Source organism: Schistocerca americana, chromosome 4 (assembly GCF_021461395.2).
Source record: "Schistocerca americana isolate TAMUIC-IGC-003095 chromosome 4, iqSchAmer2.1, whole genome shotgun sequence".
NCBI classification, from domain to species: Eukaryota; Metazoa; Arthropoda; class Insecta; order Orthoptera; family Acrididae; genus Schistocerca; species Schistocerca americana.
Genome location: NC_060122.1, coordinates 499,782,430 through 499,926,608, shown reverse-complemented (window position 1 = coordinate 499,926,608; position 144,179 = coordinate 499,782,430). Strand labels below are relative to the sequence as shown.

The following is a 144,179-nucleotide window of genomic DNA, read 5'->3' as shown; positions in this document are numbered from 1 at the left end:
GTCGTGGAGTGGAGAAGAGAGTTGGGATCGATCAGAAAAAATGTAAACTTCCAGCTTGTCAGAGATCGAGAACTGCCAACGTACGGCATCGTTGCGACTGGAGCAGCAGATGGTGCTCGCCTTTATAAACGAGGAAGTGCTAGCTGAAATGTTTTTTCTGTTACAAGTAGGAGGCAATGTTTAGTAGCGACGACCGTTATCTTGTGTAAACTGTTTAATTCCCACTGTGCCGGCATACCATGGTAACCTGTGGTTTATGTAGGTCCAACCCGGTGAGTCTGCTGTTACGTCTGGAGTTTGTTGAACAAAACAGCACATGGCATCCCGTATGGCTACCCACCCAAGTGAAAACCATGCTCGGCAGTGATGTTTTCACTGTAGCACCAACATTGACGTGCAGAGATGCATACACAGTCAAATCTGCTGCCAAATAATGGAACAGAACAGGAGAGGTATAGAGCTGGTAACGATGCACCATCCACCATGTGGTGTACTGTGGCTTACACACTATATCAAGGGTATTTTTGTTTTAACTTTAGGAAACTAAATTTCTTGAATACGACACATCGTTGGAAAAAGACGTTTTAGTTGAAAAACTAATATCAGTGGAAGAGATACCTCAATGCGCTACAACAGGCCACCTCCCAGCCACCCATCGTGCGTGTGCGACGTCAGCATTGTACTTTTAAAAGAGGAATCCCCTCTCCAATTACCGAGCGAGGTGGCGCAGTGGTTAGACACTGGACTCGCATTCGGGACGACGACGGTTCAATCCCGCGTCCGGCCATCCTGATTTAGGTTTTCCGTGATTTCCCTAAATCGCTCCAGGCAAATGCCGGGATGGTTCCTTTCAAAGGGCACGGCCGACTTCCTTCCCCGTCCTTCCCTAATCCGATGAGACTGTTGACCTCGGTGTCTGGTCTCCTTCCCCAAAACAACCATCCAACCCTCTCCAATCTTTATTGCATATTAGGGTTCTACTCCAAATACTGCGTATGGTTTAGTCAAACTATTTTTTTCCATTCGTGGCAGATGACACCGTAATCGACAAATAACATGTGTATCTGCCTTTGGAATTAAGAACCCACATCTTGGATGCTACATTTCATTCACGATATAAACGTAAACCTTCCTGTTCTGAGCGATGATATTTACTGTATGTTAGAAAATTACTTTGGTTCTGCAAATTTGATTGTACATTACAATATGACTAACCGTTCGATTGTCTGGTTAGAAACTACATTTAGCGTGATGCAGGAATAACGACATCGATGTAATGGTTTTCTCTCCCCACCGGGATGCTTCCCTCTCACATTGCGGTTTTTGGTTCGATGATTCCACATGCCTCTCATCATTGGAGTGCTTGATTACGGTGGGTACTCCTGCCTCTCACCATTGGGCTGCTTGGTTCCGGTGAGTATCCGTGGCAGGTACTCTCACTATCACTTTGTGGGCATTTTACCTTATTACAGTGGTAATGGTTTGTATTCCGCGGATAGGCGCAAAGCGGCCAGCGCAAGATTTGTGGTGGTTGGATGGAAACACACACCGAAATCAGTCACACTGATGATGGTGTTCGAGGGCTGCCACCGAAATCAAACATTCCAATGGTTTGGGGTCTCAGCACTATTAATCCTGTAGGGAACAGAAAACTAGTACCACACAATAGCTCATTTGCCAGAAATTTCAATGTCTAGCCATATTGTTTGCACAGTACAATTATATTTGGAACACTCAGATAATGTTTGAACATCGGTATCAACCGCTTAGTGTGCAAGACTTTAATTTTACATCGTAATGAAATGTGTAATCAAGTGCACCGGCCCTTAATTCCAAAAAGATGCATACTTGATACTTGTGGATTACAGCGCTACGTGCCACGAGGATTACAGCGCTACCTGCCAGGAAAGGAAAGCAATGGTTTGAGTTAACTGTATGTATTTTTTGGAGTAGAATCCGAATACGCAATGAAATGGGGGGTTTAGGTTTGAGAATACAAAGTTGATCCCTCAACGCAGTAGCAGTACTGAAGAGATGGTCAGTTGTAGTACAGAGATGTCACCTTTACTCTTCAGCTCTTCTTTTCCTTTTGTCATTTTTCCCGCATCGGCGGAGGGTCGGCATGGTTAATTTAAGGCGTGGCCGGATGCTCTACCTGTCATCACCCTGTCCACTACACATGAAAGTTCGAATGACCACCATGATGATGAAATGATGAGGACAACACAAACACCCAGTCCCCGGCCAGAAAAAAATCCCCGACCCAGCCAGAAATCGAACCTGGGACCCCGTGACAGGTAGTAACGCTAGCCACTGGACCACGAGCGGCGGAGAGATGTCACCTTTACTAATATTAACTTTTCACCTAGAGCATTTTATTTCTAGATGCGTCATTTTAGAGTAATTTAGTTGTCTCAAGTTTAAATAAACACCCTCTCTATGTAGATGTATATAGCTATGGATAAAATCATCAAAACCTCCAGAATTTATCGGAAAACCTTTTATCAAAAAATGGTTGAAATGGCTTTGAGCACTATGGGACTTAACATCTGAGGTCAACAGTCCCCTAGAACTTATAACTACTTAAACCTGACTAACCTAAGGACATCACACACATCCATGCCCGAGGCAGGATTCGAACCTGCGACCGTAGCGGTGGCGCCTAGAACCGCTCGGCCACACCTTTTATCAGACCTAAAATACATCTTAGGTACCGATACCATACCTAACTTTATTTGCTTACATCATCGAATTACGTCTCAAAATCTAGCAGAAAATCCATAAAGGTTCTGGTTGTATGTAAAAAACAAGTGGCAAGACACAATCAGTACCTTCACTGTGTGATAGCGATGATAATGTCACCGATGACAATGCCCCTACAGCTGAGTTACTAAATATGGTTTTCCTACATTTCTTCACGAAAGAAGACGAAGTAAATATTCCAGAACTCGAACCGAGAGCAGCTGTCAAATGAGTAACTGAGAAGTAGATATCATCGGTGCAGCAAAGCTGCTGAAATCGCATAATAAAGGCGAGTCATCCAGTCTTGACTGTATACCAATTAGATCCTTTACAGAGTGTGCTGATAATAATAGCTCCGTACTTAACAATCATAAAAACCCCCCGCTCGACGAAAAGTCCGTACCTAAAGACTGAAAAGTTGCACAGGTCACACGAATACCCAAGAAACGAAGTAGAAGTAATTCTATGAACTGGAAACCCATATTACTGACGTCGATTTACAGTAGGATTTTGGAATATGCAGGGTATGCCATTGTGCGCCACGCTGCCAGCGTCTGCGCACATCGCGTTAAACTACTCGTACTGCGACGAATTCAGTGGAGCGTACTTCTGAGGCTCACCTGTGCCATTCGCACTAACTACCCTTGCAGAAGGTTTACTGGTGATACAGGGCAGCGCTGTACTTATTGGGGAGTGAGCGATATGATAGTGTGTACGAGATCAAAGGAACTCGTAGTAACTATAAAAGAAATTACGAGCCTGGAACTTAGATGAATGGCAATGTGACAGGAACACTAGGAGCAGTGCAAGGCGTGTCACAGCATATTCACAAACATTAGCAACTGGCTCAAACCTCGCGATATATGGTCCTACTCGGGGTACGCTGCACCTTATTATAAGTCAAGATGCTTATTGCCAACATTTGTGTAGTAACACACCAGTCTGTGAATGTGGAGAGGGAGTTTGCGCTGATGATTTAGTTCTCAAATGCCCTCTTTTACAGGCAGAGAGAGACTGCAGACAATCAGACTGTGTAAATGGTATAACTACCAAAATTATACAGACGGTACATCTCGGCGTGCTTTACAAAAGAGTCTAATGAAATTTCCTTGCATCATGTTCTTTATTTTTGTACTCCTAAGAGACAGATGCTTGTATAATTGATAGAAGACATATTTCTGTTTACATTGTCAGCTGACGGCGCGCGACCTTGCGTATGTATTACCGGCATCGATGTGGCAGTCACAGAAATGTAACAGACGAACCAGACCAATGTAAATATTTGAGACAATGTAAACAGTCACTCGGTTGTCAAGACCGTGTAAGTCGTTTTATGTAAACAATGAATTTAGTGCAACCAGACGTTCTTTCTTATCCAACATTAACGTAACGAAGGTCGTGGTAATAAAGAAAAGCTAACACCAAATTAAATAAGTTTCCCTGAATACAAAATAAATCAGTTACCAAGTAATTTGTAGTACGATAGCTAAAATGAACTGTTTCCTCTTTTTACAACAATACCACAACGAAAAATAAATTCAAATTAATCTCCTTTGCAACAACAGTGCCGTAACGAAAATGAAACCACATTACTTTGTTTCTTGTAACACCAATATTCCAATAAGTGTTCAAAAAGCCTACCGTTCGATTCGACCCATGATTCATTACGGTGAACGGAGTACCGACGCACTCGTTCACACACACTGACATTTGCCTTGATGGTATAGGCAGCATCGAAAGTCCTGTGCTTAAGTTCGTCCGCATTATTTACTTGATGAGCAAAAAAACTTCCTTCATATGACACCAAATGTAAAAATACAGTGAATTTAAATCAGGACTGCGTGCTGCCAATCGATATGGATCAAAACGTTCTTTCCATCGTCCTGTAAATCGTATATTCAAAAATCTTTGTACTCTGTGACCAATATGGGGTGGAGCAACATCTTGGAGGAACCACATGTTACGGCGTACGGCTAACGGAATATTTTCTAATCAACCTGGTAGCAATGTTTCCTCTAGAAAGGTTCGGTCATTGTTATCAGTCAATCCTGCAGGTAAAAAGTAAGGGCAGTACTGTAATCATCAATTACATCTACCCATGCATTTACGGAAAAGCGAAGCTGAACATGTGTTGCTACTATTTGACGCGGATTGTCCACACTTCATGTGTGCGTGTTGTGGAACTGGCTATTCCGTCGCGAGTGAAACACGCTTAATCTGTGACGAGTATTTTGTTTATAAAATCATGCTGTTCATTTTTTGTAATATATATAAGAAAAATAAAATAAAAAGGAAAGAAAGAATGCTATGACCATCCACACAGGTATGTGTATATGTGTAGACTCGAGGAGGATTGCCGAGGTATGCATGTACAAGGGAGGGCGATGTAGAATAGTGTAGCTACAAAAGGGTTAGAAGTAGGTATACTTGTAGTTAATCGGCAAACCTTGAGTTATTCCGAGATTGCCAGTATTATATCTACTAACGTAAGCTGGAAGTTATTCAGTAGGAACTTGAGTTAATTTCTTTTATTTTATGTGATATTTTTAAATGATTCTTTTTTTTCAAATGTTCTGTTTTATTTCTACATTAACATTATCAGTGGCTGGTGTTAACATGATTTATTACTACAAACATAATAACAAACATTATGTGTCACCGTGATTATAGAATATGTACGGCCCGCATCTCGTGGTCGTGCGGTAGCGTTCTCGCTTCCCACGCCCGGGTTCGATTCCCGGCGGGGTCAGGGATTTTCTCTGCCTCGTGATGGCTGGTTGTTGTGTGATGTCCTTAGGTTAGTTAGGTTTAAGTAGTTCTAAGTTCTAGGGGACTGATGACCATAGATGTTAAGTCCCATAGTGCTCAGAGCCATTTGAACCATTTTTTTTGAATATGTACGACCTGTTTAGTGTTTCCAGTTAAGTCTAAAATTCGTGGCAGTAAATTGAATGGAACTGAATTGAGTCACTTTATTTAAAATAAATTGAAAAAGCTGAGATAGTGGTGAATTGTGTGTAAGCATTCACTCTCGACTTACCTTATAGCTGGGTGGTAATATACTCTCACAATCGCTTCTTGTCGTGAGATGTCTCGCAACCAGAAAACAGGCAGACTCTGTCATCCCGTTTCGTATTTACTGTCTTACAACGCCAAGGAGTACTGCTGTGCTCCTGTGCTTTTTGTCGATAAGTCGATAGCGACCACAAGTCATCGATAGCTGCATATGAGATGCTAACGCTAAAGACGTGGTAAAATATCAATCTGTGTGCTGCTGTGGCTAACGGCGGAATTTTTCTCCTCATGTCGCCGTTCTCTAAACGATTTAGATGCATTCCAAAGACACCCATCCTTGGTAATGGGAGGCACCGACAGGAAGCTACCATGATGAAGCTAGCTACATCTACATCATCTACATCTGCATTTATACTCCGCAAGCCACCTAACGGTGTGTGGCGGAGGGCACTTTACGTGCCACTGTCATTACCTCCTTCCTGTTCCAGTCGTGTATGGTTCGCGGGAAGAACGACTGTCTGAAAGCCTCCGTGCGCGCTCTAATCTCTCCAATTTTACATTCGTGATCTCCTCGGGAGGTATAAGTAGGGGGAAGCAATATATTCGATACCTCATCCAGAAACGCACCCTCTCGAAACCTGGCGAGCAAGCTACACCGCGATGCAGAGCGCCTCTCTTGCAGAGTCTGCCACTTGAGTTTGTTAAACATCTCCGTAACGCTATCACGGTTACCAAATAGCCCTGTGACGAAACGCGCCGCTCTTCTTTGGATCTTCTCTATCTCCTCCGTCAACCCGATCTGGTAGCATCTTGTCAAACCAACCAACATCAGACTAGAATAAAGCCAGTTTTTAAAAAATAAAGAAGAATCACTAGCCGCCCGGGGTGGCCTAGTGATTCTAGGCGCTTCAGTCTGGAATCGCGCGACCGCTACGGTCGCAGGTTCGAATCCTGCCTAGGGCATGGATGTGTGTGATATCCTTAGGATAGTTAGGTCTTAGTTCCAAGTACTAGGGAACTGATCACCTCAGTAGTTAAATTGCATAGTGTTCAGAGCCATCTGAACCATTTGAAGAAACACTATCTCACTATGAAATGATAATTAAATCGAAAGCCTTAACTGACGACAGGTGTTGTTGTTATACATTAATGCGGACAGCTGAAAATGTGTGCCCCGACCGAAACTCGAACCTGGGATCTCCTACTTAAATGACAGACACTATATCCATATTTTAAAATCTGAGTTTGTTCTGTATTGTTCGTTGAATTCGTTCGGGGCGGACGTCCGATGACACCCATTCAGGTTGTTCGCTGATCCCGAAGACGCTGAACTACCGTGTCGGCATCTAGCTGAGCCACCGAGGGCACAGAGGATTGTGCGACTGCAGGGATTTATCCCTAGCGCTCTTCCCGTGAGACCCACATTCCCAACTGTCCACAACCTACATTCGTAGTGTTCCTAATAGATATTAGCCCATTCACTCATTACTCGCGCCAGACTAAGCTGACGAGTCCCATAAGAACTTAGTCTGGCGCGAGTATCGAGTGAATGGGCAGATATCTTTTAGGAATACTACGAATGTAGGTTGTGGTCATTTGGGAATGTGGGTCTCAGGGGAAGTGCGCTAGGGGTAAGTCCCTGCAGTCGCACAGTCCTCTGTGCCCTCGGGTGGCTCAGATGGATAGAGCGGCTGCCATGTCGGGGTCGAGTCCCGGTCGGGGCACACATTTTCAGCTGTCACCATTGTTGTATATCAACAACACCTCTCGACAGCTAAGGGTTTCGATTTAATTATCATTTCATTCTAGAGAAGATGCACGGTCATCAGCTTTGGCTATAGGTTCTTTCGGGAACAGATACCATATTCATACCCTCTCATTATTTTTGTTGCATGTCTCTAATTATCTTCAGTATACTGGGCAGAGCTCTGCTGTATAGTAAACATTTTGTTTTAAATCGACTGTCCTAAGAAAAAACTCATCCAGCCAGCAGATTTCGTCTCATACACTGTTATAACACCAGCTAGGGGTATTACAAATCTTCTTAGATGTACGAAGATGCAACCTCGGCCTTATTTTTCACTTTGCAGTAGACATACGTGGAGGCGTGCACGTAGATAATCTACGTATGCAAGTGATCATGTCTTGACGGCTAAAAATGTTTCGACGTGAGTATAAAATCATTTGTAAATCAGTGCTGTCAAATGGCTAAAAGTGCCTTGAAGCAGAAAGCAGTAAGAAGAAGGAGAAGAAGACATGCTAACACTTAGGGTACTACCAATATCTACGGCGTCTTGTACAATAGTCTCATTCTAATTGCTGTACTTCTAGGGTTATCAGATATTGGCTTGTTAGCAGGAGGGGCAGCTGCCGTCGACCGTAAATTAAAGAATGTGCAGAATGCATAAGAGCATCCTTTCCTGTTTTTTTTATGTATTGTTAAGGAGTAAGGCCTCGGCCACGGGGATAAAGGTGACATCACGAACCAACCAATCAGGGAATGCGGCTTTACCAGTAATGTCAATATGTGTTCTAATTTTAGGAATCACATCATAAAGTGACGTGATCACGTGACCATTTTAGAAGCATAAAGTATCCAGTATAACACTCGGAAGCTAATCCTCACATAAAATGTACCAGTGTAATGAACTATGAGCTGCAATTCCATGTTACCAGCCGGCCGGAGTGGCCGAGCGGTTCTAGGCGCTGCAGTCTGGAACCGCGCGACCGCTACGTTCGCAGGTTCGAATCCTGCCTCGGGTACGGATGTGTGTGATGTCCTTAGGTTAGTTAGGTTTAAGTAGTTCTAAGTTCTAGGGGACTGATGACCTAAGCAGTTAAGTCCCATAGTGCTCAGAGCCATTTGAATCCATGTTACCAAAGCAGAGAATTGGGAAAATTATACTGACATACGTGTGTTGCTACAGTGTCAACCGCAGTCAACATGTTGCACAGTCTTGGTTAAATTGTAATGTAGCAATTATGAAACCCTAGTAAGATGGATCATAATTAATTTGGCGAATTGTATGACGCCAAATCCTGAAATGGCGGGATAGACCGTAAAAATGATAGGAAATTTGTAGAATGGGTTCTAAATTCGGCAGATTGGCAGGATAGACTAAAAATGGCAAATATGTAGGATAGGCCAATTGACTTTTGTAATAATAGTGTAACGCGTACCACAATTTTCCTGGGGTTTTCTCCATGCCAGCTTAAGCTGACTACTAAAACTGCTCTAAATAACCATTTTCTGAAATAACAAATTTTTTATTTCTTATTCCTACTTACCATAACAAACGTATAAATCAAATAAAGACTGAAAAACGTTGGCTCTCTCAGTGTCAAGAAACATAGAATAAAAATATCAAATGGGCAAACAAAAGAAAACTTAGTGTGTCCAATGTTCGAAGATTTTCTCGAAAAGTTACAACTGCGTGAACGTTACGAAAAATAACAAATATTCTACTGATTCTAATTTTGTAAAACTCTCTTTAAAAATCTTGCAATCGTGTATTATGCCACTATTTGGGTGTTACGAAGAGTCAGTGTTTAAGGGTGGAAGCTATAAGTTTGAAGAACTGTGTTCTTCGTGTTAATTTGTCTGTTTTCAAGGGTTACAAGCACATAAAGGCATTTTATGTAGACTCAGGCTACAGATCAGCTACTTTCCATTTTTATTGTATAGTATGGATGAATTGCAGTTAATTTTTTAATTTATTACTGTTACCATAATTTCGTTCCTCTATATTATTATACAGAAATGGCAGGCTAATCTTTAATCTTTTAAAGAAAATCAAGCATTGTACTTCACTGCTACGTCACTTGGTATAAATATTTCCGTACTAGGATTGGAGCCATTCTGTAATGAATGGATGTTCGGCGAGAAGCTACTATATAGATCAGTAGGAGGCAAGACCTGCACACTGGAGGTATAAGCTAACCTTTAGCCACAAAATAGGGCACAGGGTGATTATTGCCTCAGAAATGCTATACTAGGTCTTATGCCATGTATTTTTTGCTCGTTTCTGTTGGCATCTTTATTAAAATAGCAATAATCGCTTTTCCCATTTTCTATAATAACGCAATATTTCATACCAATTCAAATTTTACGAAAAAATTACTCCTTCTTCAGAAAAGGTTTACTTAAACAAATTTTAGCACTGCTGCTATTGCTAAATGTTATTTCCGAGTTGATACACTTCTGCTGGTCACCAAACAGACGTGAACATTATTGAGCACATCTGGAATGCCTTGCATCGTGCTGTTCAGAAGAGATCTCCACCCTCTCGTATCCTTGCTGATTTATGTACAGCCGTACAGAATTCATGGTGTCAATTCCCTCCAGCACTTCTTCAGGCATTAATTCAGTCCATGCCACGTCGTGTTGCAGCACTTTTGCGTGCTCGCGGGGGTTCTCCACGATATTTGGAGGGTGCAGCAGTTTCTTTGGCTCTTCAGTGTCTCTTCAGTGTACATGCATGAAGCAGTTGCGCTAGCACTAGCCCACTGACTGGCTGTGCTACATGGACTACACATTTTTGTAACAACAAAACATGTAAATTACAAAAGTGACTACTACCCGTTAATCAGTCGTCAAAAAAGGATGTGTTATGTTCCTCTGCTTTTCACAAACATTGACATACTTTCATTAGGAAATACCGTGTGGATTTGTGTCGGGTTTCTCACTGCGAGGCTTCAGGTCTGCAAGCAATATTCTTTCTTTAGTACACAAACTATGATAAAATTGAGAGTTCAGATTACCTGACTATATGCATGCATTATCGATGCAATAGTAATTAATCAAAAAAGACTAAAAGCAACTAACCACTGAGAAAACAATATTCTATCAATTCATCAATTAATTCACAATTTTACTACACTTTTTGGCGAAGTTGTTTCTTTCTCAGTACTTCACAAGTTTTGCAAATGCGAGTTCCTTGCGCTATGAGGTTTCCTAAAACAGACAAAGCACCAATAATTTGCATGTATGCATCTGTAAGAGAAATGGTGAATCACTCCTATTTATGTTTGCCTTAATATTACCTGATGCAATGGGCATGAAGTTTTATTACTAACACGCTTTTTTATTTTGCATAATTGCCTTTCGTTCTTTATAATAGTATTGAGGCTAAGTTGCAGTGAACTGACAAGGAAATTTTCTTCTCTTTATCGATGCACACACTGAACAAGCTAGCATTTGTACCAGACGGGAACTGTAACCTGTATATCTGCTTTTTGAAAGTTGGAGTTGATCCGTGAAACATGTAGTTGGTTGTGCACTATCCATGAAACGCACACAACATGCCGCATTTGGAACGTCGACTACAGTTGAAACGATCATACTTTTGTTATCCCCATATATCTTATTATAAGACTGACATTCAACGAATCCTCTCAGTAGCTTTGCTGGTTGGTTGGTTGATTTGGGTAGAGACCAAACAGTGAGGTTATCGGTCCCATCGGATTAGGGAAGGAAGGGGAAGGAAATCGGTCGTGCACTTGCTTGCGCGAAGCTATTTAGGGAAATCATGGAAATCCTAAATCAGGATGGCCGGTATTGGGTTTGAACCGTCGTCCTCCAGAACGCGAGTCCAATGTCCTAATCACTGCGCCACCTCGTTCAGTGAAAAATCTGGACAGTTTCCTCCCAGACAACACGTTGTTTCATTCAGTTTGTTCACGGCTATTGATTACATAGATGTCCCACTGAGGCATTACTGGAAACGGATAACACGTCTCTTATCCAGCGTTATCGATTAACAAACACAGGAAAAGCTGCTGGCAAATAACGTGAGGAATGGGAACTGTCTATTAACACCTACCATACACGTGGCAGCGATGTGTTAAAACCCACCAGTCCATACTGGAACGACGTGCTACTCGTACCGACGTAACACCGGTGCCGTGCGGGATTTGCCGAGCGGTCTAAGGCGCTGCAGTCGTGGACTGTGCGGCTGGTCCCGGCGGAGGTTCGAGTCTTCCCTCGGGCATGGGTGTGTGTGTTTGTCCTTAGGATATGTTAGGTTAAACAGTGTGTAAGCTTAGGGACTGATGACCTTGGCAGTTAAGTCCCATAAGATTTCACACACATTTGAACATTTTTTTGTAACACCGATACAGAAAAGTGTTTACATATTTATCCTTAGAAATTACACAAAACTCAGTGCTGAAACTACGACCAACTTAGATGACGCATTTCGTAACACTACGGGTTAGCTCTTCCACCGAAAATTGTGTTGTAGGCTTCCCGTGATTTCTGTAAGTCGTTTAATATTAATGCCTGCCAATATCGTTCCTCTGAAAAGTAAACGGTCGGCTTTGCACTCGTTTTGCGACCAGTTCGAGGTTAGACTTTCTCTCTGTAATGACCACCTCCCCTTGTCCCATTAACATACTTCTCTTTCCAGGGCTCCTTATAGAAGAATTATCGTTACTCAGATAAAATGATGACCAGAGAAACTACAAGTAACACTTTTACATGTGCAATGGACTGCTAAAATCATTTCCTGTAATAACGGGTGGATGAAATAAAAGTGCAGCAGTTGACGGAGATCCAGAGTGGGTTTCAATTGTCGTAAGGCAGCGATACTTGGTAGATAGTCTAATGCTTTAACGTGAAATAGAATTATGGTGGAAAAAATGTAGTTCCAATTTTGACCACTGCGTGCAGATCTGGCGCTGTGAATGCAAGGAAGACGGAGAGAAATGTTTCCATGTGTAATGCATTAGGAATGGAACGTAGGTAGAAAAGGTCAGACAAGCGAGACTGCATAATTAGATTTTATTACCTGCAGCTGACACAACTTGTCCAATGTCAGCGCCACAGACGTCGAGGAGACGCTGTGCGGTACCAGATTTGCACCTGGTGGTCAAAAATGGAATTTTTTTCAGTTTAAATCGGTTCCGCATTAAGGCATTAGCATCTACCAAGTTCAATGCCCATACGATAATTGCAGCCCACACTGGACCCTGTCAATAGCAGCACTTTTTATAACCGCCTGGTACTTTTTTCGTGCTGAAGGTGCTTGTACCGTGGTGTTGTTATGTTGTGGTCTTCAGTCCAGAGACTGGTTTGATGCAGCTCTCCATGTTACTCTATCCTGTGCAAGCTTCTTAATCTCCCAGTACCTACTGCAACCTACATCCTTCTGAATCTGTTTAGTGTATTCATCTCTTGGTCTCTCTCTACGATTTTTACCCTCCACGCTTCCTCCAATACTAAATTGGTGATCCCTTGATGTCTCAGAATATTGCATGGGGGCTTAATTAAATAAAATGCAAATATTTTTAGTAGCTGTAGGTCCGATTACGCAAGTCTCGTAAACGGTTGGCCCTGACTAGTTTTTTGTACGCAATCTGACTGCATAGAATAACAACAAAGAATGAAAGAAAATTTTCGTTAACACAATTAATTAATTAAGTCCCCAGCAACTATAAAACCAAGGCAACAACAAGCACAAGAGTAACTGTTCTGTATGTGGAAGTATGACTCAACGCACATCTGGCACGGTTCTTCTTCAACAAGACAAGAATTTTTAAATACCAATTATACTGACGTGATAAAAAAAAATTAGAAATACTATAATTGCGCAAGAAAACCAGAATTACACTCTAATACAAGAATACACGCCAGATGCTTTGTTGACTGAACCTGTAATGCTGCATTATTTAAGACATTGAGATAATAAAAAGAAAAGGAAAAATTTTTTTCTTTTACCTTCATATATTGACGAAAAGCACTCTAATCATTACAATATATCTCCACACCGATTTGTTACTACTACATCTCAACAAGAACTTTTCAGTATCACATCTCAGCAAGCACTGCCTACTACGAGTTCTCGACCAGCACTTTTCACTAGCACATCTCAACAAGCACTCACTACCACGAGTTCTCCCCAAGCACTGACTACTACGAGTTTTTAACAAGCACTCACTACTACGAGTTCTCCCCAAGCACTGCCAGTGGAGGCGGCTGAATAATACTCTATGGCCCAATCTCTGGCGCTGTGGCTCAGTGTAGCCACCTTTCAATATGCCCTACCAAACGATCAATTCTTCTAGTCAAGTTGTGCCACAAACTCCTCTCCAATTCAGTTCAACACCTCCTCACTAGTTATGTGATCTACCCATCTAACCTTCAGCATTCTTCTGTAACACCACATTTCGAAATCTTCTATTCTCTTCTTGTCCAAACTTCACTTCCATACGAGGCTACACTCCATACAAATACTTTCAGAAACGACTTTCTGACACTTAAATCTATACTCGATATTAACAAATTTCTTTTCTTCAGAAACGCTTTCCTTTCCATTGCCAGTCTACATTTTATATTTTCTCCACTTCGACCATCAGCTATTTTGCTCCCCAAGTAGCAAAACTCATTTACTACTTTAAGCGTCTCATTTCCTAATCTAATTCCCGCAGCATCACCCGATTTAATTCGACGACATTCCATTAGTCTCATTTTCCTTTTGTTGATTTTCATTTTATATCCTCCTTTCAAGACACAGTCCATTCCGTTCAGCTGCTCTGGTCCTTTGCTGTCTCTGACATAATTACAATGTCGTCGGCGAACCTCAAAGTTTTTATTTCTTCCCCTTGGATTTTAATACCTACTCCGAATTTTTCTTTTGTTTGCTTGCTCAATATACAGATTAAATAACATTGGAGAGAGGCTACAACCCTGTCTCACTCCCTTCCCAACCACTGCTTCCCTTTCATATCCCTCGACTCTAATAACTGCCATCTGCTTTCTGTATAAATTGTAAATAGCCTTTCGCTCCCTGTATTTTACCCCTGCCACCTTTAGAATTTGAAAGAGAGTATTCCAATCAACATTGTCAAAAGCTTTCTCTAAGTCTACAAATGCTAGAAACGTAGGTTTGCCTTTCCTTAATCTATTTTCTAAGATAAGTCTCAGGGTCAGTATTGCCTCACGTGTTTCAACATTTCTACGCAATCCAAACTGATCTTCCCCGTGGTCGGCTTCTACCAGTTTTTTTATTCGTCTGTAAAGAATTCGTGTTAGTATTTTGCAACCGTGGCTTATTAAACTGATAGCTCGTTAATTTTCACATCTGTCAACACCTGCTTTCTTTAGGATTGGAATTATCATATTCTTCTTGAAGTCTTTTGGTATTTTGCCTGTCTCATACATCTTGCTCACCAGATGCTAGAGTTTTGACAGTGCTGGCTCTCCCAAGGCCGTCAGTAGTTCCAATGGAATGTTGTCTACTCCGGGGGCCTTGTTTCGACTCAGGTCTTTCAGTGCTCTGTCGAACTCTTCACCCAGTATCGTATCTCCCATTTTATCTTCATCTACATCCTCTTCCATTTCCATAATATTGTCCTCAAGTACATAGCCCTTGTATAGACCCTCTATATACTCCTTCCACCTTTCTGCTTTCCCTTCTTTGCTTAGAACTGGATTTCCATCTGAGCTCTTGATATTCTTGCAAGTGCTTCTCTTTTCTCCAAAGGTCGCCTTTATTTTCCTTTCAACGGTGGGCGTCACGGTTCTACCCCACATTGCAGAGGAGTCATAATAAGGTGTGAAATGTGGTAAGAGGGGCTGTGACACGTCCTCCGTGACGTCGGAGAAAACTGTGGTGAAGTGTGATACCTTCATTAACCCACCTTACACGTCACATGAAATTCTGAGCCGTGGCCTTTTTTACGTGTGAACAGACGCTTTGCTGTTCGAAGCGTCGTCGAGCCCGAGGCTGACATAGCACGGCGTCACGTTTTTGCAACTTTAGAGAGGATGTTTGTACGCAACTTGAGCTAGGTTCATAACTTATGTTTCACAGTGGGTGCAATTAGGGCGTTTCCGAAAAGTGATCTGTTAATTCTGTTGCGCAATTATTCAGGGTGATTCAAAAAGAATACCACAACTTTAAAAATGTGTATTTAATGAAAGAAACATAATATAACCTTCTGTTATACATAATTACAAAGAGTATTTAAAAAGGTTTTTTTTTCACTCAAAAACAAGTTCAGAGATGTTCAATATGGCCCCCTCCAGACACTCGAGCAATATCAACCCGATACTCCAACTCGTTCCACACTCTCTGTAGCATATCAGGCGTAACAGTTTGGATAGCTGCTGTTATTTCTCGTTTCAAATCATCAATGGTGGCTGGGAGAGGTGGCCGAAACACCATATCCTTAACATACCCCCATAAGAAAAAATCGCAGGGGGTAAGATCAGGGCTTCTTGGAGGCCAGTGATGAAGTGCTCTGTCACGGTCTGCCTAGCGGCCGATCCATCGCCTCGGGTAGTTGACGTTCAGGTAGTTACGGACAGATAAGTGCCAATGTGGTGGCGCTCCATCCTGCTGAAATATGAATTGTTGTGCTTCTTGTTCGAGCTGAGGGAACAGCCAATTCTCTAACATCTCCAGATACTGTAGTCCAGTTACAGTAGCACCTTCGAAGAAAGGTGACGCTGACGCCTAGTCAACAGCGCCTCAAGCGAACAAATGTACAACTAAATGAAACCTTATAGCTCCCTTAATTCGCCGACAGATAGTGCTTAGCTCTGCCTTTTGTCGTTGCAGAGTTTTAAATTCCTAAAGTTGTGGTATTCTTTTTGAATCACCCTGTATATGATCTGAAGTATCGAGATAGTAGTATGATATTTGTCTTCTGATCGAATGGGGTGCCGTGTAAACCAGTAAATGCTGAGAACGCCAATGTCACTGCTCCAACATAGTGCAGGCACAAAGCGAGTGCTCTGGTTCACCGTGTGAAGCGTAGATCGCATCACTGGTAGGCGAGTTACGTATCTGATTGTACTGCAGCGGTCACTCCAGCGCGCACAAGGTATTAACAGTAGTGCACCTTGACGTGTGCTTGCGCCATGGCCAGCGGATACCTCAGATCCTATCAGTCACTATGTTCCGGCGTAACGACAAACGCCAACGTGAAGGTGATGAACGCAAGAGCGGAGAAGGCTGTGAGACGACGTCAGTCTATAGACCGCTGACTATCACACTATGACTGAACGCATCACGGCACGAGCGGCCTCTATACCGAGAGAATACAAGCGCCGTTACTGCCAGCTTCGTGGAGAGTACAGACACAGTAGGGGACGCTAGTAGAGAGGCCTAGAAGAGCAGTGATATTTACTATAGCAGTGACTTATGAGAGAGTGTCAATGCTTACATGGACATTGTATATAGTGAAGGACTCTGACTGTTTGCATGTCGCCCATCGATTGCGACAACTCGCTGTAGATCCAAAGTTAAGTATTGTCAAACTCCTTTATTGTAATAAAAACTATTAATGTGATTTGCTTGAATTGTTGTGTAGCTATCCGAGATAGCAGCATCCTTAGACACCCTATAAGAGACGAGTGGGCTGAACTCCACACTCTACGCGGACCAGGTTCCACGTAATTGCACCCTGACGGTTCCATCATCATTTTTTTCCAACTGCCTCAGATCTGTTGGCGTAAAAGTATATTGTTACTAGCTAACCCGGCATTACTTCGCGTTTGCTAAATATGTGTAGGAATTGGATATACGTCCTAATCTCGCTCTCTTCCCTCTCTCATTACATCTCCTACTCCCCTCTCTCTTTGATGGTCTCCTCCTCGTTCTCCTCCCTCTCTCAATGCATCAGTTCCTACCCCTCTCACTGTTTATCTTCTCCTCCCTCCTATATGTCTCTGATTCTCATTACCCACCCCTCTGTCCACCTCTTCCTACCCCCTCTCTAAAAGAAACTTCAATGGCAGTATTTTTCATAGTTTTAATCTGCAAACGGGCAGTACTCCAAAGTTTCGAACAATTCAGTTTTCGGAGTCGTAAAAGAGTATATATGGGACAAACTCTTTCTCGAATAGTTAATAGTTTTCATGTAACGCTGTCGTAGTTAAAACTGACTGCGGGAAGAGAACAAAAGGGCACACTCCTATAGTATAGCGTTTCACAGCATATTCTTTCTAGTAGGAAATCTGTACATTGCCGTTTGATAAATATAGAGCCAATGTCCGTCAGAATGTTTGTCACAGTATAGTGTAAAAATCTGAAGCAAATCGGTCAAGAACTTACTGAGATTTTTCACAATGATTCAACCATTCTTCTACAGCTCTTTAATAAGAGCAATCATGTTGATCCTAGCCACTGTGACATAACTGTGGCAACACTTTCTCTGGAAATATTAAATTTTGTGGAAAAAATTGCTATGGGAAGTAAACATTACCGTCATATGAGAGGTATCAGAGAGTTCTTTGCAAAATGTTGGGTTTCACTTTTTAAAAAGGAGTATGTTACTGTCCTGATTGTTCCACCTTCGTCATTATTTTATTTTATTATTTGAAATTTAGTTTCACTGAATCACAAGTAAACTAAATTCTTTAAATTTTCTGAGAAGCTTGTTAAATATGGTTCTACCAGAACGGCTGATTAAAAATACATTCAGTTTTATTATAACAGAAAAGAAGAGTTTCTCGAAAATGTTAGCAGGTTGCTTTCTATTGCAGAACAGCCTAACGAACAGTATTTATAGTGAAGGAGAGAATGTAAGTTGCCTCTTTCTGTGTTACAACCTTAGGTTTAGACTACGGTCACGGTGCATTTCCATCCTGTCCGTGCCAGGGATGGTCCTCACCGGCCGACCTAGTATATACACTATGTGATCAAAAGTATCCGAACACCACGAAAAACATACTTTTTTCGTATTAAGAGCAGCACTGTGGTGCCACCTACTGCCAGGTACTCCGTATTAGTTGTCATTAGATATAGTCATAGAGCAGAATGAGGCGCTCCGCGAAACTCCCAGACTTCGAACGTGGTGATTGCGTGTCACTTGTGTGATACGTCTGCAAGCGAGATTTCAACATTCCTAAACATCCCTAGGTCCACTGTTTTCGATGTGATTGTGAAGTGGAAACCTGAAGGGACACGTACAGCACGAAAGCGTACAGGCCGTCGTCGTCTATTGACTGACAGAGACCACCGACAGTAGAAGAGGGTCGTAATGTGTAACATGCAGACACATATCCAGGTCATCACACAGGAATTCCAAACTGCATCAGGATCCACTGCAACTACTAGACAGTTAGGCGAGAGTTGAGAAAAACTTGGATTTCATCGTCGAGCGGCTGCTCATAAGCCACACATCACGCCGGTAAATGTCAAACGACACCTCGCTTGTGTAAGGAACCTAAACATTGGAAGAGCGAACAGTGGAAAAACGTTGTGTGGAGTGACGAATCACGGTACAGAATGTGGTGATCCGATGGCAAGGTGTTGGTATGGCGAATGACTGGTGAACTTCATCTGCCAGCGTGTGTAGTCGCAACACTAAAATTCGGAGGTGGTGGTGTTATGGTGTGGTCGTGTTTTTTTCATGGAAGGGGCTTGCAGCCCTTGATTTTTTGCGTTGCACTATCACAGCACAGGCCTACATTGATATTTTAAGCAAATTCTTGGATCCCACTGTTGAAGAGCAATTCTGGGATGGCAACTGCATCTTTCTGTACGATCTAGCACCTGTTCACATTGCACGGCCTGTGGCGGAGCGGTTACACGACAACAGCATCCCTGTAATGGTCTGGTCTGCACAGAGTCCTGGTATGATTCCTATAGAACACCTTTGGGATATTTTAGAACACCTACGTTGTGCCAGGATGGACTGACCGACATCCTCAGTGCAGCACTTCGTGAAGAATGGGCTGCCATTCCTCAAGAAACCTTCCAGCACCTGACTGAACGTATGCCTGCGAGAGTAGGATCTGTCATTACGCTAAGGGTGGCCCGGCACCATACTGAGTTCCAGCATTACCGATGGAAGGCATCACGTACTTGTAAGTCATTTTCAGGCATGTGTCCGGATACTTTTGATCACATAGTGTAGGTGTGCCGGAAGAAGTTCTGGTGTGAGCAGCAGATTTCTCTCAAAAGAAATCCACTTTTCCCGTCAGTGGTAAAATACCGTATTGCCATTTTGTCAGTTCTTTGTAATGCGTTTCGCGTTATAGGCAACGCGTGACGAGACTGAAAAGCAAACGCCGAATTCAAACAGTCCGCTTTCGTTGTTCGTTCGCTGCTCGTGAATTGCCCGTGGCCTGGACGTTGCAGGCGTATCATCATTTACTTCTAAGCCAGTACTGAATCTCTAAATCCTCCGTATAGCACACACACACACACACACACACACACACACACACACACACACACACACACAGACGTGAAGGGCGCGCGCGCGCCCTTATGAATTCAAGGGCTACATAACCTATTGAAGAATTCTGTGAAGAATCAATTATGAAGTAAGGATAATTTCAATTAATTTTCAAGCTTGGTGTTCTCGTATTTATCGGTAGCTGTGAGGCAGCAGGAATATTTTAAAATAGCTATGCGTGAGACAGTTCAAGCCCAAGTTATTAACGAACAATGAAGGTTTTGTGAAAGTTGCCAGTGACAGTGCTCGAAATTGCCCACTATTTGTTTCGTCATTCATTAACAAGAAAATAAAAAATTTAGAAAATCAGAGAGTGTTTTTGTTTTAGATCTCTAAACATGGCAATGAACAGACCCAAAATACTAACGGCAAGAAGACTTCAGTTTTCTAGTTAAAAAATGAAAAATATGGAAGGAAGCAGAAGTAATCATTATAATTAATAATATAACACTGTCATTCTACATCAGACTTCATTAGGCAGTTCAATCACTTCGTGATGTGTCCTCTTTGAACAGTATGCAACATAGGATGGCTGCAGGTTCTTCCATTTCTGCCTATTATATGTTTCCTGCTGCCAGTTCAATCCAGCTGGTTTTCTTAATTCTGTGTTCCATCTGTCCTGTGGTCTTTGTGGTCTTACCCTTGCTCTTTTTTGGAAAATTTTGCTACAATCTATTACTTGTTTTGACCATTTGCCATCCTTTCTTCAAGCGGTATGACTAGCCCTCTGCCATTTCATGATGTTCACTCTTTCCATTATGTCACTGGCCTTTGTTGACAGCCTGATATGAACAACTTTCCTTCTGTTTCTTTTTTGTGTATCCCATCATTGATCTTTCTGTTCCTCTTTTAGTTTTCTTAACAATGAATTTATTTATAGTCCTTGTCTCATAGCGACAAGGTATTATTGGCAGTGTTCATTGGTAAAAAACTGTTTTCTTCAGCTCTCCCGACATCTTAGACTTCAGAACTGAATAGTGTCTTCCATAAACTTACCAGCCTAATTTAATATAACTAAATATTTTTGGCCTTAGGTTTTCTTTAATATTTACAGGTTGACACTGATAGACATACGTATTCTGTGACCCTCTGCAGATGCGTAATTCAGGAGATATATTTCCTTCGAGTGTCTATTTATTCTTCATTATGCTGGTTTTCACATAGTTCATTTTTAGAACTATGATAACACAAGATCATGATGACTGAATAGACATCTGAGGGAAATATATGTGTTGAAAGTACGCATCTGAACACGGTTTATCAAATCTGAAGCGATGTGCTACTATCGAATCTTACTTACTCGGAAAAATATATTTTTAAGCAACTGCTTTCTTTGGTACTATTTAGAAAAATACCGCGAACTGGACAATCATCATGTGTGGGAAATTATTTAGAGGATCACCTTACCTTATAATATACTTCTGAAATCCTATACCAAGCTAATAGCTTATAATCCGGAATCTCTCTTTTTTATATTGTTTTATTATTGAAGCACAGAACCATAAATTAATCTGAGATAAGTACTGCTGTATTGCTTTCAACACTCCCTTGATAATTTATTAATCACATCACAAGTGATCGCATGAGTCTCTCTGGAGCGCTGTAAAGGATACACAGGGTGCTGTGGGAGAATAAATCCAGATACTCTTAGTGGTGACTGGGCTCTGTGTGCTGAACAACATTACATCAATAGTAACTTCATTTGCAGACCTATGGTCATAGCTATTGGGAGTAATATGTTTTTATGTTCGTTAGTACCTACAAGTACATGTGCAAGAGCAAGCCATTAATGCTTATTTTCGTCTGAGCGGCAGTATGGGCACGTGCACACAAAACGGTTAGTCTATACCGACAGGTGTAGTCTACTTAGTGGTTAAGTTACGACGGTGTAGAAAACATCAGCTAGTAAGTTATGTGGCGTGTTTGCGGGAAAACGGTTAGACGTAGAGAAAAAAGAGCTAACACACTGACGAGGGAATGTGTTAAGATACTATGATGATAATATCTGTACTTGCAGCCTTAACGCCTTGTATAACTGATTTGTTGATGATTTTAGAATAATAATTATGATGGAAATTTGCTGGCGTCGCACAAAGGGCGCTACAATAGTGAGTTCACTCGGGAGAGTGTGTCTGAGCTAATTTACGCACAGGAACGCACACTCAAGACAGTCGGGATTATGAGTTTTCGTACACACAAAAATCTGTAACGTATTATATTGTATTATTAGTTGATAGTTGTTCGAGCCTTGAAGTTATCTACCTCCACTTCTTCTTTGAAGACCATTTATAGCGTCCAGCTTCCTTTGTTTAAATTTGTCACTTCTCTGATGTATTAAAGGCACCGATAACGCAGATAGATAGAGCAGGTGAAACAGAGAACTAATGAGTGATACTGACCTCGTACGATAAGAATGAATATACACTCCTGGAAATTGAAATAAGAACACCGTGAATTCATTGTCCCAGGAAGGGGAAACTTTATTGACACATTCCTGGGGTCAGATACATCACATGATCACACTGACAGAACCACAAGCACATAGACACAGGCAACAGAGAATGCACAATGTCGGCACTAGTACAGTGTATATCCACCTTTCGCAGCAATGCAGGCTGCTATTCTCCCATGGAGACGATCGTAGAGATGCTGGATGTAGTCCTGTGGAACGGCTTGCCATGCCATTTCCACCTGGCGCCTCAGTTGGACCAGCGTTCGTGCTGGACGTGCAGACCGCGTGAGACGACGCTTCATCCAGTCCCAAACATGCTCAATGGGGGACAGATCCGGAGATCTTGCTGGCCAGGGTAGTTGACTTACACCTTCTAGAGCACGTTGGGTGGCACGGGATACATGCGGACGTGCATTGTCCTGTTGGAACAGCAAGTTCCCTTGCCGGTCTAGGAATGGTAGAACGATGGGTTCGATGACGGTTTGGATGTACCGTGCACTATTCAGTGTCCCCTCGACGATCACCAGTGGTGTAGGAGATCGCTCCCCACACCATGATGCCGGGTGTTGGCCCTGTGTGCCTCGGTCGTATGCAGTCCTGATTGTGGCGCTCACCTGCACGGCGCCAAACACGCATACGACCATCATTGGCACCAAGGCAGAAGCGACTCTCATCGCTGAAGACGACACGTCTCCATTCGTCCCTCCATTCACGCCTGTCGCGACACCACTGGAGGCGGGCTGCACGATGTTGGGGCGTGAGCGGAAGACGGCCTAACGGTGTGCGGGACCGTAGCCCAGCTTCATGGAGACGGTTGCGAATGGTCCTCGCCGATACCCCAGGAGCAACAGTGTCCCTAATTTGCTGGGAAGTGGCGGTGCGGTCCCCTACGGCACTGCGTAGGATCCTACGGTCTTGGCGTGCATCCGTGCGTCGCTGCGGTCCGGTCCCAGGTCGACGGGCACGTGCACCTTCCGCCGACCACTGGCGACAACATCGATGTACTGTGGAGACCTCACGCCCCACGTGTTGAGCAATTCGGCGGTACGTCCACCCGGCCTCCCGCATTCCCACTATACGCCCACGCTCAAAGTCCGTCAACTGCACATACGGTTCACGTCCACGCTGTCGCAGCATGCTACCAGTGTTAAGGACTGCGATGGAGCTCCGTATGCCACGGCAAACTGGCTGACACTGACGGCGGCGGTGCACAAATGCTGGTGTGTCCGCTGTGCCGTGCGTGTGATCATTGCTTGTACAGCCCTCTCGCAGTGTCCGGAGCAAGTATGGTGGGTCCGACACACCGGTGTCAATGTGTTCTTTTTTCCATTTCCAGGAGTATATGTCACATTGTTAGTGCACTAAACAGAAATCCAAGTGCTTTCTCTATCGTAGACGGGAAAAGGCAGACAGTACAGAATCGATGAAACATCTTCTTCATCTTTTCTCACTAACTTTACAGGCTTGATTGCTGTGGGTGTACTGTGTTTTAATCTTTGGCGTAAACTACTTAGGCGAACGAATGGATAAAAATGGACATAAAAAATAAAACATATACCCGCATAGGTAAACCAGCATAAATCCCAATACAACTGGCACGAGATGACCATTAGACCCACAACTGCTACGTCAGTTATGGCACTGGAATTACGCGCGCGCGCGCGTGTGTGTGTGTGTGTGTGTGAGTGTGGGTGTGAGTTTGAGTGTGAGTGGGTGAGTGAGTGTGTGCGAATCGGTTGTATGGAATCCGTGCAGTAAGATGGGCCGACGCGGAGACGTGGCAGTATGGCAGAAAACAGCTATCGTATTTGGACATGCCATGACCATAATGTGAATGAAATTGCTCAATTTGTTGGTGTGTCACATCGGTCTGTCAGAGATCTCTGCAAGGAATGATGTATCACTCGCGGTCATCTAACACGACTTGGGTGCAGTGGTTGTAAAGAGACCGACAGATACTCGTACCTAGGAGAACTGCCACACCCTTTCGATAACGGTCTATTTCGAATCCGACAGGAACTGCTGCTGTCAGTAAATAAATGTCCATGTCAATCAATTCCCGAGTGAAAATTAGGGAGGAAATTTCCTGCAATGAATATTACCTCACAAAAGTCCCCTACTCCTTTACGTAAAATAAATTACACGTCTTCAATGGGCCAAACAACGCTAAAAGTGGACAGCAGCTGACTAGAGACGAATAGTGTAGTCCTATGAGGAGCTGTATAAACTCCCGTCTGCAATTACATTTCAGTCTGAAAACGTCCCCCAGGCTGTGGCTATGCCATGTCTCCGCAACGCCCTTTCTTGCAGGAGTGCTGGTAACGCTAGTCTGTGCCGTCGGGAAGGTAAGAGACAAGGTACTGGCAGAAGTTAAGACGTGAGGACAGGTTGTGAGTCGAGCTCAGTTAGTAGAGAACTTGCCAGCGAAAGGCAAAACTTCGAAGTTCAACTCTTGGTCCGGCAACCAGTTTCAATCTGCACAGGAAGCTTCGGATTGTTTATGTCTGATTGCTGTACATTTTCTCACCTTCACGTATCCGTCATTAACACCAAAGATGTAGCAGCATCAAAACTAAGGACAAACGCTGCTGTGAGCGCACTGAAAATGGATGGTTGTTCTCAAATCTGGTAAGTTTATGTCAGCTTTATCGTTCACCAGGGCACACTCTTCGTAGGTTACTTGTAAGAAGCGAAATTGTAAATGTAAACTTTACGCTTTGTTATTGCATCATTTCAAACACGAGTTGAACGAAAAGCGATCAAGATTAGTTGGGAATAAAAGCTATATAATCAAACTGCTGGACCATACCACACTATATAATAGCGATGTATATAAATATGACTGAGAATCGATTCCATATCAAACTTATTCTCCAATTTTAGCTTCAGATTTTTTCTTACTGTTGTAAAACTTGAAATTTTATCTCGATAAGAAGGAAATTGCTTCATGTAAAAGTTGCCAAAGTTTTGAGAGACCTGATTTTTTTGACGAATCGAACAAGATACAGAATTAGTAATTTGGCTAGCCTAATGTGTTGTTGTGATTGGAGGATATATTAAGAAGTGGAGTATTTTTGATAAAAAAGATAATGTATGTCTGCTAACTTGCAGCATAGTTAAAAACTACAATCCTGGACTCCACTCAAGTGTCATAATTAAAATTCAGTACAGTACATTCTACTGTGTTATGTAACTAGGGAAAAGTGCACGTTAGCTTGAGTTCAAGAATATAGCGGTCTTCAGCAATGCCTAAGGGAAATGTAAATTCTTCGTAAGAACTAGCACTTCCTGGCCAAATTTCGAAACTGAGGATTTGTGGAAATAGGCAGCAGACGCGGAAAAGCTCAAGAGATGTGAAAAACTCATGAGATGTAGTTTGGTGAACTGTGCTTAAGAATTAGCAGATAGAGGTCCACCAGGCGACCTCAACGCTCTGTGCGACTCCCACAGGTACAGCAGAAAGTTTTAATTGGCTGTTTGTGGAGTAGGCCATGGACGACGGGCGTGGTGACGTCGCAGGCTATATGCGCGAAGGCTCCAGCGAATAATTCAAGAGGACTGTTTAGCGGTATGAGTATCAGTAAAGCACTGACGCACGTCTTCAACTAGCAAGTAAACTCAGAAATTCTGCTATTCGAACTGGAAATAGGGAAGAATTTTAGATAATGTTACGGTCGCAAAAGCTTTTAAGAGCATTATTCTTTGCGTCCCTTCTGTAGAGCGGACTTTTCTAATATTTGGTGCTGCACCATTTGTCTTCCTGCTTACAAAGTGCCCTGCTTCAAGTTGTTAAAAGAGATACTCTTTTTCTGTATTTTCAAGATTTTTCATTTTCGTCTATTCGTTGTAGTTATTTCCTCGCTTTACGAACTTTTACATTCTTTTTCTGTGATTTCTTCTGTTTACATCTCTGCTGTATCGATTTCTTCTCATGTTACTCTTCTTTTCCATGACATGGAACACCTTTACATTAGATGAAATTTTGAAATGAAACATTGTGTTCTATTGCCTTTTTACATATATTTCCGCCATATTTTCCTTTTGACCCAAGAACCACTGTTTTTGTTTATTACTCCTATAAGTATGAATTAAAATTAGTTTTCTTGAGTCTACTAATGCTCGTTTCCACATACCTCCCCCTGCAACAATGGCAAGAACTGATAATTCATCTTTTTCTTATTATATCAAATATTTTCACTTCATTATTTCTCGTGAATGTATTACCTTTTCCATACTTCAGCTCGCCTTTCACTGACGCACGGATACTTGTCGTAAAATGATCTATTATGTTCTGTACTTTTGTTCTTCATTCAGTCTGCAGCATAAAAGTTTTCCCGTTTACCTACTGTGAAGAGTAAATGTAATTGTTACCCAACATCTAACGTGGACGGAACTTCATAATTTTTCAAGCACTTAATTCGCGTAATTGTAATGCCTAATTGGTCCTTTCTTTGGATATCTTGCCACCTATCACTGAGCTAAGAAATGTTACAGACAGTGTGGCGTAAGTTATTAGATGACTCTTACTACTAATCTATCCAAGGTTGTGTCGTCACGTAAGAGATCTGTGTTCATAATAATTTCCGTGAATTTGGGTCGAGTCACGACGTAAAGTGCATCTGCTTTGCAAATTCGTTATAGAAAAAATAGTTCTCTTTCATTAACTTTTTTTAATTGACCATTTGATTTACTGACACACCTACGATTTGAGTCAAACGGTTCTAAAAAGAAACTGAGGATGACTTTACTCAATTCATTCAACAAAAAATTTCGATTACCCCATTCAGTTTTACTCATAAGGAATTTAATCCTATAATTTCGTAAATATACGAAGGAGGGGACTAGATTCTAATTGATACATTTTAAACATTCAATCCGAACGATTATTTGATACAGCAAGTTAGATACGCATCAAATATGAAAATAAGCATGCTCCCTTCTTTAGAAGAAAATGTAACATTAAATATATTACCGTACCAGTACTGAGTAGTGATAGGGGATGACAGGGATATGGTCACAAAATACACGTGAAAAGGAAAGTAAATCTCCACTACTAATAATGACTACGATGCCTAACGCGTACGTAGCACAGAAGCAAGTGGCACACCGTGAAAAATTCATTAAATTCCACAATACGAAATAAAGACAAATAATTTACACATATTCGTATAAGTTTAATTCCGCTGTAGCTTCGGATTTTGGTGAAGTGGGTTCGTACCATGGGTTGTGCGGACACTTGGAGCACATTTTGGAAATTATTTTATTAAGCATTAAACTTCCCGTAACAGAACAGTAATATACTTAACAATCATTAACTCTGTTGGCTTCTGTGTGAAGTGTCGAACCCGATCTCATTACCTGCCTCCAGTTCCCTGTCTTGTGCCGCTTCCTTCGTTTCAGCGATACCCAGCACTCTGCTGTCGGAAATCACCTCGTCTTCCCGTTTGCTTGTTGGTCTTCCTGGTAGTCTGGAGCTTTCTGTCTTCGTTTCATATATCTGACGGACTAATCTGGCATGGTACATCCTGATAGCAGGCCTGCTCTTTGTAAACGTCACGCTTTGGCGCTGTTCACTACCATGAACTGGTCGGGTAGCTTCACTAGTTATTCGTTGTGTCTTCAAATCCATCTCTGTGTTGCTTGGCCGAATTTTGACCCAGAAATTTTTCTGTAAATTTTATTTTAGAAGACTGTGAGTTCATGCACTTCTTTTTTGGTCATCCTTCATGTTTCGTCTCCGTATAGTAGTACGGATCTGGTTTTGTGTTGTAGACTTAAGCTTGGTTTTCTGGTCAAGAGTTTGAAGGACAGAAGTTTTTGGAAGGAAAAGAAAACTCTGTTTGCTTCCGTAGACTAGTTTGGTATTCGAATTATCTTCTACTGCAGGAGTAATTTATATTTACACCAAGATATTTGGAGTTGGGAGTGCTGTTGAAAAAGTAGTTTTCTATGTGAAGGTTTATCACTTCTCACAATAAAACAACATAAAGTTCAACTAAGCCATCAGTTACCAACAAATCTACCCATACTTATATCTCAATAACATCTTATACAAGACGGAACAACAGAACAACATCTTAACGTAACAGAAGTTAAACATTTGTTCAATGGCATCAAATACGAAATATAATAAATACGAGAAACAAATCAATTTCTCCTAGAGTACCTAATCTTAATCACAAACACAGTGTATAAATACAATTATGTCAGCTCTGCCTTACAGCGTGCACTGTCATACGCCACGTGTGCCATAAACAACAAACAACTATTTACACTGCACCCTTATACTTACGTCCAGGAAGTTGTTTAGAAGTTGTTACACTCAGTGTGCGGTTCATAAACACTTCTTCAGCGTTTTAATGCGATTCATGGAATATATATTTATGATTCAATGGCAATATAAGCGTTGAATTGTAAGACAGGCTGCTTTTCTTTTTATTATTATTTTTATTGAGCCATCGGTCTTCTGACTGGTTTGACGCGACCCGCCACGCCACAAATTCCTCACCTGTGCCAACCTCTTCACCTGAGAGTAGCACTTGCAACTCATGTCCCCAGTTATAATATCATCGAAGTTATTCCGTGATGTATTAACACATGTCCTATCATTCTGTCCCTTGTGCTTCTGAGTGTTTTCCTTATATTTCTTTCCTCGCCGATTCTGTAGAGAACCTTGTCATTACTTACCTAATTTCGTCTGTAGCATCGCATCTGTTCCGGTTTTCCCACAGTCAGTGTTTAACTACCACACAATGTGGTGCCCCAAACGTACATCCATAGAAATTTCTTCTTCAAACTGAGATCTCTGTTTGACATTAGTAGATGTGACTTGTCCAGGAAAGCCCTTTTCGCCAATTCTAGTCTAATTTATATGTCATCCTTTCTCCGTCCGACAAGGGTATTTTGCTGCCTACGTATCAGATTTGCTTAGCTTCATCTGTTCCGCGATCGTAAATTCTAACGTTAAGTCTCTGTTGTTCTTATTCCTACTACTTCTCATAATTTTGGTCTTTCTTGCATTTACTCTCAATCAATATCTTGTGCTCATTAGACTATTCATTCCATTAAGCGCCTCCTGTAATTCATCTTCACTTTCACTGAGAATAGCAATGTCACCAGCTAATCTTATCATTGATATCCTACCCGCTTGGATTTTAATTCTACTCTTGAATCTCTCTTTTATTTCCTGCGAACGAGACCTTCGGTAAAGTTTGGAACGTAGGAGACAAGGTACTAGCTTAAGTAAAGCCGTGTGGAGGGGGTGTGAGTCATGCTCGGGGAGGTCAGCTGGTTGAGCACTTGCCCGCGAAAGGCAAAGGTCCCGAGTTCGAATCTCGGTGCGGCACACAGTTTTCATCTGCCAGGAAGTTTCATATAAAGCACACATTCCACTGCAAAGTGAAAATCTCATTCTCGAAACATCCCCCTGGCTGTGGCTAAGCCATGACACCGCAATATCCATTCTTTCAGAAGTGCTAGTTCTGCAGGTACGCAGGAGAGCTTCTGTAAAGTTCGGAATGTAGGAGACGAGGTACTGGCAGAAATAAAGCTGTGAGGACGGAGCGTGAGTCGTGCTCAGGTATCTCAGTTTGTAGAGCACTTGCCCGCGAAAGGCAAAGGTCCCGAGTTCAGGTCTCTGTCCGGCACACAGTTTTAATCTGCCAGGAAGTTTCATATCAGCGCACACTCCGCTGCAGAGTGAAAATCTCATTCTGGAAACATGCCCCGGGCTGTGGCTAAGCCATGACTCCGCAATATCCTATCTTTCAGGAGTGCTAGTACTGCAAGGTTCGCAGGAGAGATTCTGGAAAGTTCGGAAGGTAGGAGACGAGATACTGGCAGAAGTAAAGCTGTGCGGACGGGGCATAAGTCATGCTCGGGGAGCTCAGTTTGTAGAGCACTTGCACGCAAAAGGCAAAGGTCCCGAGTTCGGGTCTCTGCCCCTCACACAGTTTTAATCTGCCAGGAAGTTTCATATCAGCGCACACTCCGCTGCAGAGTGAAAATCTCATTCTGGAACATGCCCCGTGCTGTGGCAGAGCCATGTCTCCGCAATATCATATCTTTCAACAGTGCTAGTTCTGCAAGGTTCGCTGGAGAGATTCTGGAAAGTTCGGAAGGTTGGAGTCGAGGTACTGGCAAAAGTAAAGCTGTGAGGACGGGGCGTGAGTCGTGCTTGGGCGACTCAGTTGGTAGAGCACTTGCTCGCAAAAGGCAAAGGTCCCGAGTACGAGTCTCGGAACGGCACCCAGTTTTAATCTGCCAGGAAGTTTCATATCAGTGCACACGCCGCTGCAGAGTGAACATCTCATTCTGGATACATGCCCCAGGCTGTGGCTAAGCCACGTCTCCGCAATATCCTGTCTTTCAGGAGTGCTAGTTCTGCAAAGTTTGCAGGGGAGCTTCTGTAAAGTTCGGAAGGTACGAGACGAGGTACTGGCAGAAGTAAAACTGTGAGGACGGGGCGTGAGTCGCGCTCAGGTAGCTCAGTTTGTAGAGCACATGCCCGTGAAAGGCAAAGGTCCCGAGTTAGGGTCTGTGCCCAGCACACAGTTTTAATCTGCCAGGAAGTTACATATCAGCGCACACTCCGCTGCAATGTGAAAATTTCATTCTGGAAACATCCCCCAGGCTGCGGTTAAGCCATGACACCGCAATATCCATTCTTTCAGGAGTGCTAGTTCTGCAAGATTCGCTGGGCAGCTTCTGTAAAGTTCGGAAGGTAGGACACGAGGTACTGGCAGAAGTAAAGCTGTGAGGACGGGGCGTGAGTCATGCTCAGGTAGCACAATTTGTAGAGCACTTGCCCGCGAAATGCAAAGGTCCCGAGTTCGGGTCTCTTCCCGGCACACAGTTTTAATCTGCCAGGAAGTTTCATATCAGCGCGAATTTCGCTGCAGAGTGAAAATCTCATTCTGGAAACATCCCCCAGGCTGTGGCTAATCCAAGACAACGCAATACCCATTTTTTCCGGAGTGCTAGTTCTGCAAGTTTCACAGGACAGCTCCTGTAAAGTTTGGAAGGTGGGAGACGAGGTACTGGCAGAAGTAGGGCTGTGAGGACGGGTCGTGAGTCGTGCTCGGGTAGCTCAGCTTGTAAAGCACTTGCACGCGAAAGGCATAGGTAACGAGTTCGGGTCTGCGCCCGGCACACAGTTTTAATCTGTCAGGAAGTTTCATATCAGCGCACACTCCGCTGCAGAGTTAAAATCTCATTCTGGAAACATCCCCCAGGCTGTGGCAAAGCAACTTCTCCACAATATCCTATCTTTCAGGAGTGCTAGTTATGCTTGGTTCGCAGGAGTGCTTCTGTAAAGTTCGGAAGGTAGGAGGTGAGGTACTAGCAGAAGTATAGCTGTGAGGACGGAGCGTGAGCCGTGCACGGGTAGCTTAGTTTGTAGAGCACTTGCCCGCAAAAGGCAAAGGTCCCGAGTTCATGTCTCTGCCCGGCACAAAGTTTTAATCTGCCAGGAAGTTTCATGTCAGCGCACACTACCTGCGGAGTGAATATCTCATTCTGGAAACATCTCCCAGGCTGTGGCTAAGCCATGACACCACAATATTCATTCTTTCTGGAGTGCTAGTTCTGCAAGTTTCGCAGGAGTGTTTCTGTAAAGTTCAACAGGTTGGAGATGGGGTACTGGGAGAAGTAAAGCTGTGAGGACGGGGCGTGAGGGAGTGTTTCTGTAAAGTTCGATAGGTTGGAGATGAGGTACTGGGAGAAGTAAAGCTGTGAGGACGGGGCGTGAGTCGTGCTCAGGTAGCTCAGTTTGTAGAGCACATGCCTGCAAAAGGCAAAGGTCCCGAGGTCGGGTCTCTGTCCAGCACACAGTTTTAATCTGCCAGGAAGTTTCATATCAGCGCACACTCCGCTGCAGAGAGAAAATCTCATTCTGGATTATCCCCCAGGCTGTGTCTAAGCCATGACACCCCAATATCCGTTCTTTCAGGAGTGCTAGTTCTGCAAGTTTTGCGTTAGTGCCTCGGCAATGTTCGGAAGGTGGGAGACGAGGTACTGAAAGAAGTAAAGCTGTGAGGACGGGGCGTGAGTCGTACTCAGGTAGCTCAGTTTGTAGAGCACTTGCCCGTGAAAGACAAAAGGCCTCGAGTTCGTGTCTCAGTCCGGCACACAGTTTTAATCTGCCAGGAAGTTTCATATCAGCGCACACTCCGCTGCAATGTGAAAATCTCATTCTGGAACATGCCCCGGGCTGTTGCAAAGCCACGACACCGGAATATCCATTCTTTCAGGAGTGATAGTTCTGCAAGTTTCGCAGCGGAGCTTCTGTAAAGTTCGGAAGGTAGGAGGCGAGGTACTGACAGAAGTAGAGCTGTGAGGACGGGGCGTGAGTCATGCTCAGGTACCTCAGTTTGTAGATCACTTGCCCGCGAAAGGCAAAGGTCACGAGTTCGGGTCTCCGCGTGGCACACAGTTTTAATCTGTCAGGGAGTTTCATGTAAGCGCACACTCCACTGCAGATTGAAAATCACATTCTCGAAACATCCCCCAGACTGTGGCTAAGCCAGGACACCGCAATATCCATTCTCTCAGGAGTGCTAGTTCTGCAAGTTTCGCAGGAGAGCTTCTGTAAAGTTCGAAAGGTAGGAGACGAGGTACTGGCAGAAGTAGAGCTGTGAGGACGGGGCGTGAGTCATGCTCAGGTACCTCAGTTTGTAGAGCACTTGCCCGCGAAAGGCAAGGTCCCGAGTTCGGGTCTCCGTCCCGCACACTGTTTTAATCTGTCAGGAAGTTTCATATCAGTGCACATTCCACGGCAGAGTGAAAATCTCTTTCTGGTAACATCCCATTAGCTGTTGCTAAGCATGACACCGCAAGTCCATTCTTTCAGGAGTGCTAGTTCTTCAAGTTTCGCGGGAGAGCTTCTGTAAAGTTCGGAAGGTAGGAGGTGAGGTACTGGCAGAAGTAAAGCTGTGAGGACGGGGCGTGAGTCGTCCTCGGGTAGCTCAGTTTGTAGAGCACTTGCCTGCGAAAGGAAAAGGTCCTGAGTTCGGGTCTCTGTCCGGCACACAGTTTTAATCTGCCAGGAAGTTTCATATCAGCGCACACTCCGCTGCAGAGAGAAAATCTCATTCTGGATTATCCCCCAGGCTGTGTCTAAGCCATGACACCCCAATATCCGTTCTTTCAGGAGTGCTAGTTCTGCAAGTTTTGCGTTAGTGCCTCGGCAATGTTCGGAAGGTGGGAGACGAGGTACTGAAAGAAGTAAAGCTGTGAGGACGGGGCGTGAGTCGTACTCAGGTAGCTCAGTTTGTAGAGCACTTGCCCGTGAAAGACAAAAGGCCTCGAGTTCGGGTCTCAGTCCGGCACACAGTTTTAATCTGCCAGGAAGTTTCATATCAGCGCACACTCCGCTGCAATGTGAAAATCTCATTCTGGAACATGCCCCGGGCTGTTGCAAAGCCACGACACCGGAATATCCATTCTTTCAGGAGTGATAGTTCTGCAAGTTTCGCAGCGGAGCTTCTGTAAAGTTCGGAAGGTAGGAGGCGAGGTACTGACAGAAGTAGAGCTGTGAGGACGGGGCGTGAGTCATGCTCAGGTACCTCAGTTTGTAGATCACTTGCCCGCGAAAGGCAAAGGTCACGAGTTCGGGTCTCCGCGTGGCACACAGTTTTAATCTGTCAGGGAGTTTCATGTAAGCGCACACTCCACTGCAGATTGAAAATCACATTCTCGAAACATCCCCCAGACTGTGGCTAAGCCAGGACACCGCAATATCCATTCTCTCAGGAGTGCTAGTTCTGCAAGTTTCGCAGGAGAGCTTCTGTAAAGTTCGAAAGGTAGGAGACGAGGTACTGGCAGAAGTAGAGCTGTGAGGACGGGGCGTGAGTCATGCTCAGGTACCTCAGTTTGTAGAGCACTTGCCCGCGAAAGGCAAGGTCCCGAGTTCGGGTCTCCGTCCCGCACACTGTTTTAATCTGTCAGGAAGTTTCATATCAGTGCACATTCCACGGCAGAGTGAAAATCTCTTTCTGGTAACATCCCATTAGCTGTTGCTAAGCATGACACCGCAAGTCCATTCTTTCAGGAGTGCTAGTTCTTCAAGTTTCGCGGGAGAGCTTCTGTAAAGTTCGGAAGGTAGGAGGTGAGGTACTGGCAGAAGTAAAGCTGTGAGGACGGGGCGTGAGTCGTCCTCGGGTAGCTCAGTTTGTAGAGCACTTGCCTGCGAAAGGAAAACGTCCTGAGTTCGGGTCTCTGTCCGGCACACAGTTTTAATCTGCCAGGAAGTTTCATATCAGCGCACACTCCGCTGCAGAGAGAAAATCTCATTCTGGATTATCCCCCAGGCTGTGTCTAAGCCATGACACCCCAATATCCGTTCTTTCAGGAGTGCTAGTTCTGCAAGTTTTGCGTTAGTGCCTCGGCAATGTTCGGAAGGTGGGAGACGAGGTACTGAAAGAAGTAAAGCTGTGAGGACGGGGCGTGAGTCGTACTCAGGTAGCTCAGTTTGTAGAGCACTTGCCCGTGAAAGACAAAAGGCCTCGAGTTCGTGTCTCAGTCCGGCACACAGTTTTAATCTGCCAGGAAGTTTCATATCAGCGCACACTCCGCTGCAATGTGAAAATCTCATTCTGGAACATGCCCCGGGCTGTTGCAAAGCCACGACACCGGAATATCCATTCTTTCAGGAGTGATAGTTCTGCAAATTTCGCAGCGGAGCTTCTGTAAAGTTCGGAAGGTAGGAGGCGAGGTACTGACAGAAGTAGAGCTGTGAGGACGGGGCGTGAGTCATGCTCAGGTACCTCAGTTTGTAGATCACTTGCCCGCGAAAGGCAAAGGTCACGAGTTCGGGTCTCCGCGTGGCACACAGTTTTAATCTGTCAGGGAGTTTCATGTAAGCGCACACTCCACTGCAGATTGAAAATCACATTCTCGAAACATCCCCCAGACTGTGGCTAAGCCAGGACACCGCAATATCCATTCTCTCAGGAGTGCTAGTTCTGCAAGTTTCGCAGGAGAGCTTCTGTAAAGTTCGAAAGGTAGGAGACGAGGTACTGGCAGAAGTAGAGCTGTGAGGACGGGGCGTGAGTCATGCTCAGGTACCTCAGTTTGTAGAGCACTTGCCCGCGAAAGGCAAGGTCCCGAGTTCGGGTCTCCGCCCCGCACACTGTTTTAATCTGTCAGGAAGTTTCATATCAGTGCACATTCCACGGCAGAGTGAAAATCTCTTTCTGGTAACATCCCATTAGCTGTTGCTAAGCATGACACCGCAAGTCCATTCTTTCAGGAGTGCTAGTTCTTCAAGTTTCGCGGGAGAGCTTCTGTAAAGTTCGGAAGGTAGGAGGTGAGGTACTGGCAGAAGTAAAGCTGTGAGGACGGGGCGTGAGTCGTCCTCGGGTAGCTCAGTTTGTAGAGCACTTGCCTGCGAAAGGAAAAGGTCCTGAGTTCGGGTCTCTGTCCGGCACACAGTTTTAATCTGCCAGGAAGTTTCATATCAGCGCACACTCCGCTGCAGAGTGAAAATCTCAATCTGGAAACATCCCCCGGCCGTGGAAAAGCCACGTCTCTGCCATATCATATCCTTCAGGAGTGCTAGTTATGCAAGTTTCGCAGGAGATCTTCTGTAAAGTTCGGAAGGTAGGAGACGACGTACTGGCAGATGTAAAGCTGTCAGGACGGGGAATGAGTTGTGCTCAGGTAGCTCAGTTTGTAGAGCACTTGCCCGCGAATGGCAAAGGTCCCAAATTCGGGTCTCTGTCCCGCACACAGTTTTAATCTGCCAGGATGTTTCATATCAGCTCACACTGGGCTGCAATGTGAATATCTCATTCTGGAAACTTCCCCCAGGCTGTTGCAAAGCCATGACACCGGAATATCCATTCTTTCAGGAGTTATAGTTCTGCAAGTTTCGCAGGGGAGCTTCTGTAAAGTTCGGAAGGTAGGAGACGAGGTGCTGACAGAAGTAGAGCTGTGAGGACGGGGCGTGAGTCATGCTCAGGTACCTCAGTTTGTAGAGCACTTGCCCGCGAAAGGCAAAGGTCACGAGTTCGGGTCTCCGCCCATCACACAGTTTTAATCTGTCAAGAAGTTTCACATCAGCGCACACTCCACTGCAGATTGAAAATCACATTCTCGAAACATCCCCCAGGCTGTGGCTAAGCCAGGACACCGCAATATCCATTCTCTCAGGAGTGCTAGTTCTGCAAGTTTCGCAGGAGAGCTTCTGTAAAGTTCGAAAGGTAGGAGACGAGGTACTGGCAGAAGTAGAGCTGTGAGGACGGGGCGTGAGTCGTGCTCAGGTACCTCAGTTTGTAGAGCACTTGCCCGCGAAAGGCAAGGTCCCGAGTTCGGGTCTCCGCCCCGCACACTGTTTTAATCTGTCAGGAAGTTTCATATCAGCGCACATTCCACGGCAGAGTGAAAATCTCATTCTGGTAACATCCCATTAGCTATGGCTAAGAATGACACCGCAATGTCCTTTCTTTGAAACGTGCTAGTTCTGCAAGTTTCGCAGTAGAGCTTCTTTAAAGTTTGGAAGGTAGGAGACGAGGTACTGGCAGATGTAAAGGTGTCAGAACGGGGTGTGAGTCGTGCTCAGGTAGCTCAGTTTGTAGAGCACTTGCCCATGAAAGGCAAACGTCCCAAGTTCGTGTCTCTGTCCCGCAGACAGTTTAATCTGCCAGGAAGTTTCCTATCAGCTCACACTGGGCTGCAATCTGAAAATCCCATTCTGGCAACATCCCCCAGGCTGTGGCTAAGCCATGACACCGCAATATCCATTCTTTCAGGAGTGCTAGTTCTGCAAGTTTCACAGTAGCGCTTCTGTAAAGTTCGAAAGGTAGAAGACGAGGTACTGGCTGAAGTAAAGCTGTGAGGACAGGGCGTGAGTCGCGCTCAGGTAGCTCAGTTTGTAGAGCACTTGCCTGCGAAAGGCAAAGGTCCTGAGTTCGGGTCTCTGTCCGGCACACAGTTTTAATCTGCCAGGAAGTTTCATATCAGCGCACACTCCGCTGCAGAGTGAAAATCTCATTCTGGTAACATCCCCCATGCTGTTTCTAAGCCATGACACCGCAATATCCATTTTTTCAGGAGTGTTAGTTCCGCAAGTTTCGCAGGAGAGCTTCTGTAAAGTTCGGAATGTAGGAGGTGAGGTACTGGCAGAAGTAAAGGTGTGAGGACGGGGCGTGAGTCGTGCTCTGGGTAGCTCAGTTTGTAGAGCACATGCACGCGAAAGGCAAAGGTCCCGAGTTCGGGTCTCTGTCCGGCATACGGTTTTAATCTGCCAGGTAGTTTCATATCAGCGCACACTCCGCTGCAGAGTGAAAATCTCAATCTGGAAACATCCACCGGCCGTGGAAAAGCCACGTCTCTGCAATATCCTATCTTTCAGGAGTGCTAATTCTGCAAGTTTCGCAGGAGAGCTTCTGTAAAGTTCGGAAGGTAGGAGGTGAGGTACTGGCAGAAGTAAAGCTGTGAGGACGGGGCGTGAGTCGTCCTCGGGTAGCTCAGTTGGTAGAGCACTTGCCTGCGAAAGGGAAAGGTCCCGTGTTCGAGTCTCGGTCTGGCACATAGTTTTAATCTGCTAGGAAGTTTCATATCAGCGCACACTCCGTTGCAGATTGAAAATCTCATTCTGGAAATAGCTGAACCTTAACTTTCAAATGGAAAGTAGAGTGGTAAATAACAGAAAGAGAGATTTTACTGCTACAGACAATATTTCAATGGTTGTCATACTAAAGGGGCTAATTATCAAAACGTACATTCTAGGTTATTCAGCATAAACTTTATTCTAACAAGCAGAATGTAAATATGCCGTAACTTCACACTAACACTTGTATCATTGACTTCAGGAAAGCAAGTTATCACTTGGCAAAATCCAAAATAACTAACGAACATTTGCTTTTGAATAAATTTGAGCTGAAATGCTAAAGGGGCTAATAAGTCCATCAAACAAGTTTTGCAGTGTTAGTATCTCTAGTAATCATTTTACTCTTTTGTTTCGGCACAGGTCACATTAAAAGTTATTGTACGCCTCAGGCCGTTGTTCCATCACACTTTTGAGATCTCTTTTCTTCTAGGAATACTATCATTTTGCATCAGTGACCTCATTGAATGTGGTCGTTTAGGAATCTCCACATCGCTGACCTTTTTTTCAGTACTCATTTCCAATCTATCAGTGGCACCTAAAATCTTTTTTTCTGGATAACACGAGAGTTGCCAGCTTTAATCCATGAGGCAGAACTTTTATTAATGTTACTTGTAATCATAATCGTACCAGTTGCTTGCTGAAAATCCATAAAATAACTGTCTTTCATCTGAAAAACTTTAAGAGGTTGCTTATTGGACGTTTTGCTATGGTGTTCATTACATCATCAGGAAGAAAATGCTTCCTCACCTCCGCTCACGCTCTCCTTTAACGTTACCAGATTTTCTGTTACTTCCCTTTGCTGAATTATTCATATAGCTTTCACTATCCATTGAACCGCTGATAAAGACACGCAAGAGTCAGGCTCCAAAATGGCAGGAGCTAGCGGAAGTGTATAATCCCTATGTACAGAACAGCAAAGTCGTTTGACACATTCTACACTTACCACATTGACATGAACAAGTCATAGCAGTACTCTCTCGTCCATCTGTTGGTCTTCGAAGCATCGACCATAATTGGAGAGTGACATTTTAGCATGTAAAAACCATCTTCACATTCCACCTAACGAACTAGAAAACACACTTCGTGCAAAATCGGCTCTTAGCCCTTTAGCACTATTACCCGTATCTTTTAATGTACTCAGATCTTAAAGAAATCTCAAAATCAAGCTAGAGTTGTGTTTTGATACATATTCTTACACATTCCTGCTAAACAGAACTGTTTCTGTTTGCGTAGGTCATTTAAGATTCTTGTCTCAGGTTCGGTATCATACATATACATCTCATAAAAATTACTGCACAGCACTTATATCCTCGAGGCTCGTCTTCCGCGTTAAGGACTCACGAGGGAGCCCTTCCGCCTTAGCGCTCATCTCGGCAGTGATGTCCTCCAGAGAACGGCCCTTAGTCTCTGGGATGAAGAACCACGCAAAGATGACCCCGACAAAGCAAGATATGGAGAAGAACCAGAAGGGGACGTAGGTTCCGAAGGAGTCTTCGACCAGTTGGAACAGCTTGGTGATGCCGAACGCCAGCACCGACAACAGGATGCCGACGCAGGAGTTGGAGACTCCTCTGACGGACGCGGGAGTCAGCTCGTTGCTCAACACCCAAAGTAATGCGTTGCCTCCCATGTCGTAGGAAATCTGCAACAAGGAAGCCGTTTGTACTTTATATGCACCTGAGATTTTGTTTAATGCATGATGAACCTGAACTCGACCGATAAAATTCCGGAGCCTGTTCAGGGAAAGTTTCTGTGTTTTTTAGTGCTAGAGACCCGTGATCGTTGGTAATGTTTTACAGAGTAACTGCGTATGTCTGATTTTATCTGTTTGTCACCACAATTACCTGATTTTCTGTGCAAATAACATCATAACAATGCGAAAACATGTGCAAAGCGCAGCAAAAGTTTAGGTTTGCCTACTTTTTCCTTAAGAATGATTGCCAACGGTGGGAATGTAGATGTCGTTAATATATTTCGCACAAATTCATGCACTGATGTCTTACGGGGTAAATATTTGAGGTAATTCCTCACTTTGACGAAAAGTGTTCGTTACACAAAAGAAAGTAATTAAAAATAGTTGGGAATATTAGCCACAGCTTCACAGTAGATGAACTCACTTATGAAATTTATTAAGAAATATTCAGCTTTATTTGAGAGTAATGTAAATATCCACAGGTACTACACGATAAGGTAAACTGGTCTGCATTACCTTTTATGCATCTAGCTAAGGCACATAAAGGGGTGAAATGTGCAACTGCAAGACTCTTAGACGTTTAATTTCCATGGGTAGTTAGTTAGTTATATGTTCCATAGATCAGTCTCACGGTAACCAATATGATGTGGAACATGTCAAGGGCATAAGGAATGCACGCATGAATATTTTTTATTGCATACCACATTTCCTTAAATGGTACAAAATTCATATACTATACCTACAGATTTATTTATTCCTATTCAGGAATTCATCTATGTATAGAAGGATTTGTCAACGAGATAAGATTTGCATTTATTTTTGAAATTGTTACTGCCGTGTGTCTGAAATTTTATTTCATCTGGTAATTTATCGAAAAGTTTTAGAGCAGCATAGTTCACGCATTTCTTTGCCAAAGATAAGTTAAGTAGAGATCAGTGTAAGTCTTTCCTTCATTTGGTGTGATAATCATGAATGTCACTTGTTTGAAACTGGTCCATGTTGTTGAGAACAAATTTCATCACCGAATAAATGTACTGTGAGGCTTTTGTAAGAATTCCTAACATTAAAGAGATGCCTACAAGATGTCTGGTTATGAGCCCCACGCATTATTCTAACCTCTTTCTTTTCAGCAGTGAATATTTTTTTCGTAAGTGTTGAGTTGCCCCAAAATATTATACCATATGACATCAGAGAGTGAAAGTATGCAAAGTATGTCAGCTTGCTAACTTCTATATCCTCAAAATTAGCAATTATTCTGATTGCAGAAATTGCTGAACCTAGTCGCTTTAGGAGATCCCAAATATGACTGTTCCTATTAAGGTTCTCATCTGTATGTACACCGAAAAACAAATAGTATGCTCTACCCTGGCTACTGACTTCTGTTGATATGTTATATTTATTGATGGAGCTGTACTCCTTGCAGTAGAAATTTGGATGTAGTGTGTTTTTTAAAATTTCAGGGCAAGCCCACTCACAGAAAACCAATCAGTATCTTTTACATGACATTATTTGTATCATTTTCTATTGGATTAACTCTTTAATAGTAGTACTATCTATCCAAGTGGTTACTTTTCCTCTCTTCTAACAATGGTCCATACTGATACGATTTTCTTGCCAAAGTTGTTAATTTAATCTATAATATTCATATATTTTTGATTTTCTGGCAACTTTTCTCAGTATTTTACAATAATTTTTATAGTGTAAAATTACTTCTGAGTCTTTACTAATTCTTGCTGCCTCATGCAATTTTCTTTTCCTTTCTGAAGACACATTAATGCATGTAGTGATACAAGGTTTCTTTGATAACTGTTTGGTGTTACATTTCGTGGTTTACATTTTAGTAATTTAGTAATTTTTTTATCAAGAAATATGTTGCATTTATCATTGACATTATATACATCTTCCCATTTAACACTTCTTAAACTTTCTCTGAAGTGCCACACAGATACCAGGTTGACCTGCCTTACATTTTTACTTAATGGTTTCTTCCCCAAACTGTACACCTTGCTAATATTTGTAAGTTAATCAGTTGTGCATCATGGTCTGATAATCCATGTACCACAGGGAAATCATATGTTAGTTTGACATCCTCTTGCTGCACAAATAAATTATCAATTAGAGTGCTACTGTATTGAGCTATACATGTTGGGAAACTGGTCAGGAATTCTAAGTTATATATCATTAATAACCCTTCTAGTTCACTTTTCCTGTCAGAACTGCTTAGAAAGTTTACATTGAAATAACCACAGATTAATAACTACTTCTATTTGTGTGACAGACAGCATTGTATGAAATCAAATTTTTTATGAAAGCTCCCAATCTCCCAATGGGGACCTGTACACTATTGCTAATATCAGTACTACATTATCTAGATGTAGTTCACAATCAAAAACGTGAGGTGTTTATCGACAGAAAATTTGCTTACTTCTACGGTTTTGTACTTATACTCTTATTTTGTTTAAATGGCAACTCCTCCTTTATCCATGCTAGATTTGCAAATGTAAGACTCTTATACTGGCAATTTCTATTTCCACAGTTACATGGTGTTCAGACAGACATAGTACATCAATCTCATTCATATTTTTGAGATAATCTAAACACCTAAACAGCTCATCTACTTTACTTTTAAGATTTTGAGACAAATAGCAGTGATTTTTTCAGATGCAGTCTGAAGAAGTTTTGCTTTAGCGACAGTTACTATACTGTAACGAATTCTGGACTAGAAATAATTAGCCATTTATACCTGAAGAAAGCTTTAAACGATCTACATATGACTATATACATACATTTCACTTTTAATACGTGTCATATTTTGTTCTGTTTTCAAGTTAAACATCGTTATCTTCACAGTGAATTAGATTTCCAGAACATGTAACTAACTACATCCTCGTCCACAGTTATTTTATTGTCATTGCACTTCAGAACTCAATAAAATTTCGAGTAAATTATCGATTTTAATCAATAGTATGTATAAATAGATACACATCCATAGATAAGGCCGTAATATACCACATGTGTATTGTCCAAAAAAAAGAAAAAAAAATTCAAATTGCTTCAATTTCCCCGCTCCAACAGAAGTTGCAAGAGGTATGCGTTGATTATAACGGAATTTAGGAACTGCAAAACGTTTTTTGTGCTACAGTATATAAAGTATTAAATATACATGACGCTGTTAGTTGTTTGACAAAAACACTTTATTTCATTGATGATTAGCTGATTAAGCTCCCTTGTGCAACATCAAGCAACCTTATGGTGAACACAATAACAAAATCTGCGAGTGACTCCAAACATACACAAAAAACGTACTCATAGTAAAAGAATACGTCTATCAACTGTACCATTTTCACTTTTATTCTTTTGTTTCGGAGCACCTTACCTATGACATGTATCAATACATACTTTTGTGCATGCTTCTTTCAGGTATGATACAAAAAATGACAGTAGTAATAGCTTAGTTAAATTTTCTGTCTAAAAATTAGTGTTCATCCATGACACATCGTTAAAGAAAAATAAAAAAGTTAAAGAAACGTTACAAAACTTTGGCAAAGACCAAATGCTACTAAACTGAAGTCGGTTATATTTAAAAAAAAAATTGAATTGGAAGTGATCGTATACTCGTCAGATACAGAGTAAAATAGACAAGCAGGAATCTGGAACCGTAGATGACGGAAATTTATCCCATGAACCATGGGCAGGGTGGCTTGCATGCCTCAATGATACGGGTAGTCTTATTAGATTAGATTAGTTTTTCGTTCCACAGATCCGTGCTGCGGAGATCCTCGTGGATTTGGAAAATGTCATTTTTTAAGCTGAAATTACAATACTAATAGTATGAATATGTACAATACATCATTTGTTTTTATTAAAAAATTCGTCAATGGAGTATAAGGAGTTGCCCACTAGCAAGTCTTTCAGGCTCCTCTTAAACTGATCTTTATTTGTAACTAAATTTTTTATGTTTGCTGGCAAATTATTGAAGATGAGTGTTCCTGAGTAGTGGACCCCTTTTTGAACTAAAGTAAGTGCTTTTAAGTCCTTGTGCAGATCTTTTTTGTTCCTGATATTGTATGTATGCACTGAGCTGTTTTTTGGAAAAACAGATTTATTATTTAGGACAAATTTCATTCAGGAGTAAATATACTGAGAGGCAGTAGTTAGTATACCCAGTTCTTTGAAGGGGTTTATTTACAGGGCTTCTGTTAATTTACTCCACAAATAATACGTATTACACGCTTTTGGACTCCGAAAACTTTTGTTTGACTTGAAGAGTTACCCCAAAATAAATATACGTCCGTAAATGCTTCATTTATCATGTCGACGCCCTAATTGACATTTGAACGTCTGTGGGTATCGAGATGAAATTGATGTAACGTTATTGCCTCGCAGTTATTACTTTACTGAATGTTAAAGAGAATAAACGTAGGTGCAACCACAAGGAGTGTTTGGTGAGAGACCAGACAAACATATGGTTCCTGAAAAGGGCCAGCAGTCTTTTCAGTAGTTGTAGGGATTGGATGATTGATATGGCTTGTAATATTGGGATTGGATGATTGATATGGCTTGCAACATCACCAACATGCTCTTGCTGTGATGATACTGTGAAAGACTGAAAGCAAAGGGGTATTACAGTCGTCATGTTTCCCAAGGGCATGCAGCTGTATTGCATGGTTAATTAATGAAGAAAACATACCCCTGGGTAAAATATATCGGAGGTAAAGTTGGATCTGTGGATGGCGACTGTTCAGAAGGATGTTCTCAGGAAAAACAGGAATGGTATTCTACGGGTGTGAACGTAGAATGTTAGGTACCTTAATTGAGTAGATTGGCAAGATAATTTTGAAAGGGAAATTGATAAGTATTTATAGTGGGAGGTAGTGAAGTGAAGCAGGAACACTACCCGTTCTGGTTATATGAAAATAGGATTACGAATACAAAGTCAAGGAAGTCTAATGGAGGGGGGTCTAACAACGCAGGTAAGTTTGAAAGAATCTAAGGAATTTGCTATATTCAGCAGGAGCATTAGCCAACGATTGACTGAAAGATGGGAAAGGAATACAAGAACACGAACAGGTACCATTGAAAGATGAAATGGTGCAGGCAGCAGAGGGTGAAATAGGCAAAAAGAAAAGCGCAGAGGAAATCCTTGTATAACGTAAGAGGTATTGATCTACTTGATGAAAAAGTATATGTAGTTGCAACAAATAGAGGAGATACAGGCAATATAAACGTCTAAAATATGGGGTAGAACTGGTATGCAAAACTGCAAAGCAGGGGCAGTTAGTCAAGAAATGCAAAAAAGTGTAAGTATGTATAACTAGGGGCAAGATAGATGGCGCCTGTAGTGAAATTAAACAAAGCATTGTAGAATAGAGAACAAATGTGAAAACATCGCCGATAACAAACCAGCACTAATCAAAGAAGGGAAACTAAAACGTGGAAGGAATGTGTAGAAGGGCTATGCATAAGAAACTAACTATAGCCAAGTTATAGAAATAAAATAACAAGTGAATAAATAATGAGTTGGGAGATATACTGCAAGAAGCATTCGACAGAACTCTAATGGACCTAAGTCGAAACAAGGGCCCTGGAGAAGACGTTATTCTTCTAGAAATATTAAGATACTTGGGAGAACGCGCCATGACAAAGGCATTCCGTCTGATGTACAAGATACGGGGTGGATAAAAATATAGGACCACCAAAAACAGAAAACATCACCAAACTAATATGGTGTAGGAAAACAGTCGGCATTTAAAACAATTTCCATTCGTTTCTGAATGGATGAATACAGGTGTTATAAGGTTTTCAAGAGAATAGTATACCATTTTTCCTGCAAAATAGTGGCAAATTCAGATGACGATGATGGTGGTGGAGAACGATCACTCACCCTTGTCTCCAAAGTAGACCACAAAATCTCAATAATATTGAATCTAAAGACTAAGGTGGCCACAAGAATTACGATAGTTCGTCCTCATACTCACAAAGGCAGTCCTGGACGATTCGAGCTGAATGAAAAAAGGGGGGGGGGGGGGGGGGGAGCTGTAGTCTTGGAGCACAGCTTCACCATTGGAGAACAAACGTTGTACCACGGTACGGACGTGAAGAGCCAAAATGGTCACAAGATCCTTGGCAGTAACGCGACTTTGCAGTGTACCCGTAAGGCTCATGGAATACCACGATATGGCTATCCAAATCATCACCGAACCTCCATCATGGTTCACTCTTGGAACGTTAACATAGCCAGAAGTTGGAAACAGTGTGAAATAAGATTCAATAGATAAAATTGCATTCGTCTATTGCTCGGCAGTTAAATTCTTATGCCTTTGGCACCACGTTTTCCTGTTATAGGCCTTTTTATCACTTATGAGTCAATGTGGAATTTCTGCCCGCCCTGCAAGTCACTACTTACGGAGCTGCTTTCGTGTTGTTTTGAGGCTGACTGGTTTCGCGAGTGCAACATTCTGATATGCATTAACTCATGCTGCTGCTGTCTTTTTAATTCTAGCCACAATACTCTTCAGTGGCTGCCTGTCACAATCAGTCAACACAAAATCTCGTCTGCGTTGAGTCTCAGCGGATAATGTTTTCCCGCTTTCCCTATATGCGGTATATATCTTCGGTACGAGATCTCTTGAAACGCCAAACACTTCGGCTACCCTGGTTGCGGAATCACTGATCGTACGTGCACGAACACTTTGCCCACGTTCGAATTAACTCATGCTCCAATATAATGCAGTTAGTACACAGAAATGCGTCCTGACCAAGGATGTCACTATTACAATGAAATGACAATCCTTAGCTGCTTACAGGCGTTGACATACGTCAACGGGGACAGATGAAAATGTGTGCCCCGACCGGGACTCGAACCCGGGATCTCCTGTTTACATGGCAGACGCTCTATCCATCTGAGCCACCGAGGTCACAGAGGATAGTGCGACTGCAGGGATTTATCTCTGGCACGCCTCCCGCGACACCCACATTCCCAACGTATTTTCCCGCACTACAGTCGTAGTGCCCTCGCCCAATATACTCATTACTCGCGGCGCGTTGCCGATTCCCGTAAGAGTTCGTGCACTTTTTGTGCATCCGCACAGAAGAAGGAGATGGTCAAGTGGCCGGTGAGCCTTATCTATATATATACTAAGATGGTATCTGTTCTTTAGGACACTGCACAAGGGCAGTTCTTGGTGAAATAGAACATCAAAACCTGCAGACTTGGAAGGCATCTGCATTTATGTTGAAGAACAACGAAACTTTGTCTCGAAATCAAAATCCAAGAAGATTCTGGTCGTATGTGAGATATGCTACCGTCAAGACACAATAAATGCCTTGTCTGCGCAGTAGCAATCGAAATACTCTAGACGACAGCGATACCAAAGCAGAGTTACTAAACATAGCCTTCTGAAATTTCTTCACCAAAGAAGACGAAGTACATACTCGTGAATCCGAATCAACAACAGCTGCTAACATGATTGACGTAGAAGTAGATATCCTCTGAGTAGTGAAGCAATTTAAATCACTTAACAAAAGCAAGTCTTCACGGTCCGACTGCATACCAGGTAGGGTCCTTTCAGGCCATGATGTTACAATAGCTCCATACTTAACAACCATACACGACCGTTCGCTCGGCGAAAGATCCGTGCGCGAAGACTGGAAAGTCACGCCAATATTCGAGAATGGTTGCAGTAAAGATCCACTAAATTATAGGTCCATATTACTAACGTCGATATGCGACAAGACTTTGGAACACAAACTGTGTTCGAACGTTTTCTCGAAGCGAACGGTCTATTGACACACAGTCAACACGGATTTAGAAAACATCATTTTTGGAAACATATCTAGCTTTTTACTCAAATCAAGTGTTGAGTGCCATTGACAAGGGATTTCAAATTGTTTCAGAATTTTTAGATTTCCAGAAGGCTTTTGACATTGTACCACACAAGCAGCTTGTACTGGAATTGCGTGCTTACGAAATATCGTCTCTGTTCTGTGACTGGATTCGAGATATCCTGTCAGAGAGGCCACAGCTCGTAGTAACTGGCGGAACGTCATCGAGTAAATCAGATGTGATTTATGTTGTTCCCCATGGTAGTGTTATATGCCATTTGCTGTTTCTTATCTATATAAACGATTTAGGAGACAATCTGAGCAGCCGTCTTAGGTTATTCCCAGATGATGCTGTCGTTTATCGTCTAGTAAAGTCATCAGAAAATCAAATCAAATTGTAAAACGATTTAGAAAAAACATTTGTACGGTGCGGAAATTGGCAGATCATCCACGAGTTCGACAAAGCAATCCGTTGAACTTCGGTTACATGATAAATCCATCAAATCCAAAGGCCGTAAACTCAATTAAATATCTGCGAATGACAATTATGAACAACTTCAATTGGAAGGAACACACAGAAACAGTTGTGGGGAAGGCTAACAAAAGACTGCGGTTTATTGGCAGGTCACTTAGAAAATGTTACAGAGCTACTAAAGAGACTGTCTAGACTACACTTGTCCATCCTCTTTTAGAATACTGCTGCGCGGTGTGGGATCCTTACCAGAGAGGAATGACGGAGAACATCGAGAAAGTTCAAAGAAGGGGAGCACGTTTTGTATTATCGCAAAATAGGGGCGAGAGTGTTACTGAAATGATACAGGGTTGGGGGTGGGCATCAGTAAAACAAAGGCGTTTCTCATTGCGGCAGAATCTTCTCACGAAATCTCAATCACCAACTTTCTCTTCCGATTGCGAAAATATTTTGTTGACGCTGATCTATATAGGGAGAAACGATCACAATAAAGTAAGGGGAAATCAAAGTCGCAAAGAATGATATAGGTGTTCGTTTTTTGCGCTCGCTGTACGAGATGGGAATAATAAAGAAATACTGTGAAGGTGGTTCGTTGAATCCACTGTCAGGCACATAAATGTGATTTACAGAGTATCCATATAGACGTAGATGTAGATGAAATACTCATTTCTCGCAGTGTTTCGTATTTTAGTCCAATGCCCGTATGTGGAAAAGGTAATACAATAAAGATCAGCAGAAAAGGGTTACGTTGTTTAGAAATATTTTGGTATTGAGGAGTAGGAGTTGTTCTTTAAACAGGAAACATAGCAAGTTACTCCACAAATACAGATAAAGTCAAAGGAAAATTATTGGGAATAATGAACCCCAGAGGAGACAGTTCTTCACGCTACAACACGAAGGCAGAAAACCTTCTTGCCATCCTGAAAACAAATGGCCAGACAAAGATAAGTCATTACTCGCTTACAGAATGTAAAAACGTCAACAATACTTAAATACTGTCTAAGATTTTCGAAACATAATTTTGCATTCTATCTTACTTTTCATCTTCAGAAAATAAATGAGTATCAATCACTGATGAGTAAAGGTGCCGGTTATCTAAGGGTATGGGGTAGTGAACAAACTGTGTTGCGCCTTAGAAACAGAGACTATGAATTTGTGGAATCTATTCTAGGGTTGTACCGGTTATAACCAAAATGTTTCAGGTGGGGACGTGACACAACTAGTAATATTTGTGTTATGTGTCAGCCGTTCACACTTTCCAGAATGTCCTGAAAACTCGAGGATTCTGCAAGAGAGAGTAGTTGAAGTAGTGTACAGAAATAATCGCCCGTGACAGATGAATAAGCGTTTCAATGCCCCAATGTTCGAAGGTGAAACAGAGTGTTTTCGTGATAAAATGAAGAAGTTCTTGAGTAACGATTAAAAATGGAGACAGTATACAAAATAAGTGTTTCATGGCATGTAATCCAACCTGAAACATTACTATAGCACCAGAAATGATGACAAGTTGTATCATGATTAATGCATGTAAAATCACTGCACAAAATAACTACTAGCGTTATATGAGACATAATGAAACGTGTCCCATAAAGAACGCAGCTCCTCAAATGCTAGAATGGAATGAATTCTGAAAGACGATTTGTACTTTTATTTCTATAAAATACAATGTCACAAGTTCTAAATCTAAATGATCGTGAAAAGTGCCGAGGATTTCCTCATTGGACCTATGGGAAACAAACATCGGACGATTTCATCAAGAAAATAATCATCACTGATGTGGCGCACTTTCTGTTCAATAGCTTCTTGAACAAGAAAATTACCGAATTTGGGGAACAGAAGACCCTCGAGCCGTTGCACCCACAACGAGTGACTGTGTGATACGGTATTTCGTCTGAGGGCGTAACTGGGACCTACGTCTTTTGAAGATGGCGGGCAGGAAAGCATTAACTATGGAAGGCAAACGCTACTGCAATATATTATGAGAGTTTTGGTACTTTTAACCGAATCGCATGAACGACGAAGGGGTTTCGTTTCAAGAAGATGACGCAAGCTGTTTCATTTGGACTGCAGGAATGGACTTGTAACGAGAGCATACATCATCACACGTAGCATACCCTGCAATAACGTGTAAACTACTTACTTCATCAATAAATTTCAGTGTTATCATGTACTCAAAAGTTGCATACTTTATGGGACACCGTTCAATAAACAAAGTTGCATTAAGGCAGCAAATAAAAAGGTATATCCTTTATTAAACCGAAGGTTGGTTTGAACACCAACTATGGTGCTAAGGAAGGTAGGATGACATTCCTTCCACTGAACTTTGAAGTGACCTCCTCAGTCAGTTGTTTGGGTACCTACATTCTAACGTGGCCACCGAACCATGGCACGTCTCAGAATTTATTACAGTGACAAATCATTGTGAGAAGTGAAAGAAGTGACTGGGGACAGATTAAGATCCTAAGACTGACTGGGAATCAAATCTTAGATGTTTTGGATCCGAACTGCAAACGATAGAACATGAAGTACGAAAGCATATATACGTAACATAAAAATAAACACACTGTAATTTGCATAATCTCTTCACTTTTCTGAAATACTTGTCAATAATGTGCATATTAAATCTGTTCTAAATTTAATTATCGAATTGAAGTTTCCCTGTGGATATCTGTCAGTTTTATTTATGGCGTTTAACGTGTTTCTTGACTGATAAAGTTTTGTCACATTACATAGCAAAATATTTTGAGATTTAGTTATTTAATGTGTGCTTGATTTGTGGAAACAAGTGTCACCTATCTGATCAAAAACAACCGTACACCTATCTCATCTATGCTCAAAATCTGTTCTAGTTAAAAATAATCAATTTCATTCATTTAGATGTGAAATAAACGAGCTCTGATCCCATGAAAAACCGGGAATTGATTTTTTAAGACGGAGGAAAATTTTACAATGTTGGTAATTTTTTTATTGTTGCAAATAAGGGCTGTCAACATCGAGTATGCCATAATTTTACGTAGAGCAGCCATAATGTTTACACAGATGTCCTTTTTTGTGCTTGGAGAACCTATCTGTTGACCTTTCTCTGTAATTCTGTGTTTCAAGTTAAATTGTCACAGGTAAATAAGAAACTCAAGCGCAAATCTTTATTATCTTCATGGATGTGAAAGACGTATTCATAATTAAAATTTTCCCAAGCAACTTTATTTCGTTTACATTTCAGGTTAATTCGACATTAAGAAATCACGTAAGTGTTTTAACACTGTGAACAGCTTTTTACATACGTGCAGTGAAGTGACTTTCGTTTCCTAGAAGCGCGAATTAAATCCAAAATACAGACAGCATATTACCACTACTTCGTCTGTAAAATAAACCTCGGCACCTAATGTTTCCTGTAATTCAGGTTCTGTAAATTTACTTTGTTGGTTAAATAACGCAGTAAAGTCAGTTCCATTCGCAAAAGACCTGGCGAGAACCTTCATATCCTGTGACTGATTGTTATTTTTGTACGGCGGCTGCTGTTAAACATGGAATGTCGAAACAAAAAGCTGACCATCACTTATTCAACGGTGCCACCAGCTACAATACTAGTACCGTATGGAGAAAGGCTGCCTGTTCCTATGTGTCCTAGAGTCTGATGAAGACATGGAGGGTGAATGCAAACAGCCGCTCAATCTTTCTAGCAAGCTCCAGATCATACACAAGAAACGATCTCTCCCAGCGGGACACGTTAAATATCTCAAGAAGAACTTAATGATTTAAATCCGTGGGATTTGCCAAAAAGCAAGGCCGAACTTCTTGGCTCCAGGCTTCCGCAGTGGAATCTCCTCGGAAAAATGTATATAGACGTCGATAAAGAGACCAAACGAGATTCTTTGAAATGGAAAACAATCTTATTGCATACAGTGATGTGCATCTTTGAGAATGGAGCATAGTTCCGACGACTGGAGACTTTCCACTGACTCATCTAAATTTAGCTTCATATCTGTTTTGCCTCACAACGGAAACACACTCTCGTTTGTTCATGTAAAGTCACGCTGTACATATAAAGACGAGATGTGAAAATTTAAAATTGGTCGTGATAATGTAAATTATAAACTACATCAATGGCAGATATGTGTCGATCTAAAGGTTATTGCTATCATAGTCGGAATGCAGTTAGAATACACCAAATATTGCTGTCTGCTTTGCGAATGGGACAGTAGCGATAGGAAATTACACCATGTACAAAATACCTGGCCTGAAACGAAAATGGTGAAGGCCAGAAAACGGAATATGCAGTACACTTTTATTTCCATCTTCACACATAAAGCTAGAACTTCTGAAGAATTTAGAGATAGCTTTGAATCGAGGATAAGATTTCAAGTATTTTAAAAGAAAATTCCCACATTTCAGTGATGCTAAGATGATAAACAGACTATTCTTTGGACTGCAAATTCGAGAACTGTTTAATGAAAAAGAAAGTACCCTCCGAGGTCCTCAATCATGTCTACAGTTTCTTGGGAAATCAAATAGCTGAAAATTAGGGTGTAGATATTAATGAATTAATAAGGACGTAGGCCCACCAAGGGGCAGGTCGCAATATGTCGCTCAGGATCCACTTTTTGGTCTCACATTTCGACTTCTTTCCAGCCATTTGGGACACTGTGAGTGAAGAGTACGGAGAGCCCTTCCATGAAGACATTTCAGCAATGGAAATAAGGTATCAGGGCAAATGGAACTCATCTGTACTTACAGAGGGCTGTTGGAATGTTACGAGAGGGGCCGCAGAAGCAGATTACGAACGAAAATCACAAAAACAGAAGCGCTCAAGCGTATAATTACGTAGGTAAAACCCAAAAGGGACACATTTCATACGTATTTATATATAAATAAATATCTTTGACCCAAGAGCTATCAAACGTTCCTGGCCCCATATTCTTACTTTTTGCCCTCAATTTCGGTGGAATAGTCTATATTTGTAAAGAATGGAGGCAACTCTAAATTTTTTGAAGAACAGTGATTAGTGGGCATTAACACGTGGTGTGTTCCGTGAGGTATCTGAAACTCTGTGTATGAGTGACAGTGCATTATTCCTCAAGAGACGACACCACAGTAGGTAGTGATGTGTGGTACTGTGATCTAGAGAGAAGGCGACCCATCCCAAAGATGTTCATTGCGTTAACGTCTGGACTCTCGACAGGTGAGTCCATTTTAGGAATTATACTGCAAACAAACCGTTGCCTCACAGATGCTGCTTTATAGCAGGGGGTGCATTGTTATTCTGATACAATCATCGTCTCCTAACTGTTCCTCTACTGTACGCTGAACACAGTGTTGTATAATGTATTCATATCCTTCTCCATTTAGTTTTTTCACAATTACTAGAAAAGCGCCAATGGCGTAACATCACCTCCTCCATACTTCACTACTGCCACTATACACGATGGCAGGTAGTCTTCTCCAGGCATATGGCAATACCAAACCCTTCTATCGGACTGCCACAGGGGATTTGCTGATTTAGAGCACCAGATCGCTCGTTTCCAGTCGTTCGCTGGCCATTGGCGTTGCATTTTATGCCACTTTAAATACCGCTTAGCACCGACTACCCAAATGAGTTAGTCGTGGGGAGCCGCTCGACCGTTGTACTCCGTTCTTCAAATGGTTCAAATGGCTCTGAGCACTATGGGACTTAACATCTGTGGTCATCAGTCCCCTAGAACTTAGAACTACTTAAACCTAACTAACCTAAGGACATCACACACATCCATGCCCGAGGCAGGATTCGAACCTGCGACCGTAGCAGTCGCGCGGTTCCGGACTGAGCGCCTAGAACCGCTGGACCACCGCGGCCGGCACTCCGTTCTTTTCAAGTCCCAACACTCACGAGTGATTTCTTCCGCTAATTCCTGGAGATTTTTCTGGAACCATCTTCCACAATAGCCGACAGCGCCGTGACTTGTCCCTTCGCATTTCCATTTAACAATCACATCACCAATAATCGACTGGGTCAACACTGGACTTGTCTCTGATAGATTTATTCATTCAGGTAACATCCAATGGGTAGTCAACGTTCGATGTTACTGAACTCTGACCGCCCCAGTCTGCTGTCTACTACTTCTCTACAGCCAACACAACACTCTCTGCCTGTTTTTATACTGGCACCCCTTATATCGGCGGGTGTGCCTCTCCTGACATCTAGTGGTCAATTCCAGACGCCACAGGAGGGCCGGATACTTTTCATCAGATAGTGTATGTTCGAATGAATAAAAGAAAAATAAACACATTGCGTACTGCATTAGTCAGAATTATTCTCCACTGTTTTTTAAATACTTCGTAATACTGTGCATGTCAAATTTATTCAGATTTTGAATATCGAATTAAAGTTTCCTTCAGGACTTTGTGGCAGTTACACTCGACAGGCTACATAATATATAATTTTTAGATATTATTATATAACTCATACTTGATTTATGGAAAGAAATATATACGTGAGTACTCGAGATGAGTAGACGAGAAGATTAATGTTTGCTTACGTAGTATAGAATGAGCGCTGTCAATGGTAGCCAGAAGAGGCTGTCGACGGTTCCTTTATTGCCGAATTTCATCAAGTAGAAGTACGTTCCCAGTGCTGCCACAGTTACTGCGCAGCCTCCGAAGGAGAAGAGTACGAGGGGTCTCCTGCCCACTCGATCCACGAGGAGGACTCCGAGGATGTTGAAGGCGACCTGGACGGCGCAGAGGATGATGGCCGACACGCTGGCGTCTAGTGAGCTGCCGGTGGTCTGGAAGATCTGCGTCGAGTACAGGCCCATGGTGGCGCTGCCTCCGAACACCAGCACGATCACGTAAGTAATCGACAGCTGTCATAAGGAAAGAACAGTCTCAATTTATTGACAGGAGGACCAATTTAGCTGATCGATATTCAGCACGAACATAGAAGTTTTCGAGAAACAAAGGAATTTAAGACATTAGCTGCCAGTGGGCATTGATTTATATCAATGGGCAGGTTGAAAATTTGTGCCTGACTGGGATTCAGACCTGGAACTCACGCTTGTTAGGCAGATGGTCTGATCACTAGGACATACGGACACAGTGGTCACCACAACCGGACGGGCTACTCTGGCACGCCTCCTGTCAGACGCAAATTCTCATCTGATACTACATACTAATGATGTAACACCCCTGCTCATTAGTCGCATTACATGTTGTATCTCACCAATTCCTGTTAGAGTTACAGCTTGGTGTGCATCTACACTGAAGATATCATTGGCTGTCTTCACCTAAACTATTTACATGTGACGTCTGTTCTTTCGGACATGTCCAAAAGAGCAGACACCAGCTTGATCCTGCAGCCAATATGAATCAAGACACCAAGGAATTAAAGATATCAGCATTGATTTACATGACTGGGGCAAATTGAAAAAAAATTGTCAGACTTATATTCAAACCCAGATCTTCTGATTACTAGGCACATGCGCGGACGACTGCACCATCTGGACACAATGGTTACCATAACCTGAAGGACCACTCTAGCCCACCTCCCGTCAGACCCAAATTCTCAGCTTATACCACACACCATTGACGTAGTGCCCTGCTCAGTAGGCATTGATTTACAACAACGGGGCAAGTAGAAAAGTCTGAAAGAACAGACACAACATATATATAATTAAGGATAAGACAGCTGATTGTTCCTTCAGAGCAGGTGAACACGAAGCTCGAACTCTTACATGAATCAGCGAGAAACCGCGAGTAAAGAGATTAATGAGCATGGACACTAAGTCAGTAGTGTGTCGTATCAGTTGAGAATTTAGATCTAACGGAAGGTCAGCTAGGGTAGTCCATGCATTTGTGGTGAGCACACGCAGCATACTACAATTATAAGAAGATGACCTTCGTTTTAACCAGTGTTCGGTCTCCATTTAATGCTTGAGGGCTGAGAGGGGTGGTTTATATATAAACTACGATACGTCTCCGACTGCGGAAGAAGTTTCCGGAGGTAAAAACGCAGCTATCCATTGCCACTAAAGGCTTCCAACTATTACCCAAGACAAAAAACAGATGCCATTAACACATTGGTGAACAGAGCCGATAAAATTTGTGAGCCGATCAGATGAATGGCTTACAGTAGGCTTTCAAGTAAAATGGATATTCCAATTAGGTGGATCCAGCACTCAGGTGCAGAATAGAGAAAATAGGGATTTATGAGGAACAACTGTCGCCAACTCGAAAAGTTTTCCTAACCATTATTAACAAAAATTTAGACCGCATCGGCAAAGTGTAAGCCAAATATTGCGTTGGAACTACCACCAAGAAGGTAAAAGAGTGATGAATAACCACAAAAAAATGTACGGCATCCACTACCGACAGCAGAGGTGTGTAATCTTCCGTGCAACTGCGGACAAGTCGGCCGCTGTGGCCGAGCGGTTCTAGGCGCTTCAGTTCGGAACCACGCTGCTGCTACGGTTGCCGGTTTGAATCCTGCCTCGGGCATGGCTGTGTGTGATGTCCTTAGGTTAGTTAGGTTTAAGTAATTCTAGGTGTAGGGGACTGATGACCTCCGATGTTAAGTTCCATAGTGCTCAGAGCCATTTGAACCATTTGAAGTTGCGGACAAGTGTAAACACAGGGCTGTGTTTACACTTGTCCACAGCTTCGTAAGATCTGCGCCACACTCGAATTCTACCTCACCTCTTACGAATTAAAATTTGACCAGGCCATGGTTTTCCAGTCATCTATGGTCCAAACGACATGGTCACAAACGAAGAAGTGGCGCTGCAGGCGGTGCCGTTCTGTTAGTAAAGGCACTCGCGTCGATCGTCTGCTGCCATTGCGCATTAACGTCAAATTGCGCCACACTCTCCAAACGGATACGTTCCGTCATCTACTTCTGCGGTTGTTTCGCGCAGTGCTACTCGTATGTTAGCACTGACAACTCTACATAAACACCGCTCCTCTCTATCGTTAAGTGAAGGCCGTCGGCAACCACTTTGTCAGTGGTGAGAGGTAATGCCTGACATCTGGTCTTCTCAGCACACTCTTGACACTGTGGTTCTCTGAATTCAGAATTCCATAACGATTCCCGAAATGGAGTGTCCTATGTGTATAACTTCAACTACAATTCTACGTTCAAAGCCTGTTAATTCCAGTTGTGCGGCCATAACCACGTTGGAAACCTTTTCACTGAATGTCTGAGTACCAATGACAGTTCCGTGAGTGCAGTGTTCGTTTATATCTCGTGTACATATCACCTTCTGTATATATGCATATAACTCACCTCAGCGTGGTTGTAATCGGAAAGAGAAAGGTGTTAAGTTAGATAAAGTGTGGACTTCAATTTAGCGTCAACAGAATGAGAATCTATTATTTTTATTACAGGATGACAGTCGATTATTTTTATTCGAGAACGAATGTGCCAGCCTGAGATAATCTAGCAATCGCCATGAAGCGACGAATAATGGTGACCTGTGTGCAACTCTATGAATGCGGGACCCATCGAGTCCGTGATGAAATTGCCGTTTTACGTCCATGGTTCCCGCAGTCGGATTTGAAAAGTCAGAGAATACTCGTAGTCTTATGTATGGACCACCCCCTCTCAGACCGGAAGTTTTAACTGAAGTAAACACCGGCCGTGACCACCAATATTGCATGGACAAATAAAATGATTACGACTGCCTGAGAAGTAGGAGAAGACACTCGTGCAACGCCTCTAAAGATGATAGTTGTTGACATAAAGCGGCTATGTTAACTTACAAAGAAGGCCCTCCGTGCGCCGGCGTTCCTCCGCAGTTCCAGGAAGGCGTCCGCGGCGCTGATCTCGTTCTTGGTGCGCTCTTCCAAGGCCCTCTGGATGGCCTCCAACTCGCCTATTACATCGTTATTCGAGCTTTTCCCACGCAACCGCATCAGGGCCTGCGCTGCCTCCTGCGAGCGGTGTTTGGCAACCAAGAAGTACGGACTCTCCGGCATCCACCAGAACGACGCCACAAACACGACGGGGCCGGCCATCATGAACTCCGTCACGCCGTCGAATGGTGCGTACGACGCCACAATCATCATCAGGAAGGCGCCTATACCGGCCATCAGCGGACCAAGCGAGACCAGTAACCCTCTGATGTGGTCCTGTGCTATCTCCACCACATAGAGAGGAAACACCTGTGGGAAAACCGTAAAATATTTTCAATTTTAGCTTTACATACATTCTCATATTTTGTCTCTTAAACAGATGTAGATCATTTAATTTAATATTGAAATTCCAGAGAGAAATAGAAATTAATATTACTATTTCTCACTTTTCACGCTGTTGTCGACAACGACCGGAATAACGATGTCGTGACCTTATGAGGCATTCAATGCACAGAGAATCAAATCACAATCACATACAGAAAATTTTGTGAGATATAGAAAACTTTTTGCTTTATTATTAATAACAGGTGCCTATTATGATTTTAGTGTTCGGTAACATGGAGTGATCTGACAAACTAGTGACCTTAATCTGTATTCCTAGCTGAAAATAGGCAAAAATGTGACAATAATCCCTTCATAATTGATTCCCATTATTCTTTTAACACATCCTCTGATGATGGGGTCGTACGCCATAAGTGCAACGACCACATTGTAGTTAAATGAAGTAGGAGAAAATTTTTGCCCTGAAAACGGGTAACACAATTTTTTAATACAACGCAACAGAAACAACCAGCACAGAAAAAATGGTTCAAATGGCTCTGAGCACTATGGGACTTAACATCTTAGGTCATCAGCCCCCTAGAACTTAGACCTACTTAAATCTAACTAACCTAAGGACATCACACAACACCCAGCCATCACGAGGCAGAGAAAATCCCTGACCCCGCCGGGAATCGAACCCGGGAACCCGGGCGTGGGAAGCGAGAACGCTACCGCACGACCACGAGATGCGAGCACCAGCACAGAATGGCCTTGTGGAGACAAACATAATGTTTAGCCGTACCTCATATATTTCTAGATATATTGCCTGATGCATCGGAAAATGACCTGGGTAGGCTCGAAGTAAAAGACTGAATTCAAATCATTGGATTTATTAAAAATTACTTTTGGCTGAACAAAGTTTGAACTGAGTAACAAGCAATGTTCATAAATGCTGTTGTCCTTACGAAATGAAAACTTGGCAGTAATGTAACAGAGAAAATGATCCGTATAGGGCTTACCACTATGGTAACAAGGGAAAGGATTTTATAAATCTGTGCGTGATCCAACATGTTGCAGCAGAGATAAGCGTTGCTGAGGGAAAAGAACAAAAGAAAATGTAGCTGTTACTCATTCCCAGAGACTCGCGGGGCTGATAAACTTAATATTTCGTTAACCGATTTCCACAGGACAAGAACTGAGCGAGAGAAAAACGGATATGAGCTACAGTTACTGATGCAGGAGAACGAGCATACTGGTCAACCTAAAACATGGTGGTGGAAAGAATTTAGTTTCGTGGCAAATATTTCAGCAATTCTGAAAGATTTTGGTGCTAGGAATTGTGAATTCAAACAGTCTGCAATGACGGCCTAACTAGCAGTACGCCAGTAAGCAATTGCATTCCGTCTGATTGTCATTGTCTCGTAGTACAGCTGCACGGGGTGACCCCACCGGCCTATCGGATCTCCAACACGTGCAGATTACAGCTCGTCCTGACTTCAGCTGCCTACCGTTCCTCCTCTACATTCAGGAGAGGGTGCACGTCTTACGTTCCGGCCAATCACGGGCCTAGCTTCCGGGCACAACACAACCGCGCAATCGGCTCGAGTCAAAAAGCGCGTCATATGGATCCCTAGCTCGTCAGTTTTAACGGACAATTTTTCTAGAAAGATCTACCCCGAATTTGTAGCAAAAAATGTAAACACCCGCCCTCGGATTTGGCGCGTAACACTGTTCCACCTACGCGCACCAAGTCACGGAAGCCAAGAACAGAGAGGGCTCAGGTCTTCTGCCGCAATTTAGTTCCTTGTTCTTCGATTTACCCATCCCCCCCTCCCCCCCCCAACCCGCCCCGCCTCCCTTGCTATTGCCCAGTGCAATTCAAAGGTTCAGACCTCCGTTTCTAAGCTCACAGAAAGCAGATAGTTCATCTTAGCCTACAGTCAAATTAACAGAAATCATTTCGATGGCGCTAAGCCCCAATCATAAAGCATTTTTTGAAAGAATACACCGCCCTGCCATTTGACTGTATATTTCTTGTGTACAGTCTAGGTTTCAGCTTTCACGCCATTATCGAACACAATGATCTTTGACACAATAATATGCTGTATTCCTGTAAGAAGTTAATTTTTTATTATTTGTATCATGTTAAGCAAATGTGTTGAACCGTGTTTTGTCATTCTGCCTAGTACACAGCAAATGATGTGAATGGTCTAAAATCATTGTACTCGATAATAGCGTGAAAGCCGAAATCTAGATTGTACACACGAAATACACAGAAACATAGTCATACGGCGGTTTATTCTTTCAAAAAATAATAAATAAGTAAAAATAAAATAAGAATAAGCAACAAAAGATATTCATGCAAGTCAGGGAGTATTCATGAAATAGAGGCTGCTGATCATAAAGGGAAAGTTAAGATTAAATAAAACACATAGCGCACAGTTAACTTCCTATAGGCACTAGTCCAAGTAGAATGTGGTAAAGATGGAATATAAAAACGATAAAATACCGCAGCTAATTGATGGGTTAAAGTATAACGAAAGATGCTGTATTCCTGTAAGAAGTTAATTTTTTATTATTTGTATCATGTTAAGCAAATGTGTTGAACCGTGTTTTGTCATTCTGCGTAGTACACAGCAAACTTCTTGAATATACAGGGTGTATCAAAAAGAATCATCAGATTCCAAATGATTCAGCCTTACGTTACTGGCCTCCAAGGCCACGGGACCTGACTGTATGTAGTTATTTCATGTGGGGATTTACAAAAGACAATGAACATAAACGTACGTCTTTCATCAGAAAACAGCTTACACAGTTTTGAAACAGTTGAATGATAGTTTGGGTTGGTTTGGGGAACAGACCTAACAGCGAGGTCATCAGTCTCATCGGATTCGCGAAGGATGGGGAAGAAAGTCGGCCATGCCCTTTCAAAGGAACCATCCCGGCATTTGGATAATAGAAGATGCTTTATATGCTCTCATACTGAATAAGGGAAAATTTCGCAACCTGCAATCCAAAGCAAGATTTTGGACTTTATTCTTAATTACACTGAATGTAATACACTTGTATCTTCCCCATAATTATAATTTTCAGGTATTATTAACCAGACAGTAAAGAAAACACTTCTTGAATATACAGGGTGTATCAAAAAGAATCATCAGACTCCAAATGATTCAGCCTTACGTTACTGGGTCCAAGGCCACGGGACCGTACTGTATGTAGTTATTTCTTGTGGGGATTTACAAAAGACAATTTATGTACCTCCGTTACCAACAACAATGATTGAACTGAAACATCGCATAACAACAGCTGTGGAAGTTGTAAATCAAGACATGCTCGCTGCAGTGTGGGAACAATTAGAGTACCGTGTTGGCATATGCCGTGCATCTCAAGGAGCGCATGTTGAAGACCTATGTAATGGTATCAGAAAAAGCTTTTTGAGTTTCCCGTTGATCAAAAATCAAAATTCATTGTATATGTTTATTAGTTTCAGAAATACAAACGTGCCAAATAGGATGATTCTTTTGATACATCCCGTATAACTGTAATTTTATTTTCTGCGACTCCTTATGACAAATATTTCCAAATATGAGGTTTTGCAGTTAAGACTGTAAGAAAAACGTATGCACCCATTTCTGTTTCCTCTTGCAAAGCTGATGAAGCTCTGTCACAGTTTCACAATGTTACGTCCTTATAAAGAAAAAAAGGGGACGCATACGTGGAATCTATAGTAGTAAATTCCCCATGTACTTTTTCTTCGCTTTTGTTACTGTACGGCGTTTGGTATAAAGAAGGGCATGCTGAACGTTACAAAAGTATCTCATAGGATAGCCGGGCTTCTTTCTTAAATCAGTCCGTCAAAATGTACCTCTGGGTTCAGAGTCTGCTTAAATATCGGGAGAAAAGGAGATTTCGTTTCATAACATAACGATCTCACAGTTAGCCAGCTGAAGCCATAACCATCTGTTCTTATCAAATTCTCCAAGTTCCTGGACGGTAATAAGTCTGGGAATTTGGTATTAGATCCAGGGGACATTTCTTTGCTTGTCTAATGATATCCTTTCAATCATTTGTTGTCTAAATTTGCGAAATTTTCCTACCGGCTTCCACGAATAAACCAAACTCAGTATCATTAGGTTATTAAAAATGTGCTGGTACCAAAAACTTGTGATCAATGGTTGAGATTTCACGCTTGGATAATGACATAATTTCATAAGAGACAATGATATTTTACTGCTCCTGTTTTGACCGGTTACGGAGCCTGGATGTAAGGTCGTGTCAGTAAGTGCAGAGGTTACGCACCCTCACAAATGCCGCTCCAATCCTTAAGAAACAAATGAAGCTAATGCCTTTAGAATTTGCAGAACCATCTCTTTTCCGAGGTGTTTTAGTCAGACCTGACTGAACATGACCCCGGAGGTACTCATTGTTCCGTCTGTAATCACTGATTTTCCAGAAGGAAAGAAATATTTTTTCTCTGTCTTTTTCTCTATGTTGGTTGTGCTATTGCAACTTGCAGCAGGGGGCGAAAGCATGAAGGCTTTCAGCTGGAACTCTCACACCATTCCTCGTAGTACGAGTTCACCGCTGGCCATAGTTCCGCTGCTTTTGTGTAATACTTCTCTTCCAAAATGACCAACGCTGAACTTGATTCCTTGTGCTCTGGTCGTTTCATACGTCCCTCCAAACTGCATTCACATGACATGATTGGAAGAGTCCGACTCAGCGGTCTCCACCAGATTGGAGCTTTGCTTTGCTGTTTTGCTGTTGTGATTTTCACTTAGACGACGGGATTCATACATTTGTGTTCTCTAGTCAATCCCGTACAAACCTTTTCATCTCTCTCTACTGCCCACGACATCCACTTGACTCTTTTTACTGTAGTCCTGTCCAAACTATCTACAACTCTCCACAGTCCCCTTCAATACAGAATTAACTATTGCTTGATCCTTCAAGATATGTCCTACCAGCCTGTCTCTAGTTTTTGTCAGTTTGACTATTAACGTATTTTCTACCCGATTCGATTCAGTACTTTTTCATTTGTTATCCAGTGAACCTTTCTAACTTTAAGTATTCTACTGTAGCACCACATTTTTGAAATATCTATTTCTTCTTTTTTTTCTCTCTATCGGTTTCTCTTAAAGATTACGTTCTGAACTAATACTTTCAGAAAAAATTTCGTAACCTTCAAAACTGTATTAGATGTTACAATAGTTACCTTTTCAAGAAAAGCTTTTTAGCTAATGCCAGCCTGAACTTTATATCGTCTTCTCTTTGCCTCCACCAGCTTTTGCTGTCCCAATAGTAGTACTCAGCTACTTTTAGTGTCTCGTTTTCTAATCTAATGCCCGCAGAGCTATCTACAACGAGTGCACTCCATTATCCTGTTTTGTCCTTTGTCACATCTCATCTTAAAACTTCTTTTCCGTTCGTGCTAATCTTGCTACTCCCTACAGCCTCCAGAATCTGATTTTCATAATATGATTTTTGACTGCCCGTATAATTTATGCTCAGTAATGCTACTCCGAGCAGGGATCATAATTACGTCTTTCTTCTAGTAATTATTCTAGTAAGAATTTCGCTTGTTCTTCTGTCATTACAGTAACTCTTCATTTCGTAGTTTATTTGAACATTTAGAATTTTAATGATCTCTGTAGCATAATATACCAGACTTTTATTGTGCAGTGTTGCAGTCGCTGCTTGAGAAAATATTTCATGTCTGGCTGTAGGAAGGCAGGTAGCCCAGTGTGGTGGCACAAGAGCGGCTGCACGTCTTCAGGCTCCTATTGTAGGCTAGCAGCAGGCCCACTTGACAAAAGGCACTACGAGGGGGACACTGCAAGTCCCATAAGCCGATTACCCAAAAATTTCGGTTATTGGAGTAGGGGACAAAATAAGCGAATATATGTGTCGCCTTATTCGTAGATACTCAACCGTTTCTGACAAAACGTACATGCCCTTTAGCGAGTAAATGTGCCAAGCGATGTGGTGGCACAATGGCTAGCGCTGAGGCGTGATAATTTAATGCCTCGTGTGCAAAACTCGTTTATTTATTTTACTTCTTTTTCATTTATCTACCCATGTCCATGGACCATTACTACACGAAAGTTTTGCATTATATATTGAAATAACATTGTCCTTATTCATCTGCTAATTGTACGTCAGGTGAATGAATTAAAAAATAAATAAATAAATGAGAAAATTATTTGACATTACTTATGGTGAAATTCCTGTATTGTATTATGATTCGCAATCAACTGCAAGCACCAGTTATTGGCACAGTGATCCGCTTCGCTTGGTTTGCCGCGAAATTATTGCCAACGTGTGAAATATTCAGCAATGGTAACGACGTTTCCTACCCGAGTGAGATTCATACAAAGAAATGTCGCAGTGGGAAACCTGCCTTCGTGCAAAGCTCGTTTTATTCGGAAATGGTATGTTTCGAACGTTTCTACGATCGGTATCATCCAAGTAAGTGGACTAAAACTTCCTCAATAATAAACATAAGAATGAAGTATTATAATTAATACGACAATTCATATTAACATTAAATATAAGAATATGAGAATTTAAGAACATTGTAACCCCTGAAAGTACCATACACACACATGTCATATAACAAATGTACAGTCTTAGATATAAAAACTGACCGCCGACCAGCCGCCACAGAGACTAAGTCCGAGTCGTTCACTTAAGGTGGCCAATGAAACTGACCGCCACTGACAACTCTAAGTCCGGCCTTCTGCACATACTGGCAACACTGTAAGATGCGGAAGTGTTAGGAGGAAGTGTTGTCTACTTCCGAGATGTTAACCAGCTGTGCGAGCCCGTGGTCTAGTGGTAATCGTCGTGCATTCAAAGCTCATAGTCCCCTGTTCGTGTCCAACTGTTTTTTTTTTTTTTTTTTTTTAGTTTAAAATCACTTTTCGGTCTAAAGTTATGAGTCTGACTGAACATCGAAGATAATTCCCTTAACATTCTACCCGCCAGCAATAACAAGTATTCCAGAAACAATTCCGCACGACAGCTCGTGGCTTCGTCGCGATCATAACAGCTTACGCTCGAGCGTTTCCTCACGCTGCAGCGGCTACCGGCCACCGGCCAGACTTCACCCGCCGCCTGAAACCCGGCGCCGCCCAGGTGAACGCGTCGCGACGCTGTCAGTGTGTGCCTCAACTGTCATTTTCGAATTTGAAGTTCTAGATATCATCTGTCAGTTAAGCAATGGATTTTGTTAACTTGAAAATCATGAACTACAGTTAAGCATTGTCAAATTGAGTCGTAAGTGGAAAAAGGTGCAACATCTGCAACACAACGTTTACTTTTGGTACAACAGAGGGGTGAATGCAGAGGAGGCAGCTAGAAAGCTGTGTGGAGCGAGTGCTTTTGGGGAAAATACGCCAGAAAAAGATATTCTTGTTTCAACAAACATCGTTCTGGCATGAATGATTTTCCGTATTAAGGAAGTCTCGACTACTGATATATGTGATAGATTACCATTTTACTATCATGCGACATTTGCATTCAACAGGCAAAGTTCAGAAGTCTGCTGTAGGAGTGCTGCATGCTCTAGTTCGAAACAACAAAAATCAACGGAGTGACTATTATTGAACGTCATCAGGTCGCTCATTGAGCATTCCTATGCGGTACTGTTACTGGTGACGTGTTATGATTCTTTTATCGTTAACTCCCTAAGCAGAAATGAAAGGCTGAGCCCCGCCAAAAGACGTAAACTCGAGCAAAGAGTAGTGTGAACATAATATTTTAAATCTGATAGATCAAAAAGTGTGTTTTAGGCTACGAATTCTGCCCCAAGGGGTGTGTGCAACACAGCTGGAATTTGTTACCAACAACTGAGACACTGTTCGGTCGCAGTGTAAGAAACATCACCTGTGCTACTGCATGATAACGCACTCTGTTGATTTCAGAAACAAAACTATCCAGGAGATTGATAGGAAAGTCGTCTCTCAGGCACGTGTATTGATAGAGAAGTCCTCTCTCGAGCACTTGTCCTTCTCGTCATTTTACCTTTCCCGCTCTTGATCGATCAACCGTCAAGGCAATTCATTTCTAGTCGAAAATACTCTTAAAACTACATTGGTTTAAAGACATTGTTAGCACCAGTAGGTTTCTACCGGCGCAGAATTTGCAAGCAACTTCAGCATTGTCAGATAGTTTTAGATATCGTGAAAGAAAATTCTGCTGCTGATTAATTTCTCCCTGATGATTACTGTTGCATTTAGTAAACTAATGGAAAATGCAATTAAAATATTCACTGTACTAATACAAATTAAATTCAGTTTACTACAGAAACATCACGACGGCAGTTTATCTTAATAAAACATTCGCAAGTATTATGAAAATGTAGCAGTTAATAGATAAAATTATGTATTCACAACAACAAAAAATATGTCGGCAGAAAACAAAAGTGGCATTATGAATTTGGCAATACCGTAAGGTTTTCGCTCTGACACTAAGGGTTACTGAAAGTAGCAAGACGAATTTTGCTCGAGCTTCGTTTTACGATTCTCTTACTGAGTATGTATCTGCCTGCTTGTAGCTCCGCTACAAAAGAATTAAAAATCTGGCTTTCAGCGAGTCTCGAAAGGCGAACGAAAGCAGCTTTCACCTGGTAGCCAAGCATGTTACCTGGGAACTGGCTTTTCCTAAAGTGGGAAGACATCCTTTTGTGGTTGAATTGTTGGCAAATGTCAGTCGGACGTGTGCCGTTAGTGTAAGCGTTTCGGTGTCTTGAATTTGTACCAATGATTTTTCTACAGGTTTTTTCTGTCCCAAATAGACAGTTGAAGTCTCCCATTAGTATTTTCACGTCATCATGGTGAATTTCGCTCATAGTATTTTCGATTGTGTTCCAGAATTTTTCGACATTTTCGGTGTTTTTCTTATTTTCGATGTTGGTGGGGGCATGTGCATTGATGAGTGTATATTTTTTACTGGGGCTCTGAATGAGCATAGTCATAAGTCGATTGTTGATGGTCCGAACGCGGTGACCGAGCGGTTCTAGGTGCTACAGTCTGGAACCGTGCGACCGCTACGACCGCAAGTTCGAAACCTGCATCGGGCATGGATGTGTGTGATGTGCTTAGGTTAGTTAGGTTTAAGTAGTTCTAAGTTCTAGGGGACTGATGACCTCAGAAGTTAAGCCCCATAGTGCTCAGAGCCATTTGAACCATTATTAGCTGTAGCCTCTTGGTATGTGTGGAACAAAATATCTTCAAAGTATCCTTCCACACGGCGACTTTGCAGAGGCAAAACGGAGGACTTAGAATTAAAGATGTGCTTTTAAACTAATACATGCCACTAAGACAGGCATCACGAAACTTCTGTTCCTCTCGTCAGATCCTGGGGATAGGAACGCTCCTGTTAATGGAGCACGCCAGCATAGATTACGTCCCAAAGTACTATGGCGATTGGAGCTGTATAAGACTTCCACCAGCACAAACCAAAACTAGAACCGTTAATGATTATATTACCAGATATCGTCTTCACACACCAATTCCGGTAAATTAACCCACAAAAAACTGGAGGAACATCTGGAGAAATATAAACAATAAAATTATACCAACTAGAGTCAGTGCCGTATGGTGCGACGTTGTAAACGAAACCATACCTACAGCGGAACGATTATGGAAAATCAAATTGAGACCATCTCCATACTGCGACAAATGTCGACTTGTAGAAACTGTAGCGCACACCTTCTTATGTGAAAATTGAATTAGAATTTGGAACTGGACTAGGAAGAAATTAGCACTATCAACAGAACCGTAGATAGTCATACACCGATAACTGAAGCTTTACAACCTTTCTGGAAATGTTACCCGTCCGCAATGAATATCATTTATTCGTGGCTTCTGGGACAGTTGTGTGTTTTACGTCGTAACAAACAAACCTTAGAACTTAGAAGAGCACAAGTTCTATATTGCTGGAGAACGTTTTAAGCTGAAGAAGAATAACAAATATAAGGAATGGTTTAAAATTTTTTATCTGTTGCTTTATGTGGACTACAGAGAGGTGGACAGTTTTATTGATTAGAAGCAAAATACTATTCTTTCACTTTTTTTATTCCTGGAATATTCTTTTACGTTGGTTCTAAAATCAAAACTGTTGTAATTTGTCAAAACCCCTCCGGCTCCGTAATTTCTTTCATTTGTTGAAAAATATATGGCTTCCTTACAGACTTCATATGCATTCAGTGCATAATAACTTAAATTGTGAACATATTCCTGAATGAATGTTTGTTCTGTATTTTTCCGTCACCCTTTTCACTGTTATAAGTTATGTTCTACAAGGAACGCACGCCATTGGAGGCGGCAATCTTTAATTTATTTTACCTTAATTACTACTTCAATTTTGTTCTACAATTTAAAGGAATACATGGGAATAATGCAGCTGCTCAGTGACAGGTAGGGGGAGGCATTGTGGCCAGGCCTCGGATCTTCGACCCCTGCCATCTTTGCCTCCGCCTACCTGGTGCTGAAAGTCTTCTCAAACTTAAAAAAAAATTAATAACAATAGTGCAGTGATCAGCACGTTATTCAAGTAAGCAGGAGGTCTAGGTTCGAAGCCCAGTCGCTCACAAATTTTCATCTGCCGTCGTTGCTGTGTTTCAACGCGCTGTGACAGTGTGGACGTCGGTCCTTCGATATTTAACATGCAACTGTTTTTTGAGGCAATAGAGGTGATTTGCGAACATTTGTCTTGCCATCAATGTAACGGGACTTCAACGGCATCCAACCCTTAGTCATTGCTTTGTGCCGGCGCTAACCCATGTCATATATATGCGAATCAGATTGTAGTTCATATTTAGTCGAATAACGATTGGTCAGTATACAAGTATGCCGGCCGGGGTGGTCGAGCGGTTCTAGGCGCTACAGTCTGGAACCACGCGACCGCTACGGTCGCAGGTGCGAATCCTGTCTCGGACACGGATGTGTCTGATGTCCTTAGGTTAGTTAGGTTTGAGTAATTGTAAGTTCTAGCGGACTGATGACCTCAGAAATTAAGTCTCATAGTGCTCAAAGCCATTTGAACCATTTTTGAAGTATACAAGTATTTACGAACAGTAGAAGCAGGATTGCAGCAAACAGATCACTTAACCAAGTGCATCATAGAGTACCTGTGCAATGAGTCATTATAGCTGCATAGCCGAGGGTAATATTTGTTAAGCAGTTCATTGCAGAATTAATGTAATACCCGCACGATGATCTCTGCAGTCACACTGTATCATTAGCAGTCCGCGAATGGAGTACTATGTTCGTTAAATCGGATTGCTCAAGCTGAGGCCAAATAAAGACAAGCGACGACGTCACATCACTATCTTTACTTAAGTAGGTAGTCAGCGCTAGATTATGTGCGTTACCATTAACGTTACAGTAAGCAGTTTGACAGCATAACACCACTACAACTACTGACAATCTGAACCATTATCATCACGCAGTTGTAACATGCAGTGATTACAAGTTGCTGATGTTTGTCAAGAATAGCGGAAAGCGCCTCTGAAGTTCCATTTGCATTATGCCTAGGACGGAGAGAATCCTAAATAACAGTAATAGGTCACCCAGCGAAGAGAAGAGTCCACGTATTGTCTCAAGTTCTTGCAGTTTGATATTAAGGCAGTTCCAGATGGTTTCACACTAACGGGTTCTTTTGGCTATCGGAATGCTCATGTGGGAATTATAAAAGTGTAATTGCTAGAACGCTCAACTACCTTAATAACACCTCATTATGGATTGAATACGACTCGGAAAGCGACTTTAATTTGACGTTTCCATCTCCTGACGTCTTACCGAATGAAGTCTGAAGTGTACGCACAGTTGTGTTGCCTGCCGCAAGGATTCTGTGAAGTGCTGTGGCAGCTGGAAGTCATTGCTGAATACAGACATGTGCAAATATCCTCACTGCTCTAGTGGAACTCGTCTTTGTTGCATTTTTTCCATACCGTAATTAGCACAGTAACACAAGGCTTGTTCTGCTGAAGAACTCGATGCCCACAAGTCCTTAATTAAGAATTTCCTAGCGGGAGCAATGCATGAAAGGAAACAGACTGTTGGACAAAAGAATGGACAGCTCCCTGCTTTTTGTGTTTCCGATAACGCCTACGATAAGAATCTGGTGTCATATTATGCTTCAGAACCCTAAACTGTTTATTTTTTAACTTCATACGAAAACAAAAGTTATGAAATGAGAAGAGGAAATGACTTATATGCTTCTCAGGGACTTTAGTTATTCGTGTTTATTTTCTCACTTCATACTAAAACAAGGGCGTTAATATGAGAAGAGGAAATTAACTATACGCTTCCAAGACATAATATTTCCTTGTGTGCTACTACTGCATACATAAAAGCACTGCAGTTAATTTTTGTGTGTTGGATAAATTTTGATATCACCTCACATTCCTTTGTGAGAAGGTTCCTATTTTCTTGGGATTCAAATAGAGTGGACATTTCATCACTGGTTAATATTCTGATGACTAATGACATGATACCCGTTGCAATTGCTCCATCGCACCTGTGAGTAGAGTCTCACGTTGGTTACTATAAGAACACGCAGGCAGTGATATCCGCTCACTGCAGTCAGAGCCAAGGTGATTTCTTTCTGTTTATGGCGAAGCGTCTGCTGAAGTGTCCACGCTCAGCTAACATAAACAAATCGCGGCGGCATTGGGCACTGCTAATCGCTGCACTTGTCGCGAGCCTCAACAGCAAGAGCGCACTGTCTGTGCTAACGATGCTATGGAGTTAATACATCTTACTTGACGTAATATGCAGGACGTGGGTTGGGTAAAAATTCAGTTTGTAACTTCCCATCGCATTAAAATACTTAACAGTCCTATTTGATGCAGTATTCATTGTTGGTTGTCTCTCTAATGTTAACTGCATTGATTCAGACTGTGCGTGAACGCGAAAACACACACACACACAGTCATTGACTGCAGTGTGGATGACAACTACTGTGTATTGAACAACACATGCACCAGTCAATTCCTCAGTTGGCGTCGAGTAGATGAGATTTTTCAATTACCTTGAATTGCAAGAATTGTAAGGAGGAGACTGAAAATAAATAGACTTGTATGCTAAAGAGCTGCGACAAAGCAAAGCTTGACCGATTATCAGACAATTGTCCACGTGAGTTTTGTGGACGAGTACATTTTTAGTAACCAACCCACCCACGATCATTACGTAAGATTTCTCGAGGGCGTAGAGGAATTGATTTCGTTACGTCGTCGACAGTGTAGCGTGATGGTTTACTTCCCACCATACGTTTTCTACATTCGTCCAAAGGTCGCTTGCATTTGTAGGTCCACATAGCAATGACGTTGTTACCTCTGCCCACATATTCTCTACCTGGTTGATGTTCGGTGATCGTGGAACAAACGGCAATAGCTTTATCCTCTTTTGGCCCTGAAACCAATCTCGCACTGCTCTGCTATGATGGATGGGGCTCTGCCCCTGTAAATAAACTGTTATCTCGGTAGTTAATTTATTTATATTTAAATAACGTATTTGTAATAAGCACGTTGGATAATTATTTTCCACAGTGTTTAAGAATTCAGGCCCTGTCATAGATAAGAGATCTAGATTCAACAGTCCGATTAAGAATGTTGTTTACCCAGTCAATCATATGATGAGAGTCGTAGTCGGATATCCCCATTAAGACTGACCGGCTGAATCCGATTAGAACGATCTGGTATCGAAATTAAATTACAAAAGTCGGATAATTTGAGCGTCCGTATTGCAACAATCCTGCGCACATAAATTCCTATGATGGAGTAACAGGCAGCAACTGTCTAAGAAAAAGTGAGAAATATGTCTACTAGCAGCAATGTAACGTAATTATAACCCAGATTTATGTGATGGAAATACTGAATCGAACAATATCTATTTCAGTGGTGGGAAGATACACCATATCGGATTTGCTGATGACATAATGACAATAATAATAATAATAATCCCGTGTGGCGGATAGGAGAAACCCTCCACTATATGGGTGGTACCGAGTAAATCAGATACTTGGGCTTCTCAATCCGTTGAACCCAAAATAAAGACACGTCAGAGTGAAAATCACCGCTACTCTGGTCACCATCTGTTAGCTCAATGAGCTTGGCTGAAAATATTTGCTTCCAAAGGCTTCAACACCCTCTGGTCCCGTCCGGTCCTGGTATCACCCAAGCCAAACCAATGAAAAACAAGCAAACATGAACTATGCAAGCAAAGTCAACTTTACCGCACGTGGTACACAACCCGGCTGTCGACAGGCGGCAGTTGGATTTTCGGATTTTGGGGAGACCAGGTTAGCACGGCATAGAATACCGAAGATCTCTGGTAAATTTCCCTACAAGCGGAGAACATGCATTTGAAAACTAAACATCGATATATTGATCCAAACTCGAAAACTAAATAATCTCACAAAAGAAATCGACCGAGAAAAAGTTCTCATCCTTGCTCTTCAAGAACCACGATTAATTGACTATGAAGCCTTGCATTACGGAAACCATTACATCTTCAAGAGCAAAATACAACAAAAGGTAGCGAGGGCGTACCAATCTTCGGCATTGCATTTCTCGAACACAGATCTACAGTCAAATCTGTCAAAGAAACCACACCCATCAACAATCAAAAGGTTCAAATGGCTCCGAGCACTATGGGACTTAACAGCGGAGGTCATCAGTCCCCTAGAACTTAGAACTACTTGAACCTAACTAACCTAAGGACATCACACACATCCATGCCCGAGGCAGGATTCGAACCTACGACCGTAGCAGTCGCGCGGTCCCGGACTGAAGCGCCTAGAACCGCTCGGTCACCGCGGTCGGACCATCAACAATCGACTTATGACTATGCTCATTCAGAGCCCCAGTAAAAAAAAAAACTCATCAATGCACATGCCCCAACCAACATCGAAAATAAGAAAAACATCGAAAATGTCGAAAAATTCTAAAACACAATCGAAAATACCATGAGCAAAATTCACCATGATGACGTGAAAATATTAATGGGAGACTTCAACTGTCTATTTGGGACAGAAAAAACCTGTAAAAAAGTCATTGGTACAAATTCAAGACACCGAAACGCTTACACTAACGGCACACGTCCGACTGACATTTGCCAACAATTCAACCACAAAAGGATGTCTTCCCACTTTAGGAAAAGCCAGTTCCCAGGTAACATGCTTGGCTACCAGGTGAAAGCTGCTTTCGTTCGCCTTTCGAGACTCGCTGAAAGCCAGATTTTTAATTCTTTTGTAGCGGAGCTACAAGCAGGCAGATACATACTCAGTAAGAGAATCGTAAAACGAAGCTCGAGCAAAATTCGTCTTGCTACTTTCAGTAACCCTTATTGTCAGAGCGAAAACCTTACGGTAATGCCAAATTCATAATGCCACTTTTGTTTTCTGCCGACATAATTTTTGTTGTTGTGAATACATAATTTTATCTATTAACTGCCACATTTTCATAATACTTGCGAATGTTTTATTAAGATAAACTGCCGTCGTGATGTTTCTGTAGTAAGCTGAATTTAATTTGTATTAGTACAGTGAATATTTTAATTGCATTTTCCATTAGTTTACTAAATGCAACAGTAATCATCAGGGAGAAATTAATCAGCAGCAGAATTTTCTTTCACGATATCTAAAACTATCTGACAATGCTAAAGTTGTTTGCAAATTCTGCGCCGGTAGAAACCTACTGGTGCTAACAATGTCTTTAAACCAATGTAGTTTTAAGAGTATTTTCGACTAGAAATGAATTGCCTTGACGGTTGATCGATCAAGAGCGGGAAAGGTAAAATGACGAGAAGGACAAGTGCTTGAGTTAGGACTTCTCTATCAATACACGTGCCTGAGAGACGACTTTCCTATCAATCTCCTGGATAGTTTTGTTTCTGAAATCAACAGAGTGCGTTATCATGCAGTAGCGCAGGTGATGTTTCTTACACTGCGACCGAACAGTGTCTCAGTTGTTGGTAACAAATTCCAGCTGTGTTGCACACACCCCTTGGGGCAGAATTCGTAGCCTAAAACACACTTTTTGATCTATCAGATTTAAAATATTATGTTCACACTACTCTTTGCTCGAGTTTACGTCTTTTGGCGGGGCTCAGCCTTTCATTTCTGCTTAGGGAGTTAACGATAAAGGAATCATAACACGTCACCAGTAACAGTACCGCATAGGAATGCTCAATGAGCGACCTGATGACGTTCAATAATAGTCACTCCGTTGATTTTTGTTGTTTCGAATTAGAGCATGCAGTACTCCTACACCAGACTTCTGAACTTTGCCTGTTGAATGCAAATGTCGCATGATAGTAAAATGGTAATCTATCACATATATCAGTAGTCGAGACTTCCTTAATACGGAAAATCATTCATGCCAGAACGATGTTTGTTGAAACAAGAATATCTTTTTCTGGCGTATTTTTCCCAAAAGCACTCGCTCCACACAGCTTTCTAGCTGCCTCCTCTGCATTCACCCCTCTGTTATATCAAAAGTAAACGTTGTGTTGCAGATGTTGCACCTTTTTCCACTTACGACTCAATTTTACAATGCTTAACTGTAGTTCACGATTTTCAAGTTTGCAAAATCCATTGCTTAACTGCCAGATGATAACTAGAACTTCAAATTCGAAAATGACAGTTGAGGCACACACTGACAGCGTCGCGACGCGTTCACCTGGGTTGCGCCGGGTTTCAGGCGGCGGGTGGTGTCTGGCCGGTGGCCGGTAGCCGCTGCAGCGCGAGGAAACACTCGAGCGTAAGCTGTTATGATCCCGACGAAGCCACGAGCTGTCGTGCGGAATTGTTTCTGGAATACTTGTTATTGCTGGCGGGTAGAATGTTAAGCGAATTATCCTCGATGTTCAGTGAGACTCATAACTTTAGACCGAAATGTGATTTTAAATAAATAAAAAAAACAGTTGGACGCGAACAGGGATCTATGAGCTTTGAATGCACAACGATTACCACTAGACCACGGGCTCACACAGCTGATTAACATCCCGGAAGTAGACAACACTTCCTCCTAACACTTCCGCATCTTACAGTGTTGTCAGTATGTGCAGATGGCCGGACTTAGAGTTGTCAGTGGCGGTCAGTTTTATTGGCCGCCTTAAGTGAACGACTCGGACTTAGTCTCTGTGGCGGCTGGCCGGCGGTCAGTTTTTATGTCTAAGACTGTACGTCCTTTATTATGAAATCCAGTTATAAACAGTACAAAGAAATATAACGTCCTTCTGTTCTCTAAGTTCATAAGAAGCATTCGTATAGTAACCTTCCACGGACATAGGTTGATAAATGATAAGAAAAAAAACTCGGTTTTCGAACACGAGGTGTAAAAATGAAAAACTGCAACTCTAGCCACCATTTTGTCTCTAACTACCATGCGGTAAAAGGCACATAAAGCCCCTTGAAAACATTGACCATCACTTTCTCAGAGGTGGTCGAGTACCCACAGATAAACCAAGATGTGTTCGCTTATTTCGACTCCACTTCCACTGAGCAAAATTTCTGGCCATTCAGGTTGCGGCACAGAGGGGTTCTTCCCGTAAGTACGCCACATATGAGTCAGCACAAGAAGCTTGCAGACTGCCAGATGTCAGTAGGCTGTCACAGTCTTCTCCTCCTTGCTGGACGTTGGTAGGCTGAGCTCTTTGAGAACATCTGAGAATGAGTTTCTGGTTTGGGGAAATATTTATGAGAGTGAGCTGGTCAGCATCCCTCCACAGCAGCACCCCAACCACGGAAAAGGCAGCAAGTCATTGCAGGCAGACATCGCCACTGGCTGTTAATGACTTCACTCGTTCTATTGTTGTTGCTTAGTCAGTTTCTGCACTCTTCAGAGGCACTGGTTAGCTTCTTCCACTTTGTCTGCTTCTTGAATGAGTGTTCTAGGAGTCTGAATAAGTCTTCTTACTTCAAAGTGCGTGGTCATCACAATGACAGATCTCTGTCCATTTGAGGTCGTTTTGCTGCACTGTAAGCAGATGGTTCAATGCCTCGGGACACGTGGTCACTCATCACTCTTCCATTCTTGCATTACCAGGGAAGGTATCCTAACTTTTACCCTGCTATGCCAAATACATTGTTTTGCTGTGTGATAATATTTCTAAGCGTCAGTATCAGCGATTGTAATCATAATAATTAGTGACAGCCTCCACGATGTGAAAATTCAGTTTTAATCAAGTTCACTGCTAGTGATGAAAGTTCCATCACAATGTAGGTTGCGTGTAGCTAATGTTAAACTGATGTATACTATATGTTCGGATACACGAATGATTAGCATTTAAGCGCAACACAACAAAATTGGACGAATGCTATTCTACTTTGTAAGGAAAGATTACACAACAGGTATCCGGTTCTTAGATCGCCCTTTCATGTTGCTTGTTTGTAAAAAAATCGTGTTATGCGAAATGCCTACTTGCAAGTGTCGGAAAGTGACGACAGGATTCTGATCTATCGAGAATGCCGTTTATAGTACTGTGATGGCATTGCTGGTCTTGATCTGGAGTTCACAGCTGTCTTGTTAATAAGGAATCGATGAGTTCAGTTGGGCCATACTCAGTGTCAAGCAGGATTTTATTAGCCCTGCGCCACTCGTGCATGAGAGGACAGATACATTGTTCGCTCGAGCCTGCAGGATCGTAGAGCCACGTCGCGTACCTTGAGTCAGGACCTGGGTTTGTCTGCAGCAAGAAACATACACACGGACAGACTGGATACCCTCTTGTCATTATGGCGACCAATGATGCGGCTTCCCTCAACACAGCAGCAGACAATGGTGAGTTTAACAGCACGAGACATAGCAGTGGTACCACGTCATGTTTCCGGATGAGTCTCAGTACTGCGTATGGCATCGGGAAAGATACGGTGTGATCAAAAAGTCAGTATAAATTTGAAAACTTCATAAACCACGGAATAATGTAGATAGAGAGGTAAAAATTGACACTCGTGCTTGGAATGACATGGGATTTGATTAGAACCGAAAAAATGCAAAGTTCACAAAATGTCCGACAGATAGCGCTGGACAGCAAAACGTCAGTTACTGCGCATGACAATCGTGTATAAAAGGAGCTGTAATGAGAGAGAGAATCAGATGCGCCAGCAGTCGCAGCATGTTGACGTTACCTGAAAAGGCGCTTTTACTGAAGCTGTATTATCAGAATGGGGAATGCGCTAGTTCAGCGTTACGATCCTATCGCCATAGGAAGGGGATTAGAACGGGTAAAGGTCCGTTGGCAAATGCAGCTGTGGCGAGAATGATTTCGAAGTTCGAAGCCACGGATTGTTTAGACGATAGACCCCATAGTGGCCGACGGAGCACAAGGCGTAATGTTGCTGAGACAGTTCAGGAAGAAGTGGAGACTCTAGCGGGTTCGTCTATGCACGGGGAAGTCAGCACTCGTGCAGTCGCACGTCGCACCGGCATTCCATACACTACTGTTTGGTTGGCACTGAGGCGCACCCTCCGATGCGATCCGTACAAAATCCATCGGCATCATGAACTGTTACCTGTCCATTTAGTGAAGCGGAGGACTTTTGCGGTGTGGGTGCTTCAAAAGATGGCGGAAGATGATTGGTTGAGTAAAGTGTTGTGGACCGACGAAGCTGATTTCACGCTCCGAGGGTCTGTCAACACCGACAACTACAGAACTTCGGCTACCGAAAATCCTAGAACTGTCGTGGAAACTCCATTGTACGACGAGAAAGTCACGGTATGGGTTGGATTTAGCATATCTACCGTTATCGGGCCATTTTTCTTCGAGGAAATGCGTGATTCTGGTTTTGTAACTGCTACTGTGACGGGTGAGAGGTTCGCCGATATGTTACAGAATCCCATCATCCCCAGCCTGGCTGATTAGCACCTGCTGGAACATACGATGTTTATGCAGGATGGAACTCCACCCCATATTGCTAGACACGTGAAAGATCTCTTGCGCGCGTCGTTTGGTGATGACCGTTTGCTAAGCCGCCACTTTCGTCATGCTTGGCCTCCCAGGTTTCCAGACCTTTATTGGCTTTGAGGTTACCTAAAGTCGCAAGTGTGTCGTGATCGACCGACATCCCTAGGGATGCTGAAAGACAACATCCGACGCAAATGCCTCACCATTACTCTGGACATGCTTTACAGTGCTGTTCACAACATTATACCTCGACTACAGCTATTGTTGAGGAATGATGGTGGACATATTGAGCATTTCCTGTAAAGAACATCATCTGTGCTTTGTCTTACTTTGTTATGATAATTATTGCTATTCTGGTCAGATGAAGCGCCATCTGTCGGACATTTTGTGAACTTTTGTATTTTTTTGGTTCTAATAAAACCCCGTGTCATCCCAAGTATGTGTGTCAATTTTTACCTCTCTATCTACATTATTCTGTGAGTTATTCAGTTTTCAAATTTATACAGACTTCTTGATCACCCTGTATATCGAGGTTCACGGGCTCCTTGGAGAATGAACATTCCCATATTCCACTCATCAGTGTCATACTGCTGTTGCAGCACCTACAGCTCTAGTACACAACACGAGCTCATCGGTAAAGTTTTCTTTTCTTTTTTCATATCAAGTGCCGCAGCGACGAATGTATTAAGAGAGGGTTTCATTTTCCGACTTGACTATATTAAGATCACATTTACTTATTTCACACCATCACGTGATTTCGGCAAATCGTAATTTGTATACTAGGCGTTTCGTTTCTGACGTGGCTGGTGCGTGTACCCTGTGTTGAGTCTAACATTCGGGAGGACAACGGGAAGTCGTCTTGACTTACCTCGAACAGATGCTGTTCGACTGTCACTTTGGTGAACACGTTCCCATAATCTCTCAGCCATGGAAAACATCCCGTCATGGGTTGGCGAGGGGTGGCAACCCATTACTTGCCAGCAGACATGACAATGAGTCCAACCAACATAGAATGACATACGTGTATGTTTCATCCAAGGACTTGATCTCCATCCGCATTAAAACCGCTGTTACTATCAGAGCTGGCATTTCTGTGTACTAAATTTGGCACAGTGCGTAACTCCATATCACCTAGAACTAAATCATGTCTTGTTTCTTCTGTACGGTGTATAGATAATAAGTAAAATTTCGTCAACTGCTAACGTTATTAGTCTTACATTTTTAATGGCCAACATTATACAATGTAATAGCTTACTGGGCACTGCATAAACGTTTAGAAATAATCATACGTAGCATTGTAAGGCGTTTTAGAGCAGACTAAACACATTACATATCATTTCCTCATGTTTTCATGCATTTAAAAATCTTTCCTCTTCCTATGCGTATGCACACAATGATTAATATTACGCGTGGGAGTTAGAGGCGTTGGATGAAGGGGTTTCGGAATAAGCTCCTGAGCTGGTCTTTGAGAGCTATTTTTCCTCGTCGGCGGTCTAGATTCGATCCGAGCGATTAACAGTTTTGTTTAAGGTGGGAGGTATTTGTTATCCATGCCAGCTAGCGATTAGAGGCTCACGGTTATCTGCACACTACTGAAGGCACGACCTTTGTGAGACCCTAGACATCGTCGAAAGTGCCGCTGTCGTCTCGTCATCTGGGCGACACCTATGGCAGCGGTCTGCGCATAATGAGCCTGCTCTGCAGCGTACAGCCAGAACTGCGTTTACCTGAATACCGACTATATCTTCTCGCTCTGCCATTTATCCGCTTCCTACTAAGGAGGGGAACATGACAAATGCCGTAACGCGATTTCCCAGAAACTTCGTTCAATGGAAGACGGGGGAAAACATGCAAACACGTGTTACAGCTTATCCGTAGCTACTTAACTGTTTCTGAGAAAACGACGGTCAGAGTATTCGAGGCACTTTATATGCCTTTTAGCAAGCAGCTGTTTGACCCGAAGGCCTGGCGCAGGGCTAGCGTTGCCACTTCACACTACTTTATGTGTCTTTTACCGGGTGATATTCTGACAGGAGCTGGTGCCACATGGTTAGCGTCATGGTTCCTTACTTTTGCAACCCGTGTTCCAAAGCTGAATAATATTTTTATTTTTGGTTTTCGTTTATTTAACCATGTTCGCAGAAGACTAAAGCACAAATGTTTTCTAATGTATTCTGAAATAACCCTGTCCTTATTCGTCTACTAACTATGTCTGATGAATGAATTTTAAGAAAATGACAAAAAAAATTTGAAATTATTTTCAGTGAATTTCCTATAATTTAACTTGATCCAAAATAAATTGCAAGCGCCAGTTTTCGATGATGTGATCTGTTATGCGTGATTTGCCGCGAAATTACTGGCTACGAGTGAAATCTTCAGCAGTGTTAATGGCGTTTCTCTCGCGAGTGAGATTCATACAAAGAAATGTCACCGTGGCAAACCTGCCTTCACGCAATGCTTGTGGTGTCCGGAGTTTGGTTGTTTCGAATGTTTCTACGATCAGTATCATCCACAGGAATGCACCAAATCTTCCTGAAGAATAAACATGAGAAAAATATAAGAAAAGATATAAGAATTCTTATGTCTGCCTGGAGTGGCAAATATAAGTTGGAAATGGTAGCAGGACGTGACTGGGGTGTGACGCAAGATCTGATGTCTGAGAAAAGATTAGTCTCAAAGCAAGGCGCCAGCGGTCAGAAAGAATACTTATCTTTATTCTCCACACTGAAGCAGGTACCGTCCATTGCTCTCATAGCAAGTAGCTACGTAATTAAGTTCACAATATAGTACACAAATCCACAGTGCAATCCAAATCATGACTAAGTTCTAAGCCCAAGGTTGTTATATAAGTTCTATACACGTCTTCAGCCGGAGATAACACCATGAACCTCAGGTGGCCGCGACGTGAACTATTAACTATCCAGTCAAGAATCTAGGGAACTTAGTTAGACGGTAATTACCAATGCATTGTTATAGTGAACAGATGACACAGTGTTATTGTGTGTACATTCTTGCTTGTTAGTTACACGATTACGTAACGACTATAACGCTTACATATTTAGAACATATACTGCTAACGAAACTTTAATGCAACATTCTTGTTTAGTTGAAAAGACGTTCTTTGTTTACAGTACTTTCTGTGACATTACAGATGACTTAGTATATGGTTTGTTTGACACTATCAATGAGTGAGACGCTTAATGTTATTGCTTTTGCGCTGTATCTGTTTTATATCTGCACAGTTTTTCTGCATTATTCTGGGAAGTAAAACGTGTTTTAGTAGTAACTTTTGTGGTATACCTACAATGAGACAGCCTTTTTCGAAAAACAAGAATTCGTCACAGTACAGTACTTTCTTGGTCATGGTAATGTATGTAATAACTACGATATCTGCACACACTACATATCTATACACATTTGCAGAACTTTGTTTATGGACGACGACAACTACGATACTTTGCACGTTTTTACTGTTAAATAATGACAGAAATTATCTTACAGCAAGACCCGCAGTTTAGCGCTATAGGACACGCATTTGAGTGATTAAATTTTGTACTTAAAACATTTTTTTCAAAGATTTTTGAATTACAAAGATACAAAGAAGGTTTTCGGTGATACATTTCATTCCATTGCTGTAATATGTAACAACTGAGGGTATAATTACATTAATCCTCAGGGGGTACACATTTACTTGGTGTACTAAGCGTGTGGCAAGCGCTAGGTGCCGTAGCTAATATGATATTTGCTTATACAACTTTACACGTCGGTATTTCTCTATGACTGAATTACACAGCTATCTGATCATTTAACAGAGAAACAAACATTTTTTTAACTATGTCAATGACACATGTTTACACAATTACACAGTTAGATAACTTCACAATTATGAAATTGTATTGTGTCTGTACTTTGTGAACTTTTCATATTGTTTTGGAACCATTGTGATACCATTGGTAAGTGATCATCATTTTTGAAGTATGTTTGAGGTAGATGACTTTATTGGAACGAGCAGAGAGCATTTTTTAAAGGTTTTGAGATTATTCAAGAAAGCTATGACATTTTTGAGATTTGACAGGTGTTATGATATTAGTACGACGACAATGTGTATTATGCTGTTGAGGTATGTTTATGATCAATAAGATAATGCTATGTGAGCAATTTGATTATGCTATGTATTTATTATGATGAAATAATGAAGAAGTGTCGACAAATATGTATGTGCGTAATAAGGTGAGGAATAATGGGTAGTGGTTAGGGACACTGGTTTGTGAAAAAGGATGATGGAAACCAAAAATTGTACTTTATGATTTACTAAATGTGTGTGCATGCGTGAATGTGAGTACCACTATGCTGACAGAAATTTTAGACACTGGTATTTATGAGATTTAGTTTCTACACACTTCTAACATAAATTTTCAACCTGTCACTGTAGCGGAAACTGCCAACATAAATATTCTGGTAAGGAAGGTAGGTGACCTTGATGTAATGTGTTGAGGGCACCCAGCTGCGCGACAGTCACCTGGATAAAAAGCCATTGGTGTGAGCCTTTCAGAGGCACAGGTGCAGAAAAAAGAGGCCATTAACCTCGCTACTGACATTTCTTTGTAGAAAGCATCGCCAATATGAGAAGCTTGTACTTGAAGACATATGATTACAGTTTGGAGCCGTAATTTCTGATATTTACTGAAATGCCTAATGAAGTGATCAGAAATATTTTATGTCTACACACCTGATTGTGACTGCTGTCTTTCTGGTTGAGAGATTTTTTTACTGCCTTATGAAATGCCATGTGGCTAGTGAATGACGTTTCATGCCTTGCTGTACATATATATTTGCTCATTTGATTTAATATATTGTTTCTACCTGCATTGCAGCATTGGTTAAAATAAAATTTAATAGATGCACTAGTAGAAATGTTTTCTGTCTACAAATTAAGTTAATAATAATTTTATGATCTACTTTCTTGAAAAAGGGAGCACAAATACACATTTCCCCTTAACAGGAATTGCATACATAAATTTTTCATCTTGGTAACTTGTTTGGTAGAGTAAGTTATTGTGATGCATCACTCTAGTGTTACGATGTGACATATGTATTAGACATTTCCTATCTTTACTGTAACATTTTTTCTGCTTGAGCTTTGTCATGTTTAGGTATAAGTTATTGCTTTTGCTGATGCTGTTTGTCAGGCATTGTCCGACTGAATTTTACGTTGTATTAAGCCAGTTTCACTAATGATTTATTTTTCTTGTTGCTACACATTACTTTATATTATTTGTAATGTTGCATTTGCTTTGCTAAATTAGATATACTGCTGCTTGCTTTGCCAATTTGTATTTTTTTGTCATTGCTGTTTGCGTTAATTGTTTAGTGCTGCTGTATTACATCGTTCTGTAGTATATGTATCTGAGCCCTGTGGACTTAAGTTAGCTTAAGAGGGAGGAATCTGTATAAGAAACTAACCATGAAGAATAGCGAAAGAATGCATTGAGAAGTTATAACAAAATGGGTTGGCCGAAAAATTAGTGTACAATGAAGAATAATTATTTTGAAAGATGATATGAACAAAAAAGTAGGGTTTAGGAACAACAGATTTAGTAGGATTATCTTGGAAAGAAATGATGAGATAAGATAATTGAAAACAAATAATGAGGTAAGAAATATGTGAACATATAAATACAGAAAGCATGCTTAGACAGGCTTTCTTTGGGAACAAATGTTGAAATAAGACGAAATATCTGTGGAATGAAGTTTTGGGTTGGACTGCAGTACCAAATGTTATACTGAAAACAAACCCTGTCCTGTCATTTGTATTATTCTGATATGTGTTTGTGTACCCTTGTGTATTTGTGTTCTTCCTGTCTTTATGTGTTCATCCGATAAGAGTTATGTTGTAGAATTTTCTAATACTAAGCTACATTCACTATGATGAGGAATACTGTTATCCTCAAATATAATTTTCATTAATAATATGTTATTTACTTTGCAAAGATGTTTAGACATTATTTATTCTGTTCTGTTTAATGTTTATTTATTTATTTATGTCATAATTCCTGTAATACTAATGTGTATGCTTATTTTTATACTTTTGTAAAGCCTGTATTACTACAAATGTTTCGTGTAGTATTATGTTCTTTAATGATGTATTTTGTACCTTTGTAATTGTATTCTCATGTCATAAATTTGTAGTTCTATAGACATCAGTTCTTCAAATTAAGTTTCATTTTACTGCACATGTTTCTGTTGGTCATAGTATATGCACAATGTGTAAGTAGTTTAAAAAATAAAAAATAAAATAAATGGACTGTTAGTGCTCGTACATTTGTTGATAATTCAGCAAGGTACTGATTAACAGCACTGCTGGTTCTAAGGACATTCCAAAAAGGTAGTGAGTGCACAAATGGTGGTTCATGGACTTGCTATATTGTCAGCAAGTCTCTACTAGGACTACAGTGGGTCTGCACCTTTGGTGGCCCACGAATAACATTATCTCCACAAGGACTACTCTGGGTTTGCACCTTTGGTGGCCCACCAGTATCACTATCTCCACAAGAAATACTGTGGGTCTGCTCTGTGATGACCTACCTACCAATATTTACAAAACTTTGACTGACTGTGCTGTGGGTTTGCTCTGTTGTGGCCCCTTACGTGTCTACATATCAAAAGTCAGCACTCTCTTTCCACTGGAAAGACAACACGACTTCTTCAAGATTACATGGAAATCCACTACTTCTGCGGCATTTTTTTTTTATCATCATACTTCGTACTATTGTGATGAATGATCAGAACTGTCTTTAGGGAATGTGGGAAAATTTTTGCTTTTGACCAATAGTGTATGAATAATTGTGTGCATTTGATGTATTTATTGGCGTTAATTAAAAAAAATAGCAAATCAGTATTGTCCACTCCCCAAAACAATTTGTAAAATTTTTTGTGGGGAGCATGAGGGTTATGTAAGTAGGCTGTTCAGGTTTTTATGTTGGTAACGCCACGTAGTGTTCTGTATGAAAATCTCTGAGTGCACTGTGTGCAGTCTGTGGCTGGTTGGACTCATTGTTGGAATATTTGCTTGTGTAGTGTTGGGCAGTTGGATGTGAACAGCGCGTAGCTTTGTGCAGCTGGAGGTGAGCCATCAGCAGTGGTGGATGTGAAGAGAGAGATACCCGAGTTTTGAGAAGTTAATATAAGCGGACGATCTGGACGTGTGTCCGCCAGAAAAAGGAAATTTGTAAAGATGGATATCATGAATTTATATATATATATATATATATATATATATATATATATATATGTGTGATTACTTTTGAACATTATTAAGGTAAGTACATTGTTGGTTCTCTATCAAAATCTTTCATTTGCTAACTATGGCTCTCAGTGGTTAGTGCCTTCAGTAGTTAGAATCATACATTTAGCTGGCGTTATTGGCGCTCGCTGTATTGCAGTAGTTCGAGTAAGTGATTCATGAAAGGTATAGGTTATTGTTAGTCAGAGCCACTCTTTTGTAGGAATTATTGAAAGTCATATTTGGTTCCGCTAAAAATATTGTGTGTCAGTTTGGAGATGATCAGAATAAGTAAAAAGAAAAATGTCTGAGTACGTTCAGTTCTGCTCAGCTGTTTGAAAATCAAATAACGTAGAAGTTTTCCAGCTCTGTCATTCATAATTTTTCTAAGGTGACGTCTCAACGTGAACGACAATCTTTCTTCAGTAGTAAGATGGCCACAGAACCTTTGACCTTATCTCAATTTTGAAGAGTTCCGAGTAATGTTACTACCCCATCGTAAATCAATAAGTTATGAGTTCCGCAAACAGTGGTCTCCAGTTTTCTCGACCGTATTAGAATACTGTGCAGAGAGCGGTAAAGAACATGGATATAAGTTTCAATGAGCGCCTCAACTGGGTAGAAAATACTATCGCCACACGCTGGTGCCCATGCATAAAATAAAAACATTCGCAAACTCTTTCTCTAGGGCTGTAGTCCATCTTTGGGGCAAGGTACCCTGTATCCAGCGCATACTTAAATTCTCTGTCTCTTTTAATAAGATGAAACAATTCCTGCTGTAAAGTTCTTAAAGTTTCCCCCAAAAATTAACGTGTGTGGTCAGTTTCCCCTCTGTAACCAAACGCTCCCATCGTCTCGCAATTACGTTGCTTGCTATTTTTAGTTCCTTGTCAGCCATGTTACTTTCTTTTACCCTATCTTCGTAAACGGTTTTATGACGTTCCTCTCTCTCCCTCTCTTTTTTCTCTAGCTTTTCTCTCATGCTTACTACTGCTAGCCATCATAGCTTAAATTACCACTCTGTAAATTGTCTCTATTGCTGTGCTCGTAAACCATGTAAACTCTCCTTATTTTGTCTGTCTTTCTGCTCTATAGAAATTACTAAATGTTTTATAATCTTGTATACTAAATTTAATTGATGCTTATCTAATGAACCTGATGTAAAATATGCAGAATACCTGGTCTGGTGCAAGAGACTCCTGGTGAACCTAATATTGCCAGGCTGCATAAATAAATAAAAATCTGGCGACGAGTTGTTGAAGGTTCAAAGCTGGCTAATGTACATGTATAAAATGTAAGATACAGAACAGCGATTTTTTTCTGTTTCATCTTTTCACCGTAATAATACTCCTTCTCAACAAAGCAACCTCCACTACGTACCATAATACAACACTGCCATGTTTGCTAAATTATTTTATGACTCAGGAACCCGAATTTGGAACAACCTTCTTCAAAATATTAGAGAAATTAAAATCCTGTCAAACTTCAAAACAGAGTTAATGGGCCACCTAATATCACAATAGCTATTTCTTCTTGCAGCCCACTCCCGACAAACATCCGTCCCCCACCAATTTGCTCGCCACTTGTCTACAGAGTTCCCTACTGAAATTCTCGTCTTTCATCTCAGGCATTGTTACTTTCACTTCCTCTTTCATTACTCCTTCCACTTTTCTAATACCAAACAAAGCTTCAAACGTGCTAAACTAATCTATGTCATTCTTAACACCATCATTACTTTATTACTATTATTATTATTGTTACATTTATTGTTACTATGGCAAATTATTTGTTTTTACTAATAATGAAGATTATTAGTATTTAGTTCATTATTTAATAACTAATTAATGTCATTCTTAATTCATCTATTATGTTATCATTGTTACTAGTGCTACTATTATTATCACCAGTTATTATTTTTGTATTAATGCCAATTATTACTAATTTGATTATAATATTGATTTCTTGTATATGTTGCATCTGGTCGATTTAAGAAAGGATCTTAACGCTTTAATCAGGTCAGGCTAGACAAGCAATAAATAAATAAATAATACTGCAGTACGCTCTAAAAGACTTCGCCTATCGACATCGTCACAGGATTGTCTTCCACTCTCTGCAGGAAATCGTCATGTTTGTATGTTTGTAACAGAACGTCGTAGAACTGCCCTCATTTTTCTTGTGACCTTCCCCCCTCCCCTTCGCCCTCCCCCCCCCCCCCCCCCATCCCCTCCAGTGTCCGCTGTGAATAGCCTCTAGCAGTTTTACAACAACTATTAGGAAACAGTTCGAACAACATGACGTGTTCACTCGAAATGTTTCACATAACTCCAGCGATTGAGCTGCTGCATGTATCATCCAATCCGCTGTTGTACCATATACGTCACTTTCCGATGCCCGTGCCTTGTGCTGTACCTTCAGTCGCTTTAAGAATTTCCATTCACAAACAATATTAGAGCTCTCTTTCACAGGTACTCCAGGGTCCCGTATGCATGAAATGCCACTGGTTTGATCAATGTTTTTTGCATCAGATGTCTGGCCTTTCTCGATGGTCTAAGTGAAGTAAGCAGTTGACTGAATCTATAGCAAGCTCTGGGCTATCTTCGATTGTTTCTTTCACTTTCACATGGAATAAGATGTCTGTGAAAATCGTAAGTAGATTCTTAATTCGTCTGCAGTAAGTTTGCTTCTAAACATCAACAGTTAGGTTGTACCAGTTGCACAACGTTAATGTATGCAAATGACATGATGTTTCATTCAAACATAAGAAGACCGATCTTACTCGGTCACAATGTTCTCGCTCACTTATACCAGGGCTTGCTTCTATAAGAAAAACATGACACAATCCGTCAAGAGTTAGCCTTAATTTGGTTTACATTGGAGTGTTCAACAATGTCTATAAAGGACAAATAAACAAATCCGCAGCCTGCTATGTATTATTTGAAATATCCATTTGTTTGTACGGCATGTAAAATGTAACATCCACTCGAAAGCATTCAGAAAGAATTAAATCTCTGTTGATCTATCATGGACTAGGGCCATCAGCTAGTTAAGTAATTGGCAATATTAATGAAATTAAGTGCCACATATCAGTGGGTTCAAACCGTTTCACGAGTGCTTCACTCAAAGACCTGATAGCAACTCCAAGTCTTCGAGCGAAGGACTTGTGAAACGGTTTGAATTTACAAAAACCAGGGATATATGGTATTGTATGGCTTTACCGTTTATTTCTAGAGATGCATATGGGTCCTGGAGATAAATTTTTGTTTTTATCGAAAACATATAAATTTTACGATCACCTCTCTCAACGTGCATCTCACCGTAATGTAAACAATATGTGTATTTCCTCTATAGCATCTTCCTCCATTATCAGCTTGCTTTAAACACTTACTCTCTCACTGTAATAGCAGATACTTTAGAGACCAAGTGCTAACAGTGACACACTTTCCCGAAACATTAGTGACTGTGCTGACAACCGGACACAGAATTGTAGTAATCTGCATCTACATATTAGTGATTACTCTGCTATTCGCAATAAAGTTCCTAGCAGAGGGTTCAATGAACCACCTTCAAGCTGGCTCTGCACTGTTCCACTCTGGAACGGCGAGCAGGAAAAACGACCACTTACATTTTTCTGTGCGAGCCCTTATTTCACTTATTCTGTCGTGATGATCATTTCTCCCTATGTAGGTGGGCGGCAATAGAATGTTTTCGCAATAGGAGGAGAAAACTGGTGATTCCAATTTCATGAGAAGATCCCATCGCAACGAAAAACGGCTTTGTTTTAATGATTTCCACTCCAATTCAGGTATCATATCTGTGGGACTGCCTCCTCTATTTCGCGATAATGCAAAACGAGCTGCTCTTCTTTGAACTATTTCGATGTCTTGCGTCAGCCCACCTGATGCGGATCCCACACCGCACACCAATACTCCATAACAGAGCGGACAAGCGTGGTGTAAGCAGTCGCTTTAGTAGACCTGTTGCACCTTCGAAGTCTTCTGCCAATATATCGCAGTCTTTGGTTTGCTCTACCCACAACATTATCTATGTGGTCTTTCCGAATTTAGGTTATTTGTAATTGTAATCCCTAAGTATTCAGTTGTATTTACAGCCTTCAGATTTGTGTGACTTATCGCGTAATCAAACTTTAGCGAATTTCCTTCAATACTCATGTGAATTACTTCACACATTTCTTTATTCAAGGTCAATTGCCACTTTTCGCACCATACAGATATCTTATCTAAATCATTTTGCGATTCGTTTTGGTCATCTGATGACTTTAAAGTCGGTAAATGACAGCATCATCTACAAACAATCTAAGACGGCTATTCAGATTGTCTCCTATGTCGTTATGTATATCGGAAACAATAGAGGGCCTATAACACTATCTTGGAGAACACCGGATATTACTTCGATTTTACTCTACGACTTTACGCCAATTACTACGATCTGTGACCTTTCTGACAGGAAATCACGAATCCAGTCGCACAACTGAGCCGTTACTCCATAGGCAGACAGTTTGGTTAGAAGCGCTTGTACTGAACGATGTCGAGAGCCTTCTGGAAATCTATAAATAAGTGCATTTACACCGTATTTCACCGTCCGCGGAAAATTAAAGCTTTCTTGCAGAGTTGCGACATTGCTAGTGTTCCTACGATAAGTAAGCATAAGGTTTTAGCTATAATCTATAAAAAATAAATTAGGATAAGTAAGCATAAGGTTTTAGCTATAATCTACAAAAAATAAATTCAAGTAATGTACCTTTTTTTAGGTACATGTTTTTGCTTCTGGTGCACACAGAAAACCAGCTCTACAGTAGCATGTCACACCACTAGAGCAACCAAGACAAAAAAGCGCAGCACATTGGTGAAGCTGAGAATCGTACTGTGTTCCGTTTTCTGCATTTGAAGGGGAACAACACCGCAACTGTTCATGCTCAGCGGGTAGTAATATTTAGCAACAACGCACAGTCATGCGGCAGAGTCGTCAGGTAGCGCAGAAACTTCAGATGTGGTCCGACATCTCTTAATAGCGAAGAAATAAGTAGCAGACCTTTGTCTGCGCAAAACCGTGAATCGTAAGAGGAACAGACGTCTTAAGGTCGAGGTCCGGCGTATCGCAATCGCCGCACTGACGTGAAAAGTTAAAACCACTGATAGAACAGTTTTCAGTATCTTGCTCGACATGTAGAACATGAAAGTAGTCCCCGTTCGTTGGATTCCGCGGCCGCTTATATCATTCAAAATGCCGACCGAACCGAGCCAGAAGAGGAAGTGTTGCAGCTATGTCAGGCCAACCTCATTGACGTCTCTAGTCACCTAATTACAATGGTTGAGTGCTGAGTTAATAGTCATAGTAAATATTGGCAGTTAAAATATGGACTCACCAGCGCCGATAAAGTGAAGATCCGACTGTTGTCAGGCAAGATGATGCTGTTTCTTGGGACTGCCATAGTGTGGCGCTGAGGTATCGTAAGGGGCAAGCTGTCGTATACGCTCGCTATGGAAATTTTCCAACGAGATTACAGGAAGTTATCAACAGGAAACGTCTTGGGAGTCTCCCAAGTGGGTGATTGCGTGATTGTATAGCATTGATGGCTGGGAGTCCCTACCTAGGGAAGTTCGGCCGCCTAATTGCAAGTCTTTTGAGTTGACGCCAAATTGGCGCACTGCGTGTCAGTGGACGAGCAGAGAATGTCTGTGACCAATCCGAGAATCGAACGCAGGCCAGCTGCACGGTAGTCATAAGCGCATATCACTCAGCTAGTTGGGTAACCAAAGCGGGTGTTTTTTCTACTGTAACGCCCCACTTATTCTTCACAGGACACAGTCGAGCATGCTGCTTGTTTCGGTCATCAAACTTTTCCTCACAACCTGCGTGATTCCGAGTTCGCCTCCATAGCTGAGTGGTCAGTGCAGAAGGCTGGCATGCGGAAGGCCCAGGTTCGAGTCCTGGTACTGCCTAGAACATTTTCGAAGTGGGGGGACTATTACAAGGTGCACTGATCCTCATGATGCCCACTGAGAAGCTACTTGATTGAGATGTAGCGACTCCAAAGTCTGGAAAGGTGGGAAAACGGTCTAGAGATCGGCATGCGGCATGGTGATCAAATTCACCTCCATACCGCATCTGTATGCAGCTGCCATGTCAGGAGATGACCCGGCGGCCGCTCGACGTCCCTCGAGCTACAGAGTCTGAACTAGCAACTCGTTTTGTATTTTTCCGATATGGCACCCGGTGACTTCTTCCTCTCTCCTCGGTTGACGAAACCATTAAGTGGTACGCATTTCCAGAATGGCGACGTTTGCTAACAAGCCCAAATGCGTATTTCTGCAACCAAAGATCCGCCAGTCTCCCATCGCTAGGAAAAATGTGTCGCAGTGAAGGAGTGAGTACGTAGAGCGTGACTAACTGCATCACCAAGTTTGCCGCTTACAGCTACATTCCTTTCGAGGTGACTACATTTCGTTTACTGATTATTATTGATCATATTTTACGCACCGCAATAAAAAAATGCTCTTATCATTGCACAAAAGAGGAAAATAGGTCCAATGCAGAGCTATGGATGTAAAAGAAAGGAAATAGCTTTTCGATTTATCTGGCAGATTCAAAGACATTTAAATCAAAAGATCTTGACATATCGCGCTTTTTTGCTTGTTAGTATTACTATCCATGTCATGTCATTTATCGTTTAGCCGAGCGGTCTGAGGCGCTGCAGTCATGGACTGGGCGGCTGGTCCCAGCGGAGGTTCGAGTCCTCCCTCGGGCATGGGTGTGTGTGTTTGTCCTCAGGATAATTTAGGTTAAGTAGTGTGTAAGCTTAGGGACTGATGACCTTATCAGTTAAGTCACATAAGATTTCACACACATTTGAACAATTCATTTCTTGTGTCAAGTAAAGTAACGTGATACTTGAGGTCATCCCAGCACGAAAAATTTCCAGCCTCCAGAAGTTTTGTCTCGGAATTTTTTTTTTACTCATTGTATGTATGCTCTTCAGCTATATGATACAATACTCGTATGTCGTTTACTGTGTTTGGCGAATGTTCTGGATGACAATTATTTAAGTATATGAAAAGAACGTAAATTAGTTACAAACATGCAGACGTCACTACAGATACTCGTATTTGGGTTACGACATGTTCGATATGCTTGCCATTATTGCCGATGATATGGCACAAACGAATAGCGAAATTCTGCAGGACCCACTAAAGTGTCCGAACACTGATGCTGTTGAAGACCTCCTGAATGGCTGTTTCCAGCTCAGCAGTGGTTTTGAGGTTATTGCTGTACACCTTGTCATTAATATAGCCCATCGAGGCCCATGCCAGTGACCTGTGGGTATCAGAGAGCCAGAATGCGGTCTCCAAAGTGCTCCTCCAGGACATTAAACACTCTCCTGGTTCGATGGGGTCGAGCTCCGTCTTGCATGAACTACATATTGTCAAAATCAGAGTCACTTTGTGTAATGGGGATGAAATCATTTTCCAGAACCTTCACGTACCGTTTGCTAATGACCGTGCGATCAACGTATATCGCACCGAGTATTCCGTGGCTGGACATTGCACAGCAGACAGTCACCCGCTGAGGGTGAAGAGACTCCTCGATCGCGAAATGCGGATTCTCATTCACCCAAATCCGCTAATTTTGCTTATTGACGAACCCACACAAATACAAGTGGGCTTTATCGCTAAGCCAAACAACAATGCGCATATTAAGTCCCATCATGCCCCGATCAACAATGCAGTTTCAATGTGCTAACGCGAACCCTTCAGAAGTTATGACGATTTTATTCCCTATGTTTCAATAATTGTCCCTCTGTATATATGTAAATTGTTGCAGCAAACAGAGCTCACTGCACTGGAGAAGTAGGCTTAAGTCGTACAAATGCGCGAATATATCAAGACGCTCTAATACAGAATGTACCTAGAGACTGGAAACACTTTCAATTATTTATTGCACAAGAATTAATCATTGTACAGATGTCATACATATTGCATTTTGAAGAGAAACTCTGAAAGCATTTTTTTTCTTTTTTTTTTTTTTTTTTTTTTTTTTTTTTTACAAACATTCCATATGCGAACTATGAGTGACTCGTCAGACGTCAATACGGTAATCGAATTCTTGCCATACCCGTCCCAGCTTGGCATCGTTGACGGTTGCAGTTGCTTCCCGTATTTTGTTCCGGATCTCTGCTACATCTCATGGTAGAGGCGGTTCATACACTAGTAGACTAGATCTTTAATGCGTCCCCACACAAAAAAAAAAAAAAAAAAAAAAAATGCGGAGTGAGATCTGATGACCGGGAAGGCCATTTCATGAAACAACTGTCCCCTTGAGTAGCACTGACCTAGTTTGTGACAAGCACTGACTATCAGCAAATTACCAAACTACCTTGTGGCGGTACATACGAAAAAAAGCTTTATGGGTTTCTCTTCAAAATGACATATGTATGATATGTGTACAATGTTTGGTTCTTGTGCAATAGATAATTGGAAGTCTTCCCGGACTTTGTGTACACCCTGCACAAATATTCTTGAAGCTGCCAGGTAACCCGAAATGTTAGGTCCTTTCTTTTTGATCCGTAGCTCGGCCCAGCACCTATTCGCATTTTTTGTGCTATGACAGTAGCATTCTTCATTTTGCTTCCCACCGTTTACTGTACCATAATTTTGACATTAGACAGCCATAGCCCGGTAACCGATGTAGATTTTTGTTTACTCTGGGGACGACTGATGCGATATACGTTGTTTACTGTCTTTCGAACCATGTCGGTTATATCGTGGCAACGGATAAGAGTATCCCAGAATAACAGGAAGATCGATAACTACACGTATTTGCCTTCATTCTTACAAAATTTGAGCCGATACGCACAACTCTGAAATTTAGGAGTGGTGCGCTAGGGAAACTCACAGAAAGCTATGTTTTCTGTAATCAAAATCCGAATGAAACAGAGTTTTCTTTTTGATCATAAAGATGCGTTTTATACTTATTTGAAGCACTTTAAACCACTATGGGAGCCACAGTGCGCATTCAGTTCTGTAAGAATTATTTTGACGTGCTAAATTTATCTCAACTTTAAACCATCGTATCTCGGCATTGCGTAACGATAATTGGGAAAAAAATTTTGTTTTGAGTTTTTTCATCTTAGTGCAAAGTATTAACCGATTCTTACAAGTTAGATGTGCAGAATTGGCGTGCTTTGAAAAGCTCATAGAAAAACAAGTGTTTTATCATGTATTTTGACGTAAAATCCAAACAGTGCACGCACAAATGATGCCATTAGTTGAGCATTAATTTCAGCCAATTAAGAGCTTCTGCAAACGGAAATAATCGATTCCCACAATCTACCTTAGTGCCAGCTCCTGTTCGTCTTCAGACCTTGCTTACTATATTGTAACAACCCTACAATAAGAGAGATGTTCGAATGGGTATACAGATAGTCGTTGGGCCAGGCTAAACAGAAAACTTTTTAGCTCATGTCCCTAGCTCAAAGAGGAACCAAGCACTGAGACCTCACCCCATAAACAGTAAACCTGCGCGCGGCATTCTCAGACATATTTGTTAACGATGTTGGATTTCGGTGAGGAGTCTATGTCCCCCATTATGACGACGTCACTAATCAAATCCAATGGATGACATCGGTAGGATGAGTGTGTGTTTTGTACTCACGGGGACGATGAAGCCGATCGCAACGCCGGAGAGGATGTTGCTGGCGAGCAGCTCCCAGAAGGAGGAGGCGAAGCGCTGCCAGACGGCGGTGACGAAGAAGGGCAGGGCGCAGGCGAGCATCATCCTGCGGCGGCCCACCACGTCCACCAGCACGCCGGCCAGCAGCGACGGCGGCGCCGCCACCAGCCCGACGGTCGACGCCAGCCACGAGCCCTCGTCCGCCGTGATGACGATGTGCGACGTGTTCTGCTGCAGCCGCGGCACCAGCGGCGAACTCCAGCCGATGCACACCCCGACCACCAGGTACACCAGCGACGCTGCACACACACAGACACTACCGTACTCAACAGACGTCACTTCCTATGCTCATAAATTTATCCATCTTGAGATGGTCGACTTTGACGATTACTGTAGGGAAGCGGACAGAGTGTATAAAGGCAAGTGCTCATGTAGAAAACCTCAGACTGATTCCCAAAGAACGGACGAAGAGAATGCTCTAACGCACTGGTGCTGCTAATTATGTTCACCATAATTATTCACCGACAACCTTGAAAAATGCCACCACCGTGTGAATGGCGGCGGTAGAGGCCAAGGGGTCCCACCATAGTCAGCCAGTCGGTGTGGCCGAGTGGTTCTAGGAGCTACAGACTGGAACTGTGCGACCGCTACGGTCGCAGGTTCGAATCCTGCCTCAGGCATGGATGTATGTGACGTCCTTAGGTAGGTTAGGTTTAAGTAGTTCTAAGGTGTAGGGGACTGATGACCTCAGATGTTAAGTCCCATAGTTCAAAAATGGTTCAAATAGCTCTGAGCACTATGGCACTTAACATCTATGGTCATCATTCCCCTAGAACTTAGAACTTCTTAAACCTAACTAACCTATGGACATCACACACATCCATGCCCGAGGCAGGATTCGAACCTGCGACTGTAGCAGTTACACAGTACCGGACTGAAGCGCCTAGAAACGCACGTTGAGTCTCATAGTGCTAAGAGCCATTTGAGCCCACCATAGTCACAACAACTATGGAGCCAACTCGTTTGCTAAGAAGCATGCTATTGTCCATATCCAACATTTGTGGCTGATATGTTCAAGAGGCAGGGAGCTCCACATTACTGAACAAATCTAAAGATACTCTCACTAGCGTGTCTGGCCTTGGACTCCTATGCACCGTCTTTCACGAGTACCAACAAATTTTTTAAATATTTTTACACAATCTTATGACTGGCCATTTCTTCGCACCAAACAGTACATGCCGGCAATAGCAGAAAATGCATACGTGGCTACGCAATTACGGTGTTCCTTCACGCGCACAAAATCCCTCCAACACAGTGCATCGATATAAAATGAAAATCACGCTGCACAGTGTCCTTCTATGTCCTGATAACTCTGCCATTTAAGTTCCATCTCTGTGACATCAATGACAAATTCAGTAATGGCGCATTACGTGCCCAGTAATTAGCCTCACATCAGAAGTCCTCTGAAATTGGAAAACTGCTCATAAACCTAGGCCATTGTTTTTGGCAAACTGTTTTCTTCCAAAACTGTAAGGTGTTTGTATTAAAAATACTCTCTGCAAAATACGAGAAAGCGTTACTCTCGAGATGCTTGAGTCACCTCCTGCCCTCACTTTGGCCACTGGGCAGGCTGTGGTTGTAAAAGACTAGCCCTGGAGCCCCAGCTCCCATCAAAAAAGACACCTGAGATTCTAGCCTGGACTAATGGCACAAAATGCAACTTATACCATTACAATCAGTTCCCTACCTGTACGAAACCCAGCGCTCTGTGATTTCCTATGCACACGGAAATCACACAGAGAACATGAGAGTCCAGCACCATGTTAACTGGAATGAAACGAAGCTAGAAAGAGCTCTGTATGAGCAGTCATTGTGAACTGACATACGTTAATAAAAACATTACTATTTGATTACATTCTGTTATCACCCTCCAATGACATCTACATGTACATTGCTACTCCGCAAATCACACTTCATAATGATAATGATGATGTTTAGATTTTGGGCGCTCAGCTGTGCAGTTATCAGCGCCCGTACAAATTCCCAACCTTTGCTCAGCCCAATCTCGCCACTTTTCATGAATGATGATGAAATTATGAAGACAACACATGCACCCAGTCATCTCGAGGCAGGTGAAAATCCCTGAACACGCCAGGAATCGAACCCAGGACCCCGTGCTCGGAAAGCGAGAACGCGGCCGCGAGACAACGAGCTGCCGACAATCACACTTGATTTCTTGGCACAGGGTCATCGAACCACCGTCACAGTAATACTCTATTATTCCAGTCTCTAACAGCACATAGGAAAGACAAACACTGTATCTTTCTGTGCGATCTCTGGTCGACCTTATTTTATTGTGAAGGTCGTTTCTTCCTATGTACATCGGCGCCAACAATATTTTTCGCATTTGGAGGAGAAAGTTGGTGACTGAAATTTCGTGAGAAGATTCCGCCATCACAAAAAACGCCTTTGTCTTCATGATGTCCTTTGCAAATCCTGTATCCTGTCAGTGACACTCTCGTATTTCTTGATAATACAAGACATGCTGCTCTTTCAGAACTTTCTTGATATACTCCATTATTCCTATCTGGTAATAACCCAACACTGCACAGCAGCACTCCAAAAGAGGACGGACAAGCGCACTGTAGTCAATCTCTTTAGTGAAGCTATCGTATCTTCTAAGTGTTCTGCCAATAGAAAGCAGTCTTAGGCTCGCCTTCCCAGTAACATTTTCTTTCTGTTCTTTCCAATTGAAGTTGTTTGTAAGTGTAATTCCTAAATCTAAGTTACTCATGTTGGTAGCTGTTCTTGATTCGAATTCTGGAAAATTCACTTCGTCTTCTTTAGTGAAGGAATTTCTATATGCTGTGTTTAGTATTACTGTCTTACCAGCACCCTCGTCGATAATATTTCCATTCCTATCGCGCAGAGAAGGCATTGATTGTGTCTTGCCGCTAGCATTCGTACTTTACATACTACCAGAACCTCTTTCGATTCTCTGTCAGGCTTCAAGACAAGGTTTCGTTGTGGAAACTATTACAAGCATCTTGGATTGAAGCCCACGCTAAATTTCGAGACTCTATAAAAGACCGCAGATCTTGGAAATTTGGAGTTTGTTTGAATTTGGCATGCCTTTTACAGTGTTCCTGCAACGATGTTCTGACCTGTTTTGTGTACCAAGGGTGATCACCTCAGTCGAATTTATTTGGTATAAATCTCTCAGTTGGCTCTGAGCACTATGGGACTCAACTGCTGTGGTCATAAGTCCCCTAGAACTTAGAACTACTTAAACCTAACTAACCTAAGGACAGCACACAACACCCAGCCATCACGAGGCAGAGAAAATCCCTGACCCCGCCGGGAATCGAACCTGGGAACCCGGGCGTGGGAAGCGAGAACGCTACCGCACGACCACGAGATGCGGGCTCTCTCAGTTGCTGTCGATACTATTCCTCTGAATTCAACCCACATCTGGTCTACCCTTACCGGTACATTGCTAATTTGGAAGCAGTGGAGATTTTCTCTCAGGAAGAATACAAGTGAATTTTTATTTGCCTCTTTGCGCAGGTATATTTTTCGTTTATTTTAGGAGGATTTGGGAGTTAAAATATTCAGTCTCACTACGACAACCCTGTATTCACTTATCCCTGTGTCCGTTTACATACTCGTTATTAGCTCAGGATTACTTGCTGCTAGGAGGTCAAGTGTGTTTCCACAAACCGTGTGGGCTCATGAGCTGACTGATCGAAATAATTTTCAGAGAATGTGTTTAGCACAATTTCGGACGATGTTTTATGTGTACCTCTGTATTTAAACATGTGTTTTTGCCGACATATCGAGTGCAAATTAAACTCACCACAAACTTAAATTGTATGACTCGGGTAGGTGTTTGAAACTCAACTCAAATTTCCTTTGAACATTTCAGCATGTAAACCTCCCCCCCAGTCTCGCACCAAACTATATTATTCGCATACGCTGTAGGAGAAGTTATATTTTAATTATTTTTGCGTAATATATATCTTTCCTCCTTGTCATGAGACTCATTGTTGTCCATTTCCATTACTGTGAAAATTATTAAATGATAACATCTCCTTTCCTAAAAGCTGGAATTTATTAATTAAATCACTCAACTTATAAACATTTATGAACATCAAACACTGTGTGCCATTCTGCCACTCATCTCGGGCCTTGCTACCGAGCAACCTCTCTCTCTCGGCTCTCACACCCGACTTCCACCCACAGACTCCAACACTCAACTACTGATTACCCACTCCCACATTGTTGACTGCACTGCAGTCTTTGCTTAAACCACGTATGATCTCTGCATAGTGCATAATCAATACTACGTAAGGGTACTGTACCCTTACATATCCCCACCAAAACAATACTTTAATATGAAAAAATGTAATAGTGATATTAGATTTGAATATTACAGTAGAAAAATATATAGAAAGACAAAGAAGAAAAAAATGTAAAATTACATTATTTAGTCAAAACTATTTGCTTATTTATGGAGAACCTCATGTCATTAAGAATAATTCTCATTTGTGTAAGGAAAATCGTGTTTAAGAAATTCAAGTATCACTTAATCACAGTACATTAATCAAATTATGTCATTAAATCACTCACTAATTAGCAACAAGATAAGTCAGGTTAATCGCAAATGCTTGTGCACACTGCAACATGAAACACAATGCTGTAAGATCCCAAATAAATAGTATGGCTAACTGTGATACACGAATAACAAATGTCTATTAGCTTGTTCATGATTTTTTTTAATGTATTAAATACTAATGATCAGGTAGTCAGTGTATTGAATGAATAGAAACATAGGCCTAACTGGATGAATGTGATCAAAAAATAAACAAAATAATAAACAGACATCTCTACTACTACACAATATTCACAGGAAAATATTCTATTACTACCCCACATAAATTAACACTCCAAGTGGCAGCATATTTGGAAAATGCGATTCTGTTATATTTATGGCACACAGTTTACAGGGTTAGTCATACAAGAAATTTGACAAAAGGCACATACCTTGGAAAGTAATCTATAAACAAATAATCACCTTGGAAAATACATTTTTTTTACGTAGCACTTCATATCTAATTACTCTGCTTTAGGTCCGTGCCTATATGTTGAGTCGTAAATCACACGCAAACACGCTGTTTCACTACGCACTGAGCTGTGGCATCGATGCCGCCGGGGGTATACCACCACAATAACAATAACACTTTCACTGTTTACTCTGCTTTTTCACTTCCCTATATGATGCGATGCAAAACACACGTATTCGTAACTTTCGATGAATTAGAGGGCTGTGGCATCCAAGCCGCCGGGGACTGTAGACTCGTTGTCTCTGTAAATTGGTGGAATTGTAGTAACAGCGTCATAACAGCGACTCTCGCGCCGTGAAGCTTGTTGTTGTTGATCAGCTGGCCGCTGACGTCAGCATCCCATGGTTCCGCGTTCCACACAGCTCGCCAACCTGACAGAATAGCGCAGCGCTGGAACAGGTGACAGTCGCGCTGCGTGCTAGGTCCTTGTAGGGGTTGGTACATCCTCTACTGCAGTTGTAACATGTGACGACCGCGCTGCGCACGCATCGCTTCACGTCGATGGCTCCACATCGGCTCGCCAATATAAAACACAAAACGGAATTACAGTAGTGGGGAAACAAAATACACTGCGCGCGCACGTCAATCAGTCCGTAGTAAACCACAACACTCGCTCCACGCGTTCCTATTATTGCTTATAAACATGTCTCTGACTCAAGCACTGCACAATTTTTACGTGACAGCATAAAATGCTTAAAACCGATTGCATCTAGCTCACAGTAGCTACCTACTACTGTCCACTATAACTAACTCACAATAGCTACTGACTATTGTCCATTTATTTTCACACATGCAAAATGATATGTACACAAATAACACAATATTCATTTTTTCTACATAGCATCTCTTAGCTTGCAACACTTCTTATAGATGATACGGTTTAATGTTTTCTACATGTTGTAGGCTATGATACTGACCGGACTGTACCATTTCAGTTTCAACCGAATTATGGTGAACAAGTTTTCTAATTTTGAATGGTCCTCTGTAGTAGTGATGAAACTTTTTTATCTCTTCATTTGCACTTGATGATTTCGTATGAGTTCGAATAAGTACTAAATCACCGACTTTGTACGTAATGGGCTTCACTCGTCTCCAACGCGATTTTAAAGCGCTCCTCTTGCGTAATTTCCTTTTCTTGCGGAAGGGAAATGTATTCATGAAAGATACTGTCAGGTTTCTTTCCAAAAACTGTACATGGCGGCAATCCTGTTGAATCATGCGACAAACTATTAATTACTGTTTCAAAATCTGTCAATCGTTCTATCACTCTTTTATGTTTCTTCCCACAATTTAGTTTTTTGATAGAGATCGCAAGATTTTAGAATTGATTGTACTTTTCGTGCCATGTTATCGAAGATGACGTTCTCTTGCAATTTTAGTATACATTTACGTGGCCCAAAATGAGCATAGCTCACGTGAACGTATTTTATTAATTCATCCACTACATGTTTGGGTATACATAGCCTCTAATGATCAGAATTCAAGTTGCTTCACCTGTAAAGGATACCATCTTGTTTTAAATACACTCCTGGAAATTGAAATAAGAACACCGTGAATTCATTGTCCCAGGAAGGGGAAACTTTATTGACACATTCCTGGGGTCAGATACATCACATGATCACACTGACAGAACCACAGGCACATAGACACAGGCAACAGAGCATGCACAATGTCGGCACTAGTACAGTGTATATCCACCTTTCGCAGCAATGCAGGCTGCTATTCTCCCATGGAGACGATCGTAGAGATGCTGGATGTAGTCCTGTGGAACGGCTTGCCATGCCATTTCCACCTGGCGCCTCAGTTGGACCAGCGTTCGTGCTGGACGTGCAGACCGCGTGAGACGACGCTTCATCCAGTCCCAAACATGCTCAATGGGGGACAGATCCGGAGATCTTGCTGGCCAGGGTAGTTGACTTACACCTTCTAGAGCACGTTGGGTGGCACGGGATACATGCGGACGTGCATTGTCCTGTTGGAACAGCAAGTTCCCTTGACGGTCTAGGAATGGTAGAACGATGGGTTCGATGACGGTTTGGATGTACCGTGCACTATTCAGTGTCCCCTCGACGATCACTAGTGGTGTACGGCCAGTGTAGGAGATCGCTCCCCACACCATGATGCCGGGTGTTGGCCCTGTGTGCCTCGGTCGTATGCAGTCCTGATTGTGGCGCTCACCTGCACGGCGCCAAACACGCATACGACCATCATTGGCACCAAGGCAGAAGCGACTCTCATCGCTGAAGACGACACGTCTCCATTCGTCCCTCCATTCACGCCTGTCGCGACACCACTGGAGGCGGGCTGCACGATGTTGGGGCGTGAGCGGAAGACGGCCTAACGGTGTGCGGGACCGTAGCCCAGCTTCATGGAGACGGTTGCGAATGGTCCTCGCCGATACCCCAGGAGCAACAGTGTCCCTAATTTGCTGGGAAATGGCGGTGCGGTCCCCTACGGCACTGCGTAGGATCCTACGGTCTTGGCGTGCATCCGTGCGTTGCTGCGGTCCGGTCCCAGGTCGACGGGCACGTGCACCTTCCGCCGACCACTGGCGACAACATCGATGTACTGTGGAGACCTCACGCCCCACGTGTTGAGCAATTCGGCGGTACGTCCACCCGGCCTCCCGCATGCCCACTATACACCCTCGCTCAAAGTCCGTCAACTGCACATACGGTTCACGTCCACGCTGTCGCGGCATGCTACCAGTGTTAAAGACTGCGATGGAGCTCCGTATGCCACGGCAAACTGGCTAACACTGACGGCGGCGGTGCACAAATGCTGCGCAGCTAGCGCCATTCGACGGCCAACACCGCGGTTCCTTGTGTGTCCGCTGTGCCGTGCGTGTGATCATTGCTTGTACAGCCCTCTCGCAGTGTCCGGAGCAAGTATGGTGGGTCTGACACACCGGTGTCAATGTGTTCTTTTTTCCATTTCCAGGAGTGTAATATTGACGTATCTTGCCACTACTCTCGGCATTCGGATCATCATATTTTTCTGTAACCATTCTCAATATTTCGTCTGCGTCCTGTTCCTGTTTGATGTTCCGCAGAATCGCGTATATGACGCTCGCCTTCGACACCTCGCATAAAATGATTCCTTATATCTTTCTGGCGTGGATGCGCAACATTAACTGAGTCTTGTCCTTCTGATAGTCTTGACAGCGCATCCGGTACGACGTTCTGCTTTCCTGGTATGTACTGAATCTCAAAACTGCATTGCTTAAGCATTAACGACTACCGGGTTAACCTATTGTGCATCAATTTGGAACTCATCAAGAATGATAATGCTTTGTGATCTGTCACTACGACAGTATGCCTTCCAAATAGATAAAAACGAAACTTTTCGAAGCTCCGAACGATGGCAAGTGCTTCTCTTTCCGTAACGGTATATTTTCGCTCCCAGCGTGTGAGTGCGCGGCTTCAATTAATTGATATAACTCTGCGCCAAGCGCATAATCACTTGAATCGGTGCCAAGGTAAAACTTTTCACTTAAATCAGGGTGGTGAAGGATAAATGTTTCACACAGTTGGTTTTTTATTGAATCAAACGCTTCCTGATGTTCATGAGTCCATTTCCATATAGCATCCTTTTTCAGCAAGTCCATTAAGACAGGAGAAGATAGGCAGCATCCAGAAAGAAAACGACGATAAAAATCAAAGAAACCAAAAAACGACTTAAGCTGCTTACGGCACTTAGGTGACAGAAAATTTCTTACTGTGTCCTTTTTTGTTGGATCCGGTTCAATCCCTTGCGACGAAATAATTTGCCCAAGGAATTTAATTTCCGACTTGGCGAATTCCGATTTTTCCAGGTTAACAGTCACTCCAGCTTTCCTAAATGCTTCAAGTATCCGATGAATAATTTCCAAATGTTCTTCCCATTAAGCTGTGCTAATCAAGATATCGTCAACATAAAACGTTAAATATTTCAACAAATCTTCGCCTAAAACTTTATTCAGTGCTCTCATAAAAGCCGCTGAAGAAATAGAGAGCAAAAGGCATTCTCTGAAATTGGTAACTTCTACCATTACAAAGAAATGCTGTATACTTTCCTCTATTCTCTTCTAGCATTAACTGCCGGTAACTACTAGTCAAATCAAGGCTACATAGATATTTGACTCCTTTGAATCTTTGTAACAAAAACTCCAGGTTTCAAAAATGGCTCTGAGCACTATGGGACTTAACATCTATGGTCATCAGTCCCCTAGAACTTAGAACTACTTAAACCTAACTAACCTAAGGACAGCACACAACACCCAGCCATCACGAGGCAGAGAAAATCCCTGACCCCGCCGGGAATCGAACCCGGGAACCCGGGCGTGGGAAGCGTGAACGCTACCGCACGACCACGAGATGCGGGCACTCCAGGTTTTCTGACTGATCACGCTGTGGTAAAATTATGCGATTTATTGCACGGGCGTCAAGAACAGCGCGAACTGTGCCATCCTTCTTTGCTACAGCATGTATTGGGTTTGAATATTCGCTATCAGAGCCCTCAATTATTTGATTATTCAACATCCTCTGCATTTACTTGTTAACAGCTTCCCTTTTTGCCAATGCTATTGCGTATGAGTTACTGCGAAATGGTTCATGGTCCTTTACTTTAATTTTACAAACATATCCTTTAATTAATCCTGGTATCTTTGAAAATATATCGACGTAGCATGTCAGTAGTTCCCTCAGTTCTTCTCGTTCAGCTTCAGTCAAGTCCACTAACGCTCGAATCTCGGTTTGAATACGATTTAGAGTATCCTCCTCGTTCCTGTCCTGCAGCTTAGCGCAGTTCTCTGAATTGTTTAAAGTGACAGCTTCATATTCTCCTCTATAACGCATCATCATTATTTTCACGCTCGCAGCGCCCTTATTATACATAATAAACCCTTTGAATACAATTCTTCTTTCTTTATTATCTCTCTACGTCCGCAGACAATTCTCCTCAAAATTAATACAGCATGTCATCTCTGACAACCAATCAACTCCGAGAACTAGCCCAACATTGAGAGAACCAACAATTAACACACTCTGCTCATATTCGTCCCCTTGAATACGAAATCTTAGTAATGCTAGTCCTTTAATTGGTTTGCTTCGGTTTCCAACTGCACTGACAGTACGTACGCCGTTAACAGGAAATGTGGGAATAGCGACAAGATTGTTTAATTGAGAAAACAGATTTTCAGAAATAGCGCTTGCCTCGCTAGCTGAATCAATTAATGCATCCATAACAATACCACATACTTCGACTTCCTCAAACGGCATCAGAATTTCTTTATTCGTTTCTTCATTTTCTCGACACAAATCTTCGTTGACATCATTTACATGTTCACACTTTATGGCATTTATCATAATATCCGACCCTTGTCCCTGTGACAGAGTTCCGGAGCGGGTCGTCTCCGAAACTTTGCTTAGTTGCACTGTTCAGAATCTCGCTGATTGCAATCGCGGCTTCTTGCACGTTCTGGCGATTGATACTGTCCCCCGTCTCTGTCATTGTGTGGCCGGTTCGGCGGATGATTTGACCTGAATCCGTCTCGTACATTGTATTCGTTTCTCCTGTGTCTATCGTCGTTTCGGCGATCAAATACTTTTGGTGATTCGTACCTTGGGATTCCTTCCCGCGCTGGGCCGTTATGACGATTCGGGTAATTGTTATTACTGTGTCGCTCACGTTCGGCATTGAGCAATTCCATTCGCAATTAGCAAACACACTTGCTCCATTGTTAACTGTGGTGTGAGTGCTAACTTCTCATGCATCAAAAATGGTAATTTCTGGATTAATTTAAGCATTAGCTCTTCTTCTTTAACTGGATCGTCCAAGTATGCATTGTCGTTCCAGTACCTTTGCATAAACTCACGCATTGTACCGTGATGTCTTGCATAATTTGGTGGTGTGAGAATTTTTGATTTTATGTCCCACTGTTTTTCTTTCGACCAAAATTTTTAAAAAAATGGTGTTTCAAATTCTTCATACTTGGTGTAATTGTCGGATACACTTATACCCCAAATATGTGCCTCACCCTTCATGTGACTGACGCAAGTATCAATTTTAGCACGTTCCGTATAATGCCTCGGAAACGCATGTTTGAATTGTCTAATGAACGCAACTGCGTGGATGCATTATTTCGGTTCATATTCGTGAAGTTTTCAACCGCTCAGTCCATTGTCAACAATTACTTGCGGCAAACGAACAATATTGTTATCTGGTTCACGTAATACTGCATTAATTTCATCGCGCAAAATTTCTTTATTAATTCCATTTGGCACTGTCGTTGTTCATTATCTTTTGTCGTATCTCATGTACCTCAACATTTAGTTCATCACATCGCGTTTGTACGGCGTTAACCAGCTTAATTATCGACTCTTTGTTGGTTTTACAAGAACTTTTAATTTTGACGATTTCGTCATCTTGAGCCTTAACTTCGTCATTAAGTCTGCAAATAAAATCTTCCGTTTGCATACACCATCCGTTAACTTGAATTTTAAGATCTGATATTTCGCTGCAAATGGCCTCATGTTTGTCTTGACATTCTTTTCGGAGCTCATCTTGATTTTGTTCAAATGAGCTGGTGAGTTCCGTTCGCAAATTGCTAATCGCATTAGTTAGTCTGATAATCATTTTTGATTTGCTAATGAAGCTTTCTTGTTTCCTCATAAAATTTTGTTATTTCCTGAAGCACATTTTTATTTTCCTCGTGAAACGCTCTTGTTTCTACACGCACCTGACTATTTTCTTCATGAAAAGCTTTTATTTCTCCACGCGCCTGTCTATTTTCTTTATGAAAGGCTTTTATTTCTACACGCGCCAGTCTATTTTCCTCATGAACATTTTTGATTACTTCTAACAATTGAGATATACAATCTTTACTGACAATAGCAGTTTCTGTTTGCTGGATAACCATTGGTGTTGAACTTCTGTTAGGCAAATCAAAACCAAGAATACCACTGTCCTCTGTCGAATTAACTGTAGTGTTTTCCATCACATTAATCTGTTCTCCGGCAACCACGTTATTAAATTGTCCTCCCTCGTCTTTAGTAACACTACCGTTTTGTTCTGAATTAGCCATATTAACACTGTTCACAACAGTCACTGTTCGTTATAACTTATGCTTGCTCTAAATTGAAAAGTTCACTCGCAACTTAAAAGTCAGTAACACTATTGATTATTCCTATTTCTGTTCATTCCTACACAACGTTGAGTTCACTTAATTTCGAAGCGCTGCTGTGCTGAAATGCTGCGGACTCACCGTTTGCAGTGTTGTCTTCTCCGTTATTTCCGAAGATTGCTGTGGAATCGAAGTCCGACACACGCGTCGCCATATGTAAACTCCCCCCAGTTTCGCACCGAACTATATTATTCGCATACGCTGTAGGTGAAGTTATATTTTAATTATTTTAGCATTATATATATCTTTCCTTCTTGTCATGAGACTCATTGTTTTTCACTTCCGTTATTGCGAAAACTACTAAATGATAACATCTCCTTTCTTAAACGCTGGAATTTATTAATTGAATCTCTCAATTTATAAACATTTATGAACATCAAACACTGTGTGCCATTCTGCCACTCATCTCCGGCCTCGCTACTGAGCAACCTCTCTCTCTAGCCTCTCACACCCGACTTCCGCCCACGGACTCCAGCACTCGACTACTGCTTACCCACTCGCACATTGTTGACTGCGCTGCAGTCTTTGCTTAAACTATGTATGATCTCTGCATAGTGCATAATCGATACTACGTCAGGGTATTGTACCCTTACAAGCAGTTTATCATCTGAGTTGGAAGGTGGGTAAAAGGATCCAATTACTATTGTATTCCGGTTGCTAAGGATGACCTCTACCCATACTAACTCACAGGAACAGCCGATTTCAATTTCGCTACAAGATAAACTACTTCTAACAGCAATAAACACGCCACCGTTTTTACAAATATCTGCATAGATCCATTAGTCCAAAATATTTTATTTTGGACTAATGGATCTATGCAGATATTTGTAAAAACGACAATGACATATCATTCCATATTAATGTAATACTGCCGCCTTCTGAAGAAGATAGATTTAAATCTGTCGAAACCTAGGTAAAGATTACTTTATCCATTGCAACTGGTCGGCTGTTTTTAATCTTATTATTTATAGCTACTCTTTTCAAGAGCAGTTCGGGACGATATTGGTTTGCTGGTGATTTATGACATTATTCAGTGTGGACAGCTAATTAACATAAGCTACGTATATTGTATATAGCAATACAGTTCAGCATAACATTTTCGGCCAACAAGAGAGAAAAGGGAGCACGTGTAACATCTTAAGGAGTGTAATTAAATATTACTAGAATTTATTTCATTCACACAGAATTTGTTTATATTGGACCACAACTAAACTAACTGAAGGTACTTAGTAAGTCGTTCTCAAGCAGTTTACATCTTCCCACAAGACATTAAAAGCTAAACAAGGAGACGGTAACAGTCGTGTTGTTTCAGTAATTGCCTCAGGGCCGTTTACCTGCTTGTAACTTATTACTTTTAGTCATACTGAACGTTGACAGATGGACGTTTGCTGGAGTGCTGTTAAGCATGTCATTACCAGTCACTATCTATCGGCTGCATCAGACGTCGCATGGCGTCCTTAATCAGCCCTGTACGAAAGCAGCAACTGTGAGTAGCAACTGTTGTGTACACGACTGCATCCATATCAAGTGGGCCACGTGTCTGCTGGCTATGCCTCTGAATGATAGTCGTTGCTTCTATAAGAAAGGGTAGGAATACAGAAGTCAGAAGCTGTCCCACAGGTTTCTTATTGTTATGGCGTAGCCATATTTCAGATATAAATATTCAGTGCACTTGGTAAGTTATGATCCAACAGACTCACAGCAGTACATGTCACCATATGACTTGACTGGTGTATAGGCAGAAGTCATATGGTGACATATACTGCTGTGAGTCCGTTGGATCATAACTTACCCAAGCGCACTGAGTTAGCTATTTACAGCTAAAACCTGGATATGCAAGAACAATAAAAGCCAATGTGGCTGCAACTGATTGCTGTGTTTCTATCCTTCCTTCTGATAGTCTAGATTCGCTGTTTCCAACAGTTCTTATGGAATCAAAGTTAGTTAATAACTGCTTCTCTTCAGAACCAAAGTATCGCGCGACCTTCCAGCACAAGACAAACTGCCTCATATCGGATGTGGTAACAACAGGCTCTTCAATAAGATAACATTATCTAAGTCACCTTCCTCTCCTGCTCTTCTGCACAAATGTCCCTCACGTGTCCTACGTTTCTATGGTGATTTAGGATTCTTATTCTCATCAATAGAATTATTTCTTACGGATTTACGTGGCTTTTGCGTAACGCCCTCTTTTCCGACGAACCCTGCAGAAGCTCTTCATTGAACACCATTAGTGACATATAACTGGGATATATCTGCTTGTATTAGATTTTATTCTCCTGTGGCTCACACACTGTCCGCTCTTACAAACTATGTTCGAGGTTTTGTAATAATATTTTGACTATTATGTCGAATGAAATAAAGTTAGGTTATAAGGTTTTTATTTGTTTCCGGGCACATTTCTGTGATCCTACTTTACTATGAAATTCGCACTTCGCAGCACCATAGCACGTCGCTAGTCGTACCAAAACTAAAACACACTGAAAAAGTGGAGATGAGATAGTCAACTCTTAAGAAGTTACCTAAGGCGCCATTTATTCACAGTCGCAGTGTTTCTATGAAACCCTGGTCACCCAAATCCTCGCCGTCTCCATCGCCTCTTGTAAGAAAACGTCAAAAATACTATCGGCAATACTGTACAGAAGCTCTTAGCTCTTCACGTCATTACCAAATGTTGGTCACAGGATGGCAAATGCCTACAATGTAAGTAAACCTCAACTTCCAAGATGTTTTTTTAGGTAAGTGCCAAAGGTACGTGTCTAGTATGTATAACCACTAGTATTATATTTGTTACGAGTTACAGCTAACAGGTAATTCGGTCAGGATCCACCCAGTTACTGCAGAAATTCTCAGTTTCTTGCACTCCTCCACATGAGCCTTTTCTCTGACGATATGAATTGTTGAAGCCCCTGCTCCTGGCTTGTCTGGGTTTATGCTAAACGTCAGTTTATGGGCCACTTTTCCGAGATAATGAATTCATTCCAATAACTTATCAGGACTTAACAACGGTCTTGAGCCAGCTATAACAATGCTTCAGAGAGAATGGGGTTTCGTTAGTTTCCTGATCGCATGAGCAACCTAAGCATGTGGTAGTGTCACATAGTTCTCGGAAATGTTATTGCAGGTGCTTTTAACTCCGTTAGTAACCGAACACAATGGCTAGCTATCCTTATAAAAATGTTTAATTTGCATCACTGTGCTAAAGGAATGTGCCGTGGGACAGTACATCTTCCGATGGTCTACTAGTTTTGATTCCGTAACCAGTGATCCAATGATTATCATGTAAAAGAGCCACATATAGAAAATACAACAAACAGATTTTACTTCGAATTTTGCTTTAAAGGAATGGTCATAAAATGTATCTGTCAACTCTGCATATTTTTTATATCTCAAGAATAATGCAGTGCGTAGTGGTCCTTCTCCCTTTAAATGTCCGTCCAGTACATTATCCCATGGAAAAACCAGGAGGTCGACTGCCAAAAAAAAAGGGATTTCAGAAACGAATAAATGACCTCAAGTTGTGTCCTCTCAAGGAATACGTGTGGAAGTTCTTTCAATTGATTCAGCTAGTTCCGAAAGTGTTACTTCGTAATGTATTGGATGTTTAGGTTCGAAAGGAACCTACTATCAGAGCATAATTTACAGAAAATCACAGAGAAATTTAATCGGTCTTATATCTGCTGTGTTGGTAGTCGAACTTTGTCGAGATTATCATCAGCTTATCACGAAGATATGTCTGCTATTAGGCAGTTATTTCAAGAGCTACTTGAAATTGCATGAACCGTATCTCACTTGTTTTTTGATAATAAGGTATCATACGACTACTGACGATAAGCCACTACTGTCTTCATGTTGAAAGCAAGAAAGGGAAATTTGGCCATAAGAAATGCAACAGGAAATTCTGAGAAAGAAAGAAGGATAACATAAAGTTTACTGTTTATTATTTGACTAACAGCAAAGAGGTAATAAGTAGATCATTGTGGTAAGAAGCAAAAGTAAGGACAATTACGTAAATTGACAAAATGCGTAAAAATAAATACGTTGTGGAAGAAGGTCAAAAAGCTTAACTAAACATAGAGCAGCTGCAGCTTGTGCTTTGAAAAGTGTGGTGGAAACAACAGCCCTCTAAGGCACTTCAGCGAAAGTCCACCTGTCAGTCTTCCGTTTGTCTCAAAGCAATAGGCTACAGGAAAGTGACCCTGAGGTGATTAATGACATAGTGTGTGTATTATTACACTCTTTTGTTTTACTGTGTAGTGGAAATACGCAAATTACACACATCAAAAGAAGTTTTGCATCATCCCATTTCCCAGAACTCCCGAAAATAGACGTTGACTGTGGTTTTTGTATCACAGACACAGTCCCTCTGACTGTTCAGAGATGTGATTAAAACCATTCAAAGATGTAAATAACCATGCGTGAGTAGCGCCTATTAGACGGAGGGTGTCCGACAGCCGATCAGTTCCAGTCATTCCACCAGGAAGTAGGTACACGGCTCGTATTGTCTGTAGTTCTACCATGCCTAGACGGTCAGTACCCTCGATTCAATCGCGTCCGCATTGTTACTTTGTGATAGGACGGGCTCTCAACAAGGGAAGCGTCCAGGCGTCTCGGAGCGAAACGAAGCGATGTTGTTCGGACATGAAGGAGATACAGAGAGACAGGAACTGTGTATTACATGCCTCCCTCAGGCTGCCCAAGGGCAACTACTGCAGTGGATGACCGCTACCTACGGATTATGGCTCGTAGGAACACTAACAGGAAGGCCACCATGTTGAATATTGCTTTTCGTGTAGCCACAGGACGTCGTGTTACAACTCAAACTGTGCACAGTAGGCTGCATGATGCGCAACTTCACTCCCGACGTCCACGGCTAGGTCCATCTTTGCAACCTCGACACCATGCAACGCAGAACAGGTGGGCCCAACAACATGGCGAATGGACCGATCAGGATTGCCATCACGTCCTCTTCACCGATGAGTGTCGCATATGCCTTCAAACCAGACAGTCGTCGGAGTCGTGTATGGAGGCAACCTGGTCAGGTGAACGCTTTAGACACATTGTCCAGCGAGTGCAGAAGGTGGAGGTTCCCTGCCACTTTTGGGTGGCATTATGAGGGGAAGACGTGCGCCGCTGGTGGTCATGGAAGGCACCGTAATGGCTGTACGATACGTGAGTCCCATCCTTCGACCGACAGTACAATCATACGGGCAGCATATTGGCGAGGCATCCGTCTTCATGGCCGACAATTCGCGCCTCCATCGTGCACATCTTGTGAATGACTTCTTTCAGGATAACGACATCACTCGACTAAAGTCGCTACCATGTTCTCATGTTCTCCACACGTGAATCCTATGGTGTATGCCTGGGATAGATTGAAAAGGGCTGTTTATGGACGACGTGATCCACAAACCGCTCTGAGGGATCTACCCCGAATCGCCGTTGAGGAGTGGGACAATCTGGACCAATAGTGCTTCGATGAACTTGTGGATAGTATTCCACGACGAATACAGGCACGCATCAATGCAAGAGGACGTGCTACTGGGTAAGAGAGGCACCGGTGTGTAGAGCAATCTAGACCACCACCTCTGAAGGTCTCGCTGTATGGTGGTACAACAAGCAATGTGTGGTTTTCATGAGCAATAAAAAGGGCGGAAATGATGTTTATGTTGATCTCTACCGAATTTGTTGTACAGGTTCCGGAACATTGGGAACCGAGGGGATGTAAAACATTTTTTGATGTGTGTACTTCAGAAAGTTTTACTAAGTAACATCAGTCCGTTTAGGTATGGGCGAAAATAGAATTTTTTAGAATGTAAAACAGTAATTCTAGCGTACTGTCATTATATGCATGCTGTTAATGCATGTTAACTTTCTGCTATCTTATGACTGCAGATGTTATTATATCTCCAGCTCTATAAGTAAAAGATTTAGTTAAGGTAAATTAATTTCCAAGTAATGTAAAGAATAACCACCAAACAATTATCTTCCCGCACTGTGCTTAAAGAAAGTAGCACTGCACAAAACAGCTTCCCATATTGGAGCTAAGAAATTTATTATTACATAAGCAGGCTCCCAACATGAGGCACTATATATTTAACACTTACCAGAGCCGTCTGCTAGCAGAATACCCATAAAATGTGGTTAATGCAGTAGTATGTTCAGACTTAATGCTCACACCTCCAGTCCAATTATTACAGCAAATGTTTTGAAATAATTATGGCTGGTGCATATTAGTTTTATTGGGTCGCTTACTTTCAGAAAGACTGCCAAACTTTTGCGAATTCGATGCACCGCATTCTTACTCGTATAAACTGGACCGATTTCTTTCGAACTGATCGACCGAAAAGCGGTACACTATTTTCTGTAATTGTATGTATAAGATTTTCCAGGTTTTCTCTCTAAAATGAATACCAGCTTCTGGGGTTTACAGAAATACCGCTGTGTTCGGTTATGTATACGTTTCAGCTCAACTTTCTCCAGTAAACAGGCTGTTGTCGTATGAAATGGTACAATGGTGATGGCAACCGTAAAGAAAAAATAGTTTAAAAGTAAATATGGCAAATAATTTATGAAAATTCGAAAAGCAGGTAGCCATTTAAAGCTGCTCAAATTTATGCTGTTTCTGAATCTCAGAAGATAAGAGCATCTCATAATTAATTTGACGTTACGTCACAAGTATGTCGAAGTTCCAGTTTCATCTATTCGTGAAAAAGAACAACGCATTATCTGAACAACAACTTTGAATACTGTTCTTTAGAGCAGACTGTGGTACATGCATTTACTTCGGAATCAGTAACCTATTATAGTTCTATATACATAGGTTGAAAAATCATTTACTGTGTATGTTTGGTGATGTTACACACTTCGAAGCAACTGCTTTCAAATACAAACGCTTCATGTTTACACTGGGTCTCAATATCACTTTAATATATTTGTTATTTGAAAACACATACAAATCGTTTTTGGGATACGATATTGCATTTTCGCGCTATATGTGTCACTTTACGAACGTGCATAATTGTATGGTTTCTGTCGTGATCTCATTGATACCAGTTTAAATGTTATAACGACGCAGGAAATAAGTGCTATCTGTGATCTGTCTATCTTTCTCCGTCTGACGATGCAGAACTTTCGTACTGATACATCCACGGAGCTAAACAAGTACCACTCAATTCTTGGAAAGCAGATAAACACCAAATTACCATAAAATAACGATTATGTACCTAGAATTTTGTTAATATTTAAACAATCTGTAGTCTTTGAAAATTCAGCGTGCAGAGATATATTGGAGCCATAACGTAGCTGTAAAGACGGAGTTCTGCAGTGACCGTGCGATGTGTTAACTTCGTAGTTCAAAATTGGAGCCGTAGTTGCGTATGTACACTGAAGCGCCAAAGAAACTGGTATAGGCATGCATATTCAAAAACAGAAATATGTACGAGGATTGTTAGGAAACTAAAATGGAAATCATAGCGAAAATAAAAAACGTTTTGTGTACAACAGTTAGCTACACCTTCCAACTCATTCTCTACACAGTCGTCGCTCTGACTCGAGCTTTGTCGTAGCATTGTATCAACTTCCCAACCTCCTCACAGAAGGCATCCGCCTGTGCTTGCTACCAACTATCTACGTTCATCTGCAGCTTATTGTCTATGCCAAAACATCGTCTGCATATCCAGCGTTTCATGTGACAAGAGAAGGAAGTCTGTTACGTTCTCACTATACGGTCAGAATTGAAAAGAGTGACGTGACGCGGTCGTTGGTCGTTTTGGAGACACTGTCCAACACATCTACGCAAAGCTTCATCGGATTGTCACTGTGGTTTCCATTTCGCAATCTATCGTACCTTACTTTCTGAAAAGCCCCCGCAAATAGGCAGAATTCGCCTCTGCGGTCGGCAACGCCTATATAAGAAAATAAGTGTCTGGCGCACTTGTTAGATCTGTTACTGCTGTTTCAATGGAAGCTTATCAGCATTTAAGTGAGCTTAAACGTGCTGTTATAGACGGTACGAGCGATGGACACAACACCTCCGAGGTGGCGATGAAGTGGGGTTTTTCCCGTACGACCATTCACGAATGTACTCTGAATATCAGGAATCCTGTAAAACATCAAATCGCAGACATCACTGCGACCGGATAAAGATCCTGCAACAATGGGACCAACAACGCCTAAAGAGACTTGTTGAACGTGACAGAAGTGGAACCCTTCTGCAAATTGCTGCAGATTTCAGTGCTGAACCATCAAGTGTCAGCGTGCCAACTATTCAATGAAGCATCATCCATATGACCTTTCGGAGACGAAGGCCCACTTATGTACCGATGACTGCATGACACAAAGTTTTACGCCTTGCCTGGGCCTGTAAACACTGACATTGAACTGTTGATGACTGGAAACATGTTACCGGGTCGGAAGAGTCATGTTTCAAATAGTACCTAGCGGATGGACGTGTACGGATATGGAGACAACCTCACGAATCCATGGACGCTGCATGTTCAAGCTGGTAGAAGCTCTGTAGTGATATGGGGCGTGTGTAGTTGCAGTGATGTAGGACTCTTAAAAGGTCTAGATACGACTCTGACAGGGGCACGTACGTAAGCATCCTATCTGATGACCTGCATCCATTCACTTCAGTTGTGCATGAGACGATCTTGGGCAATTACTGCTGGACATTGCGAGACCCCACACGTCCTGAATTGCTACAGAGTGGCTACAGATACTCTCTTCTGAGTTCTAACACCTCCGCTGCCCAATGAACTCCCCAGACATGAATATTTTTGGGCGTACCTCGGATGCGTTGCAACGTGGTGTTGAGAAGGTATCTCCGCGTACTCTTACGGGTTTATGGACAGCCCTTCAGGATTCATGGTGTAAATTCCCTCCAGCGCTACTTCGGACATTCGGACATTATTCGAGTCCATGCCACCTCGTGTTGCGGCATTTCTGTTTGCTCGAAGGGGCCCTACACGATATTAGGTACGTGTACCGGTTTCTTTGGCTCTTCAGTGTATTTGCAGTAAGCACCTATTGTATGTCACTGTTAAAGCTATCCTGGCAGAAATTGCAGTATCATGAAGGAATCGTTAGAAATACAATAAATTCTATCCCTATTTTACCTTTACATTCGTTGCCACTACATATCATAAAACTCGAGACCAAAATGAAGGCTCGATATCTATTTAAACACGTGAGTCAATTTCCAGTTTGTATATAGTTTTATGTAGATCACACTTTCTTGTCTGATGGGTGCTATCTCTTAGTTTATTGGAAAGAAATTTCTTTACAAGTTCAAGATCGCTAAATATTACATTTTTCTCGATAACCGGTTTCGACAAGCTTGCATCATCTGATCTGCAAACGTAATAAAGGCTGAATGACATTAAAAGGAGATTTTTATAATACTGTGACAGAACTGTTGTTCCAGAGATTGGGCAGCATGCAGTTAAATTTTTTTCCCCTTCTTTATTACCTGTATATATGAGGCTCCTTCCCAGGTACCTGACTGTATGTTTGTGTGGTGCACACAAGATATTTCTTAGATCAGTCGAGTCTCCATCCTGTCCTTGTAATGATACATAGGGTGATTATAATTAAACTTTCCCTATTTAACCCATTGTAACCAGGAAACTAATTACCATAAGAGTACCAAGCTTGGTATCAATAATGTCAAGGACATGGGGAAGAGAAATAATGCAGAATCAATTCAACTGAAAAACTTTTAATGTAGTGCTACGGTACTTCACGCCATTACATACCGGTACGATTACTGCACCAAATGGGCTCAGTATGGCGCCCATCAATGTGCAGAAGAGTCTGAAAGCACAGCATATCATTCTGCACACTAGAACGAAATTCGTCTGCAGGTATGCTGGCTACCTCTCTTGATATGCTGGGCTTCAGTTCGGCATATGTGTGACTGTTCCTGTGGTAAATCCTGTACTTCAGGTACCCCCACAAGCAGAAATGACAAGGAGTGAGGTTAGGTGATCATGCCGGCCAATCATTTGGAAACGATCGGCTGATAGTTCGATCGTTTCCAAATTTGTTTCAGGGAAGCAGGTGAACTTCACGAACGACTTGCGGTGGGGTCCCTTTTGACGTGAAGTTGTTGAGTTCAATGCGTGTCTCTCCTGTAGGCCGAGTATGACATGCTGACGAAGCATAACGCAGTAACGCTGGCCAGTCACAATGCACGTGTTTGGTCCTTGAGGGCCAACCTGTTCATAAAATAAGGGCCAATGACGAACGTAGCCGTGAAGCCACACCATTCGGTGACACTTTCACCATACAGAGAAACTTCATGCACAGTGACTGGTGATGAAGATCCCTACACTCGGCAGTTGCGTGTGTTCACCCCACCCGTCAAAGAATAATGAGTTTCGTCTATCCATAGGATGATGCAGGGCCAGGCCTCTTTAATTTCAGTCCTTGCGAGAACGTGGAGAGTGAAGTCAACAAGTCGTTGTGCATCCTGTGGGGCAAGCTGCTGTACGATATGGATCTTGTACGGATACTATTTGAGATTGGTTCGAAGCATCTTCTGTACAGTGGACCATGAGACGTTCAATTGTTGTGACACAGCCAGCGCACTGCCTGACGATCGGGAAATGTGCGCAGCGTTATCTGCCGTAGCGACAGCAATTTCATCATCCACCTGCGGTACAATCGGTCGTCGGCCTCTTCCAGCAGCGACGGCCAGTTCTCCAGTTAATTGGAACTTCTTGATCATGATCCGCACAGCTGGTGGAGAAAGAGGGCCCTTCCGTAATCCTTTCAGCCGGCGGTATTCTCGAAGTGCAGCTGCAGCACTACTGTTGTTTTCATTACAGAGCTTCACCAATAATGCCCTGCCCCTTTTGTCCAAGCTCCTGTTGACATTTCGACATGTGCACTGCAACTGGTCAGGTGTGTGAGACTATGAATCACGGTGACTGATCATAGCACCTGGAGGCCGTAGTTGGAACTGGACGGTGACGCTGTGACGCATGGAAAACATGCGCCCCATACTCTCGACATTAATGCTACCGAGTCTGGTACTCGTATGGAAATTAGTTTCTATGTTAAAACGTGTTAAATAGGGAAAGTTTGATTATAACCACGAGGTATTATGTAAGATCAAAAAGAAAGACCCTCCATAGTTGAAAATAATGAAATTTTAATGATGAAGTAACCATATATTCACAAGTGTGTCCCATAGTTGGAAACAACAGAACAAAGCTGTGGACTTCATTTAATACTAGGTACTGAAGCTGGTTAAAACCAAAATGGATAAGAGATTTTCGAATAAAATTTAAGTGTATATCGAATGGATAGACTAACGGGAAATGGCTGTTGTGTATTTATCGCAGTACACAAAGAACTCACATTCACCGAAATCGAAACTGAAGCTTTATGCGTGACTGTTTGGGCAAAGCCTTAGTTTTAAGGGTTGATATAATATTGTAACTGATCTTTCTATCGAACACTGGGTTCATCCCCAGAAATAATCGTAAACTCTAGGGAGAACTTTAGTTCCTTGGTGCATACTTTACCAATTTTACTGTCGTCGCCAGAGGGGCCTATAATCATTAAATAATCTATTGGCAAAATTACAGTCCTGTAAGTGAGGAGCGCGACAACAATATCCGATGCTTGTCTCAAAACTATCTACAACAGATAGTTCGAAAGCCCACATATATAGTGTATACAACCTATTTAATAGCAACAATAGACCTAACACCTTTGAGAACGAAGACGTTGAAACGTATCACAGATGTTGTGATCGCTGTAACAACAATTACCTTGTAACTCAGGGGAGCTATAGAAGTAGAGAGATTTATATGTTTAATACACCTTGAGGAATTTGGACGCGGACATGTAGAAGAAATGTGGCTCAAGTTTAAATGTTCAGTTGGCCATACACGAATAGATGTGAGCCCTTTTACTTAAGTTTTCCTTGAGACATCTGAGTCTCATATTTGTCTACGATATTCATAGACATGTATCCACAAGAGCAGTACGTGACCGTTCTTGACATAAATGACGAAAGAGATATATCTAAAGAAACAGCCTCTGCATCATAAGTGTAAAACAACGAATACGTTATATATAGTTACGTGCTAAATGAATCACTTTTAGCTCTCAAATGAGAAATGCACCTGGTCTCGAATAACTATTGTTGCAGAATCTTACTGAAAGGTTTTTCACGACATACAAAGAAGTGCCGGCCTCCAGGCTGTGGTAGACGATCGCAAGGAAGGTTCGCCATTTTGCGCACCAAGCACACTGTGGCGTCTTCACATCTTTGCCTCGGATCCGGAAACAAGTAATAGACTCCCTGCAACATGCTGTATCACCAGCACCATTGTTCGGACACTACCAGCTGCGGTGTTGGGGAATGACCGACCTATGCATAGGCTACCATTACAACAAAAGTGATGGCGTTTGAAGTGGCGCCATGACCGATTAGCAGGAACTGCTGATGAATGGCTTCGCTTGGTATTCAGAAATGAATCGCAATTGCGCACTAGTTCGGATACCATCGTTGGTGAGTATGGCGGCGACCTGGGAGAAGTCACATCCTTCCACTATTTCTTAGAGCCACAGGTGTGTTACTCCTGGAGTTACACGTAACTTGCGCTTAGTGCACAATAAGGCGATCGTCCCTTGTGGTGTTCGCACGGAGTCGACCTGAACTTGGACGAAGGGCATCCTTTTCATACGTTCCCGTGCAGTCCAACATCGGGCCGTTGTCACATCCGAATGCCCCACAAATGTGGATGTTGCTTATGACTTGAGGAAACGGCTGGTGGTGACTGAGGGGACTCTGACAGCACAACTTGCGCTTTACCTATCACGCGATAGCATCGTGGCGCCATTTGTCAACAGTAGGCACGTGTCTCTCAGAACTCTCTCCCTGACATTGAGGTATTTGTGTTGCTAGCGGGATCGTCAGATCTCTCCCTGATAGATACTGAACCAGCTTGGAAGACAGCTCCGTTACAGTGCAAGTATCCAGGATAACAAGGGCCAGTAACAAAACTTGCAGGCCTGTTTGCCTCGGAACAGCCTACAACTATTAACGACATCCTTCCCATCCGAATCGTGCCTATTTCCAGGACAGAGGAACTGCAAAGTTGTAGTGGTAAGTGAGATCATATTGCCAAGTTCTTTATGAATCTGATTCGATTTTATAATCACCGAAACAACAACAATACCCTCTCAAATCTTGAGGTTTCATTCCCTTTTCTCTTCTCCTTGTGATCGATTGTGTATTATTAGGGGGCAGTTACAGCCAACCCAGATTATAAGAACTCTATGTCGACTGTAGTTTGCGATACCAGCCTAATTCAATAAGGACTTCGATCTTATCTCATTTTTCGGCAATGACCGTTGTATTTGTAGTTAGAAAGTACAGGATTCAAGTCCATTGGATTAATATGTTATACTAAAGTATTTACAAAATTTCTATACTGTTCCAAATTATTTCGAAACTTATTGAACATCCTTGAAGATAAAGGTTTTTGGTCATAAAAATTAGTTGTCCAGTAGATTTCACTTTAAATGAGCTATAAAAAATGCCACGTGGATCAAATGTTTCTCCAATCATAATTTACGTAATACAGCATGAAAATTTATTGTTTACAGAACAGAAAATTGTAATTATGCTGTGAAACTGTGCATAACGTCTTTTATATATACAAACAGCCAAAGTTACCAAATTCATTTTTATTTATTTAATTGGTGACGATTTTCGGGTTATCTGAACTCATTTTCAAATCATCCTGCAGGACGCAAAGTTAAAATTATAATTTATCCAATAAACAGTTACAAAAATTGAGTGTATATGTAAGTAGGCTGTTTATGTTTTCTCTATGTAAGTAGGCTGTTTATGTTTTCTCTATGTAAGTAGGCTGTTTATGTTTTCTCTATGTAAGTAGGCTGTTTATGTTTTCTCTATGTAAGTAGGCTGTTTAGGTTTTTTATTGGTAACGCCACCTCTGTATGAAAATCACTGGCTGTGCTGTGTGCAGTCTGTGGCTGCTTTGCATTGTTGTAATACTCGCCATTGTAGTGTTAGGCAGCTGGATGTGAACAGCGCGTAGCGTTGCGCAGTTGGAGGTGAGCCGCCAGCAGTGGTGGATGTGGGGAGAGAGATGGCGGAGGTTTGTAATTTGTCATGAACTGATATATATATTATGACTTGTGATGATATCAAGGTAAGTACATTGTTCGTTCTCTATTAATATCTTTCATTTGCTAACTATCCCTATCAGTAGTTAGTGCCTTCCATAGTTTGAATCTTTTATTTAGCTGGCAGTAGTGGCGCTCGCTGTATTGCAGTAGCTTGAGCAGCGAAGATTTTTGTGAGGTAAGTGATTTGTGAAAGGTATAGTTTAATGTTTGTCAGGGCCATTCTTTTGCAGGGATCTTTGATAGTCAGATTGCGTTGCGCTAAAAATATTGTGTGTCAGTTTAAGCACAGTCATGCATAAATAGAAAAAAAAGGGGACGTTTCATATGTCGACCCTTAGCCTAGAATACCTCACTGGAATCTTCTGATTTTTTTCTTGTAGTTTGTGCAATTAGTGTAGATTTTGTTTATTGCTAGCGCGTAATTATAGAGAGAATTTCCTTTGTAGTTGCAGTCTTTCATTGTGGTACAGTAAAACAGTTGTAGCATGCATGCAGTTTTACACCAAGTATTTCTCAGCAGCGCGTGCAATTAACTAGATATTTTTTCAGTGTTATGTTAATGTGTTCTCTTATTTTTGCTCTTCAAATTGTGCTTTTCTGTGTTGTCGTGTGAAATATTGTGACAATAATGGCGTGTGAAAAACGTAATACTAGGCTCCAAAGTAAACTGAGAAATGACAGTGAAGATGAAAGCAGTGTGCTAGCGCCGCAGAGTAATGAATTAACAGACATTCAAAGTAGTAATTTGGTAACTGTGCATAGGGAAATGGAGCGGGTGGCAAACAATGGCGTGGACAGTGAAACAATTAGTGAAGAGGGATGCATTATCGAACGATCGGTCGGCAACAGCTCGCCTCAGGAATCCGAAATGACAGGAAACAATCTCGCAAATACTGTAGATTCAGGTTTTGGTTCCTCACCGTTTTCTCAAATAAGTCAAGACACATTTTCTGCTTGTCAAAATGTGAATGTTGCTGGTGCAAATTCACTGCCGAAAAGCACTGAGGAACATGTTCCAGACACCAGTGCATTGTTATTACAATTAATACAGCAAATGGGACAAACACAGCAAAAGCTTCAAAAGTTAGACACAATGGAACAAAATCTTCGAAAGTTAGACACAGTGGAACAAAATCTCAAAAAGTTAGACACAGTGGAACAAAATCTCAAAAAGTTAGACACAGTGGGACAAAATCTTAAAAAGTTAGACTCATTGGAACAAACTCTTGAACAAACACGTGAAGACTTAACTACTGAGTTACATAACATTGAATCGAAATGTCAAAAAGTCTGTAATGACGTAAAAACACAAATTTGTGAGCATTTTCAACCTATTTTTTCGCGGCATGAAAATGCATTACAGAATCACGAAGCAGCCATAAAAGAACTGCAAATTATTGTTCATGAAAATCATGAGACCTTGCAAGCTAAATTTGACTCAGTTGCATCTACCGATTCGGTTACGCAACTTGCAAAAACTCAGGATAACTTAAAGGACACAGTAGATTCGATTTCAACACAAATGGACACTCTGAAACTTGGTTCAGAAAAACACACTGAGGAAATGTGTTCATTATCAGAGAAAGTAGTTCAACTTTCGGATCAGCTAAATAATTTATCTACGAAGGTAGATGATAATCTGAATGACGCAAAACCGGTAGTCTTTAATGACACAGAACAGAGCGAACAAATTAGGAAACTGAAACAAAATCTGAATCAAATTGATACGCAACACCAAAGAGAAATCCGGGAAGTACAAGATCAGCTGACACAGGTAATACAAGAATTACGTATTTCAGAAGACACTCGCGCTCCAACACGGGAAGAGGAACTTAGAAATACGCAAAAGCCACAAAATAATAACACAGGGCATTTCGGTAATTATGAAAGAAATTGGCAAGGTACACCGAATTTTGAGATGGAACCGCCGACACGACGTAACTATGACCGAGATGCTACTCGCAGACACGATGATTTTGACTATAAGCTGTTCATTACTACACGTAAATTCAAAACGTTTAAGAATTCTGCCAACGACATTCATCCACAAGCGTGGCTCCATCAATTCTCTCATTGTTTCCCTCCCAACTGGTCATTGGAGCACAGGTTAGAATTTATGTGTGGCTACTTAGAGAATGAACCAGGTGTAAGAATGCGATCGGTCATTCACGATTGTCACAGTGAAGGAGATTTTTATCATGCCTTCCTCTCAGCGTATTGGTCTCAAGCTACACAAGACCGTGTAAAACATAGCATCATGATGATGAAACACTTTGAACAATCTGAATTTTCCAGTCTTGTCAAATATCTTGAAGACATGTTGCATAAGAATCAATATCTATCAAACCCATACAGCCCCTCAGAACTCATCCGCATTTGCTTACTCAAATTGCCTGAACATTTACGACATATTATTTTAGCAGGACGCTGCAAAGATGACATTGAAGCATTTCAGGGTGTGTTACAAGAACTGGAAATTGACACTGACAATCGGGGAACGCGGAAACAGGAGCACAACAATTACAGGTCACATCTGTCACAATTCCACGATGAAAGAAATAATAACTGGACACGACAAGGCTATTCTCACAACACATATCGTGACCAAAACAGACACCACCCGTATGACAACCGTTGGCAGAGTAGTAATAATTACAGGGAAAGATCACCTCTCCGCAGTAATGACTATGACAGAGATAACCACAGAAACAGACAATATGGGAACCAAAACAATTATTACCAGGGGAGACAGAATAACTTCAGACGCAACAGTTCAGCGCGGAGTTACGATTCAGGGAGAAATTCTCCACCACGTGACCGACAAGGAAGAAACTACGGATTCTACCGAAATGACGACAGACGATATGATCATAACGACAGACGTCAATTGCATCAGAACTGGCGGGATTCAAACAGAGCAGGGCCCTCTCGAGGAGGTGAATTTGTAGAAGTTAGGTCTCCAAATCCCAATAACGACGCGCGCCAACAAAGAGACAGACAATGACTCGCACAGCAGGCAGCTGCGTGCGGCCGCTGGCTCAGGGAAAAATAACAATGACGCTAGCCTTGAGAAAAGATTTAGCATTCTTTACCGACGTATACCACATGATAATTGTGTTGAAGTTGAAACTCTGCGTACTAGGAAGAGTAAAGGTTTACACCACATTTCACATGTAAAACCATTTATTGACAGATAATCTGCCTTTTAACTTTGTCTTTGCCATAAAGCGTTTCACTTCACGTTACTAGTATGCTTTAGAAACTGTTACCATGCAACAATGTTTGAAGTTAAATATCCAGCCAAGAACCAAGAGAAATTATTTAAACAGAAATTACGAATGCATTGTTATTGTGGACAGACGACACAGTGTTATTGTGTGTGTGCATTCTTGCTTGTTTGTTGCACGATTACGTAACGACTATAAAGCTCACATACTTAGAACATTTACCAGTACTGCTAATGAGATTTTAATGCAACATTTTGGTTTACTTGAAAATACATTCCGGATTTAAAGTACTTTCTGTGAGATACCAGATGAGACAATAGTTAGTTTATGTGACAGCTACACGATTTTATTACGACGCTACTAATGAGTGACAATTTACAATGTTGATTTTGCGGTGTTTCTGTTTTATATCTGCACAGTTTTTCTGTATTATTCTGGAAAGTAAAACATGTTTTAGTAGTAACTTTTATGGTATAGCTACAAGGAGACAGCCTTTTCTGTAGCACAACAATACGTTACAGCACAGTACTTTCTTCATCACGGCAATAAGCGTAATAAGTATGATATCCATACGCAAAGCATTTCACTTTGTTTATCATGAGGTCAGTACATTGACTTCTGCAGAACTTAGCTTTCGGAGGACGATAACTACGACACTTCCACAGAGATTATGTTGCAACAAGACGCACATTTAGCGCTACAGGACACGTATTTGAGTGATCAATTTTGTACTAAAAACATTTATTTTCAAAGATATTTGAAACACAATGATACAAAGTTTTTCCGTGATACATTTCATTCCATTGCAATAATCTGTAGCACCTGAGGGTATAATTACATTAATCCTCAGGGGGGTACACGCTTACTTTGTGTACCATGTGTGTGGCAACCACAAGGAACCCTAGCTAATATGGTATTTGCTTATACAACTTTACACATCGGTACCATATTTCTCTAACACACAAATTACACAGCTATCTGATTATTAACTGAGAGAGACAAACATTTATTTTACTACATCAGTGACACATGTTTACGCAATTACACAGTTGGATAACTTCACACTTATGAAACTGTATTTTGTCTGTACTTTGTAAACTCTTCATATTTTTTTGGAACCATTGTGATACTATGAGAGCTTTGAATGATGTATTTGGTAAAGGGATTATGATTTTTAAAGTACGTTTGAGGCAGATGACACTTTTGACATGAGCAGAGAATTTTTTTAATTATTGGAGGAAGCTACGACGATTTTGAGATTTGACCGAGGTATTATGATGTTATTTTTACGACGACGATGTGTATTATGCTGCTGAGGTATGTTTACGATTAATAGGCTGAGGCTATATGAGTTATTTGATTATGCTTCATATTTATAATGACGAAATATTGACGAGTGTCGATGGATACGTATATGTGTAGTAAGGTAAGGAGTAATGAATAGTGGGTAGGGACTCTTGACTTGTGAAAAAGGATGTTGGAAACCAAGAATCGTACTTTAAGAGTTATGACATGTGTGAATCATGTGTGAATGTATCACAATGCCACTGAACATTTTTTGGACACTGTTATATTCATAGGATTTTGTTTCTACAGATTTGCAACGCTAATTCTTGACCTGTGAAGTATTTTTATGTGAGACTGTCACTTTAGCGAAAATTGCTGTCGTAAATATTTCCGTACGAACGTTAAGTGACCACCTGCACGTAATGCGTCGCGGGCACCCAGCTGTGTCAGACGCCTGGAGAAAAAGTCATTAGCGCGTGCCTTTCAGAGCACAGGAAGAAAAAAAAAAGAAAGGGAAGGCCATTATCCTGGCCATTGTCATTCCTTTAGAGAAAGCATCGCAAAAACGACACGGTCGAACTTGAAAACATATGATTACACTAGCTCTTAATTTATGATATTTACTGAAATGCCTAATAAAATGACAAGAAATATTTTTACATCTGCACACCTGATTATGACAAGCGTCTTTCTATGAGAGTTGAGAGAATTTCTACTAACTTACGAAATGTCACATGACTACTGAATGATATTTTTATGCTTTGCTTTTCATAGTTGCTTATTTCATTTGACATCTGTTTTCCAGCTGTGTTGCAGCATTGCTTTTATAAAATAAAATGCATTTGCTAATGTGAACACTTTCTGTCAACAGATCTATTAAATAATTATTTTATGATCCACATTCTTTAAAAAAGGAGCACTTGGAAAGGAAAGAACAATAAGAAGGAACTAGTAACTGCATTCATAATTTTCTTTTCAAGTAATTGGTAACTTTTTGGTAGAATAACTTCTTGTGGTGCACCACTTTAATTACTTAGACATTAAGATGTGATTATACATTTGCCTTATCTGCATTGTTATCTTTAGTGTACTATTTTTTCTACTTGAGCTATGTCATGTTTCGATATAAGCTGCTGTTTGCCAGGCATAGTGCTACTGAACTTTAATTTGTGTTACTCTGCTAAGCCAGATTTATTTATTTTTTTTGCTGCACAGTGCCCTATATGAGTTGTAATATTGCAATTGCTTTGGCATTTGTATTTTTGTCATTGATGTTTGTGTTAATTGTTTTGTGCTGCTGTATTGCCTCGTCCCTTAATTTAGCATCTGAGCTCAGTAGATTTAAGTTAGCTTAAGAGGGGGTAGACTATATGAGAAACTGACTATGGAGAATAGGTAAAGAATGCATTGCGAAGTTATATAAAAAGGATTTGGGCCCAAATGAGTATTGTACAATCAGAAATAATTATTTTGAAAGAAATATGAACAGAATACAGAAAGCATGCTTGGATAAGATTTTTTTGGTGGAAGCAAAGGTTGAAATAAGACGAAAGATCTATGGAATGAAGTTTTGGGTTGGACTGCAGTACCAAATGTTACACTGAAAACGAACCCTGTCCTTTCCTTTTGTGTTATCCCAGTACGTGTTTGTGTACCCTTGTGTATTTGTTTTCTTCCTGTCTCTGTGTAGTTTCATAGAATTTTTCCCTCTTTTAATATTAAGCTACATTCACTATGATGAGGAATACTGTTATCATCAAATATAATTGGCATTAATAATATGTTATTTACTTTATAAATATGCTTACACATTATTTATTCTGTTTAAATGCTCATGTGTGAAGTTGATGTTTCAAAAGTTATTGTGATCTTTTATGTATGTACTCATGTCATAATTCCTGTAACACTGACGTATATGTCTATTTCTATTCTTTTGTAACGCCTGTTTTACTACAAATGTTATCTGTATTGTTATGTTCTTTAATGATGTATTTTGTACCTTTGTTATTGTATTCTTCTGTTATAAAATTGTAATTGTCACCAGTTCATGATATTATTAACTTGTAAGTTACATTTCACTGCACACGTTTCTGTTGGTCATAGTACATGGACAATATGTGAGAAGTAGGGACTGTTAGTGTTTGCACGTGTGTTAATAATTCAGCAAGGGACTGGATAACAGCATTGCTGGTTCTAAGGACAATTCCAAAAACTTTGTGAGTGCACAAGTGGTGGTTATGGACTTGCTATATTCTCTGCAAGACTCTTCGATGGTGATTGTGCACCTGCACAGTCGCAACAGATGGCTGCTGGCCGTGTCTACAAGGACTACAGTAGGTCTACATCTTTGATGATTCATCAATACCATTATTTCTACAAGGACTGCAGTGGGGTCTGCACCTCTGGTGGCCCACCAATACCGTAATCTCTACCAGGACTACAGTATATGAAACATCCCCTTTTGTACTATTTATGCATGACTGTGCTTAAACTGACACACAATATTTTTAGCGCAACGCAATCTGACTATCAAAGATCCCTGCAAAAGAATGGCCCTGACAAACATTAAACTATACCTTTCACAAATCACTTACCTCACAAAAATCTTCGCTGCTCAAGCTACTGCAATACAGCGAGCGCCACTACTGCCAGCTAAATAAAAGATTCAAACTATGGAAGGCACTAACTACTGATAGGGATAGTTAGCAAATGAAAGATATTAATAGAGAACGAACAATGTATTTACCTTGATATCATCACAAGTCATAATATATATATCAGTTCATGACAAATTACAAACCTCCGCCATCTCTCTCCCCACATCCACCACTGCTGGCGGCTCACCTCCAACTGCGCAACGCTACGCGCTGTTCACATCCAGCTGCCTAACACTACAATGGCGAGTATTACAACAATGCAAAGCAGCCACAGACTGCACACAGCACAGCCAGTGATTTTCATACAGAGGTGGCGTTACCAATAAAAAACCTAAACAGCCTACTTACATAGAGAAAACATAAACAGCCTACTTACATAGAGAAAACATAAACAGCCTACTTACATAGAGAAAACATAAACAGCCTACTTACATAGAGAAAACATAAACAGCCTACTTACATATATTATAAGTTACAGACAATATCGTACCGGAGTATGCATACTAGACAGACAAAACAGTACTTTTCGTAACAACGTGCAAACCGTGTTAAGACTGTAGATACACGTGTATCGAAGTCATGTTTTTCCATAAACAGTGGCAGGACAAACATGCAGCTGATAATCTACCTCTTACGCTGCCACAAGAAAACCTGTGGTGGGGGCACACTATCAGGATGCAAGAAATTTCTTTGTTACAATTTCCCGTCATCAAGGATGAAACAGTTAATATAGTGATAGTATAGGTTTATCACACTTCAGCTCTTTCAGATTTTCCGAAAACGGCAGTACATTTAAAATTTCCTTAAATTTTCTCCAAAAATCAGCAGGACATTAAAAGCAGTGAACAGTAAACAACAGCTGTGCCACGTATGGCGTGTGCAAACGAAAGTCGTATGTCACAACCGGACGAACATCGTTCATTGAGACCCGTGAAACTCTGAGGTAAGGAACCTAATACCGTGAACTGAAAAATCGGTATGTATCTGTTGAACCCATTATAGGTCCTATCATTTGGTGCAGTGGAAGAGACAAGCTACTGTTTTGATTTCTGTTTTGTATAAGAAATATCATTTAAAATGTTCTTAAAGTTAGATAATCTCTTCGGTTTGCTTCTATTTAAGTGTCTTGAAGTAACTCGAAATATAATGATGTTCTCTCAGTGTCATACTATTAGGTTTCCTCCACGTTATTTTATGGATCGCAAGGAACGATTGTAAGTGCACTGTCATATCGCTGGTTTAGTTGTCGAGTATCTTTGCGGGCAGCCGCGTCAAGAGAGGCGAGCACGGGACACGAAACTGTTATGTTGTGTAGTGTGTAGCTCTGCATGTAAGAAGCATTGCTAGTATTCAGGTTGAAGTATTGCTACAAGTGCTATTACTGTAAAGTGATTAAATATGGAAGTAATTCAGAGGAAAGTGCGTCAAAATGTAATTAAAAATGAACAGTGCCGCCGATAACGTATTTGTGTATCCTCACGTTGCGTGTCGCACAGTATCTATCATCCGCGCCATGTTCGGTCTCCCAGAATGAACTGATGTGAATCAGTAGAAATTAGTTACCATAAAAGAGTGCAGTCAAGTGCCAGTGTCTTGTAGCGAGCGTGAGGACGTGCGTTCGATCATCGCGTTTCCGCATTATCAACAATCAGCCGCGGCGCGACGGTTACGCGCACGCCCGTACAAGTGAGAACTGAGAACTGAAAAATGAACTTTACGAACAGTGTTATATCATTACTAGTGTCAAGGAGGACTATTACTAGATATCTGTATGTGTGATGAGCGTAAGAAATTTCGTTCGACCATTCGGCTTCCGCAACAATCTCCCGCGTCGTGTCGGTTACGCATACGCTCGTCTTGAACGATACTGTGGACAGATAATCATCAAGATTGTTAATTTGGATAACCATTCACGACTTAAAATGTAAACAGTGCAATCTGTGATTCCTTATTGTGGTGTCACCGCCAGACACCACACTTGATAGGTGGTAGCTTTAAATCGGCCGCGGTCCATTAGTACATGTCGGACCCGCGTGTCGCCACTGTTAGTGATCGCAGACCGAGCGCCACCACACGGCAGGTCTCGAGATACGGACTAGCACTCGCCCCAGTTGTACGGACGACTTTGCTAGCGACTACACTGACGAAGCCTCGCTCCTTTGCCGAGCAGATAGTTAGAATAGCCTTCAGCTAAGTCCATGGCTACGACCTAGCAAGGCGCCATTAGCCTTACATAGCAATTGATACTTATCGTATAAAGCATGTATCATCAAGAACGATGTATACAACAAGGATGGATTAAAGTTAAGTATGGCTGGGTGTTGTGTGCTGTCCTTAGGTTAGTTAGGTTTAAGTAGTTCTAAGTTCTAGGGGACTTATGACCACAGCAGTTGAGTCCCATAGTGCTCAGAGCCATTTGAGCCATTAAAAAAGCAAAAAAAAGCAAGTATTCCAAAAGCTACGCACTTTTCTTTATAGCATTCATTACGTATCCTGTTTCAGACCTCACGGCATCCTTCGTGTGTTTATAGCGTGCATTGCGGTCCCCTCAAATCACAATGTGTCGGCACTTCTGTCGACACATCGCTTATCGTCTCAGAATATACATGTTCGTACCAGACGTAGGACAGTGTTGTGCTTGACGTTGAGTGGCTCCCCTAAACCCGATCGCATATTTCGATAGATAATTTCAGGCAAGCCAGCAGCAGTGTGGAGCAGGACAGTACGACCGCCGCGGGATTACCAGGTACGTGGTGTGGACAGGGCGCACAGTCACGAAACGAGAAGTCAGTTTAATGTACCCCACCCATTCGTACTGCCGGGCGTGTTACACGATGTTGTGTCCCGGTAGCAAACAAATTTTGTTTTTTATACGCCGATGTTGTTTACTGTTCATTGCTTTTAAATGGCCTGGTGTTTTCGGAAAAATATTACAGACCTGTTAAATGTCTTGCTGTTTCTGGAAACTAGAGAAAGCTTAAGCGTTGTAGTTGACTTTCACTGTTATTGTGTTTTACCTTTGATGATTGGTAATTGTAACAAAAGAATTCCCTGCATCCTGATAAGGTGACCCCTTCCTCAGGTTTCCCTGTGGGAGCATAAGTGGTAGACTATTAGTTGTATGTTTCTCCTGCCAGTGTTCACAGGAAAACTTATCTTGTGATATACATATATGTACAATCTTAACATGCATTGCACGTTATTACGGAAAATACTGTTTTCTCTGTCTGTTACGTATGCCCTGGGAGGATATGCTCTGTATACTGTAATATTCACTCCGTGCTGCAACAATTTATTGGATTAATTGTAATTTTAACTTTCCGTCCCACAGGATGACTTGAACTGGGGTTCAGATAACCCGAAACTTGTCATCAATTACATAAGAAAACTGAATTTTGCAACTTTGGTTGTTTCTATTTCGAAACTGGTTAGCACAAGTTGGTATCCGATTATAAACCCAGCACGCTGGAAATCCACTCAGATACATCACAGATACCCAATATTTAGTAAAAACTAAATATAAACTACCCTGTACATGTGTAATATTTTAGAATACCAAAATTTCTATTTTGCAACTTTATAATATAACTTCTATTTATTCCTTTTACTTTTACAAGAGCGAAAAGAGTTAAGTTTTGAATAAAATTGTTTACAATATAAAAACAAATATTATGCCAGTCTCCAGTTCGAAACACTGAATTTTCTAAAAGCTATAGGAAGCGGTATTGTTACACAGTGAAGAGACAAAGAATCTTGTATAACTGCCTAATATCGTGTAGGGCCCCTGGGAGCACGCAGAAGTGCCGCAACACAACATGGCATGGGCTCGTCTAATGTCTGAAGTAGTGCTCGAGGGAACTGACATTATGAGTCGTCCAGGGCTGTCCATAAACCCATAAGAGTATGAGGGGGTACTCTGAACAGCGCGTTGCAAGGCATCCCAGGTACAACAATAATGTTAACGTCTGGGGAGTTCAGTGGCCAGCGGAAGTGTTTAAACTCGGAAGTGTGTTCCCGAACCCGCTCTGTAGCAATTCTGGGCATGTGGGGTGTCACATTGTCCTGCTGGAATTACCCAAGTCCGCCGGAATGCACAATGGATATGAATGGATGCATGTGATCAAACAGGATGCTTACGTACATGTTACCTGCCATATCTAGACGTATCAGGGGTCCCATATCACCCCAATTACACACGCCCTACATCATTACAGAGCCTCTACCAGCTTGAACTGTCCCCCACTGACATGAAGCGTCCATGGAATGGATTCATGAGGTTTTCTCTATACCCGTATACCTCCATCCACTCGATACAATTTGAAACGAGACTCGTCCGACCAGGCCACATGTTTCCAGTCATCAACAGTCCAATGTCGGTGTTGACGGTCCCAGATGGGGCGTAAAGCTTTATGTCGTGCAGTAATCAAGGGTATATGAGTGGGCCTTCGTCTCCGAAAGACCATATCGATGATGTTTAATAGAATGGTTTGCACTCCGACACTTGTTGATAGCCAAGCATTGAAATCTGCAGCAATTTGCGGAAGAGTTGCACTACTCTCACGTTCAACTGTTCTCTTCAATGGTCGTTTGTCCCGTTGTTGCAGGATCTTTTTCCGGCCACAGCGCTGTCGGAGATTTGATGTTTTAGCGGATTCCTGAAATTCACGGTACACTCGTAAAATGATCGTACGGGAAAATCCCCACTTCATCGCTACCTCGGAGATGCTGTGTCCCATCGCTCGCGCGCCGACTAGAAAACCACATTCAAACTCACTAAAATCTTGATAAACCGCTATTTTAGCAGGAGTAACAGACCCAACAAGTGCGCCAGACACTGGTTGTCTTATATAGGCGTTGCCGACCGCATTGCCGTGTTCTACGTGTTTACGTATCTCTGTACTTGACTATGCTTGTCTGTACCAGTTTCTTTGGAATATCTTTGGATATGCATCGACGCATATTGCAAAAATGGATGTATGTAAATGTGTGAGCATGTTCCACATGTCCTCTTAAACCACTAGGCCGATTTTAGCCAAACTTCGTAAGTATATCCCTTACTGTCAGGCAAAAATCGCTGTAAATTAACAACCATGTCATAAAAAATGCGATGGGTGGAAAACTGTCGCAGCTTACATGACGTTTAAACTTATTACCTCTGTCCTACAATATTCGCAATAAATTTTGCAAACAATACCCATACATGCCGCTAAATGCACTTACAAAAGTTATGTCATGATACTACACATACACTATGTGATCAAAAGTATCCGGACACCTGGCTGAAAATGAAGATATGAAGCTCGTGCGCCCTCCATCGGTAATGCTGGAATGGGCCACCGTCAGCCTTGATGCAAGCTTCCACTCTTGCAGGCATAGCTGCTGGAAGGTTTCCTGGGGAATGGCAGCCCATTCTTCACGGAGTGCTGCACTGAGAGGTATCGATGTCGGTCGCTGAGGCCTGGCACGAAGATGGCGTTCCAGAACATCTCAAAGATGTTCTATAGCATTTGGGTCAGAAATCTGTGCAGGCGAATCCATTACAGGGATGCTATTGTTGTGTAACCACTCCGCCACAGGCCGTGCATTATGAACAAGTGTTCGATCGTGTTAAAAGATGCAATCGCCATCCACGATTTTCTCTTCAACAGTGGGAAGCAAGAAGGTGCTTAAAACATCTATGTAGGTCTGTGCTGTGATAGTGCCACGCGAAACAACAACAGGAGCAAGCCTCCTCCATGAAAAACACGACCACACCATAACACCACCGCCTCTGAATTTTGCTGTTGGGACTACACACGCTGGCTGATGACGTTCACCGGGCATTCGCCACACCCACACCCTGCCATCAGATCGCCACATTGTGTACCATGATTCGCCACTACACACAACGTTTCTACACTGTTCAATCGTCCTACGTTTACACTCTGTACACCAAGTGAGGCGTCGTTCGGCATTTACCGGCGTAATGTGTGGCTTATGAGCAGCCGCTCCACCATGACATCCAAGTTTTCTCACTTCCCGCCTAACTGTCGTAGTACTTGCAGTGGATCCTGGTGCTGTTTGGAATTCCTGTGTGATGGTCTGGATAGATGTCTGCCTGTTACACATTACGACCCTCTTCAACTGTCGGCGGTCTCAGTTAGTCAACAGACGAGGTCGGCCTGTAAGGTTTTTTGCTGTACGTGTCCCTTCAAGTTTCCAATTCACAATCAAATCGGAAACAGTGGACCTAGGGATGTTTAGGGGTGTGGAAATCTCGCGTAAAGACGTATGACACAAGTGACACCCAATCACCTGACCACGTTCGAAGCCCGTGAGTTCCGCGGAGCGCCCTGTTCTACTCTCTCACAATGTCTAATGACTACTGAGGTCGCCGATATGGAGTACTTCGCAGTAGGTGACAACACAATGCACATAAAATGCAAAACTTTTGTTTTTAGGGGTGTCCGGATATTTTCGATAACATAGTGTAGTTCAGGAGATGTGACACGATAAACACTGAAGCGTGTGAGAAAATGCTGCAACAGGCATGATATTTTAGTACGTTCTTTACCACTAAAAAACTCCTACAGTAGAATCAGCTTAAGAAAATTCCTGGTAATTGGGAGTACCTTGGACAGCTTTCACTTGCGAAGCGCAAGCGACTGTATGGTAGAACAAAGTCCGTCTGTTGAGTTGTGAAGAGGCGTCGCCATGGAAACGTCCACAAAATCGCTTTTTAGACACGCGAAGTAGCTTCGCCAGTGTACGATAACTGCCGGGGATATTTGTATGACTGTTTCATTAGTTCAAAGGTGTTGTCACGAATACAAGGAAGTTTTCGATAATACTATACGAACACAATTCGGTTTATGCTTTCGTTTGTAATGCACTCACGGAATAAAATCGCAGCACGAAGAAATAATTAATGTAGACAATTGAAATTTCGGGAATACATTTGTCTAGGCAACATATTTGAGTGATAACATTGCAAGACCATAGGTTCGTGTAAGAGCGCGATAAGGCATTGCAAGTGTGAAATTCTGGTACATTAATAACGTATGCAGCTGCCAGGAAGTTGAAAGAAAGCATGCAAACATGCTTGCATTGTGTCGTACAGGTGTCGTATTCCAGTTCCATGTCTGCTGCACTTGATCGGGTAATACAGGGACGATTACTGCTGTTTGTAGGTGACAGAGGAGTTGTAGTCCAGTGATGCCCCATTTGTGTTCGTTTGGAGACTGATCTGGTGATCGAGCAGGCCACTCTGTAGAGCTTGCTGGGTTACAACAGCGGTATGTGGCGAGCGTTAGGCTGTTGGAAAACACCCCCTGGATTGCTGTTGGTGTATGGCACTGTAACAGAACAAATCACCCGGCTGACGTACAGTTTTGCAGTCAGAGGGCTTGGGATAGTCACGAAGTGCTCCTGCTTTCATACGAAATTGCACCCTGGACCATATGTCCAGGTGTAGATCCAGTGTGTCTAACATGCATACAGGTTGATTGCAGATCCTCAACTGGCCTGTTTCTAACCAACCCATGACCATCACTGGTACCGGGGCACAGCTAGCTTTCATGAGAAAACATAGCAGATCTCCATCCCGACCTCCAATGAGCCTTCGTTTGAGACCACTGAAGTCGCAAATGGTGGGGGTTTGGCGGTGGTGGTGGAGGGGGGGAGGGGGGGGTTCAGTGAAGTGCACACTACATGACGTGTGGCTCTAAGCTCTCCTTGAAGTAACAGATTTGTAACAGGTCGTTGTGTCACTTTGGTGCCAACTGCTGCTCAAATTGCTGCTGCGGATGCATTACGATGCACCAGTGTTGTACGCCAGACTCGATGGTTTTCTCTCTTGGTAATGCCAGATGGCCGTCGGGAGCCAGTCTTCTTGCCACTGTACATTCTCGTGACCACCCCTGCCAGGATTACATGGAGTGGCTGATTTCTTGCCAAGTCTTTCTGCAATATCGCAGGAGGAACATCCATCTTCTTATAGCCTTATTACACGACCTCGTTCAGATTCATTGAGCAGCTGATAATGACACTTTTGTCGCCGTTAAGGTGTTCTTGATTAACTCCTACTCGTCATGTCCAGTCCCAAAGGTAAGTAATGCTCACGACCGTTACATCAAACCTGATCTTTATTGGGCGCTAGTCTTATTTGGAAGTAGAATGAGTTCCCAGGCAATGCTAGATTTGTCAGCTAATATGTCAGTTTTGTCGGTCAGACCGCTTATGTTCTGTGTATATAGACTGTGTTCTGCCACTATGAGAAATTGAGCGTGTAAACCTTTCTCTTCTGTGCTAAAACTTTGTTTTGGTGTGTGGTCCGCGCAGCTTGTTAGTAATCTTGTTATGATGAAAGAACGAAATAAAGGATGTTAAAGTTAAAAGTCAACTAATTGTTTTAACCATATATTACCAAAAGTCCGAATGAAATGTATATTAATCAAGATTGTAATTGGACGCCATCCGCTTGATGCTGATGACAAAATCAAGATAACTACTCGTATAGCATTTTCTCTCGGAAAATAAAAAAAAGCAATGTAATATTAGTGACCTTCACTAGAAATGCATGCATGAATTATTAGTACCCTCCCCAAGAGGGTTGTCGCACAGTGTAATAGCCAATCCTTCCTCATTGTAGTGTGAGAGATCTACTTAAATAATCAGCTTATTTAGAGTAAATAAATCTCAATGCTGCTTAAGTCGTAACTTAACATCGCGGCTGCATGGAAAAAAATGTGCTCCAGAACTTCATGTCATATTACGTTAGTGTGAGAGAGAAATAAGGCCGGATGAAGAACTGTATTAGGGTTTATCATCCTGAGGACGATAAAGTTATTAGAGACAAAGAAGTGCAGGATGACTGATTTCCCAGGGGCATTCAAACAACCTATTCGTCATTAACCTTACTTCACTTAGAGGAAACCTACATTCCCATCATCAGATGGAGATATCAACCAAGGTACTCCAGAATACGACATAAATATCTTAGTGGCTGCACCACATCACTAGGTGTAACCGATGTGAAAAAAATATTCTTGGCAAATTACAATTTCGTGCGGGCCAGGATTCCAATCCAAAATCTAGCCTATCAAGGGATATCCTCTTACCTACTGATCTATCCAGGGACGTTGGATCATTGCCCTTGACAGCTGGAGCTATGAATTCGTACCCCGGTTTGGCACAGAGTTTTAATCAGTTAGGAAGTTCCGAGAAAGTGCTCCTTCCATTGCAGAGTGAGAGATTCATCCCACAAACAGATAAAGAGTAGAAAATGGCAACTATTAGGCAGCCTTGTAAACCAGTGTTACGCAGTTTCTGGAAGCAGTCGGCTTACAGTCCTGTTCCGATATTTACCAGAATGGTAGTCGAAATAACTGTCGCAACAACTGAGGCGGAAGGCACTGGAAAGGAGAATAAAACTAGACTAATATGCTTAATAGCATATTCATCCACGGATCGAACTACATGAGAGAGCACACAAATTAAGTTGAAAAGTGACTGTATTATATATAACTATCATAGAAATTGTTTTCGAAATGTCATCAGTTCGAAGGCTCTGCATATGACTACATGGGAGAGCTTCCTTACCTGCTAGGGCAGCTGGTAACTGCAGGGGAACGCGACACCCCAGCATTCTGAACGTCGCACTCGTATAATGGCTTACATTTCACTTCCTTTTAAGTGTAGCTGTATCGCTACGTCATTTAAAGTCGACGATAAGACAGGAAAGAGGGGAGTTTCCTTACATCATGCATCGCGTTATCACTCATTGTCCTTTGTTTTGAATGGAAGAACGAAGGCCAGAAGAGCACGATGACCAGGACGCATCTGGGTCAGCGTGAGAATTTCAGAGATAAGAAAGGAACACAGTAGCTCTGGTACAATGCGATAGCGCTCGAATGGACAACTGTTCTACGCTCAACAATATTTTTACGCTTCCATTTCCTATAGTGATGCCAATGTTAAACAGTTGTGAATGAAAGCAGCCTCACTTGATAGCTCCAAACAAAAATAGTTCACTAATTTACGTAAATAATGCTGAGTCAGATTATACAAATTTCTCGCGTGCTTTCCTGCAATGTCACTACTGTGCGGCTTGTCTGAAGGTAATCTTCTCACTTTTCAAGCGGCGCCATTTCGAATAAAATTCTTGAACTTTCGATGGCTATCTCCACCGTCGACGTCAAGAGCAAAACCACCAACTTTCTGACCTGGCACGGTTTTCCGCTTATATAGGTACGACTGCAGCCTCTGGGGCCAATTAGACAGGTCCGTAACAACGCGTCCGCGGAGCGTGAGTTATGAAGTTCATAAAAACTCCGGCCCACCATGGGACAGAGCGATATTAAGTCTCTGTATGTCCATCTTTTCAAAGATGGCTGCGGGCCTCGGTTGTTCGATACAGGATGTCAAATGAAACACCTTTCAGCCATCTAGATTCCAAACTCATTTTATTTGGCTACCGGTTTCGACGATTTATTACGTCATCTTCAGGCCCCTGGCCGACGTGTAGGAGGATTCCTCCTCGGTTATGGTCAAAACAGGTTGCCGGCCGCGGTGGTCGTGCGGTTCTAGGCGCTCCAGTCCGGAGCCGCGCTGCTGCTACGGTCGCAGGTTCGAATCCTGCCTCGGGCATGGATGTGTGTGATGTCCTTAGGTTAGTTAGGTTTAATTAGTTCTAAGTTCTAGGGGACTGATGACCACAGCAGTTGAGTCCCATAGTGCTCAGAGCCATTTGAACCATTTTTTATGGTCAAAACAGGGGCCAGGAATACTCGTATTAGTAGATTTCTGCTTTCTATAAGATCACTTCAACGATCTTCAGTCTGCAGATGATGGTTGAGGTAATCGCTATAGCAAGCAGAAATCTGCTAATACCAGCATTCCTGGCCCCTGTTTTGACCAGAACCAAGGTGGAATCTTCCTACGCGTCGGTTAGGGGCTTGAATCACCGAAACTGGTAGCCAAATAAAATAAGTTTGGAAGCCAGACGACTGAATGGTGTTTCATTTGACATCCAGAGTGACGTTAGGTGGTACGAGAGGGCTGCGCCACGTTTGAAACTATGATCCCGCCTCCCTACAAGCGTCAGGCATCTGCATTTTCGACATCCAGAGCCTGCCCCCGCGTCTTTCTACGTGTATACTCCTAGCCTCTGTTAAAATTATCTCTGTACTTTCTAATGTCAGCCGCCTCATTCATAACGGGTCCCAATAAGTTGACGTAAGAGCCAAGACTCTGGTGTTTTCGTTTTTCAGGCAATGCTCAGCTATAGGCGACTTGTCAAGCTGCCTTTGTATAATATTTTGTTTTGCTCGGTACAGGGCTCTGCAACTGTGCGAATATGTATATGCTGCCTCAAGACGACATAACTCTTCGTGTGTTCGGTGTGTGTGGTGTTACTTGCGAATGCAGCAGCATTTATACAGGTCGGACGATTCGCACGGTTGCAGAGATTGTACCGAGCACAGGCAGCATATTAAACAAAGGGAGCTTGAAAAACTGGCCATACCTGAGCATTGCCTGAAAAACGGAGACAAAACACAGTTTGAAAACACGAGAGTCGTAACATATTGGGATTCCGTTATGAAGGAGGCATATTAGATTAGAATGAAGAACAACAGTTTTAATAGACACAATGGATACACACTTAGTAGGACGTGGGAAGGAGGGGGGGGGGGGGGGGTTGCTTTGGATGTCGAAAGAAAGCAAAGACGGATGTTTGACGCTTGAAGGGAGGTGGGAGCAGCGGTTTCAAACGTGCGCCCTCTCGCGCCACAAGACGTCACTCGGTGCGAGTTGCCCAATTCATCCTCCGCGCACGCATCGTTTCGGCCTTATCTGATTGGTGCCAGAGCCTGCAGTCGTGCCTATATAATCGGAATACCGTGTCCATTCCCGGCTGTCGGAGTACTTACGCCTGACGATGATGGCCGAGACAGACACTGAAAGTTCAAAACTTTTGCTCGAATTGACTCGGCTTGAAAACCTAAATTTAACTAAGTACTGTCATTGATGATGTGTTCTCTCCTTTGTTATTTTTAACTGTCTTCTACTGTTTCTTCTATGTCTTTCGGCTGAAGAGCAACGCATATGCTGCTGCCAGCCCGCCCCGATGGGGAACTGAAATACAATAATGAAAAAAAATTGATGATCTGTATTATACGTCATAAAGAAGATTTCGTCTAATTTGGACCATGTCTGCAACAACAGTACTCATAATTATTACAAAGAGGATTCACAATTGATGCCACGTTACTGGGGAAAACTTACAATAGTACGTCATATGTGTCAAAATTCGTACACAGAGTGAAAGAATTTAGAATTTTACTTAGTATATTGTCTTTTGTGAACTGTTTTGCACAAGTGATCCAACGAAAAAACTTTTAAACTTTGCTTACTGTGCTCAGAGCAAAAAGGATGCCTAAAATTGGACGCTCTCTTCAACGAATGGAGTAGCATCTTTACTACTCTAAGTACATGAGATACAACGGCGTGGTACAAAATTCCATGTAGGGTATGAGTGCTAAATGTGACATTCATATACAGTATTTCGTCATCTCTCCATTTCTTGTTCAACGTCGTGAGTGGTGGACTCTTCCAGCTACGAAATTCCATAAAAATCTTCAAGGCTAAAGACAATGTAATTATGTAAAGTATTGTACCAACATTTCAGCCACTATTGATAGTGGCGTTCTTCATTAAACGAATGTCAGATTATTTGACAACAGAAGTGTAGAAAGGGAATCGTTCTCATTTCTCGATTGTAATTTAAGATTTTATAAAAATTAACTACAGTCACAAATTATCATCTATCTAAAGTTCATTAGCAAATACACAACAGAGTGACATCAGAATACGTACATACATACGTATCTAGCGATCACAGGCCCTGCAGACCACGCGCGGCTTCCACAAACTGCCTCCATTCCTTTCTGTTTTGTGCTCGGTTCTTTCAGAAGTCTTCAATTCACAGAGCTGCCTGGTCCTTCACCAAGTCGTCCATCTAGCGCCCAAGGGGCGTCTGGTGTCTGGTTTCCCCTCAGGTGCCTTCTTCACATGTCTTCCTTCTGGTACACGGGCTGGCCCGCCCACTGGATTCATCTCCTCTTCAGCTTCTGCAGTATTGTTGGCTGTTACATCAAGAGATAGATATCCTCGTTCTTCCTCCACCCCCATATTTTGCTTTATCTAAGATCGGTACCATATCTTCCTCATTACTGTTCTTTCAAATATTAATAATTTTCCTTTTTCTCGTTTTGCCATGATCCACGTCTCTGAACCGCACGTTTTCTGCGTGTACCGCTATGTTATAGATTCACATCTTAGCGTTCGCTAAGCTGTGTCTCGCTGAGGGATTACACTAATTTCATTCCCACTGATAGTCTCTTCTTGATGTCTATTCCTATGTTGTGGTCACTGGTAAACCAAGGTCCCAAGTATTTGAAGTAGTGAACTTTCTTGAACCTCATGCTATCTATTTATAGAAATGCTCGCTGCTCTTGCCTCCTTCCTTAATTGGATGAGCTCCTTTTTGTCTTGATTCGCCTTTAGCCCAATTTACTATCCGCAGTTGTCCATTTTCTGCCTCATTCATTCAACTCGTGTTCGATTCGCTTAATAGTACACTACCGGCCATTAAAATTGTTAGACCACGAAGACGACGTGCTACAGACGCGGAATTTAACCGACAGGAAGAAGATGCTGTGATATGCAAATGATTAGTTTTTCAGAGCATTCACACAAAGTTGGAGCCGGTGGCGACACCGACAACGTGCTGACATGAGGAAAGTTTCCAACCGAATTCTCATACACAAATAGCAGTTGACCGGCATTGCCTGGTGAAAAGTTGTTGTGATGCCTCGTACAAGGAGGAGAAGTGTGTACCATCACGTTTCGACTTTGATAAAGGTCGGATTGTAGCCTTTCGCGATTGCGGTTTATCGTATCGCGACATTGCTGCTCGCGTTGGTCGAGATCCAATGACTGTTAGCAGAATATGCTATCTGTGGATTCGGGAGGGTAATACGGAACACCGCGCTGGATCACAACGGCCTCGTATCACCAGCAGTCGAGATGACAGACATCCGTATGGCTGTAACGGATCGTGCAGCCGCGTCTCGATCCCTGAGTCAACAGATGGGGACGTTTGCAAGACGACAACCATCCGTACGAACAGTTCGATGACGTTTGCAGCATCATGGACTCGGAGACCATGGCTGCGGTTACCCTTGACGCAGCATCACAGACAGGAGCGCCTGTGATGGTGTTCTCAACGACGAACCTGGGTGCACGAATGGCAAAACGTAATTTTTTCGGATGAATCCAGGTTCTGTTTAATGCATCATGATGGTCGCATCCGTGTTTGGCGACATCGCGGTGAACGCACATTGGAACCGTGTATTCGTCATCGCCATACTGGCGTATCACCCGGCGTGATGGTATAGGTTGCCACTGGTTACACGTCTCGGTCACCTCTTGTTCGCATTGACGGCAGTTTAAACAGTGGACGTTACATTTCAGATGTGTTACGACCCGTGGCTCTAACCTTCATTCGATCCCTGCGAAACCCTACATTTCAACAGGATAATGCACGTCCGCATGTTGCAGGTCCTGTACGGGCGTTTCTGGATACAGAAAATGTTCGACTGCTGCCCTGGCCAGCACATTCTCCAGGTCTCTCACCAATTGAAACCGTCTGGTCAGTGGTTGCCGAGCAAATGGCTCATCACAATACGCCAGTCACTACTCTTGATGAACTGTGGTATCGTGTTGAAGCTGCATGAACAGCTGTTCCTGTACACACATTCCAAGCTGTGTTTGACTTAATGGCCAGGCGTATCAATGCCGTTATTACGGCCAGAGTTGGTTGTTCTGGGTACTGATTTTTCAGGATCTATGCACCCAAATTGCGTGAAAATGCAATCACATGTCAGTTGTAGTACAATATATTTGTCCAATGAATACCCGTTTATCATCTGCATCTCTTCTTTGTGTAGCAATTTTAATGGCCAGTAGTGTAATATATCATATGCGTATGGGAGACGACTGAAATTATCATACATATTTACTCCTATCTGCTCTTGTTGCCTACATCCCCTTATTATTTTCTCTAGGATAATGTTGAACAGGTGACAGAGCATCCCCTTGGCAGAGAGCTGTCTCAACCTCGAAAGTATTTTATGTGACCTCTCGGAAATTACAAACACTGATAGCTCCAGATTTCAACAATCGGAGTCGTGGACTCTGTCATATCCAAGGATGGTCGTTTCAAGATATTGTTGAGTTTCTCGGTGCTTGTGAAATAAGAAATGCTCCATTAACAACTACCATCTTTACTCATTGAGATTCTCCGACAATGGCTGCTGGTGCCGACTCGATAGCGTACTTCGACCCCCCCCCCCCATGCAGTCGTCACTATATCAGTAAGCACAAAACAGAGAGCCTGGCTCGCAGCAGGTGATGACCGCACGGTGGCTGTGCACTGCGTCAAAGAAGAAGAAGAAGAAGAGCGGGAAAGAAGACTTT

The 144,179-nt window shown here is 42.0% G+C and overlaps 1 protein-coding gene and 1 non-coding gene across 2 annotated transcripts; both read right to left on the bottom strand.

Annotated features, from left to right (window-relative positions):
* Positions 1-39,297: 39,297 nt before the first annotated feature.
* On the bottom strand, positions 39,298-107,465 carry LOC124613583 (facilitated trehalose transporter Tret1-like). Its single transcript, XM_047142299.1, has 5 exons — positions 107,393-107,465; positions 95,009-95,325; positions 57,728-58,129; positions 54,511-54,837; positions 39,298-39,651 (listed from the first exon to the last, which is right to left on the bottom strand). The coding sequence occupies exons 1-5, from the start codon at positions 107,463-107,465 to the stop codon at positions 39,298-39,300; spliced, it is 1,473 nt and encodes a 490-aa protein (XP_046998255.1).
* Positions 46,546-46,619, bottom strand: Trnat-ugu. Its single transcript has one exon. It is a non-coding gene; the product is annotated as a tRNA-Thr (tRNA).
* Positions 107,466-144,179: the final 36,714 nt, after the last annotated feature.

Bases quoted from the DNA above. Each gene is read 5' to 3' on its own strand.
- LOC124613583 (XM_047142299.1), bottom strand. From the start codon at position 107,465: ATGGCGACGCGTGTGTCGGACTTCGATTCCACAGCAATCTTCGGAAAT. The intron at 95,326-107,392 runs GTGAGTCCGCAG...GTGTGTGTGCAG, and splicing joins AGAAGACAACACTGCAAACG to CGTCGCTGGTGTACCTGGTG. The intron at 54,838-57,727 runs GTAAGTTAACAT...TCCTTATGACAG, and splicing joins GCGCACGGAGGGCCTTCTTT to CTGTCGATTACTTACGTGAT.